Source organism: Acipenser ruthenus, chromosome 17 (genome assembly GCF_902713425.1).
Source record: "Acipenser ruthenus chromosome 17, fAciRut3.2 maternal haplotype, whole genome shotgun sequence".
Classification (NCBI taxonomy): domain Eukaryota; kingdom Metazoa; phylum Chordata; class Actinopteri; order Acipenseriformes; family Acipenseridae; genus Acipenser; species Acipenser ruthenus.
In genome coordinates this window covers 25,698,919-25,806,628 of record NC_081205.1, presented here as the reverse complement: position 1 = coordinate 25,806,628, position 107,710 = coordinate 25,698,919, and the positions used below count along the sequence as shown (strand labels likewise).

General features: G+C 35.9%; 3 protein-coding genes across 6 annotated transcripts; 1 reads left to right on the top strand and 2 right to left on the bottom strand.

Annotated features, from left to right (window-relative positions):
• Nucleotides 1-2,400: 2,400 nt before the first annotated feature.
• On the bottom strand, nucleotides 2,401-77,782 carry LOC117423261 (multiple epidermal growth factor-like domains protein 6). 2 transcript variants are annotated; one of them, XM_058990239.1, is made up of 38 exons: nucleotides 77,523-77,782; nucleotides 73,307-73,441; nucleotides 72,936-73,045; nucleotides 72,411-72,515; nucleotides 31,892-32,014; nucleotides 28,526-28,648; nucleotides 25,556-25,681; nucleotides 24,835-24,957; nucleotides 24,529-24,651; nucleotides 24,034-24,171; nucleotides 23,152-23,274; nucleotides 22,742-22,864; nucleotides 21,906-22,088; nucleotides 21,465-21,596; nucleotides 19,894-20,022; nucleotides 19,235-19,363; nucleotides 18,999-19,133; nucleotides 18,497-18,631; nucleotides 17,429-17,554; nucleotides 16,927-17,058; nucleotides 16,100-16,228; nucleotides 15,765-15,896; nucleotides 15,073-15,201; nucleotides 13,361-13,489; nucleotides 12,867-12,995; nucleotides 12,260-12,388; nucleotides 11,815-11,943; nucleotides 11,519-11,647; nucleotides 10,619-10,747; nucleotides 10,165-10,296; nucleotides 9,098-9,226; nucleotides 8,567-8,695; nucleotides 7,946-8,074; nucleotides 7,547-7,675; nucleotides 6,780-6,908; nucleotides 6,322-6,450; nucleotides 6,090-6,218; nucleotides 2,401-5,594 (listed from the first exon to the last, which is right to left on the bottom strand). In XM_058990239.1, the coding sequence occupies exons 1-38, from the start codon at nucleotides 77,606-77,608 to the stop codon at nucleotides 5,515-5,517; spliced, it is 4,818 nt and encodes a 1,605-aa protein (XP_058846222.1). In that variant the 5' UTR covers nucleotides 77,609-77,782; the 3' UTR covers nucleotides 2,401-5,514. The 2 variants fall into 2 exon arrangements, with proteins under 2 accessions (XP_058846222.1, XP_033894673.3); XM_034038782.3 differs by lacking the exon at nucleotides 77,523-77,782 and adding an exon at nucleotides 76,207-76,589 and having other exon boundaries at nucleotides 2,402-5,594.
• Nucleotides 77,089-85,702, top strand: ttc14 (tetratricopeptide repeat domain 14). Of its 3 annotated transcripts, none has more exons than XM_034038786.2 (13): nucleotides 77,089-77,207; nucleotides 77,989-78,165; nucleotides 78,620-78,735; nucleotides 78,887-79,086; nucleotides 79,265-79,349; nucleotides 79,458-79,587; nucleotides 80,201-80,356; nucleotides 80,776-80,847; nucleotides 81,083-81,202; nucleotides 81,428-81,550; nucleotides 81,824-81,941; nucleotides 83,305-83,414; nucleotides 83,975-85,702. In XM_034038786.2, exons 2-13 carry the CDS (start codon nucleotides 78,032-78,034, stop codon nucleotides 84,885-84,887), a joined length of 2,277 nt encoding a protein of 758 aa, XP_033894677.2. In that variant the 5' UTR covers nucleotides 77,089-77,207; nucleotides 77,989-78,031; the 3' UTR covers nucleotides 84,888-85,702. The 3 variants fall into 3 exon arrangements, 2 of the variants coding, with proteins under 2 accessions (XP_033894677.2, XP_033894676.2); XR_004547761.2 differs by having other exon boundaries at nucleotides 77,090-77,313; nucleotides 81,824-82,891; nucleotides 83,975-84,002; XM_034038785.2 differs by having other exon boundaries at nucleotides 77,093-77,313.
• Nucleotides 85,482-94,193, bottom strand: LOC117423262 (coiled-coil domain-containing protein 39). The gene is made up of 20 exons (XM_034038784.3): nucleotides 93,973-94,193; nucleotides 93,272-93,391; nucleotides 92,867-93,013; nucleotides 92,506-92,664; nucleotides 92,314-92,406; nucleotides 92,042-92,170; nucleotides 91,540-91,731; nucleotides 91,060-91,163; nucleotides 90,846-90,978; nucleotides 90,304-90,498; nucleotides 89,932-90,096; nucleotides 89,467-89,604; nucleotides 88,705-88,913; nucleotides 88,335-88,458; nucleotides 88,072-88,231; nucleotides 87,772-87,878; nucleotides 87,312-87,452; nucleotides 86,698-86,874; nucleotides 86,212-86,303; nucleotides 85,482-85,958 (listed from the first exon to the last, which is right to left on the bottom strand). The coding sequence occupies exons 1-20, from the start codon at nucleotides 94,060-94,062 to the stop codon at nucleotides 85,772-85,774; spliced, it is 2,862 nt and encodes a 953-aa protein (XP_033894675.1). The 5' UTR covers nucleotides 94,063-94,193; the 3' UTR covers nucleotides 85,482-85,771.
• Between the last annotated feature and the right edge of the window lie 13,517 nt (nucleotides 94,194-107,710).

Below are 107,710 nucleotides of genomic sequence, written 5' to 3'. Positions count from 1 at the left end.
GTCATACTTTGGTGTTGCTGCTTTTAATTAGTGGAAAGATATACAGTCAGCATTCGGATATACGACACTCAGATACATGTCAGTCGCATTTTACTGTCTTTGTATTAAGAATAAAATCAATCCCCGTTATATCTATGTAACAAATGATTGCACTTACCCATCACACGTGATTACCGACTCCGTCACCAGTTTTCTGCTACGAAGCCCATCTCTTCAGCGTTACAATTTATTTGATTATCCGTCGCAGCGCGCTTTTTTAAAATTGTTTTCTCTTGCATGCGCAAATCAGTTTATTGTGCAGTTACACAGCACGGCAACAACAAACCAAATGGGACCGGCTACTGTAATGTAAAACAGTTAATCATTATACAGTTTTAGATACTGTGATGTATTTTTTTAAATGTATGATCTTTAGTTGCTTTTGTGCATTTTCATTTGCAAGTGAACTGTGACTTAGGGCCTTATCGAGCAATTTTGAATACTGACTGGATACTGTTTAAATTCTGGAAACTGTGTTTTTTTTAACGTTTTGCCAAAATACATTGTCTTTTACGTTTTACGCAGTACTGCGCATGGGAAACATTTTGATTTAATTTTGCTGTTGGGTTGGTAATGGGGAATTTTACATACTGCTACAATACGTACCGGATTTAAAAGTATGTACTGTATTACAGTCGTCTCTTTTGGCAACTGATATTTTCAGAATCATATCGTTCTGAATTAAAATACTTCTGTTGAAAATATAGTAGTGTACCAACAAAACCAACTACAGTACATCTAAATGAAAGCCTACCTATTTTAAAACACAGTCCTTTCTGCTATGTATTTTTGACATTGTATCTTTTTGTGTTCCCTGAAAAACAGACAAGGGTTGGAACGGGCTAAAATGAAATAATCAGATATGCGTCACACTCTTTTAATGACATCAATGATGTCAATATTTTATAGGGTCAGATATGTGAGTGTTGACTGTATAGTGATAAACCACGTATGCATTAGAAACTGTAAAAATATCAAACTAAACAAACAAATTGGATCTGTAAACTGCCACAAGAGGGCTGTCAAGTCTGAAGAGACTGACTGATTAGCTGTTTGCTTTAATAGAAATAAATGATATTACTGAGGTGGTTCTAACAATATACTCACAGTAATTCACAGGGATTGTAACAACAGATTGTATGGAGGTTCATAAATATCCCCTTTACGCCCAGCGGACACAAATGTGGTCATGTCCCTCACTGGTTTTCAAGCATGGCTTTTCTCTGCATACTGCATTCCGCCAGGCTGACACATTCTGGGTGAGGTGAAATTTTGCATTGTATAAGTGCCAAAAAGATTTAAAAGTTCTTGTCTTGGAAGTCATAAATTAGAATGAACAAATAGGTTGAGTTTCAACATCCCAAAGAACATCTTGCAATGTTTAATGGTCTTCCTAATCATTTGAATATTGGTGTGTTCCTTTATGTGACTATAAAACACACCTTTGTTTGATTTACAAACAATTGGACTGGATTGACCTCCGGGTTCTGAGTCCAGGCGTGCCCATGAGTGAGAAACAAATGGGTGATCTCAGTGCAACCTGTTCTGTCCTTGGGAAGATTTGTGTTAATCATAGGACCTTGTGCTATATACAGAACCAGGATTATATCACGTTTATATCATGTTTCTGCAAGTTGAATCCCTTATAAAGCATAACCATGCAGGCAGCTCCTAACATGACTCCTTTTCTTTTTATTTTAATACTGTTGCACATGGAATTGCTTCACTACTGCTGGGCTGTGAACACATGCAGGCTGCTGTTTCACATTGTTTAAAGACATTGGGCTTTAACTCTGTGTTTTATTATCTGTAAATTAATTGGTGAAATGCATTGAACGTCTAAACCTTTTTCTGTAAATGGAAGTTTCCACTGTTGTTAATTGGGTCTGCACTTAGATATTTTGGATAATCAGCAGCAGGTATTGTCCTGATCAAGACTAGCTGTTCCAATCCAGCTGGAGAGTTGCAGATGCTTGCAGAGAAATAAATGCAAAAGCTTTTTAACAAGAATTTGTATCATTATTTTTAACCCAGGGCTGTATTTTATGGGTATCTAGATTAAAAAAGAATGCTATTAATACCGTCCAGTTGCTAAGTGATTTGGTGTGCTGCTGCTACATATTAAATACCAAGTATCAGGAACTGCAAGTCCTTCAGCGGTTTATGGTGCCATCTGGTGGATAGCACTGACATTACATTTTTAAAAGGTTCAGTTTTTTTTCTGCTTTTTTTGGAAAGTTTCAGTCGGGGTCTCTTCATTTAGCAAGAAAAGAAATTGGTCAACATTCTTAAGAACAACATTTATTTCTTCATAAACTATATATACAAAAGTACTTTTCCATTGTTTGTATTGGAGTTAATGCCATTAAAATGTGCAGTGTAGTTTATTTCTGCCCATAATCTGTGAACAGTGATTTCATGCCTTTTGTCCTTGCAGAACTTCTAAAGCAAATGACCCCAGTACAGCCTGTATCCTCAGGAAGAACTCTGTTGCTGCTGCTTACAGTTATGTATCCTGTGTTGTTAATGCGACTGTGACTTTAGCAATAATATGACTGGATGGGTTCGCCTGGAAGTTCCTTGTATTGTGATTGGATACTCACATGATATGCATCCAATCACAGGGCTGAACAATGTACAGTATGTGAGGTTCATGTGGAGCCTCTGATCTGTAGTTGAATCATGCCCATAATGAGCATGTGTAATTCATCTAGTCGCTTGCAATAAAGCAGGATTTAACTGGGTAGTCTTACAGCAGTAATATGTACAGTTTATGTCATGCCCAACTAACTTTCCAAAATATTTTTACTTCCATTGATTGTGGGAGAATTACTAGATAAGCATCTCACAGCAGTATTGACAGGCCAAATTATTTGTCTTGACCTTAATGGTCCAGAACATTCATAGCTGTTAACATTGTTACTCAGCTTCATTTAAACATGCCCATGCACATTAATGTTAAAAGTAAGTTCAACCGCAGTGAATAATGTATTGAGATCAAAGCTAACCCATATTCTAGGAGTTAGAAAATAACTGGATGTAAATGCGCCATTGAAAAATGTATTACATATAATTCCAGCTGCATAATTGGTGCTACTTAAACAATTCTGTTAAAGACCTTGGGTGTTTGGGTCTATTTTAGCTATCTAAACAGCAGTGCAGCTAAATACTATCACACTTTGACTCGCTTTTAATTCTGGTGGTGTTTTCCTCGAGGAGTGATTTATTGACCCAGTTATTAAATGCAATACAAATACAGTGGAATACAGTTTCTTCATACAAATGCACATTTTAAGCTAGTAGGTCTTTGCATAGATTTCTAATTATAACAAGAATTATGTAGATCCAGAAAACAACTAGCACTTTGTGATAATTATAATAGTAATAATCCAACTAATAATGATTTGAATGCCACCACAATGACCACTACCACCAATAATAATAATTACCAGCTTTATTATCGTCATCTGGATTAGCCCAGCGTTCTTCTTATTTCTTGATAACATTTACAGTAAATAAGCTACAGATTGTAGTGCCAGGTTCAACATGTCTGAAGTGTTTTACAGAGAAAGTACAGTACAGGTTTATGCCACCCTCCTGACATATGATCTTCCTGAGATTCTCCCAAACATTTAATATTTACATATTGATAAAGTACTATCCCCTTGCACGTGCTAATGCTACAATGGCGGGAGGTCATATTTTTAACAGAAAAGCTAGATCAAATCAAAATGTGTTGGCACAAAGGTGTGAAATGTTTCTTAGGGGCCACAGCTGGATTTCTAGATCATTTTGCAGCACTGTGTAATCATCCATGTTTTTATCAAGCTGCTATCTGTGGTTACCCGTCAGGCCAAAACTAAATGGTTGATGTAATCTGGATGGATTCCTTGGAGCTGTAATATGCTCTAACCCAGCTGTGGTTTATCCCAGTCGGGTAAAGACTGATCAGAATCAATCACTTAGTCTGATAAGTCCTTTCTATTAAATCAAATTTAAAGACAGTAAAACATATTCTCCTATTGGGTAACCTGCCATTAGTGTAGGACAATGACACTGAGGACAGACAGGTCCCTCATCGGCTTACATTTGTGGCAAATTGTTTCACAATGTGGGCTAATGTCTGCTTGGGGACTAAACTGAGAATGCCTAATTCATTTAACTTGTCACTTGAGCTTGCCCAACCCTCATATGAAAGGTGGTATGAATGAGATGCCACCTGGACCATACACACTGTTACTGGAAGTGTGCGCTATTCAGACATCTTTTTTCCCTTCAAACTGTATTAAAACCTAAATAGTTTTGGTTATTTGTTTGTTGTATTCCTTCAGATTATTGGTTATTTGACAGTAATGATTGTCTAACAGGATGGACTGGTCTGCTTGTCCATGAGTAAAACAATCCTTTTTAACACAATGAAACACAATTCATAATAAACCTATACAGGCACATGTTTTCAGTCTTTTTGGTAAACATAAATACCAAAAAGAAAATAAAAGCAGGCAGTTTGGTTTAGGGTTAAGAGGGCATGTGGTTAGTCAACGCAAACCAGACTGGCACTTAAACAATGTTATGTTTTGACACATAATTTCTAAGATGTACTGTACTTTGTCGCCTTAGGTCTGTACCCTCTGTAACATTAAACATGGTTTAAAATACATTACATATTTACACAATACAGAAACGTTATCAATCACATACGATTCATCATCAGAAAATATCTGTTAACTCAAAACACATAAATATTGTTGTCAATAGTACTGTATGGCTCGTTCACGGGTATAATATTTTTCAAGTTAAATCGATAAGGGCGACATTCCTAAGTATTGCTGCAGTTAACATTATGCTAAACTGTACTTTTCCAAATAGGAAATGTACAAACTAATATGCAGTTAAAACATTGTATCTAGCATTCTATTACAAAACAAGTACTTTTACACATGTTGGAGATTTATAAAATATCAATCAGTTTTAAGCAAAGGATTACAGTACAATGATTAATATAAGCACCTTCAATGAAGTTTGGTGTTTAGATAAGCACCATGTGGGAAAGTAAACAACATTATCATCCTATTGGTTGAACTATGAATTGCTTCATCATAAGCAAGATCCATTCATTGTACCAGATAATCTTAACACATTCTCAGGTACTGTAGTTGCTTTTCAGAGCCCAGATTACCTTATAGATCAGTAAAGAATTATAGTTAAATTACTTAACTGATCAGCACCTTTTAAATGAGGATACAACATAACCATTTTCAAATCCTACCCCAAGCGCAATCTTCTACATAATATAATGTACAAATGTGCAACACCATAAACAAGGACCCACTCTTTCATTCAATGCTGCTGTAGTATCTGCATTGTACTATGTGTTTAGTGGAATCAATACCATCCTTACTGTGCTTAATTGATTCCTGGTTTGAGATTTTCAAATGTGCACAAATAATGCAGTCTAGCATCAGCTTCATAAAACTAAGAATGTGAAAAATGCTTTGAAGTTCTTTGTGCTTGTGAAGTGTAGTCCTGGTTAGAAGTGGGTTTTGGGGGTCCTCCTGTAAAAAAAAAAGATCAATTCAATTACATTTAATATGAGAATATCATACAGGGTGTTGTACAATACAAGCTGATATCACCACATGTTTTGGGGGTTGTATTTAAAAGTAAACTCTATGGAAACAAATCTAATTTCCAGAATTGACTATTCACTCACAAGACTCATGTGTTTCATCATTTATAGCATGAGTTTGAATCGGACTCAGATGACTAGTGCGATTTGTCTGGTGGTCTCAACTCAGCCCCCAGTAGAGGTCTGTCTACATCACAAAACCCCACACAATTTGGAACAAATGGCAGACTTGTGAGTATCTCAGGGTTGACAGGCAAGTAGGAATTTTAGGTAAGGGTAGAGGTGTACTGAAGTACCTAACTATAAATGAGTTGGTCAAACTGTACTATCACACTACATATAATTAGATTGCATTTCTTGCTATTTTAAGTTGTACACTTTATCTGTATTAGGGAAATAAATGAAAACCTATTTGGATTACCTTCAGCACATGTGGGCCCCATCCACTGGAAAGGACAGACACAGCTTCCATTGTGAGTGTTACAATGTGCTTGATTTGCACACTGACAAGACAGAGAGCACCCTGGTCCATATTGATTACTTCTGCATTCTGTGGGAAGAAATAAGCAGTTTGTTACTACAGCAGGCACTCGAAAAGCCTGCCTAACATTAGATGCCTGATTATTCCAATTATATAAACAGCAGTATTTTACCATTCTCACACCGGGCTCCAGTTCTGCCAGGAGGGCAAAAGCATTTTCCAGTCACTGGGTGACAGGGTCCTGCTCCTTCACAATCACATTGCTGCTGGCATCTCTCTCCATACCTCCCCCGCTCGCAGCCTAACACATAGGATGCAGTGTTTATAAATCAAAGAGAAGTAAAAAATAAATAAATAAATAAACATGCTTTGGGAACATAAGAACATCTTTACTTAGATTTAGTTTAGGCTTAGGCTACAGCACATATTATATATGTATTATTAAGCTATATTGCAGCACTACAGTATGATATATTAATCAAACTGTATTATCATGAAACCATCGCCACCATTATTATCTTTCTGCAAAATACTATATTTTGTATCAATAAAATAAATGTGTTATTTCTCAACTTATATAATCAATTTTTTTTTTAAAGTGTATATTTATTTCTTGAATGTTTCAATTACCTTTTTCACACTGGAATCCATGATAACCTAGTGGGCAAATACACTGTCCAGTCACAGGGTCACATGTAGCCCCATTTTTACAATCACATGTGCGAGCACAGAACAGACCATAAAATCCAGGAGGGCAGCCTATAAACAAAAAAATACAACTTCATACAGATACACCTCTACTTTTCTTTACTCTGTAGTTTCTGATCAACATGCTTCAATGACTTTAACGTAATTATCCAGGAAATAATAAGACAGAGCCCCAATATTAGTGCAGCTCACTTTGTCCAGCACCACATCATGATTCTTAAAAAAAAAAACAAAAAAAAAACTCACCTATGATAATAACAAATAACTTTCAATGGAAATACATTGCCACTACAATGGCAATCAAATGGAAGAACAGAAGACACACTGATGCTCTGTGAGCCATTTATAGAATGGTCCACTGTGGTACCCTTTTCCTATGATAGCCCAGTGGTGTCACAATGGTAGGGACCAATACACACCATATCAATACCAATGTGCCACCGTATGGGGGGGGGGGGGGGGGGGGGGCGATATGCTTACACTGGTACTGTAAAGGTATTTCCAATGGTATTTTCTGTAAGGGTATAAATGTCAGAGACAAATTAACGTTATAATTGTGTGGTTCATGCTATCCATGTTATGTACTTCATGTGTTGTTAGTTAGGCCTGATGTAGCTGTAACTACAAGAGCTAGCCTGTTGCACAATGTGCTGCCAACAATAATAATAATAATAATAAAAAAAACATACTGTGTTCACAGACTTGTCCATAGTAACCATCAATGCACTGGCAACAGCCTGAAAACCTATCACACGTCCCATTGTTCTGACACAGACAATCCAGCTGGCAGTTTGCCCCGTATTTACCAGCAGGGCACTCTGCAACACAACAATATACATCAGCACTATACAAAATATACTGCATTGTTATTTTATTACATTGGTATTTACAGTACCCAGTATTTAGCTGTTAATATGGGTAAAAAAGAAACTAAGTTGTACTGCAATTTTTGGAATATAATGCATACAGAATTCTGTTTTGTATTCAGGTGTTCGGGTAATACACATGAAATTACAGTATGTGTAACATGTACATGCATCCCCCGTGAAGAATAGTAAGATGCAGAATATTGTACAGGATAACAATACCTTTATCACAGGAAGGTCCAGTCCATCCCAGTCCACAAGTACACATCCCATCGACTGGGTTACAGATGCCACCATTTCGACAAGTGCAAGTCTGCTGGCAATTTTGCCCATACTTTCCTCTGGGGCAAGCTGGAGCATGGACAAAATCCAAAGCTTATTGTATATACATGGAAACAAAACATCCTCAACCGCAGAACAGCTCAGGTTTCATAAACTCAGCTACAGTGAAAACATATCAGTCCATTCGGATCTGCATTGTTATGCATAAAAAACATTATTATCGTTTGTAAGATACAACTACCGGTATTTATTTAAACAACAGATCATTGTATTGATTAATATAATGCCAAAGTGCTCTTTAATTTGTCAGAATACAAAACAGTAAAACATTCTGCAATTATTAATTCTTACATTTCACACAGTGTATGAAATTGGTTTTACATATATAGCCTTCAATGTATCTGGCACAACTGAAAAATACAGCTTATGCCTTATATATAGTACACATGTTGGTCTCAGCTACATACCTGATTTCTAATAATTAAACACTCACAGCTACAGTTAAATACAGACAGCTTTTTAAGCCAATGTTGTTATCACTGTAATAATAATAGAGTGTACCTTGCTGACAGCGTTGTCCAATTCGGCCAGAGGGGCACCTGCATCTGCCTGTCACTGAATCACACCTGCCTTCTTTACCACAAGAACACACCTGGGCACAGTCCTTCCCAAAGCGACCTTCTGGGCAGCCTGATCAATCCATTAGAATGAAGAGAAGGCAACAACAGAAAAGTCACATAAACTACTTTTATATTCAGAATTACTGATCTGTATTAGCTTGCACATTCCCTTTCTATATATTTGTTCACTTTGAGAAGCAGTAACAACAACTCCATACTAATTCGATTTCGATTTTTGTTTGACAACAAGTGTCCCTTCTAGTTTAAATACCACAATGTGCCATCATAATTCCCTTGCCTTTATTTTTTTCCCCCAGTAATGAAACATATCACTGTTTTTTTCCCACCATTTAGTTTCCTTGTGCTACTTAACCATATTTTATTTGAACTTAAACAGTTTAAAAGGAATTACGGACAGCTTGCAAGTTTTTCTTGTTCACGTTCCCTTAAGTATCAAATAATTGAGACTTACTCTTACTGCAGTCAGCTCCGAGGAACCCCGGAGGGCATTCACAGGTCCCTGTCACTGTGTCACAGTGTCCCCCATTCTGACATTTACAGCTTTCAATGCAATATGGGCCGTAGGTACCAGCTGGGCACCCTGAGTGAAAACAGTTGGGAGTTAGCTGTGTTCAGAATGAATAGAACATTCATACAGAAGCCATACAACTCTGGATTCTAATGTTTCCAGCTCTGAGAAGCGAAGGAAGGCTATGCCTGGTCAGCACTAGGAAGGGAGATTTACAAAAAAACACTAGTAGTGATGTTAGTGACATAGTATTGACTGCACTAGACATCACCCAGTGTTTAATATTGTACAAATGAGGCTACATTCCTCATCTGGCTAAATACCCCCATCCCTAACTGCCATAAATATATATTTAAATTATTTTGAAATTAAATATATATTTACCATGCTCCACAAAGTTCAATTGATAATGGATATGTGTAGTTTTCTGTAATTATCATATTTTACGACCACCTTACTGTAACTACTGTAACAGGTAACAGCTCTAGTCCTAACATATGGTCATGTGACATATCATGTGCCTCAGCTGTATAATAGCAGGGTCACTCTAGTGACTGGTGCTTGAGATCTGTCCTCTAAATCACGGCAGGAAGAGTGATTAAAGACAAAAACAAAAAAAAACATTAAAACAAGTACTCTGGCTTTTCTGTTCCGTACCACATCATGGATCATTATTGCTGTGTTACCTGTTTGACAATGAGGACAATCATCCTTACACTATCAGTGCACTAGAGTGGCCAATTTGAAAAGAGCTTTGAAACAGACTTTAAACTTATAAGTATAAAAAGTTGTCAGGATATTAACAATGAAAATAAAAATTACAGGTACGTTATTTATACAGTTGTAGCAACACGTGGGGGACGTGTAACGCTATATTTTTCGAACCCTGCTACTTGCTCTTTAAGTTTGAAAATTGCACTGTACTAGCTGTCTGCAAAAACTATGTCATGCTCAGTTCATAGCACTGAACCTGCCAACATACTTAAATCTCCCTAGCCAGTCACACTTACTGAGGTCACAACGGTTCCCGTAGTAACCAGGTAGGCAGGTACATTTCCCAGTGGCAGGGTGACATTGTTCATTTTGAGCCGAGCATCGACACAGCTGGTTACAGTTTGGTCCATATGTGCCTGAAGGACAAGCTGAAAGAAAACAGACGATAAGGACAAAAAACCTACACAAACAAACATACAAACAAAAACCGCACACACACACACACACACACACACACACACACACACACACACACACACACACACACACACACACACACACACACACATACAAACACAAAACAACAGCTTTGAGCTGAACAAGCAAGTCATTACTTTACAATACCGTACTGGTTGTCTACATTTTAGAAATTTAAGCAATGGACATGTTAAAACTCAAAATGTGAAAAAATAATTTACTTGGCAACATAAACCACAGTAATAAAAACACAGAGCCAAATAAATGTCCTACTTTCTTCACAGCCATTTCCAGTAAATCCTACTGGGCAGCCACATTCTCCAGTCACATGATTACATGACACACCAGACAGGCATTCACAGCGCAGGGCACAGTTATCACCATAGTAACCAGGCAGGCAAGCTGTAGAAGACAAACCACAAAAAAAATCACAACATTATCTCAACATTACAATGTCTTTCAGAAATACTAAATACAATGTAAGAAACAGAAATATTCATAAACACCAAAAAAGTATATCCGTCCAAAAAACTCTATTTCATTATACCATCTGATTTTAAAAGGAAACAACAATAACATAACATACAGTATTTGCCATAGAGCTGCATTGTTTCACCAGCATCAATATTTCAATATAGACGTGGCAAGCCCCTTATTAATACTCCTTATTTACTAAACTAATAGCTCATAATATTGTACATTAATGGATTAGGATTTTTTATGGACTGGAGAGTGAAAAGGCATATTAGGAAAAAAATACCCACTACCTTAAATATAAACAACTCCACTTTATAAATTACAAAGAGGAAAGAACTGTATTCTCTACTCAGTGTTTTGTTGAAAGCTTGAAGATTGAAGATTTATGATTTTTTTTTCACCACTTTTGACAGCTGAATGGGCTCACAAACACATCTTTCAACTTTGTTAAACTGTTAATGGAATAGTCCGTCTCAACTCACAACCCAAATGTTTGTGTTGCAGATACCGTGCATCCTGGTTGGCTCATCAAGAAAGCAGCTCATTATTTATGTCTGGTTCTGGTGGAGTAAGGAATAGCTGAGCAATATATTCTTACTTTTTATATGGCCAGCCCTTTTTAAAAAAAAAAAAAAAAAAAAAAAAAAAAACATATAATATTCATTAAATTCTGGAATAACCTTTCACAGAACTCACGTTTCTCACACCTCCTCCCTCTCCAACCTTGGTCACAGTGACACAATCCTGTCACATGGTGACAAGTAGAGCCATGATCACACACACATTTCTCCTCACAGTGCTTGCCATGGTAACCTTCAGGGCAAGCTGAAACACAACAACACACTAGGAGTTACTTAGGCCGTGGGAACAACGCTCAGTCATAAATGTCAATGTGAAGACATTAGCCTAAACATATTTTAATATGCAATTAAATATGATACGGCTGACAACAGGACAGTTTTGCTCTAGTAGCCACTCCTTGATGCGCATACCTGTTTCACACTGATTTCCAGTCCAGCCAGGGCTGCAGGTACATTTCCCAGTGAGTCTGTTACAGGTTCCACCGTTCCTGCAGCTACAAGTCTGCTTGCATCCTGCTCCAAATAAGCCATCTTCACACTCTAAACGATGAAAGTGAAAATACATAAAATCCCTACAGCTTGTGTGCATGTATATGTATGACAGTGCAGGTTCGGGGAAGCATTATGATAGTAATATAATTCTGCAATGAGTACAGTATAGAAATAAATGATTAACCAACAAAAAACCACTGGTAGTGAAGATGGCCAAACTTGCCCAAATTATATGGCCAGATTTTATAACAGTGATTTAACATCATGAATTTGCAATTCAATCACTCACTTTTTCCACTTTCATATTGACTAATATGGACAGGTAAATAGTTTATATTAACTGGACAAGCGGGGCAAGACTCACCAAGTTCACAGGCGACTCCAGTCCAGCCTTTGGGACAGGTGCACTGGCCAGTTATCGGATCACATGTGCCTCCATTTCTGCAAATGCAGTGTTGAAGGCAGTCCACACCATAGAGTCCAGCAGGGCAAGCTAAAAAAACAAACATAAAATACACAGTACAAAGAAATACTACCGAAATCTTATCTCAGTGCAATATATTTAAGGCAATATTTTTTTTCTATGTGTATATGAGAAAACTGACGGTAATCTAGTCACCCTCCACAAAAGCATTTGTTTACTGAGAAGATGCTGATTTTTTCATGTACTTGGAAACTTTGCAATAGTTTAAAGGAATATGAATATTGCACATACTCGTTTTACATTTTTGACGTCGCGATTCGTTGTTTTATTGAAGCTACTATCCCGGGAGATTAACAAACAGAAATAAAGACTTGATTGACAAATCTGCCAAACCATTTTGTAATGTTCAAATAATGAAATGATCAAATAATGTGCCGTGGCTGCCTGTGATCATGTTTAGAGTGGCTTCACTTTGTTTTGCACTCACATACACTATGAACCTTGTCCATATATACATAATGAGTATATATTCAATGAATTGACTTACCTTGCTGACAGGAAACTTCTGTCCATCCTGCAGCACAGTGACACTGGCCAGTCACATGATCACATGTCGCCCCATTGTGACAATTACAGATCTGGCTGCAGTCTTCGCCGTACCTATCCCTTTGGCATGCTGGGGTGAAAGATGGAAGACAACCACACTATGCATCTACACTACAGCAGTAACTACAATGCATTCACAATGTGGTATACATCTATTTTCAATGCCTACGACTACCTAAAACATAATAATAATAATAATAATAATAATAATAATAATAATAATAATAATAATAATGAAATGTGTTTGTCGTCACTCATCACCAGTAAATACATTATTTTATTATCAATATATTTCTTCCAACGTTTCCCATAAATAGTTTAATGACATAGTTCAGTGGACATTTTCGTAACACATTTCCAGCATATTTCCCAGACCTCCATAAAAGGAAGAGCTATTCTAAATCATGCCAGATTTTAACAATGTGAAATCCTTACCCTGGTTACACTTGGTTCCCACCCAGCCAGGAGGGCAGTGGCAGGCCCCTGTGATGTGGTTACAGTACGCACCATTTCTGCAGTTACACATCTGGTGACAGTCAAGACCATAAAATCCATCCGGGCACGCTAACAGAAACAGGAAACATCCCTCAGATCATGGGTAGGACAGCGTGTGTTCAGAAACAGCCAGTCAGCATGTTTAGCAACTACAGAAAGTTGAGGCTCTGCTACCCGGTTAATTTAAGAAGCAGTACTAATTGAGTGATCCTATAGACCACATCTGTACAGATTAAAGTCAGAAGACCGCATGCTTTAACATCTAAGGGCTTGAATAGGGGTCTATAATTAGAACACCTGCAGAGATGTTCTCCGATGTCAGGGTTTAAAGGCATTGAAACAAGAGGCAACTTACTGGCAACTGCTTTACAGGCTAGTTGTTGGCAATACTTTCACCAATTTGCTTAAAACAAGAGTGTTTAGTAGTACAAGCAAGTACAAATGTAATTTGAAGCTACTTTAATTAACGTCACATCAGTATTAAGACTGCCAGCAGGTGAAAGACTCTCAGAACCTTGCCAGTCCCTCTGCCATGTTTTATTGTCAACATCCAACTATCTCCTTCCTTCCTTTAAACTCTTTTCTGACATCTACTCAGACAACTTGTTCTCTTTGCTCTTGTGTCAGATGTGTGTAATCATTTGCATACTTCAGGACTTTTTGGTTTGCTCTGGGGATGCAGTTTTTAACAACTGTTGGATCACTGGTCTTGACTCTGCTGTGGCTTTGCAGTAAAATGTCCAGCTGTACACAACTTTCTCTTTGAGCGGTATTAGACAACTGTGCTGCTGTAATCTATCCAGCTGTGGAGTGGTGATGCCCAAAGGCTTCAGGGCACATCTGTGCAGAAGCAGTAATCCTATTTCGTCTTTTGTATCTCCTTAGATCCCTTATGTGCCAAACATACAAGAGCTACACGAGAGCTACTTGACAGTGGTATTGACCCCAGAAGGAAAAGCAAATTTATTATCAAATTGAAGTTACTGTTGCTACAGACAGAACACAAAACAATGTATTTGTTTTAACAACCAATATCAAATACGTGGTGCAGTCAGATTATGTGTGCTTGGGCTCATGCTGATTTAGAGAAAAGTTAAACACAGGTGATCCAACACAGTATTTTATTTTAAACAAATTATCTTGATGGTTTACCAATTAAATAAAATATTTATTTGTTTCCATTTTTTATTGTTTATTTGTATTTATATACAAAACTATCAAGTATGTGTTTTTATCTGCATGGTAAAAATAGGCTAAATTAACAATATATAATTTAAGTATGTTTGGTTTTATTCCGAATTCTGTTGTTTTTAAATAGATCAATCAGCTGTCTAGAATTAGACCCCATTATGTTTTATTGCTGAAGCACATTCCACCAAACATTTTGTGTGGAACTGCACTGGCTATGTTTGTCCATAAGGGGGTACTCTATGTCCACTTCTTGCCATTGCTGTTATCCTTAGCTTTGAAACCAAACAGTCTCTCTCTCAGCATAGATATATGTGATAAATATATATATATAGGATGTTTAACAATACTATAGGTCAGAAAACATATATAAAGAACATTGAGCTATTTAAATATTTTCACTGATGTAGCACTGTAGTAGGGCACCACTGTATTAGCATACTGTATATAACCCAGCGACTTACGTCTTTCACAGAAAGTCCCAGTCCACCCAGCTGAACAGTTACAGGCTCCACTGACGTGATCACAGGTGGCTTCATTCTCACACTGACAGCCGAACTTGCAGGCAAGACCATAAGTGTTCTCAGGACACTCTGCAAAGCAAGCCAATCTCACAATATTAGCATACTGGGATCACATTCACATAGTCATGTTTCCTGAAGTTCAGAAATAGTGCTAAATTGAATACAAAGCTTAGGGTTTGTAAGTTCCACAGCACAGCTAGGGCCTTGATAATGATGTTTATGCTGCATTGCTGTACTGGCCCAGAGAAGAGACATACCTTCACTGAACCAGCAAGTACTTACTCTGTTATAATAGTACCTAGTGTTCCAGCAAGCTGCTATTACTCAAATGTTTCCTTCCAGTCTTAACAGCCTAGGAATATGCAAGTGCAAAGACAAAAGGCATGCATTCTTTTCATGTCAGCCTTGTTGCCAAAAAAATATTACTTACAAACTTTATAAAAAAAAAAATAAAAAAAAATGACACTGAACTACTTACACTGAACAGTCACCCCTTTATGTTTTTAGTACCAGAATGAGCTTGGGAAAGAACTACAGTCTCTCATTGTAAATATAAAGACATTCTCCTTCAATAAGGCAGCAGATTAAATTTGGTAATATAAACATAAAACATGAAAGGCATTGATACTCACTTTGCTCACAGCGTTTTCCAGTGTAGCCTGCTTCACACAGACAAAGTCCAGTCACAGGGTCACAGCTCCCATCACTGTTATCACACTCACACTTATTAGCACACAGTCTGCCCCAGCGACCGGCATCACAGGCTGAAACCAAAAAAACAATGCACTTAGACCTAATCAACAGGTTAGCTACCTTAGAAGACACCTGCACTGTATGTGCAAGTGTCAAAACGTGAAATATGTTGTAACATCATTTGTTGGTATTCTTAAACTGAGATCTGTATGGCACAAAATCTACATCATTTTCCTGTGAAGTAAACAGAAACGGTTTTTGCAGTTAAACTCACCCCTTGTACAGTGATGGCCAGTCCACCCTGGTGGGCACGCACACTCCCCAGTCACATGGTCACACTGGGCTTTGTTGTTACAGTTACAGAGAAGCAGGCAGCCCTGCCCGTAGTACCCACTGGGGCAAGCTGAAGAGAAGAAAAGCATCAAATAAAGCTAGCTGTGTGGCTACTTTCTAATTCCCACTTTTGTGAAATTGAGAAAAACACAGGAGGTTATTGTAATACAGCAATAGTGAATCATTTCTTATTCTCAGTAGTTACACCAAATGCTGTTCAGAATTGTTTTAAAATGACGTATGAAAAGTCTTATGATATGTGTAGTTATTTTGAGGGGTTCTGACTTACGCATGCTTGGAGACAATATAATTGTTGAAAAAAAAACATCAGTGATGGAAGACACATACCCAGATTGGGACTGATCCTTTTTCTATTTAAATTTAAGAGATTATGCTTAAGATCACTGTGATATTTTGATTTGATCTACCCTCTTAAAAAGGTGTAACTCTGACTGACTGACTAGTGTTTGTGGCATGTTTGTCTTCTAACGAGCAGGCCATAGATGTGCACATGATAAATATGTTTTGTAATGCATGCGTAGCTGCCAGGCCATTGACCTCCCTACTCGCTTGATCCCATCAGCTCTATGTTACAGTATTGAGGCAGAGACTCACATACAGTAATTCTGAAAGCCAGGTAGAGACATAGAGAGAAAAAACAATTCAGTTTCAACAGAACACAAAACCACTGACAACAACATTAACATGAAATGTTAACCTATATACTTTTTAATACAATTTAGTAAAATACAGCTTTAACTCACTTACCTTTTTCACAGGATTTTCCAGCAAACCCCGGAGGACAGTCACAGTTGCCAGTTTCTTTGTTACAAATGGCTCGATTTGCACACATCCCACATGCAAACTGACAGTTTATACCCCACAGACCTTCAGGGCAGTCTAAGGACAGAATGAATCATAACCATATTTATCCTGGGCAGCGGTTCAACATTCTTAGCAATTTTTCATGTACAAGGATTCAACACGAACACCCACGGCTGGTTCTAGTTAAACCCTTTTAGATGCAGCGCACCACTACTGTATACTAGTGTACCTTAAAAAAGAAAACGCATCTTGACATTTTCTAATTGAATTGTGAAGTTTGTACTCCCACTCCCACTGCCATGTCCTTCCATGTAGGAGGTAAATCTGTGTCACAATGGCCTGTTTCAGTTGATCTATTTTGGTGATGGAAGGCTTTTGAACTCCTTTTTACTATGGTGTATGGTGTAGCTTGTCTAAGTTGAGCTTGAAGGAGATTTGTATTCACCTTTCTCACAGGCTGGGCCAGTTCTACCAGAAGGACACATGCACTGACCAGTACGGGAGTCACAGGGTGCCCCTGCACAGTCACAAGTCTGGAGGCAGTTAACACCAAACTTCCCAGGGTTGCAAGCTGAGTAAATAAATAATACCATTAAAACATGATTCAGAAAGAAATTACATGGAAGTTCATTGGCAATGTATTTTGAAAAAAATGTACAGTAAAGATGTATTATTATTATTTATTTCTTAGCAGACGCCCTTATCCAGGGCGACTTACAATTGTTACAAGATATCACATTATACATTATTTTACATTATACAGATATCACATTATTTTACATACAATTACCCATTTATACAGTTGGGTTTTTACTGGAGCAATCTAGGTAAAGTACCTTGCTCAAGGGTACAACAGCAGTGTCTCCCACTGGGGATTGAACCCACAACCCTCCGGTCAAGAGTCCAGAGCCCTAACCACTACTCACCAACTTTGGAAAAAAAAAAAAAGCTATATTTCTGCTTTGAAAGCAAAGTACCAGTCCAAAAAAACCAAACATTTCTGGTCAAAGCATTAAGATGAAATATTTGTCAATGTTATCTTTGATCTACCATGAAGAAATTGTATTATAGCAAAAACAGAACTATAAAACTTTATTAAATATCTCAAGCTCTTCCAAGTCTGAAGTCTCTAAAGCCTATGTTCCACTTGCTAAACCAGCAGCCAAACATATTTAAATGGTGTCTGGAGACATATACAGTAGGACAGTAAACTGTATAGGAATTACTATTTTGTATTGCAGAGGTCTATTTTAAGCTTTGCTATGTATTGTCACCATATAAAGCTCTGCATATTGGTTAATTATCAAAACAGTCAGTATACTTCAATAAATATAGCCAATGGATCATAATTCTTGTACCCATGTACTTCATGGTGTTTCTATCACATGTACAATTTATAGCAGGAATTATTTATTACTTCTTGTTTAAAGCTGTAGAATGAATATGTCTTTATGGTGTCAGTTACCATGGTCTTCCCTATTCATTTGAACTCTAATATGCCCAGTACACTTACAAAGCTGGCATCTCTCTCCATGGAACCCTGGGGAACACTGGCGCTTGCACTCTCCAGTCTGATGGTCACAGGGCACACCGAAGGCACAGTTACACTTCAGCTTACAGCCAGCTCCATGGAACCCTGGTCCACACTCTACAGTACCGAAATGTTACCAGCATTAGAGAAAAATAAACAGGATAGCTTGCCAAATAAAGGTAGATCTCACATTAAGCTTCACATCAAGAAAAAGAAAAATGGGTGATCTGCATTGAAAACCATGTGATCTGCATTGAAAACCGTGTGATCTGCATTGAAAACCATGTGATCTGCATTGAAAACCATGTGATCTGCATTGAAAACCGTGTGATCTGCATTGAAAAACATGTGATCTGCATTGAAAAACATGTCATCTGCATTGAAAAACATGTGATCTGCATTGAAAAACGTGTCATCTGCATTGAAAAACATGCATCAAATAATCTTTAGGGAAATTGTGCTCTATCAATATTGAAGAACGTACCTTTTTGACATCTGTCGCCATGGTAACCAGACTTGCAAATGCAGGTGCCATTTTTAGCATCACATTCTAGAGAGTTATCTTCTTCGCACTGGCATTCTTCAAAGCACCCAGCTCCGAAGGCCCATTTTGGACAGGCTGTAGCACAATAACAATAGAAATATAAATATAAAATAGAAATTATCTTCACTGGAGTCCAGTATAGATTTAACAGGCAAAACACAACTTTCAGTACTTACTTAAATGACAGAAGCGCCCATAAAGGCCTGGGTCGCACAGACACGCTCCGTACAGTCTGTGACAATAGCCGTTGTTTGGGCAGTTACATTTTCTGTCACAGATCTTCCCAAAGAACCCCTTACGGCATCCTAAGATAATTCAAACATAATAATAATTTAACAAAACCAAATAAATATTAAAATAACTGCTGAAAGGGAACATTTTGTGTCAGGGTGAACAATACCCCCAAATTATTGAATTTTACAGTAACTGATTTCTGAAGGCAACTGAAATCATTTAAACATATTTTTTTCCCCAGTTAACAAATTACATTACTGTATATAGATTTCTCAACAATGTTATTATTGCATGATAATAATGATGCTACGCAAACAGGTTCCGATGGTCTCTGCTGAATAAATAAATCACATTGAAATACAATGCTCTGAAACTCTATTCCATGAATATGCTGCTGGAACGTTGTGGAACAGCATCCGGTAAAGGTACTCTGCCCGGAGTGCAGGATGCGCCCTATAGCTTGGAGATCGCCGGTTCGAATCCAAGCTATGCCAATGTCGACTGTGGACGGGAGATCCCAGGGGGCAGTGCACAAATGGCTAAGCGCTGTCTAGGCAGGGTAGGGGTTAAGTCAGCTAGGAAGTGTAAGGGAATCACATACCATCTTCACAAAACTGCCCATTAATTCCAGGTGGACAGCGGCACCTCCCTGTCACTGGGTCACAGGTGCCTCCATTCTGACACTCACAGATACTGTTGCATTCCTCCCCAAAAGTTCCCTGAGGACATGCTAGAGAAAACAAGATTAAAAGAAAACAAGGATATTATACAGAACTATCCTTACATCTCTCTATTGATGTCGTGGTTTCAAATATCAGCACAATAACCAAGTCATACTATCCAGAACTACCAAATATATTTCTCTGGGGTACATATGTGATGTCGCAATAAACAAAAGAAAAAGCAGAAACATGCTATTTTCTTATGAAAATGTAACAAAATGTTTTACATGCAGGTTGTGCTTCAGTACATTTCTGTCTGAAAATTTGAAACAGGAGCTATTTTTACACATTTTTTTTATTAAATCCCACTGAGCACAAAATGTACAATATTTTACTTTTGTCCTCATCTGATATTTTTCTATTTTGTAAAAAAAACAGAGCAGAAGCTAAGCAGTCTATGACATTTCACTGTATATTTATTTAGGCTCCTTGACATTGTGAGTGTTAATTTAATTTTCTAAATTTAAATTAATCTTTTTTTTCATGACTTCATTAATTATTTGACCACAGTTATTCAGAAAATGAAATCCAAACCAGAGCAGCATGTAACCAGCATTGATTAAGGTCATGTGGGTATTTTCAAAATTACAAGATTTACACTAGTTTATATTACTCAGAACACAGGCATTTGTCTTTTTGAACAAAAAAGCTCTTTGGTTTTAAGCACAAGAATGTGTGTCATCTGTTCCTATCTTTTTTCTTCTTTTTTTCACATCTGACTTTGTTCTCCCCCTATTATTATTTTTTTTTCTGGTGCAGTATTTTATACTTTGCGCAGATTTTTCAAAGACAACGCTATAGAGGAAAAGTTGCTGCTCCTGGTACTAAATGAATGTATAAGTTGTGGTTCAAACTCAAAGACAAGTGAAGCGCCAAAGGATTCTCAGCACAATAAATAGGGGGCCAGTAATGTTAATATACAGTTACTAGTAAGAGGCAAGACAATAACCTTTGAAAGCATTGGTTAGCACTCATTTAGGTCTTCGGCTTAGAGACCAAGACACCTAGATCTTATATTTAATATTATCCCACATCTCATTTTATCTATTTATAATATAGTCTAGAATAAGTGGTGCTGGCCCAGATTATTGTTATTCAAATAATACACAACTTTCTACTGTATTTCCTTAAAAGACTTTGTGGGTTCAAAGATACAAAACGTTACTGTCAAAATTAAAAAGTTATTTTGGAAAATGACACTGTCTTTAAACAACCACTAGACTAACTGTGTTCAAATAGTTATGACAAATTGTGCATTTTTATGTGATAAACTTGTTTCATTATAAATTAAGTTGTTCTAAAGCAAATATTTGTTTCAAGCTTGCTCATAATGGTTAACTGAAATCGTTGTCAAAGTACTACCTCTTTCTATGGGAACCAAGCATTTAAGGTTGCTGTGGGCAGCAGTTAAATCATAATAACTGCAGAGAATTATATCAGCAAAACTCACTTTCATTGCAGACAATTCCAGACCATCCTGCTGGGCAGGCACATCCATCCCTGTCAGGATTACACACGCCACCATTCTCACAGTCTTCACAGCCCAAACTGCAGTCGTTCCCAAAGGTGTTATCCAGACAGACTGAAACACAAAGACCATTTTTATTAAACTCCTTTTTTCCATCAGATTACAGTTACACACTGAAACGCAGATCCTTTTTTGATTATTGTCTGTTAAGATTAAGAGGTTTGCAATCTATTCTTCAACTGCCTTCCCATTTCCACAAAAGAAAGTGCAGTATATAAAGTATACCTTTTTGTATACCTTTTTACACAATACTGAGGAAGGCTTTAGGAGGCAATGTTTGTTTCAATAAGCTTCATCTCATTTAGCATACCACATGCAATATGGATTAGCTGACAAAAAGCACAAGGCTTGTCTAGCACTTACTAATTTTGTGCAGGACAGTGTGTTCCCCTCTGATATCTTCCTCGTACTCTTCCTCCTTGTAGGCAGACTGTAGAGCGGCGGTGTAGTGAAGGAGCTGCGGGGGTCTTTGGAACAGTAGGTCAGGAAGCTGGACCACCTCCAGTTCCTCTTCCTCTTCATACATGCCATCATCGTCATACAGAGCTACAGACAGACCCCAATCAGAATAGCAAATCAGCCACAATCTTCACATGCAGAAATGATCAAAGCCCATCAGTTTAAAGCTGAATATCCATTTTATTGGTTTTTTTTGTGTCTTTCATCCCACCCTTACCATTTTACGGTGTTTGTGAATGGTTCTGCTTTTTCGTTGCCCTAATGTCGAGGTTTCTGTTTAATCATTTATCTCTAACTGTCTTCCATCTGGTGTGCCAGCAAATGTTTTGCCATGTGTCGTTTTTTTTTTTTTGAGAAATCATGTGACATTGTGACCTTTCAACTCGGTTGACTCCCCCGGCTTCTATACTTTATCATGAACAGGTGGAGTCAACAGAGTTGAAAGGTCACAATATGAAGGAAAGGATTCAATTCACATGGCTCTATATGGTCATGGTATTTGGTGACCCCATTCCCTCTTAAGGTCTAAAACATGCAACAATTTGGTGAATGCCTAACAAGCTCACTTAAGACTCCTGATACCATATTGCAGGTCACATACACCTCTACAAATTTGCACTGACTCAAAAGAGTGTAGTTCCTCTGTGTCTGTCGAGGAACTTGGCACAGTAGCTACTGCATTTTTCCACTGTACACATTGTATAGAAGAAACAAATGTGCACACAGTGAGAAGTACTTACGAATGCATGTCTTTCTGTCAAAATCCAGTCTAAACCCTTCTTGACAGGAGCATTCGAATGATCCCAGCATGTTGACACATTCATGATCACAGTCAGCATTGTCAGCCAAACATTCATCCACATCTGTAAGCAAAAGAAGAGGTTTAGATACCATATCAGAAGGAGGCCCAAGGAGATCAGCAAATTAGGATTTCACATTCACGCTTTAGGATATCACATTCCCTTTAAGAAAAAAAAAACAAAAAAAAACATGAACATGGATAGGTGGTTTATGCACTCCTGGTTGATACATCAGTGCTGTAAAATGCTCAAAAAAATTGAGCTGTGGCTTATCCCAGAGTGGCACATGCTGAAACTCTGATTATGATGAATAACATCCAAGCATGTGTCTGTCACCAACTCCCCCTTACCGTCACAACCACAGCCGTCAGTGTTCAGTCTGAAGCCAGCCTTACAGCTGCATTCATAGCCTCCTGGGTAATTATTACAGAACTGACTGCAGCAGGCCTCTCCCGACTCACACTCATCAGTGTCTGGGGGACAAAAATAAACAGATGATGATGACAAGGGCTTGAATATCACCCTTTACTAGACAAGTGCTTGTTATTAGCTGAACAGCCCCTCTAATTAAACAGATGTTTGTGTAAGCACTGCAATATATCAACTGTAATAAATCAAAATATAAACTAAGAACTAAACTAAACTAAGCGTTTTAATATTATACCTACTGGAATTCCCACAGTGTCCACATACATATATCATATATATATATATATATATATATATATATATATATATATATATATATATATATATATATATATATGATATATGTATATATATATATATATATATGATATATGTAATATATATGATATATGTATATATATATATATATATATATATATATATATATATATATATATATATAAGGGAATTAGAACTCATTTTATGTCACAATTCACAAAAGAGGGTGATTGGACTCATCACATTACCCAAATAATAAATAAATAAATAAATAAATAACACTTCATGACGTGAACTGATAATTTGAATAGGATAAGTGTTTACATTTTACACAGTAACCTGAGACTTGTTGCAATTAACCAAGGAACATCAAATAAAAATACACAAATAAACATTTGGTTTCATTACATTTTGTTTGTTCTTCACTGCACAGTATTCAAAGCAAAGCAAACATCCTCAAGATCCATCCAATGACAAAATAATGCAATTTATATATTAAAGTGTTATATGTTGAACAGTGCTGCTACTATACATTATACTATTACCTATGCAACTCTTCCTCTCCACATCTATGTGGTAACCTTGGTTACATGAACAGCGAGGCCCACTGGTAGTATGTTCACAATGATGAGAGCAGCCTCCATTGTTCTTTTCACAGCTATTTACAATCTCCATTTCAATACCTACAGGGGGAAATACTGTTAGCAGTTGTTTAATCCAATATCTATTTCCTCAGCTTAGACATTCAGTGTAACACATACCTTATGGGAACTGACAGCGACACAGTGGTGTCTTTAGAAGGCAATGTATCTACATCCTGATTAGCTACCCATTCTGAAGACTAACTCTATATAATAGAGATTTGCATTCAACCTGTTCAGCTGCTATGATACCATTTAGAAACAGAAGAATTCCTATAACTATACCATCTTTGAAATCTCTGTACACTTTGGGGCGGCAACAATTTAGTTAAAAACTATCAAAAGATAACATTTACTGTAGTTGTTTTATATCTTACTTTATATTGATTTGAGACTTACGGTAACACTGTTTCCCATCAGCACCCAGCTCAAATCCTGGGTTACAGACACAGGTAAAGGATCCCAGCATATTGACACAGCGATGAGCACACATGGCAATCCCTGAACTGCACTCATCGATGTCTGAAATGACAAAAATAGCAAATAGAAAATGGGGAAACAGCACTTACGTATATTCAAATATTCAAACTGTTCTATTCAGCAACAAACTCTGTGCACCTCTCCTGGTTCAAGGTATGTTTAACAAGCTATGTGAATCTGAAGTACTGTAATCGTGTCTAGCGGTTTCCTTATTCAGCCTCTTACCTTCACAACCTTTACCATCATCAGACAGGTGGTACCCAGGCTTGCATTCACATTCCGCTAACCCACCTCCAGTTGTACAGATGTGAGCACAGCCTCCGTTCCTGTCCGTGCATGGGTCTCTCACTATAGATTGTAAAAGCAAAATACACATGATTGAACCGACCTGTGTACATCAACAAGTGACAGTGAGATTGCAGTTGATTGTCAGAAAAGACTTACAGTAAAAATGCAGGAACATCATTTCCACTGCAAATGATCATATGAAAGAAAAACACACATGGACTCTAACTGCACAACACTTGTCGGTGCCACACAGACTCTGGTAACACTTGACATTAAATGTCTCTAATTACACTGTAAATACATTGCAAATGCTTACATGGTTAGATAGTAATTGAATTGTAAATACAGAACACATGTGAAACTACAGTGCAATTACAATCAATGCAACCAACTGCCAACATTTGTCATTTGGCTATGAAGCATGTTGTTGCATTGTAACTACACAACCACATGTGTCATTGAAGTGTTATTACAATATAATATTCTTAATAATCATAAATACAGTATCCCCTGTGGTTGCAAGTTTGCAGTTCATAGCTGAATGTTCCCTGGCCCAACACAGTCATGTGTAATAAGGTGCCTACTGCATTTCTTCATGTCTTGTCTTTAAATTTGTACTAATATAGGTAATATATGTTGTGAAAAATAAAATACTTACATTCACAGTGTTTGCCATCTCTTTTTAACTGGTAGTTTGGACGGCACTGGCACTTGTAATGATCTTCAGTAATATCTACACACTCATGCTCACAACCACCATTGTTCATAGAACAAGAGTTCACAGCTAGTTGAAGGGGGAGGAAGAAAATAAACAGTAAGAACATACTGCCGTGAAGAATTGAGTGCCTTCCTACAATTTTCACAATTGTGTTTTCCCAATTCATAAGGTACAACACTGAAAACGTCCTGAAATCACTTTACATACCGTTATGAATATAACTTTTACCATGTGCAGTGTTTATCGACAAGCGGAATATAGTTTCTCTTGCAATATTATTTGTACCTTTAAAATTGTAAATGTATGCAGCTAGTGAAAAATGACAAATCCCCACAGGCACAGGTTTTGTTCTTCAGAGTATCACACAAAGAAGAGCCAGAACAATCTGGTTTCTTTCAGCTTTGCTTCTGAGTCCTGTTCACCTCATTCATCTTGCAGCCATGTCTAGGCATTGCAGCTGGAACTCTATGGGACTTCTTTGTTTTGGTGCCAATCCCAGATTCATTACACTCAAAACACTTTGAAGATTATTGTGATAGCAGAGACCCATATGTAAGGGATGCAGACAAATAAGTAGTTTAATTTACCAAAATCATTCGCATAGCGAGACTACCTACCTTACACAATTTCAGTCCTTAAAGCTGGAACATACACTTCAAAGCATAACCACTGCTGGGAATCGCAAAGGCAAATATTTAAATATTCAAAATGCAGCTTTGCAAATTACAGGACTGATTTGTACAGCAATTTGTGTTGTATTTGTATTATTGCCTTGGTTTATTTCACTGTCTTAACAAATCAAAAATGGTCATAAAATGTCGATAGAAAAAAAGTTTTTAAAAGCATTTTTTTGCTTCTGTTTTTCTTCCTGAACTTGTTTTTTGAGTCATTGTATGACCTTTGCCTTCTCAGTGCTACCAACGAAACGAGATGGAAAATGTGGATTTAAATGTTGACATACTGTAACTTTCCCCCTGTAGGTCTGTTTTGGTTTCTGGTTTGTCAGTATTCGGGTTCTGTTGGCATGTTATGCCCGCCAGTAAATAATAACACGTCAATCACTCCCTCTGACAAACATCAAGATGAAAAATATAAATTAAAAAAACACACACAATTGCAAGTGTTGGTGGAATAAAATGCTAATAAAAGGGAGACAAATCCAAATGCCATTGCAAAGTAAACCTCACCTATAAAACACAATTACCTAGCAAGTGTAGTGATAAGATATAGGCCTGTGAACTGACATAAACAAAGTGTTCTCTAAAGCAACAGCTGTTAGTTAAAATGGCTGCAAATAACTACAATTTTTTTTTTTTTTTTTTGTATTGAGGGTCCAGTTTTGGGATCTGTAAGTTAGCACTGGCAGCACGCATTGGTCGAAGACTTTCCTCTTGAGGCATAAGACCTCAAAGGAAGATGGCAAGATGAAATTAGGAAACACACCGGATCAACATGGATGAGAGACGCAGCAGACAGGCTTTTGTGGAACAATCCTGGGGAGGCCTTCATCCAGCAGTGGATTGAAAAAGGCTGAAGATGATAATGATGATGATGATTATATATAATCATCATCATCATCATCATCATCATCATCATCATCATCATCATCACACATATACAGTATATATAAAAAATGAAGTGCATTGAAGTGGTGTTGCATTGACAGATTTGTTTTCATGTAAACCTTAAAATTAAAAATAGCCTTTTGGTTTTAACAAAATACAAGTGGTCATTGTTTGTTTTATACATGACTCTTAATAGTGCAATTGAGTTGCTTGTGTCCCTGCATTAAAGTACAATCAAAAGATGTATTAAATGTATTAAAGCAAAAACATAGCCAAACATGCATAAGCTAATGAATACACACTACAAATTAACCACCTTATATGAAGTCATGTATATGTCAATCCACAGATCTAGTCTCAAAAGCAGCTGCAATAAAACATTTTATTACATTTATCAACTCCATGTATAGCCTACCACAGTTATAAAGAGGCACCCAGCAATATGAACATTATATAAGATGTTAAAATTCTTCAAAAGGACATCACTATGTCCCAAGCTAATGTCCTTTCCATGCTTGTTAACCAAGCTGATTTATTGAAGTGCTGATATAGGGAGTCAGGTCCAGGACTACAGGGTCACCTAAAGAAAGAACTGATGACAGTCAAGCCATTAAGAAGGGGGAGGGGTTCTATAAATTGATGAGTTCAACAGACTGCTGGAGTTAGTAACCTGGATTTACTGTTTTTTTTTTTCCATTTTATTACTTCTGTCAATTGAAGTTAAAGGGTTCAAAAAACAAAATTCTGATTTTAACATTTAGAATAGCTTTCTTAATACTTCAAGCAGACTTGGCGGCTTTATATTTAAATGCAGCGTGCAAAAAAAAAAAAAAATAGTAATACAAATTTAAATTCCAATCTTTTAAAAAAGTGTTGCTGTATAAAACAGCTACTAAAGTTCAGCAGCTCACTTTTTACAGACTTCAGTGGTGAATTGCCCTAATTTAAAAGTTACTATAGGTGTGAAAAGTCAAAAAGCATGATTAAAGCTAATGTTATAGTAATTCAAGCAGCAGATTTTGGATAAGACTGAGTAAGAACAGATTGTAATTTGTTTAAAGTAGGGGTGGAGGGTATTACTGAGACACATAGATATCAAGTAACTTTATAATAGATTTTAAGTAGCCTACATATTTTAGTTAAAAACTATATTTTATTTTATTTTTTTCATTCAATAATGGTTAGTAAAGGTTTTTTTTTTTTTTTTTTAAATGACAGATTCACGAATACTTGGTTTGTTGTCAGCCATCTGCCTTAGTGGAGTGGTTTCAAGGGATTCCAGCAGTAATTTGGCACATTCTTTGACAAGGTTTCAAAATAGCAAATCAGCCCAACATTGACTTACTGATACAAGTGCGCCCATCAGTGTGCAGCCGGTATCCAGCATCACATTCACAGGAGAAGGATCCTTGAGTGTTCACACAGGTCTGCTGGCAGCCTCCATTCACAACAGCACACTCATCATCATCTGGAAGGGAAATGAAGCTTGTTTACTGTGATTGTCACTGTGCTGTGACAGCCGGTACTTATGAACTTCACTGGAAAATGCCAAATGCATATTCATTCTTTTTTTTCCATAAACTTCCAAGAAAAGTACATGGGAGAAAAAAGTTTACAATTTGTTCTTGGTTGTTGATTACCATGCCAGGATTTAATTTTGAAAACAATTTTTAAATTATGGCAGCAAAATGAAATTAATTCGAATTTAATTGTTGTTTTCCGTCACCGAACAACAGAAGCACATGTGATTGTGATAGTGGTGATTTTAGACATACAATTAGTTTGGATAGACCACTAATTTACAAAAAAAGGCCACACTTTTATGTCTTAAAAGGGTCCCCTTAGGCTAGCAATGTAAAGACGCCATGGAAGAATACATTTAAAATCAATTTAAAAGTATACAAGCCCTACAGCTCTATTAACAGACTTTAAATGCTCTCTGATGGTCACTCACAAAAGACCCAACAGTCTGAAAGTTTTCCTTGTACAACTAAGAAAAGGAAGGCAGAAACCACAGTGTACTGTCCTGTATATCAGTACTTTTCCTAGATTAGTCACTGGAGAGCAGAGGCACTTTTGGAGATGGAATATCTTAATGTTCCTCAAAGGATAATTAAATTGCACATATGCTAAATAAATCTACCATGCCTGTTTTCCTAATGCATCCTTCATCTCCTGACATGTTGCTGCCTCAGCACCAATTGATCTTATAAAATGTAATCATAACCTCCAACCTACAGGCCCTTGAGTATATACTGAGCAATTAGCAAAATACTGTACAATACTGCATAGGGGTAAAAAGACATGTGACATGTTTTCAAAGCATGTTTTCAGTTTGATGTCATTGTTCCCAGACAACATGGATGTAGAACTCATATTTTTGCCTGACAGCTGCCAAAAATCGTTAATGTCATGATAAAAGATGACATAACATGGTACAATTCTCGCTATCTGGATTGAGCCCTATTTTACTTTGCCAGGGTATTTTATCCCCATTCTTAGACATATTTCTCTTTACTCCCTTTCATGAAAATGACAGCTGAGGAGTTAAACCAGCACGGCATCCTGGCCACTGAGGTCATTGATTCCAATCTTCTGAAGCCTGACAATTTATAGTGAAGAGTGGGCTGGGAGATTAACTTACTATGAAAAATAAGCATGCTGCTTATACCAGGATGAACCTGTAAAGTGTGGTACAGCTTGTAGATCTCATGCTGACTACGGAAGGGAAGAAATAATTCAATCTGGCATTCCAAAATTAATCAAGAGACATAGGGATCTATTTCATTAATATGGGTTGTAGATCGAAATATAGAGATTGTTTAAACTGGGAAACCTCCCTGGAGTTCAAACTGTTTTACAGACATACAAAGAATGCTAGATTCTGTAAACAAAGGGTCATATTTGTATTATTTTAACTGTGGTGGTTTTGGGGCTTTTATCCTAGACTCTCATAGGCCTTTCAGATCGCAATTTGCTGAGTCTAGTTTTTTAACTTTAAGATTAATTAAGCCACTCCATATGTGTGCGCATGTGTTAGATGAAGTGATGTTAAAAGTTGTCCACCGTTGGTTGCCAAGGCATCCATCTCTTCACTTCTAATGTGATTAAAACATGTATCTGGGAACACTCAAATATCACTCAAATATCATTATATTATTCAGAAGAAGAAAAAAAAGTTCTGTACAGAAATTATGAAATGGTGATTCTTTTCCATAGCTGTCCACAGAGGAGGTATGTAAACACACTATTTTTTGTGTTGTGCTTATAGGTTTTCCAGTATTTCAAAACCATACTTACTATGTCGAAAATCTGTGTGGAGGTTTAGTATTTTTCCAAATAGGAGTAATTATTTCTTTTGAAAAGGGAAGATTTTTTACATTACAAAGATTGGGTGTGTCCCATTCTCTGTCCCATAACCTAAATGCCATAAAAGCACCTTTATTATGCACAAAAGAAGATTTTCCACTTTCCTTTATTAATTTGTGTTGAAAATGCCCTTTCAAATACCCCAGTTAAGAGACATGCAATATGACAACTTATTAAGAGTAAAAGTAATATCTTTACAGATTGTGATTATAGTAATTCCTTATCATTACAGAATGATGTCCTTATGAACAGAGTAAAATAAGTCATAAGTGAATGTATGTGTAAAAATGCTGAATAATGGGGGGTGGCAATAATAATAATAATAATAATAATAATAATAATAATAATAATAATAATAATAATAATAATAATAATAATAATAATGAGTCATTTAGCAGACGCTTTTATCCAAAGTGACTTACAGACTAGGGGGTGAACTATGCATAAATAACTGCTGCTGCAGAGTCACTTACAATAGGACCTTGGTTTTACATCTCATCCAAAAGGATATGTCCTGGGACATTCATTCTTTTACAAATGGATACCTTTCTTCAGCATACAGATCATATAAAATTAGCTCATGCATGTGGTTATTACATTATACTGCGACACAACAGAGGTAACAGGTCATAGCCAGCAGTGTCAGGAAACATGGCATAGCTCTGAAGTCTAACGGATCCTTAAGGGTAAGCTGGCTTGAGTTTCTAAGGTAATAAGTATTGCTGCATTTGTTAAAAACAAAAATGCTTTTTTGTAGACATTAATTGCTTAATATGCCAGGAGTAGGTAGGTTTCATAGATGAAAGCATGTCAGAAAAAGACCAAAAGCTTAATGGATTCTAAAATACTGACAGATTGATAGCTTTGGAGAAAATGACCTCCTGATTAGAATGCACTGTTTTGTACATACACTGTCCCTCTCAGGCACCTTGGGGAGATTTGAATATTATTTTTACATTTCTAAGGTTTTGATGCTGAACTTTGAGCTTCTTTCACAAGGCACTATAAGACATATTACTTGAATTATACCGTTTTGGCAAAGCGTAAGTTCACTTTCTTATTCATATGAAAAGTTTACATTTATCTACTGTGAGTGCAGCGTTTTAAACAATGTCTATATTTAGATCTACCATTGTTTATATGAATTAAATAGCATTTTAATTAAAAAAAAATGTTTTCATTATTTTAGGAATGCTGGAATTGAAGAAATACATTTAAACTCTCTTTGTAAATTATATTAAAATGTATTTTTAAATGTTTCAGTGTTTTCTTGATTTGTTTTGAAGATATTTTGGCCAACCACTGCAAACCTGCAAAACAATGACTTCTGAAAACTTCTTACCCTCACATGACTGCCCATCCTCCCTGAGTTGCTGGCCTGAAGGGCACTTGCAGTAATAGCTCCCAATGGTGTTGCAGCACTGGTCCTGACAGCCCCCATTGTCAGTAGTACATTCATTAACGTCTGCAATGGGAAAGGTTAGGGTACAATTTATCAACTGTAAATATCTGTATTGTATTTACTACCTGCATGAATGTTTTACACCTGTAATCTGTGACCTTCTTTAGGTATGGCTGTGGTTCATAGATCTAAGCTTTTGTATGAAAGATTTAGTTGAGCTAGAAAGCTAATGACATAGTATTGAATTGGCATTGAACAAAAACATAATAGATTTATAAACCAATGCTTTACATTTCATGTAATATCCTTCCTGAAGGTATGTTACTAAATACATTAAGGTGACAGAACATGTATTTATTTACCAGTTGCAAGGTATATTTACAGTATTAATACAATACACAATTATTTTTATATAACACCCTTCATGCCTTGGCATCCCAAAGCAATGTACAAAGTTAAAAACAATACAAGATGACTATAATAAAATATTTACATACATTCCAGTTACTGTACAACCCATTACATAAAAGCACATAAAAAAATGCTTTCCATTTAGACTCCAATGTTTCAACCTCCCTAATGGTAACCAGAATAAAGTTCCACAACCGAGGAACTACTTGAAGCCGTACTTGAAGTTACGCATTCAGATATTTCATGAATGTGGATGAATTAAACGATCTGATAGGAATATGCTGTATGCTTGATGATGGAATGTTCTTATTGGCAAAGACCTCCCAGTGCTTCTGTGTCAAAAGGCACCACTAATTACTGCAGGCCTGCTTTGTGCCATGAACCATAATTAGCTGACTCTAATTTATGTCATTGTTAATGGGGCTTAAGAGGGAACCACTGAATTGGAAGGCAAGCTGTAAAATAACCCACTTGGTTATATTGCACAGGGCAGCACAAGGCTCAACAATAGTTAACATGTATGAAAGCAACTCTTAACTTGTGCTAATGAGGGGTGTAGCTATGGCCCTTTCGAACGAATCGATTTAGTATCATACTCCTGCTCCCTGTTCCATTTCACAGTTGTCTTTTACCTCATGGCTGAACTGGCACGACTGTGGGAGTTTTACATCGAAGCTTGAGTGTCATCTTTTTTTTATTCTTCTAAATGGTTTAGTAAAACTGGATTCATGGGGCTGGGTAGAGCAGCGGTGAAATTGGTTTGGTGGTCTCAATCTAGCCCCTATAGATATTAATCCACATTACAAAACCACCACAGAATTTGGCACAAATTTCACTCTCAGCTTGAGGAAGGCCCAGGACTGAATGGCAGAGATGGGTCAGGGGTCAGAGGTCAGGGGTCAGCTCTGGATTGAAGTGCACTCACAGAGCTGTGAATGGAAGCTCTAATGGTATCTTCCAGCATGATTGCATGACCTTTAGAAACTTTAGATTCACTCCTCAAATAAGAGATGTTTAAAAACATCATACTACATTTAGAGAATGAAAATTGAATTAAGGTACAGGTAGGTTGCATGAGATTGAGATCCTATTTTGGAGCAGAAGACCACAAAAGACAATCCAGTCAGAAAGCCAAGTCTTGTGGGTGGATGTGTACACATAAACTGCACATAAAATAACAGCATGCTCACAGTAGAAGTCAAAGATCTAGCTGAGTTCAAGAGAGGCCTATCTATAGCCGGGGCAAGCATGAGCAGGACCTACAATCTAGCAGATGTCTGGAAAAAATATTCACAGTCTGCATAGCAGTATAGAACTTGGAATCTGCCAAGGACAACAGTACCCGGACAGCATTAAAACCAGAAGGACCACACTAAGAGTGATCCCCATTGATGTCAGCAAAACACTGCAGCATTGAGTATGAAGAGATAATGTACACAAACAGGGCTATTCTATAGTCTGCAGAAATGCATAGTCTCCAGATGTGAGTGATTAGAATGTGTTTTTATTTTATAATTACCAAAGGAAAATCGTTTGTATCATAAGATTCTGTATAGAGAGTGGCCAAGCATCATGGTTGTGATACAAATTGCAATTACCGAGGATATACATGAATCTGATCCAAAAATGTAACCTTATCTGTGCATTGATGAGACAGTACCTTTGCATGTAAGTGTTGTAAAAACAATTGGGTATTACCTTTGCTAGACCCCTCCTTATCAGCTGCTTTTGGGCCACTGCAATAGTCATTATATTATTAAGGGCTCATGTAAACAGAATCACTAACTATGACTTTCCATTACAACTGTTTTGAAAATCCCCATTAACAAAATTAATATGATATAAAGATCCAATAAACTGCAATGGACTAAGTCAAGTTTATGCATTTAGGGGCAACTATTGATTTACTGGTGTATTTAACAGGATTTTGCCAGACTGACACTAGTTTACAGGCAGAAGTCAAAGCTCTTACTATTTCCAGGCTGGCTATTTTCAGAGTGAGGTTTCATGATGGGTTCTACTAATGATTAAGTGAGCCAATCACAACCTTGCACTAGCCTGTCTGGTTTCAACAACAATCATTATTGTCTCTCTTCAAGAAAATCTCCATGGGCATTCATAGGAAATTATCTGCTGCTGGCTATATCAGCCCCGACAGGCTCACAAATGATAATGAATGGAGTAAAAAATGTTCAAAGTTTCTATTACCTACTGCTTCACAAAATGAAGTATGCATGTGAAGTTAAGGTAAATGAAAAGCTTTGGTGAAGCCATTACAGTATGCTAAAGATATTCCAGCTCCTTTACCAGGTGATGCCAGATACTACAACAGGATCTTTAAAAGCAGCTAATGACATAGAAATGAATGTTTAGTTAATGCTGTGGTCTATAATCTATTTGAATGGCATTCCAAACAAAGCAATTAACTGGTTTAGCTATACTAATGGCAGTAATTTGGAAGGAAGTTAATCATGAAATTAAATATATTGAAAACAGTTTAATGATTTCAGCCGTGTCAACAAGTTGTACTTGCTTTGCCCCCCTGTATCTTATCCTGTACTTTAAGACAGTAACTAGAAAAATGCATATTACATAAAAAAGTAACTAAATTTACATTGTCCTTGTTTTTTCAATCACAATTATTATTATTATTATTATTATTATTATTATTATTATTATTACATTTATGAAACAAGAAAAAAAATCTTGGCTTTAAACATTTTTAATTCAAAGGAAAAATCTCAAACAGGAGAAAACGACATAGTTGGTTCTCCTCGCATAGAATCTTAGTACCTTTAGGAATAGTTACAAATGCACATCGGGAGCAGCTTGTGGTTTGCTGTCTTTTGATTTCCTGTAAAACTGGCAGATGGAAGAGAGAGGCCAGCCAAGAGAATAAGAACAGGCACTCAGCCAACAGATTCCATTACTGCAGTGGAGAAGACAGTCTCTCTGGCATTCACAATATTATTTACAGAAGCTGTTAAAACTGTTTGAAATCTAATGGTTTAACAGGATTTAAGAAAAACACCAAGCTATGTCAAAACCAAAACACTTTAGTTATATAGCTCTACAGTAATTGATCAGAAGGAAAAGGAAAGAATTAAAAATATGTTTGGAAGTGATTCAATATTCAAATTGAGTTGAATAGAACATTGTAATTTGCACAATTCTGCCTGATAGATAAATTTACATGAATATTAACTTTAGCCCTTACTAAGCATTTCTTACTCTCCCACTTTTTTATCCTGAATATATATACAATAATTAGACATTCCTGTCTATGAAGTCATTAACTAGCAGTATAAAGCGTGTGACCAGATTAACCTTCCCTTCACACGGGTGATTAAACCTTTTCTCAAGTCCTGAATTCCTACAGCCCATGGGAAGACAGGTGGAAAATATCAGGAGGTGGTTTGGCTGCAGAAGTGATGTCCCTGTCAGTGACTGGACATAGCCATTAAAAATGAGAGAAGCTGAAACAACAGCACTTCTTCAGTGCTGCTGGATTCATCAGGCTGAAAGACACTGCACACTCCATTTGAACAAAAGTACATGTTTCTCTTCCAACTTACTGAAGGCATTAGCGTGATGACAGGGGAGTGAAGCAGGGTCCTAGGGTACATATAACCAAGTCAATCAGGGCATCCATTGTTACAAAGTAAAACAAGAAAAAAAAAATCTGCTGCTACGCTCATCACTCTGTTAACACAGAACACTCTTTTACACAGAACGTTATATTTCTTTTTTCACTAATGAACAAAAGCCTAATTCCTCAAATATTTCCCACATTTTAAGGGGAGAGCACAGAATGCAGATGGAGCCAAGTCATGCTGCTCTGTAAACAGATCTTCAATGAAGCACAAAAGATTCCATAGAAACAGCCAATCACAATTTTCATCAATAGTGCTAGCTGAAAGCAGAAGGGGAAACGTACGGCTTACAGACATCTAGTCTCCCAATCAGACTTTAAAGCTGTCTCCACATGTAATATCCCAAGAAACTCTTCCTCTTAAGGAGCTACCGTAAGCATTTGATGCTTGTAAACTCATTCAAGGATGTCATTCCTGGGCCAAATACTAGATTGTATCTGCATACATAGGGAAGAAATATTATTGAAATACACTAACTGAGGACTGGCACTGACTTTCAAGTGCAAAGGTTAAGAATATTTGAAGCATGTAAATTCAACATACTGTTATCAGCCACCATCATAAACCAATGGAAGGTTGTGTTACAGACATCACTGCAGCTTATTATACACGTCAGGCCAATAAAGTGTGGTGTTCTTTTCCACTGTCTTTATTGCAAGTTTAGAAATGGGAATTGAGGGATTTTCTTTTTGTTGATCCAAACAGATGCTAGTCACATTAAATCAAGTTTTGTGAAGTGTAAAATAAATACCTTATGGGAAATCAAAACAAATGCAAGACTTAGAACATTGGGTAGGAAACAAATAGTAAAAGCAGACTTAGGTTAGACCAGGTGGGAGCTTGCTATAGAAGTAATGTGTTACTGTACTTTTCCGCAAGTATCACTCATATAATCTTTAACACACATTTAATATGATTTTTTTTATAATCTATGTAAATGAATTGTCGACACATAAATGCTCTGCAAAATAAACGTCTTCTGTAAAATAAAAAACAGCAGATACACTTTTACTGTAACAAATACTTTACGGCTCATAACATGTAAAAAGGCGCATGCTGTTTGTGTTAAATGGTGGTATATAAAGACACAAAGGGAAGCTAAAGTATGCATTAAGGTGTGCTTGCACACCCGCTGCCATTCAGTCGTGGGCCTCTCTCAGGAAGAGACTGCCAGTAGTGAGTTGTGTAGGGGTTTTGTGATGTGGGGGCTAAATTGAGCACCAGAATGGTTTCAGTTGTGACCTGGATTGAGATGGATTCAAACCCAAAAGCTATGAAAGGCCATGAATTAGCATTTCATCAGAAACTTGACAGGTAATCCAGATTCTGATTGGCTAACAAAATTCATAGATATTGGGTAGTTGTTTAGCCATATAAGGATACTAAGCAGAAAGAGAATCACACTCACTGGGTGCTAGAAATAAACATGATAGATTTATATTTATAATTAGCATTTATATTTATGTCACCCCCCCCCCCCTTTATACACTGCCTGCCACATGTATAACATGAAGTTTTATCTCTCTTGCAAAATGTACTGGATATCTTAAATCTGAAATACTGCTGTATAGCACTTTAAAGTTACCACAGTGAAGAGCTCCAGAAGGGTTATGCTTAGTTTAAATGATATATGAAAGCAACAACAACCGGATTGATATAGATTATAACCTGCTAGTTTCTGCAACCCTACCTTTGTAAGCAAGCAAGATTAAGCAAATGAAATATGGTTCAGTAATGTATGCTAGAGAAACACACAGTGTAGTGAGAAGCCATGGAAAATAATATGATACTGTATAAGATACTGGAACTTTCCTTAACTTACTATTAACAACAAATGCTCCTTCATAATACTATATTTAGCCTACACACTATCAATCACTGATTGCTTACACTTGCCACTATATAATATTTCTCCACTCACAGACAATGTCATGTTGTAAACTCATCTGAGTAAATGTATAAGATGTATAACACCCTGTTATATTTAGTTACATTAATTGTGTTTAAGTAAAGACAGTTGTATATTAAGGACAAATACATATCCATCTCCCATGGTTATCACCAAGACAGCAGCTATATGTGTTGTATGATTTTCAATATTAACAGAAATGATCAATATCTATACACTTTAAAATCAACCTGTATATTACGGCTGAGAAACGTCGGCACTCTTGAACTGCACAATTGGAACAACATGAAAACTTGACAAGTGAAATGGGGTACTGCTCACATAAGGACATGCTGAGCCCTGTGTGGGCTAACAAAGGCTGGGTCTGTTTGTAATTTGAATTCTCCACTGATTTCTCCTAATCTCATTTTAATAATCTAAATGCATTCAGCCGAGATGGTCACAACCAGCTAATGCGTTCAAAGGCAACTTGGGCAGTCTGGTGGTACGCTCTGAAAACTAGTAATCATACTGTACATAAAAAGGCTGGAGAGGGTAATATTCGGTTTTAAAAACAACAACAACAACAACAACAACAACAATACTACTACTACTACTACTACTACTACTACTACTACTAATAATAATAATAATAATAATAATAATAATAATAATAATAATAATAATAATAATAATACATTACTTGGTTATTCCCAGTGATATATATTGTAATTATTTTAAATGCTGTGAATGCCACTCTTAATATATAAAGTGGCAATAATATGTATAGCCTTTGTAATAGCAGATCAGAGGATTCATTGCCACTGGATGAGCGTGACACTACTGTATACCCTGTTGGATAAAACTGTATTCAGTAAGACCACTGGCTCGAAATTCATGTTAACACTGAATACCAACTTAAAAAATAAAAAGAAACTAGAGACAATTTCTTAGGAAGCAACCTACGTGGACGCAAACTGTAAATGATGGAAGTATTATTCTACCACATTTGGTTCAATTGGTCTCCAGTCAGCTATGTAAATGTCTGATCATTTACTTCTTTTTAACCTAGCAACTGTTTTACTGGCTGTCAATATTGCTGATGACAGAGAGTTTTAAAAATAAAGGCCCCTCCGTCATGGACAATGCATCACTGCCAAGGAATGCAGTAAATCCTAATTAACTAATGTGTGCATCGGTTTAAATGGCCACTTATATCATTAAACTATTTTATGTCACTAGAAACAATAGTAATTAAGCTTTGCATCATTTCATTTTAAATATCTTGGTGAATTTGGCAGTCAAGCAACTGGGAGATGTTGAGCTGACCCAACATGCATGCAATAGTAAGATATTTCAGTGAATGTATTTGAGTAAAAGATAGCAAATTCTGGCTTCCTAAAGTAAAATGTTTTTGATTTAGATGAATCTTAACCTTGACGCATAGGTTAAAGGACAACAGGCATTTATATTTTAACATTATTCCACACTTGTTATTCATTCTCTGTGTCGCAATTGGTTTGGTGCCAAGGAAACTAACACTACAATAAATATTGTAAATGTCATTCTCTGACAGGACATTCTAAGCATCTGCCAATTTGTCTACTTCATGTGAGGCATTAAATGTGTTGCAAGGTGGGTTTACGTGACATATTATTCAAGCCAAATATGTGAAGATACTGTGGGCCATAATGATGTTATTGAATTAAATTAATTTGGTTTTCTTTTGCCAAGCCAAGTATTTTGAAATAGGCTCTTTTTATCTCTTTTACCTCACTAATGCTTGGTTGCAAAAAGAAACAAGCATGCTTTTTGGTGCAGACTTTAACTAAGAAAACAGTATTCTTGTTTTATCAACATCTATTTGCTACTTCTGGCTAGATGCACTGTACATGCATTGCAAATCGTGGGTACTGTGTATTAAAACAGTTCTACATTTTTTAAAAGGGCATGATTAATTGTCTATGGAGCAGTAGTTGTATATTACACACTGGTAATCAGGCACAGATGAGACCTGGGAGTTTAACGGCATAATTCAAGGCCATCAAACATACGCTCACACATAAGTTCATACAGTTTGTAAGAAAAAATAAACTTAATTCAGTCTTCTCCACAGTTCTTTTGGAGGAGGTTAAAAAATGGCTTGCCTCACAAAAGTACTGACCTAATAACATGGAGCAATGGCATGTCTACAGAAGGTGCTAGTTTACAGCACTGCTAATGCTAAAGCAATGTGTGTCTCCGGATGTAAAATCTATTATGAAAGGTAAAACTGTCATTAAGGATAAGATTAAGCATTTGTCTTTTATAAAACATGCAGAAAACAGCACCTGTACTGTTCTTTGTAATCTAAAACCAAACACAACAACAGTTACTTGAGTGTAGGGAGTTAAAGAAAATGTGTCTTACTAAAACACCGTACATAACAAGATTATCAATCTCAATCCCCTGTTTACAATAATAAAAAAAGAGAAAATAAACCTGTGATAAAGTACAACACAGTACTACTGTCAAGACTGTACTGGTAAGAACAATGCATTACAAATAGTTTCCTTAGAACAGTATAGTATTGCCATGTGTACAAAAGGTTCTCATAGGGAATCATGTAAATATAGGGAAATGTGTTAAACCTAAAAAGACTGTGGATGACAGATCCTTTTGTGAGACAAATAGTTTAGTTCATGTTTACAAGACATTTGCACACTGAAATGAACAGATACATAGCAACAGAATTAGCAACCTCACCAAACATAAACAGTAAGTTTTTTCTGTACAAATACCCCTGTATCTATCTAATATTATGATACATTTTTCTAAAGGGCATTGAAATAGCTACAACACAATGTCTAGATACTAGATTGAATTTTACAAACCTGAAAACAGCTCAAAGACGCTGTTTTCTAAAGGTTTACAGATTATTTCTAACATTCAATGAAATCACACGTTTCTAGCTATAAAACGTTCATCAGAAATATATAATAGATACTGTTGTTTCAATTATAATGGTGCAGAGTGTAATTAGCAAACTATTAGACATAAATTCTAGTTAGAGACTAAAGGTTAATTATACTAATTGAGTTAAAAAAAAAAAAAATTAAACCTCTTTACCCCCAAATTGTTATTAACGTCAGCAAGACCGCTGTGATAGGCTTCTGTTAATTACACGTGTGGAATTACTTTAAGAATATGCCATGGAGATGATATTGATGATATAGACAGAACAGACCTGTCCGTTCTGTTTATGATAAATCTTAACTTCAACAAGCTGGTTAGAGTTCATTTAACAATGAAAATCGAAACAGAAAATAGGTAGCAGTCAAGTCAGCATTTTAGTATAGGTGGGTTTTCATGGTCACATTTTAACCATGGGGGGTTGAAGTTCACAACTCCACTAGCAGACTTGCTGTATTCCACTAATACTTTTATTATACCATTTAGAAATATATTATTTACAATTTAAAGGGTGCTAAATATAGAATGTGCATTATTAAACCATTATGGAGCAAGTGGTTTTATTATTATTATTATTATTATTATTATTATTATTTTAAATAACTAATATTTGGGTGGCATCACAACATTCAACATTTAGTTTGGATGCCAGAGAGTCTGGGTGGCTGTTTCCTTACAGAGAACACAACATGGAATTTATTTTACTCACCGATAGTAAAAGTCTGTATCTCTTTAAACATTATTATTATTATTTATTATTATTATTTATTTCTTAGCAGACGCCCTTATCCAGGGCAACTTACAATTGGTACAAGATATCACATTATACAGATATCACATTATTTTTACATACAATTACCCATTTATACAGTTGGGTTTTCACTGGAGCAATCTAGGTAAAGTACCTTGCTCAAGGGTACAACAGCAGTGTCCCTCACTGGGGATTGAGCCCACAACCCTCCGGTCAAGAGTCCAGAGCCCTAACCACTACTCCACACTGCTGCTTGTGCACTGCCTGCTACCTTTCTGACCTTGAAGAAGAAAAAACAAGAACTCCCAAATCAGAAGACAGAGCTAGGCAACCTGCCAAAGACCATGAAAGTTCAATTCAAATTTACAGCCGTGTAACAGATTTTCAGCCGACCGGACCCCTTTGCCATGGACAAGCGCAAAAAAAGCGAGAAACAAAATAAAATGGCAAAACTGCAGCAAAGAAACAATGCGTTGGTTAACACTGTATCCTTGTATGTCTTCACAAACCATGAAGATATCCTCTTTTCTCTCTGGAGTGCATGAGTTCTTTTTATGATTAGGTCAGGCAGTGGTTGTTAATAATATGAACGTGTTGTAGGTAGGAATGCTCCACCATGTCAATGGCATGGTTAATCTGCACAGAACTATGCAGTACATCTGTTAAAGTGTTAGACTTCAGGAAATCACTGGGAGTAACAAATGGGGGTTTATATCACTTGTAAAATCAAAGTTGTCTTTTCCTAATTGAAAAACCTAGCCAGTTTGACCACAATGTACTTTCTCGTGGGTTAAAGGTAAAAGGAAAATGAAAAGAACAATTTAAGTTATGTGACCCCTAAGAAGATATTTTTAATAGATGGTAACATATGGAAATGTTTTAAAACATAAAATATAGTCAAATATAGACTCCTCACAATATGCTTTTGGTATTAAAAATCATCTGGGGTAAATGGAAATCTTCATACCACCTTGTATTGATTTAATCAGTTATAGAAATTACAAAGCCAGGTCTTTGTGTTTTACATCATTCAGATTGAATGTGAAAAGTGAACTCTTACATCATGGGGGCAGTTACAATGTTGTTAATCAATCGATGTATTCCAATTCCAGCTGTTAAATCACAATTAGGAAATATTTTTGGAAAAATAAAAAAATTGTTACAAGCAATTCATTTTTATTTGCTCTTGGGACCAAAACAGCACAGACTCCAGAATGTCCATAAATGCTTGCACATCAATACTGGAGGTTCACATCAGTGAGCACGGGACACTTCCAAACCCAGCACTATTGCCACTGCACAAAAGAGCCTGCATACGGTGCCAGAGGCTGACGTATTGCCTAATTACATTACCTCTTCTAATAGGTTTCAGTACCCTCCATCCTACCCCAGCGACACAAAGCAATATTACCTAATATATACAAATATCCAGAGGATTACATTTGAATTATGTGTCGCTATCCATAGAGTGTTTTCTAACTCTTTCTACACTGCAAACCACGCTAGTAGTATAAGATCATTTTAGTTTTAAGTGAAACTATTTAGTTATTAATAGCAAAAAACAATAAGTGCCAAAAACCATCAACTATCTTTATCACAGTGGTTAGGATTCTAAAAATCTCTAAAGGTTAGAGACATCATCATCAGCTCCAATGTGTAAAATGTTTTTAAATAGTTTTAATTACTATGCATATTTATTAACTGTATATGTGTTTCCATAATTGCAGATGCCATCCTTATTAAATTAGTTGTTGCTTTTGTCTATAGTGCATATGGCTTATTAAGAAAACATGCACATATGTGCTTAATTTATAAAACTAAACAACACATTAACTAAATTTTTCCTATTACTTAGCATAACATAACATGCACAGTTTATAATTAACACATTTCTAAAACGGCAGCTGAATTCCGCAGAGCCTCGGAAACCAAGTATGGGTCGCCTTGATGAATTAATCCCAGGCCTCACCCATGCTTGATTTCTAAGGCCTTACAGCACAGGCCAATCTCCTATCACTCCCGGTCCAAGTCATCTGAAATTTGTATAAAATTTTTTATCTTTGTTTATCTTTGGGAAATGCTTTGTTTTTTTTTCTGGATTAACGCTGTTATAGATTTGTATTTATTTATGTATTTATTTTTTAACACGCTCGCCAACACAAAGAAACTAGCCCTGCCTTGAAAAAATAATTGAGAACATGTGTAAAGTCTGAACTGCAGGTCACAAAAACTGATAAAAGATTTCAGCACATAATTCCCCTGAAAAAAAATACCCAAGCCCCTCTTCCCCTTGTGTCTTTGTTTTACATTAACTTTTAATGTAGCTGTCAAATGTCCTCTGGACTTTATATCGCTACTTCATTGATCTGTGATTAGCTCACTTACCCTTGTTAGATGCTCAACTAAAGCCAAACATCTCAACAACATCTCTTTTTTACATAGTCTACCTAACTTGTTAAAGCAGGATCGTCTGGCTCAGGAACTTTATCTAACTGCAAATAAACAGTCCAAGTAGACCTCTGGTATCCATTACATTTTTGAAGTGTAAGATAATGTTACTAAAGTTACTAAATGGAAGATCAGAATTCAGAGGACAACTATGAATTCAAACATTGCGTGATACCGATATGCAGACAATATTCTACAGTGATTCATTCCTATAGTAGGAAATATGAATAATATCTAATTTTCTAATATTTAATATCTAAGTTGTATATACATTTAAAACAATACACTTGAAAGTTATCAACACTTGCCCAACATTAATTACAAATGGGCAAGCATGAATCCATGAGAAGACAATAACAACTTCCTATGCTTTAACTAATTCCAAAGCCAGCATTACTGAAGATGGATTTGTATCTCATTAAAAAAAAACAAAAAAAAAAAACAGTTTGACTGCGTCACAGTCAAAAGTTGTATATTATGTTGTGAAAAAAAAAATGTTTTGCTTCATTTGAAAAAAATGCTGAAAATTCTGTAGGCATGTTTACTGAAACATTTTAGTAGAAGCAATCTAACATACTGTACTGTAGTAGATATGAGGCCAATTTCCCATTGTGTTTTATAATGTTCAACACTAACAGTAACACCAATCACTTGTGGAGATGAACAAAGAAAAGTACATTTTTTGTTATCTATTAGAGTAATTATCCTAAAATATCATTAAAGAGTCAAAGAAACTTTAGGAGATGCTTTCTTTACATGGCTACATAAACATAACATTTTCACTACGTACTGTATATAAGATAATTTCATTTATATATATATATAAAGATGAGTTAATTATAATAGTAATAAGTTAATTGTATTTCTTCATTTCATATTTAAAAAAGTAACATATCAAATGTTCATTAAATGCAGTTAATAACATGTTAAGATCAGGAATTATCTTCACAAAACATGTTATTTTTGTACTGCATACCAGAAGAAGCGTGCAACTGGCACCATTTCAAAGGACAGATTGGAAGTATTGTATAATACATTTTCTACAGCCAGACGGCATATCCTTCTGTTTTCATTATATAAAAAAAGCTTTGCTGGCTTTTCTCTTCAGCTGTTATCAGCAGAGCCTGAATTTTACAGTTTGTAATACAATTGTTTAATATTTACAAAAGTCTCATTTAGTATTTAACTCCCAAATTACTTGCATTCACAAAAGAGTAAGCATTCAAAGTATATTATTTTTTCAACATGAATGGAGAATATTAATAAAGCATTAGAATGCCTAACAAAAGCACATAACTTTAGTATCAATGTGGCTCTTATGATCTGGAAAGTGAACTGAAGGGAGATGAACATTTGCCTCATCCTTTCATTTTCTTCAATAGCAAAATAAAAAAATAAAAAAATAAAAATGTCTTTGGATTTATGGTAATCTTAAATTCTTATTATGATTCACAAAGTAATTTAAGAACCATAAATTACACAAAGCAGGGAGTTGGTTTACTGCTATAGTTAGAATGACATAATCCGAGTTTAGTACATAAAGATGTTAAAAGAATGGTTTTGGCCAACATTTGAATGCAGTGCCTAGTAAACTTTTGTTAGGAACCATTTATTTCTGCTTTATTAAAAGACTTGTGAACCATACTCGGGGCTCAATCACAACAGGTTGTGTATCTCCCACAGAACCAAACCATAAGATGTTCCTGCTGTCTCTGTCTTTGTTTCAGCTCAGCATGGCTTCCTTTTGAAGTTCATTCACAGATCGACCAAGATTACAAGATTACGGTTTCCAAATATTACATGGACTTGGAACAAAGGCATGCATGTAGATCATACCCATGCTTCTTGTACTGAAAACTTCCAGTTTGTTTATGCAGCAACCCTACAAGTTGCAAAGGCTGTACTTGGTGTATATGTTTGACATTCTATCAGTTTCGTAAGTACCTGAACAAAGACAGTAACAGCTTTAACAAGGCCCCTGGTGTGTGAGGATATCTACAGCTGGCAGAGAGGTGGGATGGGGGGGGGGTGACACGGACCCTACCTGACCCGAGCTGTCAAACCTGCTTTCTATGCTACATCCTCCTGCCATAACTCTTCTCACTGCATTTACTCTCCAGATTGAACTGAAAACATCAAACTAATAAATCTTCAGCTGACATCATAAAGACATCAGAGATATCATTAGTTTGCCACAGTACACCAGTATAAATACATTCTCCCATGGAATACCAAGCCTTAAAAGCATGCCACCTAGTCACTGGTGCATATTCCCTTGCTTTAGTTTTACATGCTTTTCCTGTGTCACCAACTTAATAGGTTTCATTTCTTGCTAGCACATCTGTGTCCCTCCACAACGTGTCTGAATGTCAGTTTTGCTTTAAAGCTTCTATAAATAAGGTAATGTACTTCCTCAGATCTGAAAATTATTTGCACAGCAACTTGCCAGACTTTACAGAAAAACAATATCAACAGTCGTTGCTAGTCAGGTGTTAAGGAATCTGCCATAACATTCAATAACAACACCATAAACATGCTGCTCTACTCAATGAAAGAGAAAGGTCTTTAAAAACCAGCTGTAACACCATGGCAGTTGGTCTCTGTGCATGCTAGCATTGCCCATTCAACATCAACACATTTGTTTTTCCCTTTTGCTGCACTAATTAACTACTTTCCATGTACCTCTATGGCAATATCTCTAAGTGTCTGTTATCTAAAGATGTTTTCTTTTTGTCTAATGACTCTCCGATGTTTGAGAGAGACTGAATCCTACTATTTGATAGACAGTATTGTTTTTACTATGTGGTGTGTCAATCCAACTGCAGTCTTCAGCTTTCTCTAGCCTTCAGGAACAGCAAAATCATGATACATTATGGTCTCAGTCAATTCAACATGTGATCTTATCTGAAGAAAGCATGGAAATTGCAGCTGCAGTGGAGTCTGTAAATAAAACTGCAGTTCAAACTATAATTTAAATTGAACATGAAAAGTGGTACACATACAGCAACAAGCCACTTCAAGGACACTTCAAGGAAACTTACAGCTGTGTGTTGTCCTGTGATTAAATGTTGCTTTAGAGCCAAATAAAATTCTCCCGATAATGGAATATTGGCATACAGTTTAAAAGATGCTTTTCTTTTATACCATAACACCAACATAACATTTCTGAAGCCAGATACTGTGTTATCTTTCTATTAAAGAAAGCAGGGCCAGGCCACCCTTGGTCTCATTCTTCAGCTCATCCAAAACTGGTTTTAAATGCTTTGCCGCATTACTATGACTTTAAATAACAGAGATGGGAGGCTAAAGCCTTGCAGCACTACAGAACAGCTGTATCTCGCAGCACTACAGAACAGCTGTATCAGTGGAATAAATGGCATTGCAGGCCACAAAATAGGATAGATGAGACAGCCCTTGATCACCTAGAACATAAATGTTAAAATATATGCATCTTTATTAATAATAGCCTGGAGCTTACCAGAAGGTGGTAAAAGTATAGTTTTAAACCTCTCTAGGCTAATTAAGTACTTGCATTACATACAGCTGGGACTAGAAATGTCAATAAATTAAGCAACTGTCTTCCTCAATAATAACACACTCTATAACAACATAATAATGTGAAATCTTTTTTTCTTTTTTTTCTTTTTTTTTTTTTTTTTTTCCAAAATTTGTATTTCCAATCTATTTAAAGAATATTTAAAATGTTGCTATATTGTACTGTCCTAATACTAAAGCCCCTCTCCTTTGGCATAATCCTTTAACGGGTTTAGTTTATAATAAATGACCTTTGAAAATTGGGACTATGCTAATGCTTAATGCATTTCCTCCTGCTAACCTCATTAAATGGTGGATGACATTGCCTGCTCCGATGTGCAATATGTTTGTAAACTCTAGGGTATGGATAGTCTTTGCTTCACCTATCAAGAGAAGTGGCCACCCCATATGAAGCAGGCTCTCTCAGGGTCTTGTTGCAAGCATCATTAAAAACAGGCAGCTCCCCCTTTATCTCTGCAACCAATGGTGGCATTCAGAAATGTTCCTACTGGGGTACTAAGAGACTGGGGTACTAAAATCGACTTCCTGTGACCTGCCACATCTGTCAAACAATTTGACAGGGTTTTGGAAGAAGGATTAACGGCAACAGAAGTGTGGACCAGCTGTGGATAGATCTTCAAAAAAACAGATCTGTTTGGTATAGAAATAAAGCCTAACTCATAAATACACATTACCACTGATCTCTGTTTTTATTAAAATCTACAATTCAATTGAACTCCTTTTTGTGTCAGTGTAGTTTCTTGCTGGTTTTATACTGTTGTTGTATCCTTCTTAGAAAGGTGTTTTTGCTTTCATAGGGCCAGCAATATGTGATATATATATATTTAATTTATCAGTTTCCCTGAAAGAACAATACCCTCCTCTTCAACATGCCAAAACATATAAAAAGAGTAAAGCTGTTTAACACCAGACGTTTTTGTTCTAAAACCCCAGAAGAGGTCATCAATCAGCATTCAAACACAAGAGAAATCTAAGTGGAAAATCTCTAATTCTCCACCTGTTAAAGATTCACGGACCCTTTTACCCTCTGATTAGAGTGGTGAGGTTTAAATCAATGAAATTCATCTTCTGTTGCTCAGGAATGCAAAAGTTTACCATGTTGCTAATGTTTCTCAGACTGTGAATGAAAATGGCTGCTTAGGGAAGTCAGTCTGGCTGTAGATAAATCATCCTGAATGGTATAAGTGCTTAAGTTAATACTAATGACAAGTGTCAGAGGCTAGCGATTGAAAAATATAGCACTATGCTTATAAAAATGTAACAACTTGTCTAGTGTTATATTTATAGCAGAGAGCTCATTGATGAGCTCATTGATTATTTGAATGGTATAATTCCCTTCCTTCATTATGAATTTTATATTTCTGTCAGCTTCGTTCAATTAAAGACAGCTAAGGATCTAGCAGATAATCAGCGCACCACTTTCACTTGATGTATGCATTACAAAGAGACCCCATTCGTGACATTAGCTGTACCATATTGAGTTTCTGCTGTGTTTTATTCTCAGTATTGGTATGGTTGACATCACCCATTGTAAAAAAGCATACCAGAGGCACCTCTCAGAATTCCATTCACCTGAAAGTCAATTCAGAACTGTGACATCAAAATTCAGACGCTTAACAGTATTGTCTTCATCGCCCTTTTCCCTCCTTTCAGTAAGAATGAGAATGCTTAAGGGTTACAGTATATCAAAACTCACTTTCAGCCTTGAACCGTTCACTTCTTCTAGTGCTAATATTCCCACATACACAGACATGTGAATAATTGTAATAATGTTACCTGCAGATTCATACTGGCACCCATTATACCTTGGTTGGCTCAGTCTGGTGTGGCCCTAATATACATGTGGCTTTAAATTTACACCAACAAGCCTGTACATCTGTATGGTAAGTACCATGTATGGAATGTGTACTAATACAAACATTAAAATAATAATTATGAAGAAAAAAAGCACATCCATAAATGCAAAACTGTAGTAATAATGCCACATTCCACATGTTTCTGCAAGTCCTAAAGTTGCAGTAATCACATCCATTCTGCTTTGCAAGCTTCTCACAAAGACAGAACCAACTGGGGCAAAGGTGAAAGGTGACCGCTGACCCCTAAAAAGGTCAGGAGCCACAGAAGAGTCACTTGACCGGGCATTAAAAATAGTTGCCAGAAAGTGTCCACTGTAGCTGAAAGCAAAAAGACTGCATAAATTTGACTTACCTACAAGAAGCCCAGCAAGACAAATGGTTCATTTGGTCAGACAGAAACGGAACAGAAGAAAGAAAGATAGCACTGTGTCAGTAACAACCATTTTACAAATGTTTTATGTACATAGATATAATATACTGTAACTGTATTCAAAAAGCGGCAATGTACCTGTATACATTTTATCAGTCTGAGAATTGCTTAAATTCATTAGAAACAGAATCCTGATATGTATACTGTGCTAATCTAGAATATGCATTTCAACGTGCATTTCATTTTAATTTTAATACAATTATCCATAAATTCAAAACACTCAAACCTGATAAGAAACTAAGTTAAGTAGAGGTATATTTGTCTTGTGTGTGGGCTGTTTCTTTTTCAAAATTAGGCAACTTAACTGTATTCAAATGTAAAACTTATTAGAGTCAAGCAGTACATTGATGCAGACACTAGGCAAAATGTTTAACATATGTTAACATTGCGGTTACTGGATTACTTCACTGTAGCACTAAAAGCAGCAGTTTCAAAGGGAATTTCATAAATGCTATTCTTCAACAAAGAAAACCTGTGATTCATCACAAATAAATCACAGGGCCTGTAAAGATACCTTCTTATTAGCCTTGAACCAGCAACATCTGTCCAACAATCAATGGTACAGACATGCGCTTCCTTGCAGAAATATTACATGGAAGCATTTAGTGTAGCACACATCAGATGTTTTGGATTTGTAATGCCACAACTATAGATTTATGTTCTTTTGTATTATATATTAGGACTATTTGTATTCAGAAAATATTGTGTGGCTTGTACATTTATAAAAGCCTTATTTTCAAGACAAGATAATTGATTGTTTTCTATGTTACTATTGTCAGTATATATCCATTTCTTTTCACTTTTTAAAGGACAGTTGAAAGAAGTGTATTTAAAAAAATAAATATTCTTAAACTATGACTTAAATTGAGGCATGCGTACTGTGTACTATTTGTAATCTTGTTTTTTTTTTTAAATAATTATGAAAAAGGTTAACCAGTTATGAAAAGGTTAAGCAATATTAGTTTGTATAAAATTATTATAAAAAGATTACTTTTCAAACATACCAATAAACTCTAAGTGTAGACCTTGTAGCAATACAGCTCTTTGAAGTAGTATAACATATTGAAATGGATGTCTGTTTAAGGATATTTTGGCAAAACAAAAGGAATGCTTTAAAATGGTAATGATGCAATTGGGCCTACAGTGACAATTTGGGAGACATACTAGTGCTAGCTGCGGTCATCGAGATCACAGCAATTAGCTGACATCTAACAATCTTAGAACTGCCCAATTGGTGGGTGCTAATATGTTCAAGACCTTTGCACTAACAGGATACTTTGGTCGCTCCTTCAAGCAGTTATAATGATAAACAGTTGACCCTTCCAAAATCAGGATTACGAGGAAGTGTTGTGTTACGAGGAAGTGTTGTGTTACGAGGAAGTGTTGTGTTAGCATGCATGCTGTCTGCAGAAGAGCATGCGTACATTAAGGAGCTCTGAAAATCAGTCAGTTGAACCTGGAGAGAATTGGCAACATAAATAAGTAGCTAAGGTTCATATCCAAAGCCCCACAGCATATGTAGTTAATGACGTTTAGCCTTAATTAGTGAAGGCCTTGTTTCGGACTACCTTAATCCATTACAGATACATCATTGATTCTCAATAATAGATGGGGAGGGATGTTGTAGCCAGATTAAAGTTAAAGAGCTAGAACATAAAATGGTGCAAACAAAGCAGTGTAAAAAATGTCTTAAATCATAATTGTAAGTATTCTTGTAACAATTTCCATTGACACGATTAGTGTACACTTAAAAAGAACTGGAAAAATGAGGTCTAGAAAAATGAGTAGACATATTTGACAAATGTTTTCCAAGTCTTTCCTGGTGAAATTAGGTTTTGTTTGTATACCTTTCCCAGGTCTTCCAAAGTTTTCATTTCTTCTTCTATGTTCTATGTTCCAAGCTTGCTCTCCTCTGTTGCTGAGATACAGTGAGCACAGTGTCTTGGCACTGCACCACTCGGCAGCAGCACCATCGGTGCACCAGGAAAAAGCTGAGGGCCCAACTGAGACTTGTGATTAATGGGGACTTTCTGTCCAGGTTTGCCAGTTTCATCTCAAATTCACAGTAGACTCTTGGTAGCTGCAGATGGTAAAGCCGTTAGAGAGGAGTGAAAGAAAACAGATGGAAGACTACAGCTCTGCTCTTCCCTGCTAGTACAGAAACTTTTCTCATCAAGAAAAGCCTAATAATTTTTGCCACTGTTCCTAAGAGATTTATTTTGGGATCACTTGTTGGCAAAAACATGCTTGGAGAACATAACTTTATGAGCAACAATAGGAAAAACTTGCTTGATTCTGACATTGCCTTTCTGGGGACACTACCAACACTAGAATACACTGCAGGACAGAACAAGCTTGCATTGGATTTGATAGTCCCATTAGTTAATACAGTACATTATCTGTACAAAACAAAAGTGGTCCAATAACCACATTGGATTTTTAAAGTAAATCTATGTTGGCGGTCTGCTTTTTTTATAGCGGACAAAACTTTTCCCTAAAGAAGCTATAGACTGATATTCCCTATACTGCCAATTAGTCAGTCTGGAAATGCTGTCCTGCAAATGCGGTGAGCTTTACAAAGTGTAAAGAATAAACTGGTGTATTATAAATGATAAGAGGAAGCCTCCTTTCCCACTTAGTAATGTACATCAAAAGTGAACAAGTGAACACGATCAAACTACAGAAGCAGTTATCAACACATCCACATTGTAGATGTTGTCAACAGCTGTAATAGATTATTATTGTTGACATTTTCTACAGACTTTAAAAAAGTGAAGCACTGTTGACACAATTAAGAATCAGAAGAATAACCAGTTATCTTCAATATCTATCTGTCTTTGATAATAAAGAGCTATTTAATTTGCACCAATGCCCCCCCCACTGGGTTTCCATTAGGAAGGAGGATAGCTATTGCCTTTTTATTAGAACTTGAACCCTTATTGATTCTCCATATGGAAGGCTCTGGGGGACTATATTTTCCAATTACATCCTCAGTTATTTCCCTGTAACTATTGTGTGGCACTCCATGGATTGTTTTCTATGCATTGTTATTTAATTAGATATGGGGGGTTGAGATAAACTGGGAAAATGAACTTAAAGTAATGAGTTATCATTAAACCAGACAATGAGAATTTCAGAATAATTTTTGTTATATAAACCACACTACAAGTCTTCAAAACCAAACATTTTTTTCTTTTTTTTTCACTGGGATTACACCACCACTTCTAAAATTGCGGGCATATGCAATCGTATTATTGTGCTAGTGGGTTGGGTCATCTCCACAAGATGGTTTTCTATTTTTTTTTCTACAATTCTTATGATTTTTATGAGAAAACGACTGTTACCGACACAAGCAATGTTTTTGCATCTTGAATTCTGTTTCAGTTGCCAACGACGGGTCAGAGGTTAATCTCTTGAGTCTTGTAAGAGGTCAAAGAGTATATTGTATGTTAAACAGTCAATTCAATTCAATACTCAACATTTTTAGACACAAACCTCAAAAGTTGTTGAGATCTAGGTCAAACAAGGGGCGAGGGCAGGGGTGGGGGTTAGATTCATTTTAAAGTGAATGGATGTATAATTAAATGACCTGCCTTCTAGACAGTTTTGAGCGAAACTTTAGGGACAGCCAGAAGGCTTTCATCTGTCAAACTCAGGCAGTGATCACACATGGAAGGAGGCACCCTTTGCCCTAAAAAGTTATCTTCTTGACCTGTAGTAGCCAGTGCAAGATAAACCATTGTAACATACTGGCTAGATTTGACACACACCAGACCTAACTACAAGACTTAAGAATATTGTTCTAGAAATCCATGCCAACAAAGTTACATTAATATATCCTGGAAAATACAGCACCATAAGTCAGAATATTGGCAATCCATACATGTAGGCCCCCTCTTTATATTCAATATTAGATTTTTTTTTGTTTTGTTTTTTTTTTGCTTGGGTGATGTGGTTTCCAAAAAACAAAAACCTGTTTCAGACCCAATTTCCTTAGTGGAATTAGCGGAAATTATCACCGTTGGTTGATCAGAGTTTTACCATGGGGGAAATAAAATATTAAAGCAGCTACTCAGGGCTATTACACAGCTCACTGCCTTTGGCTTAACAGACACTACTCTTAAACTTTGGTAATTACGTATATCAGAAGGTGGGGTTGGCAGAATCTCTTTTTTTCTCCTTGCAATCACTGATCCCTCATAAAAGCGAAGACATTTATTTCTTATTAGTTTCCACAGATTAATTTATTGGCTCTAAGAGACATATGAAAGGATTGTGAAGCATGTGGAGGTCAGGAAAGCGCTACTTTACAATGAAGGGAAATGTTTTTCAATTTCAGATATGTAGTGGTACTCTCTTGTATTATTCATGTAATTATTTAACTTTTCTGGGAGGTATATGAAGCACATTTATGTTGGCAAATGCTGATGGATGTAATGCACCTACAATAACATGTCCTAATGCTCTAAGCAAATGGCCCCATATTTAATATTTCTGCAATATGATTTACTAAACATATCCAATAACTTGCTGTAACAGCTGTAAAATTTCACTTGTTTTTTTGCTGTCTGTGACTAAAATTGAGAGACGTTAGTGTGTATCATAATTGTATAAAATCATTTAACATTACAATAAAACAAACATGCGCCTTGAATGAACTTGAATTCTGAGGGAAATTTATGCTGATTTTGGCTAATAACAAAAAAGACTCTTTGCAGTCTGGTTACACTACCCCATTAAGTCAGACCTTATCTGGTTCGGTTTCTAAACTGCTCACCTAGTTTCTGTCAAAGAAAGCATCTCAGATGAAGCTGTATAGGAAATTGACTCACCAGGGTCAAAATGGGGCTGGATACTGAACTACCAAGGTCTAATTCAGTCTTTCTGCACCACACACTGTGACCTTAGTAGCCAGTAATGATGACCACAACCTCAGGTACAATATAGTGTGTGTGTTGAATTTATTTGATACTTTAAAAGCATAACCTATGATTAACTTGCAAAAAAACTAGGCATAACAAAGAGCATCCGTACACTATTAAACAACATTTAAAAAACCACAAAGAACTAATGATCCTGCTGAAGCACAGACTAATCGTACCTAGTGGTGTTTGGGATGACCATTTGTTTCAATAAAACAAAGTTTCCCACTTGCCCCTGACTTACTTCAGGGCCTATTTAATTAGTTTTATTTTTTTTTATATGACAGAATACACTACAGATTAAGGAACCCGCAAAACAGAGACACGTTTATCTCAGTTACCACCAGGACACAACTAAGTTACATACGGAAAGTAGAAGCAGGCTCATTGGATTTTGTCTGTCTTCAGAGACTTTTACTTATCTCATGTATGACCTTGAAGAATCAGATTACTGTAAAATGACTTTCCGTCAGCATTGGTATTTGACCCAACTCCCCAAGACAGATGATCAGCATATTTAAGACCATTAATCGACTGTGGTTGAAGTAACTGCACATTTTGCAACTGTGAATCACAGTACAGCAATAGACACAGTATGAAGCAAATACCTGACATTCAGTGTTTGCAACTAAATTTATCCAAATTGAATTTTTTTTACTTTTTTACTTAAAAGAAGGAATGTTTTGAACAAAACATTGGAAGTGGCCTGGATACTAAAACAAATCCTTCCCAGTGCTGCTGTAGTGACCAAGGATCTCCTAATTCAGGATCTTATTATGTCTCAGGGTTGTGAAAAACTTGTTTAGACAATAATTTGCAGGGTATGGAGAATGAAGGGATCCGCATACAGGTTTGCAGGCAATCCAATATACTTCCAGAGAGAGATGCTGGGATCAAACATAATCCTTATAGTCATTCGGATTAGTTAACAACACACATGTTGCACCTGTTTAAATAAAATAATAAATACATGTGTTTGCTCTGTCCAGTCACAGTCTATTTCTGCCACTTCAGCTTTCACTTTCTACGCTACACCAAGGGAGAGGCTGGGAACATGTTGGCCCTTCACTATTAAACATAACAGATAATGAAAGGTGTGAATAATATGGGGTTCATTACAGGGTCTTGGATAAAAAAGAAACAGTACAGTACATGTAAATACATATGTTACACAAAGCATTTCAAAATGTAAAAATAAGATATTACATCCTTCTGTTTATATATTCTGGTGACTTTCCAGGTGGAATGAGTCCAAAAATCACTTCTGGAAAACTATATGGCAGATTTCTCATTGCTTTCTTTCATGCTTGATGATTTTTAACCTATTGAGAGCATTTTCATGCTGAAATAGAAAATGAGTCTGAAAAAAAAATGTACCAATTTTAAAGCTCATTTCAGTAAAATCTGCCAATAATTAGGTATTAATCACCCTTTTCCAACAGCTATTGCATGGCATTTGTATATTAATGAGGATGAATGTAATTTGTTTTGTAATTTGAACTTGCCAGTAATGGTACAGCAACATTTCAACTTAGATCACTGTACTTCTGTACAAAACCGTACCATATTTCACCATAGCACGTAAAAAAATGTAAAAGAAAATTTAAAAAATTAAAAGGTAATTGCAAAACAATCCTTTATGGTGTCCAAATGTTTATGCTTTGTTTTGCTTTGTTCTAAAATAATGTAACATTAACACATTTGACAAAACCAATGGTATAGTTTCCTACACAATCACATTCTCAGCTTTGACCCCCAATACATGTTATCTTCATCAAACAAAATGAAAAATAGGAGAAACATAATTTATGGCTTTCCATTTCTTTTGATCATGCCACAATTCATCATCAATATGGTTTCCCTCATAAGATCTAATTGTAGTGGTAAGATTTTGTAGGTGAGAGATGAAGACAGGACATGGCTCAGTGATTCAGTTTTCTCCTGATACACAACAGCTCTTCTTGTCATCTCCTACAGCACAGTCCCTCTGCAGCATTCCTTGGAAAGGTTGATTAAAATCCACTTTAAAACATCTATTTTGAATTGAACATAAAGCCACCTGTAGCTCAACATTATCCCAGGGGTGCCTTTTCAAAGCAGACATGTCTTGCTGACAAAAACAGACGTTCATTATAAAAAAACTAAAAAAGGAAGGAAATCCAAACTGCATTTCTAACTTATTTGGCTCTTTCCTGATTCATTCATTCTTTGCAGCTTCAACAAAATACGCTTCTCTGGAATCTAATTCCATTACAAATAAGTAGTCAGATAACCTTCCCCGGGTTCTAACTCGATTTCCTAAGTGTCCTGTGAGGCTTGCCAGAAAGTTAAAAAGTCACGTTCCGCTGTATAATAACCTTAATTGTGCTTTCATGAAAACTTTTTTTCTGCAAATAGAATTAGTTGCACATATGTGGCAGGAATGCATGTACATCTTTCTGCATATTCCAAGCTAATGTAAGCCACAATTGCTTCCTGTTACATAAACTGGCTGCTCATCCAGAAAAATTAAACTATTCATTCATACTTTATTTTACTGTGTGTCATCTTGAAACTTGGCAGTTGTATGAACAGGATAGTTCCCTAAGCTTTAGCTACCTTGATGATGTTCTACCATTATTATTATTAGTAGTAGTAATAGTAGTAGTAGTAGTAGTAGTAGTAATTGCTGTAGTAGTCTAGTAGTAGAATAACTTTTTAGAGAGAGAGAGAGAGAGAGAGAGAGAGAGAGAGAGAGAGAGAGAGAGAGAGAGAGAGAGAGAGAGAGAGAGAGAGAGAGAGAATAAACAGCACATGCTTTCCTGCATTCTGGATGTTAAGCTACCAGACACAGAACCTGTATAATTTATTATTCCTGCCCCCAAGAGAAAAACAAAACAAAACCGTTTAAACTGTCCTTAGTGTATTTTTGCATTTCAAAGGCAATGTTTTAGCTCAGAGACTTGGTTAAGGACCACAATGATGCATGGAAGTTCTCAAAGAATTCTCAGATGAGAATAAAAAACTATTTAATAAGTAATATAGCAGCACACAGCCATAACATGCTAAAAATATATTTTTTTGCCTGTTTTTATGTGAGAGCATGAGGGTCACAACAATATAATTTTTGAACTACATAATCATGTTTTGCTACAAGTACCACATGGTTGGTGACCTTTACATTTATTTGCTCTTATTGATTTCCAAACCCTAATAGATATATATTAATAACACACCTTTGTATTCAAACCATGCACCACCTCTTGTCAATAACATTAACCTTCACAGATTCACTGAACGGCTTACTAAACAGATTCATCCCCCCCACCCCAAAAAAGTGGTGACATCATTTCAAAGCCCTGGGCATTTCTTACACATGTGTGTAGAGTTCTGAAACCTACCAGAGGAGCTTTGCATGGCTGCAGACAGTAAATCTAGAAAAAACAGGCATATTGGGGGTCAGCAGTGAAGTCAAGCAAAATCACTATGCAAAAGTGTCAAAACTCTGGTGGTTTTGGTATTTGAGACCACAGGGTCTTTTCAATCAATCTAAACAGTGGTGGCTCCAAGTAAATCATTAAAAGAAGGGTACTTTAAGAGAAAGACAAAACCAAAAGCAGTGAGCATGAGTTTCTTAAGTGTCTGTAAGTAAAATTACAATTTTGTCATAATATTTAGTTAATTTTGTTAATATTTAGAACCCTCGATGTTCTGGCTTGGATTAAGTTTACATACAGGTAGATACCCAATGTTTGTTTTAAGGTTATGAAGAACTGAATATAAGTAGACAATGTACGAGTATGTGCTCCACCTCTTTCTGTGATCTCCCTTGGCACCCAATATAAACTAATTGATTCTTTTCAGCCAGAATATGTGGGAAAAAATTTAGGTCTGGGTTTAATCCATTCATTTCCTTTCCATTTTATATTTAAGCCTTTTTGGCAAAATTGCCCACTGATAGCACAAAAGAAATATTAGATCAGTAAAAAAACTATGTCTGTCTTGAATTGATTGTTTGATGTAAGTTAAAGACATTCTTTGTCATAGTCACAGAAGGCAGACAATGAGAAGGTTGGAGCCATGTTTGGGGTTTTTAACATCTGGTCAAATCAGTCACAGCAAACTGACTATTTTGCTCTAGGCTGTATCCCTGGAGCTAATTGTTAATCTCCAAGCCAAGGCCTGTTTCTAGATTTGGTAACACTTCCAACCCTATTATGAAAAAAAAACACCACATCAGGGAGTTCTCTAATTTAGGCACTTAACACTGTGTTGTTTCATCTTTCTAACCTCAGAAAATGTGTTTAACACAAAGTTACTGTCCTGCAAAGTAGCCCCATACAGACTGTCAAGACAATAAAATATTCAGGGTAGCCCAATGTTTTCCACATCACAAGAAGTGTTGTCCTCCACATGAAAAGCAAGCAACCTGGCACAATTAGCTGTTAAAAAAGGGAGAGGGTATGGGTACTTTTGCATCAGAAGGGGTATCTAGGTTTTCGGTTTTCCTGGTACCTGTGCTACCTCAGTTAAAACTTTTAGACAAAACTAAGTGCTGTAAAATCATTTAAGATAAAATAGTGATAGAAAATCTACTCATACAACTCTGCACAAGGTGTACAATAGCATTCCTGCTGCAAACCGCTCTAAGATTAATGGTAGCCCTTTTTGTCTCTGGAGCATAGAACAACATGGCCCCCATTTAGAACACTTCTTCTGGTATGGCAAGTGTCAGCAACTGCTAAGACTGAATGATCGAGAATATATGATCAGAGAGATATTTCTAACACCAGGATCCAAGAAGAGAAAGTTATTCGTCTTTCAAATGACCAAATTTTTATTAGAATCAATGACAGTGCCTACATAAATATGGAATATATTAAAAACATATTGTGTCAATATTTTAAGCCATAAAAGTGTATTCCAGTATAATCCCAAAATATATTTCATATGGCTGTACAGGGCTAGCTTTCAAACCTATTTCATAACAAGTTTGTGCTACACATAAGTGTTATTCAAAAACTCAATACAAATGATTATATTACAACATATTTTGTCCTGTAATAGAAAGTCTTTCTCCTGTTAAGTCTGACAACTTCTTCTATGTATTATCTATGAACTTCCCTTGAAATTCATTCATAGAAAAACATTGTAAAGTCAGACCACTCCTCAAAACTGCCACTCCTCTTAAAGCAAATTCATTTAAAAGGTGTCTGGTTGAATACAATTCTCTACCCTTGGTTTTTACTTCCAGGAATTTTCTCCCTTGGTGAGATTAAGCATTTTATTCTGTTTCCAAAGAAAATCTCCTGCTTGTGCCAGGCTCACACATTTTTTAACCATTATGCATTATGTTTCCTTTGTTTCTTTTATTAGTCAATAAATATAATGTAGCTCTGATGTCACCTATAATGAAATGTTATTACCATTTCCCCCAGAGAATGCCAGCTATGTCTCATGGTGAAAGGTGAGTTGGCAGTGCTTTGGGGCAAGCCACTGCTTTATAAGCTCTGCTGGTTTTTTAACCTTCATTTTAGAGTTTTTCATCCAGCTAATAGAAAGGTCAAAAGACTGGGAAAACCCCATGGCCGTGGCCAATATTAAATACAAATTTACTTTCCTAATGGAACATTAAAATGTCAAGATTTTATTTATTGTACCTGATACATTATCACTTTTGTTAGATGTGTAAATGCCTTTTTAACCCGATTTTGCCAGAAATGTCCAATAGCTGATCTGATTTGGTCTAGTTTGTTATCTGCAACTGCAACAGACAAGTATGACCTTCACTTAATTGTATTTTTGTCTCCAAGGGGTCAAGTAAACTACCTACCAGTCACCAGCTTTTTCTTAATGGCAACATGTGGTTTTATACAATACAACACTAGTATTGTCTTCCCTATGTGCCTGAGGTATCTGCTATTAAACCCAGACTGGAGACTGTTAATTATGTGCCTTTAACTGCACAATATTAGCAGGCTGTAAGGAGAACAACCACATGACAGATTCTGTTTACTCTGGTGATCTACCATGTTGAATCAAGTTTACTTTGGTTTCGCTGGAAATGCACTGCAGTACACTACAGCTGGTGCGTACCAATATAAAGACACATTGGCTGATCCAGCCTACCTCACACATGTCTATGACAGGACACTAGAACCGAAGAGCAGCTCCTGAACACAAATGCAAAGCACCTTAAGTCAGACTTGAGAACACTTGACAATGGGGAAGTTTAGTGAACTCCAGGTAGAATAAACAGCATTGGAAATAACAAACAAACAGTTTGCTGTTTACACTGTGGTGGCATCTGTTGGATATCTATGCTACAACACACAGAGTTCAGCCAACTTAAGTAATATAGCCTCCAAATGGTGTTAAATGTGATAGCTACTCGAGAAATAAGCTTGGTTTTGTTTTAAGGTAAACCTTTAATAAATAAGATAAGATCCAGATGATTTGTATTAAACCCATATGTGCAAAACAGATCCCAGTAAGTCTAGCTGTCAGGTTAAAAAACCTATTGTACATTAACCAGCTCTAATACCCAGGAGCCAGCCCCTTTTTGATGAATTGTTTTAATATATTACTCATCTACGTGGGTTAGAAATGTCTATTTCTAACGTGACAATCTGAAAGTATGCTTTAAGTTTGTTTAACACTTTATACTTGTACTCTATAATACGTTATATGTATAATAACCTTGAAGACATACTGTACCGTTTTATTTTTATAAAAAGTGTTTTAAAAGTTTTGAATTTTGTTACTATTATAGCAACTTTCTCACTTTCATCTTTTGCAACAACAGAAAGATTTTTTAGGAACTTAATTAATCGTGTCCTGTTTCTAAGAAAGCCGCAAAGAATATATGCTTGTGACTCTAGCATGCTTTTTTTTTTTTATAGAATATTATATTGTATGGGGAGGGGGGTCGCAATATGTTATAGCAAATACATGTGTTTTATGAGACCCATGCATTTTGTATAAAAAAATATCAGAAACTTGCTTTATCATTTAGCACATTGCTGTTGAAGAATATGTTCAAAATATCTTTTTTTTTAGGTAACCTTTTCTCAACTTAACAACTGTTTTCAATATTTATAAATACACCTTGTGGATTGTAAATCATCTGATTTGTTAAATAGGTCGTTTCATTTCCTGCCAGTATCTCCAGTGTATGGTCCATATATTACCTCAAAGTGTATTCAATATGATCTTTCTTGACAACATGAACTGCAGATTTATTTATTTCTACATTCCAATCTAAGAAGTACTAATGTACATTACCCTCAAGCCCACTCACTAAATCATTATTTTTAACAACACCCTTTATTCTCTACCTTGGGCAGGAAACAGAAGAGTTACTGTCTGTCTTTTTTTACAACCACCAGCATAATAATTAAAGGTATGAAAAATGTTACTTTACCGAGTTAAGGAGTTTATGTTTATACCAGTTTATTAAAGTTTTTTTCTTATCGAGAGACATTCATACAGGTTTGGCTTGGATTATTTCTGTATGTTCCATCAAGGAATCTCATCATGAATTATTAATATGAAAATGTTCTAAAAAGTGTAAGCTGTTTATCACAGTGGTCCTTAGCCTGTGGGCATCTGACATAATCTGCAATACTGATGTAGCAGTATTAAAAATGTACTACTCGTAATATCTGCATGTTTAATGTCATTTTATTTTACATTTTGGAATATGCACGTGATTTAAATGACAAGAAAGAAAAATATTAATTTTTTCGATGGTAAAAACACAAATGTGCCTTTGGTCAAAAAACATCAGGTCCACTAGTTTAAAATATTCACAAAATGACTGATGCTGAAGCAGTTTGGAACATAAGTCCCCGTTTTAAGTTGAGCAAAACATTATATCTAACTTTTCCTGTAGGATTGAATGATTGAAGCATCTTGTCACATGTAGGCAGAACAAAAATGGAAGAGAACAGATGGGAATACAATAGCGGAGCTTGAGATCATTTCTATGATCTGAAAAACGATCACTGTTTGACCCAATGCCATTGCAATTACAACTAACATAGTTCTCAGCCGTGATGAAGTCTAATACCTTAATCCAGGAACTTTAACAAAGGTATTATGAGACAGCGGTAAAAGGAGAGGCCTCAGGATATCCTGCAGTGGTAATTATTGTAGCAACATTACCAGAGCTGTCAGAAAAGGTGTCCTATGGGCTTTGCACTGCCAGATACAGAGTGATCCAGTTTCAGGCTGTATGCTGATAGTGACTGTATGAATCAGACCCTGTCTGATATTATTATTATTTATTTCTTAGCAGATGCCCTTATCCAGGGCGACTTACAATTGTTACAAGATATCACATTATTTTTTACACATTATTTTTACATACAATTACCCATTTATACAGTTGGGTTTTTACTGGAGCAATCTAGGTAAAGTACCTTGCTCAAGGGTACAGCAGCAGGTTCCCCCACCTGGGATTGAGCCCATGACCCTCCGGTCAAGAGTCCAGAGCCCTAACCACTACTCCACACTGCTGCCCGTAATAACAGACATTAAAATAAACAAGAGATGTTGAGACTCTCCTGCTTCCCCTGACAATCTACGAAGAACTACATAACAGTAATCCCAAGTGAAAGGCCTACCAACTATATGCTCCTGTAGAACTATTGGGAGACAAATTAACTATACTGTAGGAATAGAGGCACACAATAGTCTCCCTACAGCAAATAATGGAAAGCATGTGGTGTATTCCCCTTATTTTAATGACAAACAATGTGTATTGGGGTTCACTGCTTGGCACATAACGCAATGGGGATTCATTTAATGATGAAAACCAGGAAAATGCAACATATTGTAAGAATGATCTTACTCATCGTTGCCTAGGAAACATGTATTAGTAGAAAAGTGGCAGTCAGAACACATTTTGAAGCAATTCAGGTATTCTGTTTTGAATTCCTTTACGTGCTTAGTATAGCTCTTGTGCAAGCAGAGATTGAAAACGAGTGAGGCATATTGTAATACTACATTGCATTAGATACAATGAGTAAAATAAAATGAAGACATAAGAGCACACAAAAGGAAAACATGTGCCCTTTTAGAGATGCTTTGAGAATATGTAAAAGCAGAGGGCGGCAGTCAAAATGATCCTACTAGCATTTCACATCCACACCTCATGTAACAGTAAAGCAGATGTGTTTGTTGCAGTCCACCAGCACATTCATGGGGTAATGCAATTGATTTTTAAAAGGGAGGGAAAAGGGGGTTTAACAAAACGCAAATTCATGAAATAAAGGTAGAACAGGTTCAATTGAATCGGTATGTGTTCCGTATTCCATTGTATGTAACATTTCACATGTTTAATATTTACCATGCTTAAATATATCTTAATGTCTAAACACAGTCCTGTAAACTGTGCTTTATCTAGTATAAAAGATACAAAGGCAGACATTGGGCAGTGATTAGTGTCACTATGTGTGTCATTAAATGGCCATTAGATTTGCTCAAACTCAACTGCTGTCCTTTACATAGCAATTGCACACTACTTGTCCCCGGTGCATGTCAGTTAGCCCCACACTCACAATTGTAAAGCTGAAATAGACCCACCATGTGTTCATGTGTTTCAATACCTTATTTTTTTTTTTAAGAAATGTAATTTTATTAAAATTATTTTAATCTGCTTTACTCATCATCTGCAATAATATATGGCCAAATTCAATCAACTTTTAGCTGGGAAAGGGAAATAGAAATTATGAATGTATGCAATAAACAAATGTAATATCTTTTTACTACAGGTTAAGCAGGTCACTTGAGTACTAATGCTGTTCCTTTTCAATATATTCAGTAAAAACAGCTTTTCTTTACTTTATATTTAAGTACGTTCTAAAGGAGCCTATATAAACAGACATGCTCTGCTGTGCTAGTCTTTACATAAACTACTGAACCTTTCTTATATTACTGATAATGAATGAACAATATTTTACAATAACAGGATTGTAGCTTTCAGGTCTAGCTCTTCAAAAATACATTTAATAGAAGAGGACTTGTGTCAGTTATGGCAGTTAATATTATAACAGCACATAACAATGGGAAGCTGTACATGTATAACCTATAACAATAGTCTGCTTTGAGCAGCTTCTGTCCCCATCTCCCCAGGTCACCACAGCCTTGTACTGACAAGTTCATTAACCTTTTCAGTGCAATAGGGCTCGTCATTTTACTGTCTCTCCTATTGTACTAATGAAGACAGGTATGAACATAGATATACTGTTAAAATCTACTACAAAAAACATTGATGACAGTAAGAATGTAAAAAGTTATTGAAATTAACTTTTATGCTACATAATACAGTATATTTATTTGTAACTGATTGGGATCTGACAGTGTTGTTTCTTAAGATACTACTTCCTTTACTTTTTGTAATCTTATGCATATACAGTTGATTTTCTTAGAGCTACCTTTACAATACATCTACAAAGGGTGTATCCATTTTCCAAACAGATTAAGTTACAGTCCTTTTTTTAGCTGCCTCACTATAACCAGAAAAAAACAAGTTTATCTGTTTATCTCTTAGTGTTTCCCAGGGGCCCCTCATTGAAAGCTATGTGTTACTGCAGCATGAAAGTCACAGCTTCTGCAAGACTAAATATTTACTGAAGAAGAACCAACACATAAACACACGGGTGTGTTTTACTTGTAAACCTCACATGTTTGTTTAGGATCACCATGAGTGGTCAATGACCTGCTACTGTGAAATTAGTGGGATAAAGGCACTGTGCTAGCCGCTCCTTATCAGCCCAAAATCTAAAAGGCAACCTCACTATTTGTTTAGCTTTACCTTTCCTTCAAATATCTCACCTCTAAAGAAAGACCATTATCGTCTCTAAGATGAGTGTGTAATTGTAGTTCATAAAACCACACACTCTCCAAGTTTACAGAGAAGTAATTTTCAATTTATTGTAAAGCAATGTAATAATGCATAGTTAACAGTCCATTAATTGGAAATGAATGATTGGACCACAAAACCAATATGTCTTTCATTAAGTAATCAGCATATAATTTCCAGTAACACCATTTCATACAAAATGCACACATTTGCATTGTAGAATACAGAAAGTCATTGCACAATATGGTTCACTGTGTGCAACAGATGTCATTACTAGCAAGGTCTTAAAAATGTGTACATTGCGGATGATTTATGTATCACTTTAGAACTGTAATTTACCTTAAATATATTTCTCACTCTAGTTTCTCCATTCTCATTTAGATTTAAGTCTATAGATAATAAAAATAAAAAAGTCTTCTTATAAATCTAAAAAGTAAAGTACTACCGCGAGGCTGGTTTTCACGACACTTGTGTGTGTTTGAGAGGAAGGACATTTTTCATACATGTGTTTCATATAAAAAAGGATTAAAAGTACAGAGCACACATTATAAATCATGTCTCTGCAAGCTCTGTGCAAATCAATACTGTCATTGCTTTGCATGTTAGACCCCAGTCCTTTCCTTCTTCAGCATACCAACATTTTTCACTTTCATTTGGTGGTGTCACGCACATCAGTTATAATATACCGTATTAGAAGAAACTCTGTGGATGCAGTGGCCAGCGTTGGCCTAGTCATACAGTATACTGTATGTGGTAGTACTAACACTTAACTTAACACTTAAGTGAGAGGTGCCTGAAAGTACTACACTTGCCCAGTTTGATAGATGTCCAGTGCAGCTAAATACCCCTAAAATTAGCCACGTACTACTTTGGTTGCTACAGTACTGTACTTCAGCTAGTCACCTATTGATTGATTAGCTTCCTGTGGAATCTCCCAGTTTGTCTCCCCAAACACTGTTGTAATAGGCACACACCAATTAGGCTTGTACAAGAATTATCGGAATGCAGATTTTTCAAAAGAAGTTAAAATGCTTGCAGATATTACCACTTAGCATGTGGAATACATGGCTCTTCTGCTTGAGTAGTGGTTGTGTGTGTGTGTGTGTGGTGGGGGTCACCCACAGTTACATTTCAAACAGCAGTTACACCCAAAGCACTATGTTTGCAGAGTCGCTTCTGCAACCATTTTGTTGTGCTTCAGTCAAAAGGCTCATTTTCATATTTTGCATTCCTAACCAGGTCTATTGTTTTCAATTTCACACCTGCTAGCATGCTATAAAAAAGCAGAAACCATCATGACTGGTAGAAATCAATATTTGCTCTGGGCTGTGATGTCACTGTGTTACACCTTTAATGTTTCTTTAATTAAGATCTTCCACATGAACTGCAACTGCAAACTATTAATATACCAATTTTTTTTTTATATATATAGTTTTGGTGCATTTAATAAATAAGTTATGTATGATACAGACAAAATGTTGAGCAAATTAATTTATGTTCCATACAAATGGGTTAGTGGTTTGATGTATTATTCATTGTCAATTCATTTCATTGCCCACCTCAAACGACTCTTGTCAAAAGAAATACTCTAGTAAATCATCCATAACATCCAGATCCAAGTCTGCTTTATTACACAGATGAAGGCAGCTGGCAAAAAGTCTAATTGAATTTGTCTAATACTGCATGTTTTTCATAAGAACTCTCCCTTACTGAACCAGCAGAAAGTACAATAAAACTTTTAATGAAACAAAACAAGTAACACACTGCCCTGAATGTAAAATTCAAGACTCAAACATGTGCCTAAATTTTTTGTTACAGGCTGTAACAAGGCTTTTTTAAATGGTGCAAATTGCATTTGGTGCAAGAACCTTGATAAAAGTGCTTTTCTTTCTATATGGATTGAATGTCTTCGTCAAGCGTTTTCAGGCTATTCACTGAGGTACAGTACTTGTATACCAGAGACAGAATTATTACTGTGAACACTGGGCAAGTTCAAAGGTGGCATTTGAAGTGGAATCATTCATGTAGACAACCATATAGTTTTCACTTTAACTGGTTTCTGTTTTTCCTCTTCAGTTTAATTAAATGGTTGTGAAAATCTGTTTATTTTCACAGAATCTCAAAGGTGTACTTTAGTTAAATTCCTATTTATTTAAAATACAATTAAAGAGGAAAACACTTAAAATGTAGATACATGAGGTTGTCACTTTGACAGATCAGATTTAAAGCAAACATATCAATATGGGTCAATGTAATTATTTAAATAGACTTGCTTCTTGGGAGAGCGGTTCCTTGCAAGCTAAGCGTACGACATGCTCTTATCTCTATTCCACAGACTAACCATGAGCGCTACTAGAATGCAAACAGTTCTCTAAAGGCATGCTCCAGAGATTTCTTGTTTAAACATGTAATTACAGCCAGATGTCTGCTGGGTCCTAGCAGGACAAACAAGAAGCTATATTGTCTCTGGTGAAAATTAAATCAAACTGAAGTTAGTTAGGGAAGTAATACTTGGCGAATACAGTCATTTAATTTCCAGCCACTGCTATAAAAAACGATTACCTTATTTCCCTATTACAATAAACCAAAAGATGTATTAAAGAAATGTGTATACAGAAAACATACAGTGGTTGGAGCCAAGATGGAAACAATGCATGATAAAGATAATAGTGTATTTGTAGGTTGCATATTTAGCTTCATTGTTCTGACTCTTTTGAACTCTCTCCCAGCTTTGGTGTATGATGCTCCCACCATCGGTCACTTTAAATCAACTCTCAAGACCCCAGGATGTGCCCTATAGCCTGGAGATCGCAGGTTCGAATCCAGGCTATGTCACAGCCAACCGTGACCGGGAGTTCCTGGGGGGCGGCGCACAATTGGCTGAGCGCTGCCCGGGTAGGGAGGGCTTAGGTCGGCAGGGGAATCCACGGCTTGCCGCGCATCAGCGACCCCTGTGGCCGATAGGGCGCCTGTGGTTCTGCAGTGGAGCCGCCAGATCTGTGTTGTCCTCCGGCACTATAGGTCTGGTGGCATTGCTGTGGATCTGCAGTGCGAAAAATGACGGCTTGGCAGGAGCACGTTTCGGAGGACGCGTGTTCCAGCCACTGTTTCCCGAGTCGGCGGGGGGGTTGCGAGCGGTGAGCCGAGGATACAGATAATAATTGGGCATGCTAAATTGGGGTGAAAACCGGGGTAAAATAATTGGCGATGACTAATTTAAAAAAAAAAAAAAAAAAAAAACTCTCAAGACCCACCTGTTCTCTCTTGCTTTCCATGCTCTTTAAGCCTGATATCTGCTATTAGCTGCTGTGTTGCTGCTACTACTTCATGTATTATGCACTTTCCACTGTATTTAATGTACTATGCTTTTTTTTTTTTACTGTATAGCATGCATTATGCATTTCTCTGTAAATAAAGTAGTATGGATTTTCTTGTTGTTACTGCATCTTGTAAAACGCTTCGTGATGGTGGTCCACTATGAAAGGCGCTATATAAAATAAAGATTGATTGATTGATTGATTTTGTTGCCAGAAGCCAAAAGCTATAAAATAATAGCAAGAAACTCTAAAACAAGGGTTGGACCACATTATTTCACTCACCTTTCATCTAACCTAAAACCAGCCTAGAACAAATGAGGCAATCTATTTATAGTTTTTTGAAGTGTGTGTTAATGCACATCATACAATATTTGAATCTATACCACAGTGGCATGACTGGTAGTGTGTGCTAAACAGAGGCTCTAGGGAACGGACTGGTTTTTGACAACTCCCGACAGGTCTATGCTCTCTAATGGGTTTAACAGTCAAGTGGCTGAGGCCCAGTGCCACAGTAACACATTTTATGGAAACAGCTATAAAAAGACTTTATGATGAGCACTTATTAACTTCTAGAATTGTCACAGGAGAAAGAAAGAAAGAAAGAAAGAAAGAAAGAAAGAAAGAAAGAAAGAAAGAAAGATTTCTGTATTTCCTAAGGCCAATATCATTGTGTTTGTCAGGATTCTTCAAAGCAAAGAACCCCTCTTAAATCAACCTGAAAAACAACTAAGCCTGTTTTTTATCAACCACAAAAGACGATTCATTACGTTGATAAAGTCCTCTTGATTCAACTAAAAAGAACTCTGCAGGTTAACTTAGAGAGCGTTGCTGTACATGTAGGAGGCACAGCCTGGAAGATCATTTGGAAACATGTCCACTAAAACACATTATTATCAACCACAAATAGATATTACCAGTTACAATATCTGGGTATTGATTACCTATTATATTATATTTATAGTATTAGCAGAACTAGTATTTTACTGTTTTATCACATGTGATCTATTGGTTGTGAATAATCATGATTTGTTTTTCAGTACTATCCCAATCGGAGGACCTGTATACAATGTGATACACTATAGCAATAAATAAAATAATTAATTCATAAGTACATGTTTTTGCATCTGAGAAATGCAAACCTACAGCTGAGGACTCGTCGTCTTTTCTTTGGCAAAGAAAGCCGTTTTTTCCTTCCCTGCTCCAAGCTCACACAAGGAGTGAAGGTAGGAACATTTGTCATATAGAAATGACATGGCACTGGCAGGAGGCTGCGATGTTAGTTTAACTTTATTCCACTGAGGTACTGAAATTAGACCTGAAAACTTCATTTTTAGAACTAATATTTCAAGGGTACTGTATTTCAGATCACAAGAAAATATGTTTCAAAGACTGCCTTGAAGGATTAGGAGACTCAAGTTTTCTAGCTGCTATTTTACTGTGAAAAAAACATTAAATACTTTGCGGTTTTCTTAAAAACTGGCCGGAATAGGTGTGCTAGGTTTGGTTTACACTGACAGGCTCTTACTGACAGGGAAAATACTTTACTTATTAAAATATTTACACAACAAAAAAAAAAAGTCATCACAATTTTTCCCAGGGTAGCACCGTGGTAGCATTTGGAATCAGTTTTAAGCTGCTGGAGTACTTCAAACACCAACACAGACATAACTGTTAATTAGCAGTTGAGGAGAAACACTGCTGTTGGATACCTTCCAGGAGAGGCGTTAGATTCATTTTCAATAATCTCTCGTTCTCAATATGGTAGCACAGAAGCAGCTTTGGCTTACATTTCGTTCTTAATTGTCATCTGTTCCAAGTGATGTTAGAGATAAAAAAATGCATGTAAGAGGGTTATTAAAATATTCACAGCAAGGGAAAAAGAAGAAGTATAAAAACAATATTTGGGAATAGCCAGGCCTTCCTGTGGAAATACCTGTGGGCAGCACAATAGGTGTTTATTTAGCCAGCTAGCTCTCCTGGTCTCTCAGTTAGCACTTCCTGAGGAAGGTCTAAACTGAAACAACATTTTCTTTCTTAATGTGTGATTGTTTTTTTTTTTGAGTGTGTGTATATGCATTACTTTGTTTGTCTGGTTTCTGGAAGTGATGTTTTCTTGTGACCTCTGCACAATGTAGGCCCAATTCACTACTGGTAAGCGTTTACTATAGTATTAGTATATAGTGGCTTTAGAGCTGGTTATTATTTTAATTGTTATAATTACAGTGTAATCACATTGTAATAAGGGTAAAGGCTTATAAGTGTGGATATGGTGTTAAGGGTTTTAAAATACTATTCTTACACGCAATATTTTGAATGGTGCCTCATGTTTTGTTGAGTATCTTATTTTTTTATACATTGGAATATGCAGACATTTTAAGTCAACACTGGAGTAATAGTTATAGCCACTAAACTACTTGTGGTATAGCTCCCACAGGCAGTGATTATTTAATAGTAAAAAAAGTGTCTCCTTCTTCTTTTTAGTGAATACAGCGTCATCGTTTTAAATTTGCGAAAAGGAGGATTTTAAAATACTCTGTATCACTTTTAACAAAACACAATAAACACTGCAGCAGTTTAGCCATAACAGATATCCATTCATTAGTCTATTTCAAAGACATCAAACAGTTTTGTTTGAGACAGACTGAGGTCGAAGAGATCAGCGAACAATTCACTTTTATAGGCTAGCAGAGTTCCCATGAAGTGTGTTTTTCTGGCAGATACTTAGAGAAACAGTACAATGTCTGAACTTGTTGACCTTTCAGATATCACTGTCTGGTATTGTTATAAACCTGTATGCTGTACAGAATGCTGTAATGCGAAAAACATCTGAGTGGTATTACCGAAAAAGAGGTATGTTTAACTTATAGTGCCATTAGTCAGATGAGAATTGGCATAGGTAAAGTATGTGAGGGCTAAGATAACAGCATGGGAATAATCGATGTTTCACATGTTTTTAAGTCAACTATGAAAAGCCAGAAAAGTCATAGTCAGAACAGATCTAATTTTTGCCAGCCTGCAATCATAAATGGGAATGACAGTCTATTTCAATATCTGTCTCTATCAGTTTCAACTCCCCTATCGTTAAAGGGTGTGACGTCACAGTGAAACCTGAGTGACATCCTGTCGACATCCTTATAAAGCACAGATACACAGCAGGTAAATATTTTTTCCCTGCTGTTAAATTGAAAAAGTGATACCTACCACTAGCATATTACCTCCCCATCAAGGAACTCTTCAATCTGAGAGGCGTAACATTAAATTGACAGATGATAAACCACCACATGTACCCAGGCAGAAGAACATGACATTCAAAGGAATCATGTATAATGGACTAAAGGACGTATTGAAGTGAGCGGTCCTGTTTAACATGCAAGTGCTGTTGCTTTGTTCTCAGGTTATTCTAAGACAGGTGTGAACAGCTGTCTCTCACCGTACTGGCAGTGGGATCCTTGGAAGCCTTCTGGACACTGACAGACCCTGGAGCCTCCTTCATAACATTTCCCTCCATTGAAACACGTACCAGCAGAGCACACAGCTGTGGAAACAAAGACAAGCGGATTGTTGAGTGAAAATACACAATAGAGAAGTGCTGTTTAGCGGTCAGTTGTACATATTTTGTTCCTTTTCTTAAAGGTGCTTGTTTTGTCTTTCGACAAATGCATCATACAAATGTTTTCCTTACCCATATATAAAGATGCCTATAGTAAATTAATGAATTTATGGGAAGCATATATTAAGGTATCAACAGGAATTTCCCTCAGAACATATCTTGTATAATAGGATCCTCAATTGTTACACTATTGTAAAACACTTTATACTGGGAAAAGCTCTGTTATTCTATTAATCATTCACTAAAACCAGTGGCTAGTAGTGATTCCCAGCTTCTCATTAAATGGAATGCTTCTTTGTTCCTGCTGTGTGGCTGCATGTGCAGCTTGCTCTGCTATACACTTACAGTGCAGACAGCCCACTTCATCTTCCTGCTGAGTCCACCCCGGGCAGCACTTGTAAACTGTTTGGAGCTGCACGCTGTATACCTGTCTGTAAGCTGTGTAATACCCAGTCCTGTGATCAAGTGAAAAATACAAATGAATTATCCATAAATCACACTCTGCAAATATAAAACACTGTACTAGAATATGTGTTGGTGGTGCTAGAAAAAAGATTCAGCCATAACTTTAAACTCTTAATCACAATTTCTCAGGTAATTACGAAGACAGGCACGTAGGTGAATGCCTACTTCAATAAGTAGTACTTGGCATTGTTTATAAGACTACAGCCCGTATTTAGAAAGCTTTACTTAAAGACATTAAAGCAATGTCCTACCTTCTTTCATACCCAACGCACCACCTCTGTCCAGTACAGCCTTGTTTCCACACTTTGACCATGCGAGTGAAGGTCTGGACACATGGCTGTCTGTGCCCGATCATCGCCAGCTCCTGCTCTGTACACACGTTAGGCCTAGAGAGAGAACAGAATACGAGTAAGAGTGATGAGTAGATCAGCCAGGCCTTTACTGCAGTATACCATGGTAAAGGCACAGCACAGCACAGCACAGTGCAAACATTAGCATAAAAAGTATTCTGAATAGAAGAAATGCGAAACTATTGTTGCTGTTCAAGTATTCTGCATGCATGATTTCCTTATTCATCAAGGTATCTTGGAATGTAACATATATACTCATGTTGTCTGTCTGGGTATAGAGATTAGTTTTTAATGAGGTTTTAACTGAATGTTGAGAGAATGATCAACAGTGTGTATTAGCTGCTAATCACAGCAGAAGCAACTAAGGTTAACCATAAAAGCCCTGTGTCCTCTCAAGTCTGGAAAAGGGGTCTTTGTTAATTATTGGAAGCACAGTGCAGTCGACTGTGAAACTTGCTGTGTTCCACCCGTGTACCATGACCCTAGGGACAAGCATCTCTAATTGTATGTTCTACAAATTGACCACAATCCAATTCACTTTTGGACTTTTTAGGAAGTAGAAAGTAATACTTTGTCCATTTAAAAGTTTACTGTCATCAAACTGTGCAGTGAGCTGGAAGGCAACGACTCCACTAGTTTAGTTAAAGGACAAGCACCACAAGGTGAACTAACACATATGCCATTTACAACCACTGTTGGTGAAGTAACTTTAAAAACAAAAAAAATCTGTTACAGTAACAAGGTACTTGAACACAACTAGTTACAGTAACTTATTACTTTTAAAAATTGTAACTAGTTATAGTTACAGTTACAAATACATAGTTCTTAGGCACACTCTACATTTTACAAATGTTTTTTTTTTTCCGGTTTGGTCAGGCTGCAGCTCAAAACATTCTTTGAAGATCCAGCTATGGAATCCAATCTTTCACTTCTCTAATGCCATTTTCTAGAAAAAGCGCGTTAATGTGACATGTAAGGTTTGACTTGTACCGCTGACTCACTTTCTGATTTCCATGTTATACATTATCCATAATAAAAGTAACTACCTTATTTTTTAAAACATAATGCATTACCACATTTCATTACCTGTCTGGAAAAGGAACCATTACAGTTACAAGTTACTGAAAAGTCTAACCAGATTACAGTAATGTGTTACATGTCATGCAATACTCCCCAACACTGCATACAAGAAATAGTTAAGATGAAGCCGTTCTATAAATGCTGGTGCCATGCTACAGAAGGGAATTGGTTTGTCTGTATTGGAAAAGCAGATTAAGTTTATCCAAAATCTTACCAGACCCAACCTTAGCTTCTGAGATCTAGAGTTATGAGCCATGAATCAAAGTTCATACCTAGTTCAACATACACGAATCTCTGTTAGGATGATATTTGAACCACTACACTTGTTCTGGCTCAGCCTTTGTTTGGTACTGCTTTTGAATGATGAGAAATGAATGCACACTACTGTAAACAAGGCACTGATGGGGTCTAATTACACCAGGTTGCATTACTCCATAATTAGAGAGAAGGGATTTCCCTGAGGAAGTTTTGAAATCTGAAATCTTCAGCGACTTCTCAGATTATCGGTTTAAACTGCCTGCATGGTATAACAAAACAAAATAAAACAAAAATGCTGGGTGAGGTCTTTAAAAACAATAGGTATGGTGCAGTAAAACACATTCTAAAATCAGTTTTCTGTGTATTACGAGTTATTTTAAATGTATCTAATTGTTCAACCTTTTACTTAAGAAAGAGGCTGAGGTTAAACATCAAATGACAGGAAAGACTTTTAATTGCTAAAACAATATGTAATACTGCACTGTGTATATTACACCTTGCTAAACACCAGAACACAATTCCTTAATAGAATACAAATTTAAGATAGAAAACAAACATAGTTTTATTTATCTAACTTAACTATACTTAAATCTAAAACTTTTTTTTTTATCACTCAGTCTTATTTTATTTTCCTTTAGTTCCATAGAAACTCTTCAAAAATATTATTATTATTATTATTATTATTATTATTATTATTATTATTATTATTGTTAATAATAATAATAATAATAATAATAATAATAATAATAATAATAATAATACACTATTATTTCAGAATCATCTAAATGTTGTTAATTTTTGTTTCTTAGTTTAGGTTTATACAATATTTCAATGTTTTAATTCTAAACAGAGACGCTTGACTATAGGTAGCAAGTGCGACATCTAGTGACTATAAAAGCCATTTGTTTTAAATTCCACTGACAATATTCTACTTCGAATCAAGTGTAATTCATACAATGCTGCAAATAGAGACATAATAGCACTCATTGACCAGTGGAACGTGTTTTCAAATCAAAACGGGGTTGTGTTAGAACCGGTTTCTCATTATTATAGAATGATTTATAGATTTGCCATTCAAATCTAAATGATCGTGGAGGTAATCATACATCAATTATATTTGATCATGTATTACTTCAAGTTCTCTTCCGGCGTGTCAACTTTAAATAGACATTCTTTAAAACACAGTTCTCGAAGGGGCGCTGGAACCAGCTTTGCATTGCTTCCATCATATACAGGCTACATCTGATGAAAGTTTCAGATTAAACAGCAACATTAAACATATGAAGAATTCCATATTCAATTATTGAAGATTCAGAACAGTTGTTTAAAGTAACAGGCACAATTAATATATCAAATATTGTATTTACGTTTCCACTAAACAGATTAATAATTCGTTCTTTTCTTCTTTTGTTTTGTTTTGTTTTGTTGTTTTTTTTAAAAAAAGCAAATAAATGTTCACTTACATGTCAGGTTTAAGTTCCAAGGATGACGCTAGTTCTGTACCACTGAATGAGATTATACATAACAATAAAACATCAAGGGTCATTTTAAAAAATGTTCCAACTGAAATTACAACAAAATTGCAAATATGTATCTTTACTTAAATACAGCTTTGCATGCACCAGTTTTCACGATCCTGAGTGCAGAAAATGTGCTGCGTCTATCATTGATGAGTTGAGAATGGCTCAGTATTTTGGATCTCCCTGCTCTCTGGTCGCCTCTTTCCCTGCCTGTGTCCGCTACAAGAAAAGCTGATCAATCTCTCGTGTACAAGGCAATCGTCTTCCCACTCTTGTACAAGGAGGGTCCATGTGATCAACAGGCACCATGGAAACTCAACACTAAAATAGCAGACTTTCGCATTATTTAAAGGAACAGTGAGACAGAAAGGAATGCAAGCATCAAAGTTGAATAGGGCACTAAAACGCGCAGGATCAGTATGTCACTCCAACTTAATACAGTTTAAATAGGGTCATATCCACCGCTGTTTCACTTTGCATGGTCTTCTACGCAGGTTGCAAGTAGTAAATGCATTTATTGTAAATAAATAAATAAATAGCCTACAACTAATTTGTCTAAATAAAGTTATTGAAGTCCCATAACTATTTCCCCCAAGCAAAAGCAGATATGAAATCCACTACATCACCTTATATAAGTAGGATATTGTCTCAAATATAGAAATAAAGGTGGCAATGTTGTTATATTCTTATAACGATGGTTTTAATGTTTGCAAAGTAGTTTAAATATAAAAAATGCTATATCCTGTTTGTACTTTTTCTGCAGTTTTTTTTGGACATTTCAATTATAAATAATTTCCCCAATATACTGCATATGTAGTACCTTGTTTTCAGTGTGGCAATAGGACTGTTTGCTTCGGGGCTTTGTTTCCATTTAGGACCGAGATTGTTGTGACACGCGGTCTACAGTCGTTTGCGTGGAGAAATTTCAGACAAACCATAGGAAGGTAAATACGTTTGTTTATTAGCTGCGTCTTATAAGACTAAACAATAAATACAAAAACGGACCTTGTTGTCTGCAGGGACGTTTAACGGAGTGGTTTAGCAATCAAGGTTTGTATAAAATACTCATTATCTCGTGCTCTATTATTTATGTGGTTGCGTCGTTGCACACTTAGATTTTTTTTCTGTTGCTTTGTTAAATTCAGACTAAAGTGTATTGTTATCGATATTAAATAGTTATAGTCGAGCAAAACAAAAATCACTCAAAAGCTCGCGTGTATGCGCATTTTGTTTCTTAGAATACTGTGCATCTCCAGTACCTGCCATATTTGATTTGTCTCTTCCTTCGTAATCCACTTTGTTGAAGGAGGCCTAATTCGAGTTGGCTGTTGCAGTTCACATTCATGTTCTAAAGAAAACAGTGATTGTTATTTTTGAAGAGCAATATACAACTGTTTTTGTTAATCAACGTGTGATTAATTTACTCCACCTGTTGCGTAAGGCAACTAAATATGCTGCACAGCACAATACATTACTATAGTATTGCTGGTCTTAAATACTGTAAGTATCCCACTGAAGTCTTGGTGTGTCTCCTCATGGACCAGATCACTGCCTGAAGTCTGTTGTTGAGACACAGAGCCATATGTATATCAGAATGTGGACTCTGGAGTTTTACCTAGTAACTTAATATGTGTGTTGTTGTTGAAGCCATTGTATCCAAAAACGTCATAAGGTTTTTAAAGTTTGAGTCCAACTAAATGTTTAATAACATTTTTTTTTTCTAAGGGTGAAACAAGTTTAGATGTAATGGGATACTTTGAACTTCAATATGGATAGAGATCTTCTACGCCAGTCTGTGAGTTATCATGGACATACCCTGTTCTCCCTTTTAAAATGTGAGCAGCAGGAAAACCCAGATTTCCAGTGCATCGCTGGAGACTTGTCAAGAACTGTACAATACAGGTATGCGTTAACAATGTTGAGTTGTATTACTGGGGGGATGTAATTACAGTTACAAATAGTTACTTCTGGCAAGATGATATAAAAAGAATTGTGACATATAAGGTTTGGCTTTAACTGTTTAAGCACGTTCTGATTTCCATGTTTTGCATTAGTCATAGTCCATTTTATTTTAAATGTAACAAAGTAACTTATTTTTTCACATAAAACGTACAGCATTCCCATATTTTGTTACTTGTCTGAAAAATAAACCATTACAGTTACTGAAATGTACTAATTATAGTAATGTGTTACTTCGTCAGTGATAAACGACTATGGAGAGGCAATCGGTTGTATCCAGTCTGTTAAAACAGACTGTATTTTAGGAAACTTCTCACGGTTTAGGGATTGTGGCAGCACATTAAATGATGCACTGCACACAGCATTCAGAATTTGTAATATGTCTGTCCCTCCACAGAAAAGAGAGAAGGGTTGAAAATGTTGCTGTTCAGCAATTTATTGCAAGGAAAGCAGATCTCCTATTTTCTCCATCATGGCAGTCCAGCACCCCTTCAGTTAAAGAAGAGACTGAAGGTAATGTTAATTAGATTTCCTAACAAAAGTTTTTATTGCCAAAATTAAATTAATGTACATATCCTTCTTTTAAAAAATAAAAAACATAACCCTTGCATATATGTTTTATTAATGATGAAAATCTGTTGTCATAACTGTGGTTTGTTTCTAGATATGTATGCAGTTATGCCACCTCTGGAACAATTCATGGAGGTCCCTGGCAGCGACAGGAGGAACCTGTTTTTTCGTGATATTGAACGTGGGGATGTTGTGATCGGACGTATTAACTCCATACGAGAATTTGGATTCTTTGTTACTTTGATCTGTTTAAGCGGAGGTCTGGGGAGAGATATTGAGGATCTAGAAATAACAGTAAGATGTTTTAAAGCATCAAAGGTTATCTTTGTAAAAATTGTGGACAGAGCAGAAATATACAGTTTTGTTATACAGAGTAATGTGGTTGACACATTTAAGTTTTTTTTTTTTTTTTTATTCATATTATGGTAATAACTTCTGCTTAAAACATCCCAATGTTTTTGTTTAAATTCAGGCCCTATGCCCATTAAGGGATGTGCCTACCCGTGGTAACCATGATGATCCTCTTTCATACTATCAAAATGGAGATCTAATTCAAGGTATGAAAAACAAAAAAATTATATATATATATTTAGATAAAGGGGAAACAACTGCTTTTTCTAATTGTTTGTGTATACATTCGCCCCCCCCCCCCCCCCACACTTTAGCTGGAGTAAAGGACGTTGACCGTTACCATGAAAAACTGACTGTTTCGTTGCAACCTTCTTCTCTTCCTTCATCCCTTTCACACCTGAAACTTGGAGTTATAGGTGTTGATGATATGCCTGCCCATTACAGGTGAGACTTTGGAAGACTAGAAAGATATTTATATTTTCTAAACTGTACATCAATATTGAGCTCATCCTATTTAAAGGTATAATGCCATAAAAACAACTTTGTTGTAAATGTATGTGGATCACCACTAAGGCTGGGACAATGCCTCTCGTTTTTTTTTTTTTTTTTTTAACCATAGATGCATCTTTTTCCAAACAGCCAATACATAGATTTCATTCAAAAAAGTCACCAAAACTAACAGAAGTAATACATTTAGAGCTACTGGTTATATACTGAATAAATAATATACTGAATAGCTACTAAGCTATTGAAAGCTATTACATCAATTAAGACGTAAGATTATGCATAACTTATCGAAGAAAAAAAAAGTCTTGCCTTATTTACGTCTTAATTGGTGCCAATTAAAAGCAAGAAAATAATCCATTACAACAATGGAACTGTTAACAATGTAACTCCCTTCATGCTGTGACAAGCTCTTGAGTTTACATTAGGAGAAAAGGTAGTGCTCAGTACATGAGCTGATTCATCATCAGACGTCCGTCAAACCTAGAAGTGTATTTTATGTTTATTAAATTGATTATGTTAATCTTGTATTCATTTGTTTGCATGACTCTAGTCGGAGTGTTGCGGTGGCCAGCAGCACTACAGAAACCTACGAGAAGGTCTTGAAACGCACACTGGGTTTTGCGAATCCATCCACAGTAGAGTTTCTTTTGGGGAAACTAGGAATTAGTGAAACCGATCCTGCTTCACTGATGAGGGGATTGCAAACGTAAGAATATGGTGTTCTTTACCATCTGCATGTTCTATTAGGAGGCAGTGTGGTCCAGTGGTTAATGTCCAGGGCTTGTAACCAGAAGGTCACCGGTTCAAATCCCACCTCTGCCACTGACTGACTCACTGTGTGACCCTGAGCACAAGGAGGTTAAATCACTTAACCTCCTTGTGCTCCATCCTGCGGATGAGATTTTCAATCAATGTCCTATTGTAAGTGACTGCATATAATGCACAGTTCACAGCCTACCTGTGTAAAGCACTTTGTGATGGTGGTCCACTATGAAAGGCGCTATATAAAAATAAAGATATTGTATTATATACAAACTGTAAATACCATAGCATTTCATGGACTTTAATTTTCAAGGCTGTTAGAGAATTTACAGGTTGTTTTTTTGGTTGTTTGTTTTTTAACAGCAAAAACTTCTTAAAAGAAGATTATGCGACATCTATCAGAAAAAAACAGTCAGCATCTTGGGCATTAAAATGGTATGTGTTTTATATGTATGATTTGAAATGCTGCAGTTTATGCTTTTTTTTTTTTTTTTTTTTTTTAGCTCGGTGTGTTGTATGCATTAATGCAGTTTAATATTACTGATAAAAACATGTAATAATAATCCTTAGCCCTTACTGGTATGATGGTAAGAAGCGTTGTATGCTTTTGTGATGGATTGCTGATATATTGTATGTTGCAAATTTGAGGTTTGCCTTACATTTCCTCTAGTGTAAAGATTGGAGTGGATCATTTTAAATCGGGGCGGCATGTAGAAGCGATGAATGAATACAACAAGGGCTTGGAAATAGACACAAATAATGTGGAAGCACTGGTGGCACGTGGGGCTTTGTAAGTATTTCCAGAGTTTTGTTCTTCGGTGTTTATTTTTTAATCCTCATCCATACATTTCTAAAAAAAATATTTAGTTTTTTTTTTTTATTTCTAAATTGGAACATCCTTTTAAAACCAACGTAACCCCTAATTAAGCAAATTATAAATCGATGGACTAATCGTACATTTTAAACAAGGACAAGGATAACCTGTTGTTTTTTTGTGTTCTTTTTTTTTTGTCAGATATGCTACAAAGGGTAGTTTGAATAAAGCTATAGATGACTTTGAACTGGCATTAGAGAGCTGTCCAACGCACAGAAATGCCAGAAAATACTTATGCCAAACATTAGTGGAACGAGGAGGCCAGTAAGTAGTGTGTGATATATATTTTTTGTCATTCTAATTAGGTTGGTATTGGTACTGAACCTATATATTTCTTCAGTAATTTATATTATTTATATTCAAATGTCCTGAGAACTGTTCCTCCTGCCAAGACAATGTTTTATTGGCACTGTATGTGTGTAATAAATTATAGAAGAAACATGAATACAGTCTCAGAATAAAATGTAGAACTACATCTCAAAATGCAATTGGTGAGGCCCCCCCTTCCTAATATTCCTTTATTACCGGATTTGATAGGGTGGAAGAGGAAGAAAAACTGGCAACTGCTGAAGGGTTATACAGAAAAGCACTGGCTTTAGATGAGACTTTTGAAGAGGCAGAAGAAGCTTTGCAAAAACTACAGAAACACATCCAGGTAAGACAATGCAAAAATATTATTACATGCCTAAGATTGCAAGGCCTAGTTTGCTTTACTTATTGGTAGTTTTGTACTAGTTTATGGATGCAGGGAAATAGGAACAAAAGAGCAATATAACTATGCATATTGCAACAGTAGACCATGAGGAAGAAGATATCCCCTTGTATCATGCGTTCACAGTTCCTTCAAGCGATTACAGAAGTAAATGGTGGTCACGTTGAGAACTTTAATAGGACAGCACCCAAATATTCTTTGCCATGGTCAACTGCTGCAAGTTTCCAAGGGACAGTTCTAACAGTTAAAGGCAGAGTCTGAACAGGTGGGTTTTCAGTAGCTGACCAAAAGAAAAAGTTGAGTCTGCATGTCGAATTTCGTCTGGGAGGGCATTTCAGGCTTTTGGGGCATAACAACAGAAAGTTCGCGAGCCGAATGGTTTGAGATTAGCTTGATGGATCTGTAGCATTCCTGCACTAGTCGATCGCTAAGTGGCGCATGAGGGACAATTGGGTCGGACAGATATGTTGGGGTCAGATCATGCAATGATCTGTGCTACAGGTGAATTGATTCTTGAGTAATGTTTATGGTTGACTTAAACAATAAAGACACAATGTGTGCATGTGTGTCTTCTTCAAATACTGTATAATGTGAAAGAAATAAGAATGTATATGTTCAGGTAAAATGAATAGATATGATTAATAAATACAGACATACTCTGTGTGTGTGTTGGCTGAAAAAAAAAAGTGCTTGCATAATATGCATCAGTGATTTTATTGAACAAATATGTGTGAAAGACTTGCCATTCATTTCCTGTAATACTGATGAAGTCTTTTCTTATGTACATGTCACTGTGATCTGGGGTGTTTTGCTTCTTGACTATACTGGATTGCTGTTTGTTGCTCCTACTACATCTGATTCAAAACCAATTGGGACTCTGGATTTAAAACCTGGTTTGTATGACTTGAACTACATCTGGTAATGTAATTCCTTTTGTTTGTTTTGTTCAATTTAAAAATTGTTTTATCTAATTTAAAATATGTATTATCTAAAATATCTGCCACATTAACCTATTTTATTGTTTGTTTTTACATACTTAACTGTACTATTTGGTTCTTGACAACTTGTAATGCTTCATTTGTACAATTATTTTCTTACTTGACAAATTGACAATTTAACTTCCATGTACACCAACGTGGAATATATGCCCTGATACTGCATATTTGTACTTCATTTTATTCTATTGTTATATGTTGTTTTTAAACTTTCTGAAACAAACTGGTTTAATGCCACACAATTCAAATGTTTTTATATAAACTGTAATTTTGAAATTGCTGTTTTACTGTGGTAACTGGCTGCATTAAAGAAATCACTGAGATTGAAAGAAGAGGAAGCAGCAAAAGAAGAGAAGGATCTGAATAAAAGTGTGGAGACAAGTGCTGAAAAATTGCGTAAGCTATTAAAAGAAGAAAAAAGGTACAGTTTATATTCTTTATTTTATCAAACGGAGCCAACTGCAAGGATTAGTTTAATTTGCGTGGTCATGGTAATTCAAGATGTGTTTGTTTATTTTGGGTAGTTTCTGCAGATAAAGGGTTACTAGAGAAACATTTATGCAACAGCTTTATCAAGTACCACAGTATAGATTTATGCAATATTTAATTGGCATCAAACTTAATTTTGCAGACTGTAGAGTACAATCATAAATGTAAAGATACGTTGTAATATAATTCTACCATTGATATTACAATTGAGTAATTCCCTTAGTACATGTAAGTGTGTGCTCATTGGTGCCGCTTGATTATATCTATATTTAAAAAATATTTAAGGTCTGATATTTGAATTACTCTTTTGAATGTAAAAATGAACTGGTGCTGCCATCTAGTGAAGACTTATGTGAACACCACAGCTTATATGTGCGAGCAGACTTAATGGCCTGCAGTAGTTTAAAGGTGAAGCTGTATTGCATTTTCCACAGGCTACTATTTTACTCAGGTGCTGTATTTTGCAATAAGTGTTACTGTTTACTTTTGTAGAAGGAAAAGGAAGAGGAAGAGATCATCATCATCATCATCATCAACCTCCTCTTCTGACTCCACATTGTCTTCAAGCCACAAAAAATCCAAGAAAAGGAAGAAACGCTCCTTATCTTCACACAGTCACAAGAAGCGTTCACACAGGTCTTCCTCAAATGAAAACAAAACCTTTGATAGCAAGGAGGAATGGTACCCTCCTCCAGCAAACACCTCAGCATCTTTCCTGAATCAAAAGCAGGATATGGCTAAACTGCTAGAGGGGAATGTAAGGTCAGTAGAACAGAAATCCCATGTAAAGGGTAAAAGACACAACCGCTCCATGTCTTCATCTTCTGTTGAAATCTTGAATGATGATGGTGGAGATAGGTCTGAAGACTCCATAGATTCCTTTCATAGTGCCAAATTCCAAGCTGGTAGCAGCAAAGGAAAAAATCAGTGCAGTATAGATGGGGATTCTAGACATCATATTTTAAAATCTCGCCACAGGGTGTCAAGTGCTAAAGAGGGAGAGGTGGACCACTATTCTAAGAGGCAAGATCAGGAATCTGGCATTCACCAAGGAAGTGCAGAAAAGTCAATTCATAGAAAGAACTCCTCATCTTCAGCAGGTTCTGAGTATTCTCGTAAGTCTGATAAGTATGGTTATGCAAGAAGAGATTCTTATTCACAGGACCATAGTTGCGGCAAAAATGTAGAGAGTGGGGATAAGAGGGAGGAATACAAGACCCGAGAGAGTGTAAGTAAGGTGAAACCTAAGGGAGAGGAAAATGTACAGTCAAGAGGTAGATTGCAGAATGGTAAGGAGTCTGCTGCTGAAGAGACAGCGGACAAAAATCTGCCATCAAACTTGCTTAATATATTCAGCCAGATTGCTCAATTTGAAAAAAAGAAATGCAGTAAGCAGAAAAAATAAAATGTAATATGTTTCATTTTGAACAAAATGCCTTTGGGAATATCCACTGTGTAAAATGTTCTAATGGCAGGAGAAATATACCATTGGGCAATTGAATAGATTCAGAAAATGTATAGTCTGAAACTTGTTTCCTTCATTTACAAAAGATTTACAAGGTTTTCATTTTTTGTCTTTTTACTTTGGTGTAAAGTATGCATTGGTGGTTCAAAATATGAACAGCTGTGTTTTCTGTGCCGAAGTTGTTCTTAAGTCTTGATATTAAATGTCGGTAAATACATTTGAAGATAGAAAATGCAGTGCTTTTTTTCTGGGGGTTCATTACTAAAAATATTGCCTTAAATTGCTAATGTAGCAAACCAGATATGTTTGTAAGGAGCTAATGCCATGTAGATGAACCTCGATTACTTTTCATGTGTTTGGTTAACATTTATACTCTAGGAATATGATCCTAAGAATTGGTGATATGTCCAAACAAATCAATCATGGGAAAAAGTTTTGGGTGTAGCTCTGTAAGACAGAACAGCTGTTCTGCACCAATATCGCGTCAGCTTTTTCCCCAGGAAAGGAAACAAATAACAAAATACGATTAGCAAATTGTATACTAATGTGCCAATTTTATTAATATAACATTTTAAATGTTGTGTATTATCCCTAAATGGTGCTATTGGTTATGCTCCACAAATGTGTTTCTTTTTTGTACACAGGATGATGTAGATCTCTAATAAAACATTAAAAACTGTCCAAATATCCTGACATCTAACAATATGCATTTTGAAGGTTTTGTTTTGGAAGTCAAATAAAATGTATTAATTTTGTTTGCATCTTCTACAAATCATTTTGGATTGTTTTAATTTAAATATAGCTGTTTCACATTTAGTTAATTACTACTTTAGACTCCTTTGGCTGCGGCTGCTGCTATTGCTGCTAGCTACACTGCCAGGGCGAGATTCCCGGGGTGAAGTTGTTAGAGGAGGTGATGTTACAGACAGGCCCAATCCTAGATCAACAGTCTTCATAGGTGGTGACTGCACACCAGCACTTCCAGGACTGCTTCTTGAAGAGACTTGTCTCCTAAAAATGCATAGCAGTAGTGTGTTAAGATTTAAGTATTAAATGTTTATATACAGTGTGCCTAAGTATAAAGCGGTATAGTATTTGCTAAGGACATGCAAACATGTTATAGTTAATAGTATTTGCTAAGAACATGCCAAACATGTTATGGTTAATGCAGTTTTATTTCCAGTATTTGCTACGCATTACTACCCAATTGAAAAAGTCCAATCCCCATCTTTGCACACTTCAGTAGTTACAGTATTATACTAACCGCACAGATGATGTCGAGCTGCGGGCAGAAGCAGGCGTTGAGCTGTGCCGACTGCTAGGGGTAGAAACAACTGCAGGTAAAGGCAACTTGGCCTAAACAATGAATGGAAAAGGAGATAAGTCTTGGTAAAAGTAAAATGTGGACTACAGTAATCATGTTTTTTGTTTTTAATTAAGATTAATGACAGAGCAATTGTGTATTTAATCCATCTGACTGCTTGAAGAACACACTGAGTAAACACTAACACAAAATAAAATTCAGAGCTGCACATAAACTATTTCTACACTTGATTTTCATGTTTGTGCACACTTAAATGAATAATCACTATGTTTTAAATATTTCTGTACTTTGGTCCAGTTCTTTTCTACTAAATGTGTTTATGTTAATAAACAGAAATTGATAACCCTAGGAGTTAAATTTAAAAATTTAAATTGGTGCATTTTGAAAAATCAGAATGCTGCTCAGATCAGTATCAATGTGTGTTACCTGTTGAAAGTATATTTGAAGTGCTGATGCTAGTTCAGGCTGGTCCCCCATAGCTTCGACCAGCATCTTATTAACAGATCTGTTAAAGTCTCGTAATCCACGGAGATTTATATCACGTTCCTCTGTGGTCTCCCCTCTGCCCTTGGCAGTACGAATCTCCCTGGCCAGTTTAGAGCACTGTTGTTGAAAGTCAAGGAATTATCACAAAATGTTAGCATGTAAATTGGGCCAAACTGCATCCTTATTAATGAGATTAAAATCAAACATGACTAATTCTAAATAACAAGATTATACAGATGACTCGATATAGATATTCTGTTGCATCTAGCAAATATTGGGAAATTGCACAATTTACATAAATGTAATTATGTTTTAAAGGCTTGACTTTTCCCTGAACTACACACTTAACCTGAAGCATTCCAGGGCCACAGAGGGTAGTCTTTAATACAGGCAGATCACACTGATTAAAGAGTATTTTTTTTTTGTTTAGTTTTTTTTCCCCCTTCACAGAAATGCTTTGAATGCATGTTCTTTTGCTGTCTTTATTGCTTCTTTAAGTAGACAATGAACAATAAAAATGACACCCTCAGTCATGGGACTGGCATATAACCTACCTGCTTTATTACTCTCTCTAATTTCTGCTTTTGAGCCTCCAGTTCCTTATTCAAGTTCATAATTTTAGTTTGTGCCTCCTCAGACTTTTCATGGTGAACTGCTTCGTCTTTCAACAGATTGTCAAGTGTGCTGTTCATACCCTGAAAAATAAATCGAAATATTACTTTAATTATCCCCTTTGTGTGAGTGACATTATAAAATAAAAAAAAAACATTAGGTTTCTAAGTACTTCCTTGTAATGTATCAAACCCTTCCAGGGTCAAAGAATAGTAAATATAAAAACAGACATCCATAGCAAAATTGTTGCTTTCTAGGTTTATTCTGTCTGTTCACAGTAGTCTTGTACTTATAAAAGGTGGGGGTTAAGGTGTAATAATGGAATTACATTTACTGTACAAAAACTGTCACGTGTTTCATTTCCATCCTAACAAATAGTCTATATTTTATTTGTTTAACTACCTGAATGTCTTCCTGAAGTTCTCGGATTTGTCTTCGTTTGTACCTGTACTTCTCCTCAACGGCTCTCTTCAGCTCATCGAGCCTTAGCTTCTCTTCATATTCTTCACCTGAAAATTCACAAGAAGTCAGCACATCTTGCCAGTTCATTCTGATATGTTTACTAGCGGTTTAAATGAAATAATTGAAAATAATGAAATGAAACAAAATCACATTTGTTTTATGAATGCCTGTTATATTCATGTAATTTGCTGCATGTATGAATGTACAGGCTTTATTTTGCATTTACAGTGAGTTACATACTTGTTTCTGTGACTCTTTGAAAAGATTTCCTGTATGTTGTATTGCGGCTGTTGATCACATGCAGTGTGTTTTCTAAAGCTCTCAATTCTTTCTCTGACTTGCGGATTTTGGCATCCAGTTCATCCCCTTCACGTTGAAGTTCCTCTTTCTCTTGTGCAGCCTGGAAATTAAAAATAATGGATCTCAAGTCTGATATTGTATAGGTTTTGCTAGTACATACTTTCTAAAGTGGTATTTGAATTTGAAAAAGTAATTTTACCTACCTTAATGACGTAATAAGCTTGTGACTTATCCTCTTCTCCCTCGGGGGCTGCCGTGGAAATCATTAAAATTTCGTACCTCTTCCTTAGTTTATCAATTTTGGAAAGTCTCTCCTGCACTTCTGCACTGATTTGTGAAAAAAATGTAATCAGGGTTTTAGCTTAGTTTTCTTATCAACATACAATACAGTGATGGACCATATAAAACAAAAAAATTTCAAATAGTAGAAAATAAAGCACAGACACATCCAATGATTTGGAAGCTGAGCACACCAGGACAAACAACCCCCCCCCCCCCCTTACGTCAGCATTTAAAATTAAGCTTTTATCTATAAAGCAGACATGTATTTTTTTATTTTTTTTAGCAGTATACCTGAGCCTTTGACGTTCCTGGTCCACAATTCTGACCTGTGTTTGTAACATGTCCCTATGAACTTTTATTTCCTCTGCTCTTTCTTTCATAGCTGCTTGCAGCTGAAGTTTCCTCTTCTCTAAGGAGAGAACGTTGTCTGCCTTGTTGTAAAGCAAGTCTCGCAGACGTTTGACCTCCAGTTTCAGTATGTTATCCTCAACCATGAAGTCCTAAAAGGAAAATGCCAGGGTGTTTTTCATTTGTAATTATGTAAGCCACTTACACTCAATACTGTCCCTGTTTTAAGGTACCACAATATTAATAGAATTAACACAAGAAGGTACCAATACAGTAACATTATCAAAAGAACAGGAAACAAAAATACACAATTTAAAAAAAAAAAAAGTACTGTGGTTTTTACAGAGGAATACACAGCTACAACAGTACCTGCTGCATGTTCTAGATACCTAGTGCCATTGCAAATAATACTCTGCTACTGTTCATAGAGGAAAAGCTGCTGCATGAGTTCCTTTTAAGATTTGTTTTAATGTTATAATCTCCCTAACTCTACAAATATCAGGTAGCTATTACATTATTTATTTAACATAACATGCTTTAATTTCATAAACCCCAGATGTTCCAAGATAAACTATTATCATTACATATTTTCGATTTTAATGGAAGCACTAAATGAAGCTTTTTAACAAGTTGAATTTCATCTGGTTAAAACCTTGGATGTTCATTGTTGACCCACTACTTTTGTTCTGCTTACAGACACTGTACCTGCTTTTTAAGTCTGATCTTCTTCAGCTCCTTTTCTGAGATGTCATTGAAAAGGTTTAGTTCTTCAATCTTAGTGGTCAGATCGTTCCTCTCAGCTCCAGTCCTTTCTAACTCCTTTTTCACGTAACGGATATCATCCTAAAACAAAAATTACTGTTTAGCAAAAAATCTTTCCAAATGAACTTTTAGTGGCTTAGGACCATTATTAAGTCACTGTAAAGCAACATGTTGCATATACTGTACCCATGAAATGACTGACAAGATGCTTTTAAAGCTATCTTAGTTACAACTGAACTTGAACTTTGTTTAGAACGGTGGTAAACTAGATGGTGCCTGAATGTATGTATTTCTTATTTCAATCTAAATCTCTTTTTTAAGGGTTATCAGAAGCTATAACAAACATCCTGAAGTTCCAAATCTATGTCCCCTAAATGAAAGTTTCAGAACGAAAAAACAATGTACAACCTCAAGCTTTCTTAGCTGTGTTGTCAGCATGCTGCAGGTGTCCTTCTTCTCTGCCATATTGCTGTTGAGTTCAGCCACCTTGGCTTCCAGAACAAGCTTTTCATCTGTGTTCAACTCTCCCTGAAGCTTGGACATCTTTCTCTCCAGATGCTGAATCTGGAAATCCTGTACATTTTGCAACATAAAACTCACCATTCATTTATAATGTTATTTTAACTAACTTTGTTTACTATCAGAACTGGAGCTTTCTATTGAGTGGTTAATGCTTATTTATAATATTTTAGTATAGTATGCAACATTTTAGTACAGAAAAGTATTTGATTTTAATTTGGTCTGATAACTAGGAAATATAAATCTCAATAATATACGTGCCTGGCCATAAATCATTTCCTGTTGTTTAAGTGAGTCATGATCCAGTTTATGTAGTCTACTATTGAGATTTTGAAGGGCAGTCCTGCTCCCAATGATCTCGGCCTCTGTATTCTTCTCTTTCTCTTTCTGGTTGGCTAACTCCTGGTTTCTCTTGAACTGCTGCTCCCTCAGCTGTTGTAACTGAAATTCTATCTCCTATGGATCAAAAATTATACTGTTAGTAAAAAGTGAAACAGCAGAGATGTTCCAGAGATGATCTCTCATAGTTGTCTGACAAATATAACAAAAATTAGTAGCAGCAAACAGAAATACACATTTCTAAGGAAGTAAAGGGACAGTCGAATAGAATATAATTAAAACAATTTGGAACTTTGCTCTGTAATTTATTTTTCAAGTAAAAATAGAAATATACAGTTACTTGCATTTAAGGTCAACTAAGAACATATTTTGTTTTTACAAGCACATAACAGAGAAAACTTGAAAAAGCAGCCTTCTGTATTAAGCAACCAATAACGATTGTGTATACATATTATCAAGCACACCTTAATGGTTTGTTCCTCTTCCTTCAACATCTCTTCCATTCTGTTAGCTCTCTCCTCCACACTTAATGTTGATTCGTTCACAGACTTCAGCTTTTGGACAAGACCCTCATTATACTCTTTAGTAGTTTTCAATCTGGTGAAAATATTCAAATATGAGCAATATCCAACAACAAAAGTATGAGTAAGAGTTGACATCTTTCAATGTAATCCTTACTTGTTATTTTTGTCCACAATTTCTTTTTTCACATTGGCCAGCTGGGTTCTCATTGACTCTAGATCAGTAGCGGTCCTATCCACAGTCCCCTTCAAGCTATTCAGCTGTACAAATATTTAGTGAAAACATGATTTAAGTGTTTGCTTCAAACTAGAGCAGCCTCAGACAGATATTATATTTATTCAGTAGAATGTATTTAGTCTATTACCTGCCAATTATATATTTTGTGCTCACTGCTTAAAAAGGAAATGCGAGTGCATTGCCAATATTCAGTAAACACTTGATAAGAACTTTTTCTTAAGGACAAAAGTGTTGTGAGAGTTAAATGGTATTTTGGACAGACACATCCTTCTTGTATAGTATCCTTCATTCTATTATGTATAATCTTTATTTTTATAAATCATAAGGTGTCTTACAAACAGTAATAGACAAACATATTACAAAGCCTCCTGAACACTCATTGTGCAGTTATTCACCGACCTCGTTCTTCAAATAAGTACAGTTGGTCTCTTGAGCTTGGTTTTCCAGTCTGAGTTTCGCAGCTTGTCGTTCAGCATTGGCAATATTCTTTTCATATTCCTTATTGTTCTCCACCTCACTTTGCAGAAAGTTAAACTTCTCCTTGATGACCATTTCTCTCTCTCTGATCTCTTGTTTCACCTTGGCAAGTAACTTAGAAATAAAGAAAAAAAAAAAAAGAAAATATATATATATATATATATATATATATATATATATATATATATATATATACACACACACATCGTCTGATAGCGATTCGGATACACTATACAAATCATATTTATTACCCTGGAAATTAAATGTAATAATCACTGAAATGTATATGAATACAAACAGAATAACATACAGAACAGCTGATTACATTGTTTAAAATGATATGGGATATGCAGTAATACTGCTAATATTTCATAGAAATAAGTATATGTATACAAAGTCAATATCAGCATGCTGTGAAGCTCACCAGTGAACACTGATCCATCTCCTTGTCTCGCTTCTGCATCTGTTCAATGGTATTCTCCCACTGATGGATCAGGTCCTGTCTTTCTATATGGGCTTTACGAAAATCTTCTGCTATCTTGTCTAGCTCAATCTATTTACAAAAGAATTAAAATCATATAAAAAATAAAAATACAAAGATGTACATACAAATAATAATTCTGTTCAGAATTTATCTTTACGAACAAAACAAAAAAAAATATGTGATTATTTAATTCTGCTAAAGACTTTAAATACCTGAGATAATATTGTCTCCGTCATTTCATTGTCAAGAATTTTCCGTTTCTGGTTAGCTTCAATCGTCATCTTCTCTATACGCAATGTGAGCTCCTAAAAAAAAAAAAAAAGACAAGTAAAAAGCAGGATACTCCATAATGTCATTTTAATAAATAATGTACACTTAAATAACTTATCAAACACAGTGCTTACTCTTATTTTGCCCTCATCCTGCTTGGCGTATTTAACAATTGCCATGGCATCTTCATCTTTGCGTGCCGATTCTTCCAGCCAGGCCTCCAGGGCCTGATGATCCCAGTTCAGCTGGCATTTCAGATCCTCCAGTCTCTGGGTGGCTTTGAAAATGTTGTTCTGAACAAAACAGAATTGGAAGAGAAATATTTGTGACCATGAGTAGTAAAAATACATCACGGATAACATACCTCTACTGAACTTTGAAATACCAACAGAAAAATACAACCTAATATCGTTTTTATTTTTTTCTTGTGTAGATTACATTACACATTATTTTGTGTTACCACAATATAACCGTATGTGTTAATGAAGATATTACCTCTTGAATGTTCCTTTTATCTCTCAATGCTACCAGTTCATTTTTGATCCTTTGAATCTCCTGCCGAAGACGTCCATCCTCTCTCTCAGCCAAAGACTTGAAATGCACCTCACATTCAGACTCCTTTTCCTTGGCTCTACAAAGAGCCTACAGAACACAAGAATACAGTACATTAAATAAATGACTTGGCAGAGGCAACAACACACGGAAGATAAATAATGCTGCCACTTCCTGGGAGGAATTTGGTGATTTTGACACATTTCACAAACCCAGAGGTGCAATGAATCAAGGCTTGTGATTAATCCATCTCAAACTCCATAAATCAAGCAAGCTACATACATAATAATAATTCAACATAAAGTACATGCTTCTCAGATATTACAAAAAAAAAAACAGAAAATATACCTGTGTATGCGATAGCTCCTGTCTGACATTTTTTAGGTGTTCAGCCATAGCATGGATACGGTCTTCAAATTCACTCAACTTGTTCTCCAGGTTAGCCTTTTCTTTTTGTTTCTTTTTTAGCTGAATAAGAAACGATGACATTACAAAGTACAGTGAATTGCTAAGAAAGACAAAAGTTCAGCAACAGATTTAGCTACACATTCTGAGCAAAGCGTTTCTCCTGCTCTAGTGCTAGCACAAGCATGTCCCTTGGTGGAAAACTCAAATACTTTTTTTCTTATAATTGGTGTCATTTGTGTTCTTAGAAAAATGAATCACGCTACATTAATACAAAAACAGATCAATGAAGAACTGTTGTTCAACTTATGTCCAACTTATTTTATGATGTTCTTGCACGGTATGCTTTTACCATAGTTTACCATGTCTTCACCATACTACTCTGTATTTTACAATCCTTAGTGTTGGAAACTTTAATTGTCTGAAACCTAGTGTTCCAATGAACAAATAATAAGACTATGTGTGATATCTGGTAGTCTTTCAAATTCGTGCTGGTCGATGTAATTTAGTTTTTAATGTAATTTAATTCAAAGTGTTACTCTCCAATATCTATAATATTAACATCAAGTATGCATTACGCGACAATAACAGTGTCACTACTGTATTTATATAAAGTTTTAACTTGAATTTCTTGTTTCACTTACCTCATCTTCCAAGACTTTATTTTCTGCATCTGCAACAGGAATGGCGAACCCTTCATCCCAACCCACTTGAGACAGGATTTCACTCGCCATTTTTCTAACAATTTAGCAACTGTTTTGGTAAAATATTTCAAATCAAATTAAAAATAAAACCGAAGCCCCCTCTGGAAATCGTGGCGTTCTTCCCGGCTTCTGTGTAATGTTTCTGAACAGCGGCCCTAGCAACACCCCTGGTTACCAAAAAGGCCCGGATGTAAACAAGAACTTGGTCTCCGCTTATTTACCACTAGAGGGCGACCTTACTCTAACCCGCTGCAGTCTGCTCTGCTGTATGCCAAAATATTCTGCATAATTACTATATATAGTAATTATCTTCTGAAGAACAAAAATATATAGAAGCAAAAATGGATGGATGCAGGGCATGCTCTCCTGGAGATCCTTTATTGAGAGACTAAACCAAAGTTCTGTTTCCAGTACAAAAAACAAACATTTAAAAACATCCATGAACAACACCTTCCAACGTGAGAATGCACATACAGGTGTTTCATTATTCGATTGATTGATAGAGCGTCAACAGGAAATGGCTAAATAATGTCATTTCTCCTGACCTTTTGTTTGTCTGAAATCTTTGTTCTAATATGCTGTGATATATTTAAGCACTCACATCACCCCTGCCCCTCACCTAGGCCTGTGCTACAATATACACAGACAGGTCATGTGTCTTTGTATTTTCGGAAATTAAATAAACCTCATTCAATCCAACAATGAATAATATTTCAAGGCAATTGGATCTGTGGCAATGTGTACTCAGACACATCTTTATGGGCACAGTTATCCAATCCACTAGGTGGCGCTGTTTTGCCATGCATGTTTTCTCCAAACTGTTTCGTGTTTATTTAATTGCTACCGGCCTTCTTGAAATTGCGGGTAATCTTTGAATTACAATTAAACTGTACTTTAATAAGTTAATACATGATTATAAACTTTTGCTGGCAACCAAATACTTTTTTTTTATTTAACCCAATGTATGTAATATATATGCAGTGCTTTAAATATTCAGTATTATACATGTAATAGATATGCTATATGTACTAGCCTAACAGTATACAGTAGTATCATTTAAAAGTACTAACAAATGATCCAACAGTATTTATGTGGAGTACATACTGTCATTCTGATTTGGTGTATTGTGATAAGTTTGTTTCCGGTCTATCTTGTCTAAATGTTAATAACTGATAGAAGCATTTTTTTTAACTATCGTTAACTGTAGAAATCATGTATCTTTCTAATCCTGCAGCTGAAGACAACTGTACAATTTTACAGTAACTTTGATGTGACACAAAAATGAGTTACATTATTGGTTTTCACCTCTGCTTCAACACCCCTTGCTAGAAAGAAAATATGTTTTCTTTAGCACAAAACTGATCAGACCATAATTAATTAACATACAGACATTTAATTAGTTTTAAAATTTAAAATAACAAAATTGTACAGTAGTGTAGTATGTACCGTTTATACTATAGATTCCTAAGATAACTTTTCCCAATACTGTTGAATACTATATGGGGTGTTATGGCAATAATAACTAATGACTAATGCATCTATGTTTATGATATCATTTTGAAGCAATTTGTCACCCATTTCCTGGTAAGATAGTTAGAAGTGTGATATAATGCCAGTATAACTAGAAAAAGAAGCATTTGTTATGCCAATTATAGATTAAGAATATATAGATAATATAAAGTTGTAGAAACAAAACAAAAAAAAACTAAGTTTACAAATGTGCACTGTGATTATTTTAATAAAATTGTTATTGATATGTGTGAGAGTGGAAATGATTACATCCTTAAAACTGCTCAAGATGTATTCTGAAAATATGTAAAAGAGAAAAGATGACGTCTTCTTTTTTTTTAAAACTCCCATGAATAATAATACTGACTTTGTAAATGTATGAATCTGTAATTCAAAAGCAGCCAGCAACATGGATTTTAATCTAACAAAATGCAAAACTTTTGGAGTTGCCATTCTTGAATTTACAGCGCAGCTCACATCTGCTTTACCTTGATGCACAATAACAGGATTGCATTGAAAGGGAATAACAGCGTTTGTGTGTTGGCAGTGAGCCAGACAGCATTATTTTCACAAATGCAAATGGCATTCCACCTACTGTTTTATGCTTTATCCTTCATGGCAGTGGGGGAAAAGCATGTATCTGGCAGAGTGAAGTGCTTGAGTTGACGACTTGAGTGCACGACAATTAACTCAAATCCACCTTTTTCCCTTTACAATCCAAAACTGACTTTCACTGGGAATCTGTGGAGTAGTGGTTAGGGCTCTGGACTCTTGACCGGAGGGTCATGGGTTCAATCCCCGGTGGAGGACACTGCTGTTGTACCCTTGAGCAAGGAACTTTACCAAGGTTGCTCCAGTGAAAACCCAACTGTATAAATGGGTAATTGTATGTAAAGAAATAATGTAATTGTATGTTAAAAAATAAATAAATAAATAATAATAATAATGTGATATCTTGTAATAATTGTAAGTCGCCCTGGATAAGGGCGTCTGCTAATAATATGTATATACAAGTGTATGTATATATATATATATATATAATGCTAGTTTTTTGGAAATTGTATCTGGTTTTTTTTTCCTTTTTTTTCTTTTTTTTTTTAAACTCCTGGGATTATAAGGTTTACTATGGTCTCTGTGAATCCAAACTGTGTTCTGTCCATGCATTATGTGGCTGGAGTGATACAGTTTTCAAAGACGTGAGGAGACGATAATAATTTTATCAGTTTGGTGTTGAAATTAGGTGCAGTAATTGACTTCCATATGGATTTTTTCCCATCATGAATGCCTTTGTCATAGTATTGATTATAGTGTTTCACATGAGGAAGTGAAGGGGTTGTTTGAGTGGATTACCCCTATTATTCAACCTTTTCTAGAATGGACATTTTAAGTTGTAGTTCTGATATATTTATGTTTATTTTTGTAATAACATTTGAAAAATATTAACACTTTTAACTATTCCAGTAATCAAATCAACAAACAGACACACAAAAAGATATTTTCGAATCAATGTCAGAATGATGCATGTAATAAGAAGGGTTTATAAAGCCCTGTGATAATGGCTGGGCTCCTTTCCACCCGATCTGATTAGAAGCAGTCGATTGAATGGGACGTTATCAAGGAAAATCATCCCATAGGAATGGGTCAGTAGGTACCTAGTAGCTTCCCAACAGGTAGAGCAGGTTTTGTTCAAGCACTTTAATGGATGACGGATGTAGTAGCCACTAGAGGGTGCTAAGCAAGCGGTGTTGAAATAATAGTATCAGTTAGTTTAATAGTAACACAGTTAGGTTTAGGGGTAGAGATTGCATGAGTGGTAGACATTAAGTTTAGGGGTAGAGGGTAGATTTAGGGGTTAGGAGGCTAGTCGGTACCTACTGGCCCATTCCTATGGGATGATTTTGCTTGGTAACTTCCCATTGAATCGAACGATTCTAATCAGATCGGCTGGCCTGTCTGTGTGTATATCCTGTCACTCTCCTAGGAAAGTATATAGAGCATCCAATCAGAGCACTGAACAGAACCTTCAAATTCCAACGTACTGTGTGTCAGTAGGGTTCAGGTTGAACCTTGGAATCAATGGGCATTAAACTGTATAATATTAACCCTTTTAAAATACAGATACATCTGCCTATAAAAAAACACATTTAGATGGCCTGTTGTATTTCCTCGCTGTGCATATAATCTGCATTCTGCAAAAGCTAATGATTTTAAAAGAGCTAAATCATGTCATTTTGTTTTTTCATGTTTCAAAGCATCAAGTTTTAAAACTAATTAGCCCATTTTAAATGAGCAGTTTGAGTTCAAAAAGAAATTTGATTGGAAATATTGAAGAATGAGGCATGAAAAAAGATATGTCATTTAGACTGCTTGTGGAGAGAGACATATCTTGCTGTTAAAATGAAAGTAATATATTGGATTCTTCAAGCATGGCCAAGCAATGGCTGGAAATAGAATATGGGTTTGCATCTTAAAGCTTATGGATAATGAGCAATCTTGGTTAGAGGATTGAACAGAACTTTGTCTATAATGTTTTATGCCAAATGCATGTATTAAGGTAAGCATGCATCAGACTCTAATGTGTTGCACATTAGTTTTGTATTCCAAAAATCTCAAACAATGCTGTTTCTGCTGTCTAAAGTCATCCTGGCACTGTTATTTAAAATAATTTCCTAGCATAAGAACCTAGGCTGGATGTCATATCGGTAGAAATAGTGATACCTGTCCAAATGGAAACTACTTGTGGATCAAAACATATTGAAACAGATGTATTTGTATACTGTTCATTGTTATTCTGAATTCATTTTTCATTCCTTTAAGTGTCCAGGAGGTGGAGTCTGTGTATATACGTAAGGTTTTTTTTTTCAAATAAAAACAAGAACTAGATCTGTAGAGTAAAGGGTTAAATGCCATACTCAATGTTCAGCTTCACACTTACTCAGTTTGATCATCTAACTATTTTAAAATATACCTGCCAGAACCTCTCATTACCAGATTTGAAGTCAGCATAGACAACGTTTTATATCAGTTATAGAACTAGGCAGAATAACCATTTCCCATTCTCATTATTAAAACAATATTCATTATTATTAATAACTCATGACTTATTTTACTAAGCCATTGGTTAGACTATTTATAGTGCAGCTAAACTGAAGACTGTGTGGCATCAGCTGCTGTTTATACCAGTGTTCTGAACCTGACACTCCTTAATATCTCAAATGAATGAGTACTGTGTGTACATGCAATATTAAAAAAGTCTGAAACACACAAGAACAAGTTTCTACTGCAATACCAAGGCAGGCTCAAGTAAAGAAGCTCAGATGTCAGCAGGTCAGAGCCTTTTGTTCTTAGCATGTAGCAGTTGACTTATTTATTCAGGGCTAATCCGAGCTCACTACTTTTACTTCCTTGGAGACTAATGATTACAAAGAGGTTGTGTTAATATGTTGACCTTTTTACCTTCCACTCCTGGCTGTTTCCAACCCCGTCCCAGCCAAGCACCTGACAATCGTTATATTTTAATGATTTAGCATGCAAAATTAGTTCAGGAAGTCTTTAGTGGCGAAGAGCACACAGTCACCACAATGCCCCGAATCTGCATTAATCCTTGCCATCTTGGGAAAGCAATGTCCCCTGTATAGAAAATTGAAAATCCAAGCAATCCATTGCAGAAAAGGTGACAGCCTGCTTGCCCAAATTGCCCTGAAAAGTGCTTGCCAAGTGGTCATTCCCATTACCAACCTGTCAATAAGACAAAATGCATATTGTTGTATTAATGATATGCTAAATATAATAAGATAAAATGTCATTTTATGTTTAATTCATAAAAAAGCATATCGTACATATCATAACTATCTATTGGGGTATGTCAATTTCATTTGTATAGGGAGAATTTATTGTATGCAATTAAATATCCTTGTGTAACATAGTATACATGCAATAGCTATTTATTTTATATTGCATCTTATTTAATTGTCCTTTTTACGCACCTTAGTACACTCTTCATATAAACCACATATTGTCTGTTTTGGTTCTTCCATTAAAGTTTGGATTTTTAATATACTTTACATAAATACACTTTCAAATATGTAGCAAAGGATCACATGTTTTCCATAATATTTCTTATTTCTTTAGTCTACAAGACAAAATGCTTTTAAAGGTATGGCACTGCATTTGATTGAAATCATTCTAATGCAAAACATTAAGGTTTCCTTTTTCCAAAATCAGAACAACAACAAATGCACAAGGATAAGGTGGACACATATGAGAATTCAAATTAACCAAGAAATGCAATTATATATATATATATATATATATATATATATATATATATATATATATATATTAAGAACAGGCATCACCGCATTTACAACAGAGGTATAGAAATATATAGAAAAAATCAAGAGAGCAGGATTTTTAAAAATGCTGACTCTCACTGCCAGAGACCTGGCTTGGCTAAATCCATTTGAGAGATATGAAGACTTTCTCATTTGCTTTCCTCCTATTTTCATAATAGCTGTGCATAAGTAATTTATGAAAGGCCAACCAGGCAGTGGGCAACAGAAAATTAAACTCATTTTATCTGAAAGCAGGTGGATTTCTATATATCATTAGCATGCATAGAATTTACACAATGTTATTTCTCGTACTGATGGAATGTAACCAAATAATATATGAGTTTTTTGCTCATGCACGAGTGAAATTTTTAGATAAAAGTGCCAACACTATTGCAATTTTCTGCAAACGGAAACTGATTCTGGGAAGCTTCTTATTACTGGAAAGACACATTTGGTTTGCATTAAAGACTGACATAAGTGACATTAGGATTTCTCAAACAGATTTGATGAGATGTAGTGTGTTCTGTAATATCATTAGCGAATCCCTCGGAAAAAAAAGTAACTGCAAGGGAAGATTTCCTGTCCCTTATTAAAGCCCTATCAAGTAAATGAATTTCTCTTTTGCTTTAGCTTAAATTTTGGGGGGGTTGCACTTTTTTTTTTGCAAGTATATCTTTTTGTTTATTGCAAAAACTGAACAATAAATAATAAGCTATGCACAAGACCACAGCCTTGACTTTATTTACAGCAAGTACCAGAAATAAATTTGTCGTAATTGAATCTGGTTAAATGTGGTATCTTTGTTTTTTTTTCTCTTGACACTCCAAGAGTTAATTAAATCACATTTTACTTATCTATATAAATGAGGGACTTAAAAATACCAGTGTGTAGCCTACCTCTTATGTCTAATAAGAACTTTTCTGCACAATAAATGTCTTTGGTTGACTAAGCATGATTCTTACACACAAGGAAAGCTTATTACTGTATTTGTGAAGGGATCTTTACAAAAAATACATTTTTCTCGTGGAGATTAAAAATGACTTTATAGCCTCAGGGGGGAAAAAATACTAGCATTGAAATGCATAGGCTGACTATTTTTGTTTTGGAGGTAAAGGAGTTATTTCAAATTGAATTAGTCTTGTTAACACAAAAATACATATGGTGGCAATAAAAACTTGTCAAGCTGTTATACAGCACATTAGCAGGATCTATAAGAAATCATTTATCATTTTGAAACACCCATTAGCAACATAATCTGCTGTGACAAAATGTCTGGAGAAGATGCCATTTTGTATGCAGTATTGAAAGCCATAATGTGTTTCATGTTTTCCTTTTTTCTATAAGCAGCACTGCATTTGTATTTATTTATATAACATGCATATTAATGAATGCATATCTAATGAAACATCCTTGTTGTATGAATTTGGAAGTCTGCCGCTTCTACAACTGCTAATATTTGATAAACTACCGTATTTCAGATTGCAACTTCATGTTTTCAGAGTTACTGAAGCTTCTTGGGCAATAAATATAACAGTACCCTTCACTGTGGCCTGTGACATAATATTGGGGTCATGTGATATTGAGTTCTCAGGATGATAAAGACCTAAAGCTTTGATATATTGACTTAATATTCGTTACACCTGTATTCTTTTAAGTTTGATTATAAGGATCGTACATAAAAAATAAAGCAGTGCTAGAACACCTCTTGTCTCAAAAAAAACAATTGAGGTAGTGACTTTCTATTTGCAGGGTTGGTGACATTGACTTCTAACAAAAGATAGTCAGAACGTCCTCATGTTTATATATGTTGTTCTATTACCTGTGTTGTTCATTATCGGTGTTGTTCATATTAACGATACAGACCACGCTTTGTCATCGTGTCCATATAACTGTAATTGGTACACAGCTGTAATCAGTGATTCAGTAATGTTCCAATTACAGGTGGTGTCCTCTAAACATTAACACCTTCAGCGCCACAATGTTTTTGGATAAATTAATGATACAGATCGTTTAGGTAACCTTCCAAAGCATGAACACTACCAGCCTAGATTGCAACTGATAATGTATTTATCACAATGAGGTGTTACTGCAACATGTTCCTTTCATGAAGCTTAATAAATATATTTTTGCACAGAGAGATAATAAAGTAGGAAAATAAGGATGAAATCCTGAAACTTGTTTTGGTAATTTGTGTGAATTGTGGCTGAACATCAAGATAAAAAAGAAACTGAACAATATGAAATATGCATGTGATCCAAGTAACTGCTTTACATTTTTGTAACATGCTGTAATTACAAGAACATCTGTGACCTTTAGTAAATGGTTTGGTTAAAAAAACCCTAATGGGTGGATAGTTACGGTCATTTCTGTCTCCTATGTAGGCCATGTAGGTGGGGGGCACAGGCAGGTATGACTTTTCTCTGAGGCTAATTACTTATTATTATCTAATTTAAATTACTAATCTAAAGAGAAAATTACACAATAATGACACATTATGATAACTATACTATAATTTACCTAAATTAGAACTCAATTATTTGCATCTTGTATTTCGATAATGATTCTTCAAGGTAATTGATGTGATAATATATATATATATATATATATATATATATATAGAGAGAGAGAGAGAGAGAGAGAGAGAGAGAGAGAGAGAGAGAGAGAGAGAGAGAGAGAGAGAGAGAGAGAGAAATAAACTATTATTTTGGTCAAAAATCAGAGTTCCTAAAACATGTTCTCATTCTACTTGTTAAACGTGCAAGTTTTGCAAGGTCATGACTGTGTAACACTTTCTTTAATGGTGGAAAATATGAATATAAAATGTATTTGAACCTCGGCTCTAAGTAGATTACAAACATTTATTATAGAGTGTTATCATAATATTCAGCGCAGCATATTGCAAACTTCTGTCACTCAGTTTTGGCCGTGCTGTTGAAGATCATAGTTAATTCTGCTGATTTATGGTAATGCTGCAACGATATCACCGGCAGCATCAGGAATACTAACAAGCTTAGTATAAGCTTTGGCTGAAATTTTATGAGGTTTGAATTTGTGGAACGACTATAAACTGCAGCGCAAAATCTAGGTTCAGCAAAAATAAAATGGTTCCTGTGCTTAAAAATTAGTAGTACTGCATATATTTTTGCAAGGAAAGGTCTGGTGGTTGTTGAAAATGAATTGCATATACTGGGGAATCCACAATTTCCATGTACAAGTAATCAGTCAATATTTATAAAGTCCTCCAAACATCATTGTGTATTAAAAGGTTATAAAATCGCAGCTAAACCTGAATTCATTGGTTGCTCTTTTTTAATCTACAGTATGTGTTGGCAAATATGCCGAATTAAAATTAAATGTGGTCAAAAAACGCTAAACTAGCTTTGATCGGAAGATACTTAAGCTGTGGTTGTATGTTTTTTAATACAAATCTGCATTTTTACATTCTACTCCATAAAACTTAATACAGACAATTATCAACTCTGTCTAGTTAAGTCAAACAGGTACCACACCATATCCTGATCTAAGTAACATGTGTATATTTGTTTCTTAATAGGGAAAGACTTAACTTATGTAAAGCATACCTGTATAAACATGCATTTAATAAGGCCATTGCAAGACAATAATTGTAGGTATAACAGTCTATGTTCTAATTACTGCAGTCTGAAAGCATATGTACTGTTTCAATGTCTTGCAATGGTTTTGATTCTATCCAGTTATTATTTAGTTCAAGACCAGCCCATTTCTGAACTGGACCTGTTTTGGATGATAATTCACAATCCAATGGTCTATACTATAGTACGCTCAACTAGCTAACTCATTGTGATAAATGTCTCCTTTAACATGCTAACAACATGTTTTAACTATGTTTGTTCAACATGAACGTGATTTTTTTGGAAAAATACATCATAAACATTGCAAAATGACTGAGATCAACTGTGAAAAGAAGGGGAAATGAAGTCTTTAAACATAAACAATTAATAAATGGTTAGAGCCTATGTGACTGCAGTCTATTATTTCTGTTATTGACGTACTGTCTGCAGATTCACACTGCCTGTGTCTGTGCCCTCTTAATGCTCACAAGGCCATGCATCTGATAACTGAATTGAATTCCAACAACGATACACAAAAGAAGTGCACACTTATAAAGAATGCCGCAAGAAATATCAAATTAAGACTTTTTCAATGATATCACTGCCTCCAGCCGATTGTTTCCAGTTCAGTCAGACTGTACTGTATTAATGTTGAGCAGTGCAGGCATCAACACTAAAATACACAGCTTCTTCATCAATTGACTCAACAGTGTGTTGTACCCTATACTGTTTAATACAATCATGAAAGTTGTTTACTTATAAGCTCATGCTTAAAATATCCAAATCCGAGGGGCTCCCGAGTGGCGAATCCAGTAAAAGCACTCGCTAGAGTGCAGGATGCGCTCTACAGCCTGGACGTCGCCGGTTCAAGTCCAGACTATTCCACAGCCGACCGTGGACGGGAGCTCCCAGGGGGCGGCGCTCAATTAGCCGAGCGTTGCCCGGGGGGAGGGAGGGTTAGGTCGGCCAGGGTGTCCTCGGCTCACCGCGCAGCAGCGACCCCTGTAGCCTGGCCGGACGCCTGCGGGCTTGCCTGTAGGCTGCCCAGAGCTGCGTTGTCCTCCGACGCTGTAGCTCTGAGGCGGCTGCACGGTGAGTTCGCAGTGTGTAAAGAAGCAGGGGGCTGACGGCACACGCGTCGGAGGACAGCGTGTGTTCATCTTCGCCCCTCCCGAGTCAGCGCAGGGGTGGTAGCTGTGAGCTGAGCCTAAAAAATAATTGGGCATTTCAAATTGGGGAGAAAATAATAAAAAAAACTAATTGGCAACGACTAAATTATTAAAATTAAAAAAAAATTAAAAAAAATATCCAAATATGGAAACAAGAGGTGGAAACAAGATTGCCACACTAGAACAATATTAGGAATTCTGGGTTTCAGACAGTCCCTCTTTCCAGCACTTCAAGCTGATATGGTTTCTGTTCAATTATAAAAACAGTGACACATGTTTGGCTGTAGGTGGGTGGGTGCATGTGACAGATGCTGGGTAACATTTGCATTGACAGTATTGAGCTCCTTGTATTGTGATTGGATGCACTCATGAGTGGCACCCAATCAGAGGGCCTAAGGGAACTATCAAATTCAAATGCTTTAGGATTCAATTGAAATTATGGTGCTGCTATTCTTATTGAAGCTTTTAAAAGGTACCAAATAACAAAAATTACAACTGCGTTCAACTACTGACACTGCATAAAAAACAACAAACTGTATTACAGTTGGTACTTTTAAAAATGTCATCACTATAAAAACTAGAAGAAGAATCAGATTTAATCCTGGGATGGGTTTCAGTAAAGGTTCATGTTGAACCACAGATCCGTAGAATGAGGCTGCAGTTCCTGCCCTGATGATGTGAATAAGTAACTACAAGATGTGGTCACCATGAGGTAATGTTCTACAAAGGTGCTGAACCATGTGTCATGTCACTGTATATAAGTCAAAGAGCAGTTAGCCGTTTGTTCACTTTAAAATGATTAGCAGCAGACTACTTGGCAGCAGCAGCAGTGTCCCAGATTGCACCTCCAACTGGTAAATCCAGGACCACAGACCATGCCACAGGTTTGTGTTAGTAGAAGACACCTATTTCATGGGATTGGGAAATCTTAAAGGCACAGAAACCTACAGGTAATTATCTCAGGTGGGTTTCTTCACAATTACTCAAACATTTCATGAGACTGCTTCAGACTGCACGTAGAAAGCCAAATAAAATGTGTTCATTACTACTTAATACAGAATTACTAGATAATCAATGTATAATCAATGCGGCAAAGTGTTGATGTGGGCCATGAGTGCAGATATCACCCAAACAGGAGCTTCATATTTCATTTGAATTGCTTTTTTTTTTTTTTTTTTTTTGGTTCTGGGTTCTTTTGCTCCAATATTGACTTCTTACCCTTTCTCTCTTAATAGTTATCATTAAGCACAAAAAATGAAACACATTAGAAATCAATATTACTGGACCTTACTTTCCAGTAAAAACTACTTTCCCCACTGCCACTTGTATTTCTCCTAAATCATAATGAAAGAATAGTCACTGTGGCAGGTAGCTCAAAAATTTCATTAAAATAAACTCTCAGTATTATTAAAATTATACATTTGGAGTTGTTAGCACAGCCCACAAAAAAGACGAGGACAGGCTCACCTCATTAAAGAAGAAGAAATAGTGGAATTAGCTTGAATCTAATTACAAGCCACACTATCTAATGTAAAAACATGCCTGTTTTTTTCACTCTCATTCATTTTGACTAGTAATTAGTTTGGGCCTCTAAAATGCCACCCTTTAATCATCCAAACACAGATGTGATTTGCTGTGCAATTTAATCTTGCTTTAATGAAGAACTAATGGACACATCGCAAATTATTTTCTCTGTTGGAAAAAAAAATTCTATTTCCTGCTTTTCAAAAGATCAAGAGTATCTTTGATAATAGCCTGAGCGGCCCTGGCAGCTTCACTGCACCGAGCAAACAAGCTCTTTCACTCAACTCACAATTCAATAGAAAGGAGGCTACAATTAGCAACAAAGCAGTGAAAATGCACCTCTACAGCACAATTGCTTTCCATGGCTCAACCCACAGCAACCATCGCCTTGTTAGAGCCAGGGCTAAAGTGTCAGGGATGAACAATGTACTGTGATAAATTACTCTCTCAAAACAGCTGTACTGCTAATTTTCAATTATACCTATAAATGGGACACAGATTGGAAGACCTATAAATGGGACATGCATGAGGAACAAACATTAATAGATTTGTAGCTGTTTCTCTATTTGCTTTACAAGAACATTATTATTATTATTATTATTATTATTATTATTATTATTATTATTGTTTTTTTTGTTTGTTTTGTTTTTTAAAGTGACAGCTTTAAATAAGTTAATCTTCAACAACAACATAAGAAATCTGATCTCAAAATCTGATTGGTTGATCGTGAAAATATTTCCAAAGCTTCTTACATTAACTCAGTTTTTTTTTTTTTTTTTTTTTATTCAAAACTGGAGTAAATGCTTTGAAAATATTTATCCCAAAATGTCCATAGACATGGCAAAACCAAACCTTTACACAAGGGACATACATGTTCATCAATTTGATAATAACAAGCTTTTGTGTTATGTACAATACAATGCCAGCCAGAATAACTGATCAGTCTATAACAATAACAAATGATTATGAGTGACATGTGGCAGCTACAGCAGAGTCCCTATTAACTATCATTAGCTGTGCCCCTTCTCTAGTGCAGTGGAATTTCATTTCAAAGCTTCTGGATTGCCTAGAGACACTGTCACATGTACAAATCATACTGTGGGAAAAGCAGATCTTTCCCAAGTTTGATACAGTAATTCAAAACTAAAAAGTAAGACGCCCCAGTTAACCTGACATGATTGTAAAAGGAGATCAGATTTAGTTACTACCCATTTATTGTTCTAATAATTACAATTCAGAGGTTGGACTCAAAAATGAAACCTCTGCTATAACACTGTCAGTAAGGACAGTGCTGATTGAATGCAATGCGTTTGCAAGGAGTTTTAATTGCTCTGGAAGTCTCCATACCTCAATGATTATCACCTCTAGTTCATTCGAGAAAAACAGGGATGGATAGCTGAAGGGAATTTATTTTCTGAATTTTCCAATAGACTCAGATAAGATATTTGCACATTCTTGGCTAGGGAAGCACCTGCCAACCAAACATTTATATTCAGCACTATTACCGGAGGGTTGTGGGTTCAATCCCAGATGGGGGACACTGCTGCTGTAC

Coding starts and splice junctions, on each gene's coding strand:
- LOC117423261 (XM_058990239.1), bottom strand. CDS start 77,608: ATGAATGTGAACTGCAACAGCCAACTCGAATTAGGCCTCCTTCAACAA. Junction 6,219..6,321: donor TGGAGCCCGGTGTGAGAATG/GTAAAATACTGC, acceptor TTCTTCCCACAG/AATGCAGAAGTAATCAATAT. Junction 5,595..6,089: donor GGGGCCCACATGTGCTGAAG/GTAATCCAAATA, acceptor TTTTTTTTACAG/GAGGACCCCCAAAACCCACT.
- ttc14 (XM_034038786.2), top strand. CDS start 78,032: ATGGATAGAGATCTTCTACGCCAGTCTGTGAGTTATCATGGACATACC. Junction 79,087..79,264: donor TTGAGGATCTAGAAATAACA/GTAAGATGTTTT, acceptor GTTTAAATTCAG/GCCCTATGCCCATTAAGGGA. Junction 81,551..81,823: donor TTAGTGGAACGAGGAGGCCA/GTAAGTAGTGTG, acceptor CGGATTTGATAG/GGTGGAAGAGGAAGAAAAAC.
- LOC117423262 (XM_034038784.3), bottom strand. CDS start 94,062: ATGGCGAGTGAAATCCTGTCTCAAGTGGGTTGGGATGAAGGGTTCGCC. Junction 90,499..90,845: donor AAGAGGAACAAACCATTAAG/GTGTGCTTGATA, acceptor TTTGATCCATAG/GAGATAGAATTTCAGTTACA. Junction 85,959..86,211: donor AGCTCGACATCATCTGTGCG/GTTAGTATAATA, acceptor ATGCATTTTTAG/GAGACAAGTCTCTTCAAGAA.